The sequence below is a fragment of the Thalia democratica genome, chromosome 9 (assembly GCF_965202585.1).
Source record: "Thalia democratica chromosome 9, ktThaDemo2.hap1.1, whole genome shotgun sequence".
Classification (NCBI taxonomy): domain Eukaryota; kingdom Metazoa; phylum Chordata; class Thaliacea; order Salpida; family Salpidae; genus Thalia; species Thalia democratica.
In genome coordinates this window covers 36,921,083-37,065,261 of record NC_139173.1, presented here as the reverse complement: position 1 = coordinate 37,065,261, position 144,179 = coordinate 36,921,083, and the positions used below count along the sequence as shown (strand labels likewise).

At 25.9% G+C, this 144,179-nt stretch overlaps 8 protein-coding genes across 8 annotated transcripts; 6 read left to right on the top strand and 2 right to left on the bottom strand.

Moving 5' to 3' along the window:
• Positions 1-27,960: 27,960 nt before the first annotated feature.
• On the top strand, positions 27,961-46,646 carry LOC145843961 (ribonucleoside-diphosphate reductase large subunit-like). Its single transcript, XM_082951254.1, has 20 exons — positions 27,961-28,014; positions 28,363-28,451; positions 30,216-30,393; positions 31,433-31,533; positions 31,787-31,846; positions 32,449-32,565; positions 34,172-34,257; positions 35,780-35,921; positions 36,504-36,587; positions 37,174-37,252; positions 37,975-38,137; positions 39,338-39,539; positions 40,318-40,479; positions 41,016-41,237; positions 41,917-41,993; positions 42,259-42,383; positions 44,369-44,475; positions 44,911-45,099; positions 45,794-45,913; positions 46,258-46,646. Exons 1-20 carry the CDS (start codon positions 27,996-27,998, stop codon positions 46,360-46,362), a joined length of 2,427 nt encoding a protein of 808 aa, XP_082807380.1. The 5' UTR covers positions 27,961-27,995; the 3' UTR covers positions 46,363-46,646.
• A 5,723-nt stretch (positions 46,647-52,369) lies between these two features.
• Positions 52,370-54,540, top strand: LOC145845240 (ubiquitin-conjugating enzyme E2 K-like). Its single transcript, XM_082952663.1, has 5 exons — positions 52,370-52,426; positions 52,905-52,995; positions 53,236-53,383; positions 53,917-54,080; positions 54,407-54,540. The coding sequence occupies exons 1-5, from the start codon at positions 52,370-52,372 to the stop codon at positions 54,538-54,540; spliced, it is 594 nt and encodes a 197-aa protein (XP_082808789.1).
• Positions 54,541-63,541: 9,001 nt separating this feature from the next.
• Positions 63,542-64,938, top strand: LOC145845239 (ubiquitin-conjugating enzyme E2 K-like). Its single transcript, XM_082952662.1, has 4 exons — positions 63,542-63,647; positions 63,907-64,042; positions 64,275-64,438; positions 64,796-64,938. Exons 1-4 carry the CDS (start codon positions 63,542-63,544, stop codon positions 64,936-64,938), a joined length of 549 nt encoding a protein of 182 aa, XP_082808788.1.
• A 6,414-nt stretch (positions 64,939-71,352) lies between these two features.
• Positions 71,353-73,148, top strand: LOC145845238 (ubiquitin-conjugating enzyme E2 K-like). Its single transcript, XM_082952661.1, has 5 exons — positions 71,353-71,409; positions 71,910-72,000; positions 72,268-72,409; positions 72,570-72,733; positions 73,006-73,148. The coding sequence occupies exons 1-5, from the start codon at positions 71,353-71,355 to the stop codon at positions 73,146-73,148; spliced, it is 597 nt and encodes a 198-aa protein (XP_082808787.1).
• A 5,004-nt stretch (positions 73,149-78,152) lies between these two features.
• Positions 78,153-80,545, bottom strand: LOC145845237 (ubiquitin-conjugating enzyme E2 K-like). The gene is made up of 5 exons (XM_082952659.1): positions 80,477-80,545; positions 79,518-79,608; positions 79,119-79,254; positions 78,712-78,875; positions 78,153-78,295 (listed from the first exon to the last, which is right to left on the bottom strand). Exons 1-5 carry the CDS (start codon positions 80,543-80,545, stop codon positions 78,153-78,155), a joined length of 603 nt encoding a protein of 200 aa, XP_082808785.1.
• Positions 80,546-88,727: 8,182 nt separating this feature from the next.
• LOC145845236 (ubiquitin-conjugating enzyme E2 K-like) lies at positions 88,728-90,732 on the bottom strand. The gene is made up of 5 exons (XM_082952658.1): positions 90,664-90,732; positions 90,073-90,163; positions 89,692-89,827; positions 89,285-89,448; positions 88,728-88,870 (listed from the first exon to the last, which is right to left on the bottom strand). Exons 1-5 carry the CDS (start codon positions 90,730-90,732, stop codon positions 88,728-88,730), a joined length of 603 nt encoding a protein of 200 aa, XP_082808784.1.
• Positions 90,733-98,119: 7,387 nt separating this feature from the next.
• LOC145844444 (centrosomal protein of 295 kDa-like) lies at positions 98,120-102,438 on the top strand. The gene is made up of 4 exons (XM_082951845.1): positions 98,120-98,255; positions 98,636-98,878; positions 100,198-100,442; positions 101,680-102,438. The coding sequence occupies exons 1-4, from the start codon at positions 98,140-98,142 to the stop codon at positions 101,889-101,891; spliced, it is 816 nt and encodes a 271-aa protein (XP_082807971.1). The 5' UTR covers positions 98,120-98,139; the 3' UTR covers positions 101,892-102,438.
• A 769-nt stretch (positions 102,439-103,207) lies between these two features.
• Positions 103,208-140,813, top strand: LOC145843997 (symplekin-like). Its single transcript, XM_082951299.1, has 30 exons — positions 103,208-103,376; positions 103,881-104,008; positions 104,491-104,574; positions 105,076-105,191; positions 105,539-105,665; positions 106,216-106,329; positions 106,898-107,103; positions 107,953-108,050; positions 108,347-108,459; positions 109,188-109,334; positions 109,778-109,879; positions 111,201-111,356; positions 112,451-112,526; positions 113,657-113,754; positions 130,217-130,325; positions 131,092-131,160; positions 131,596-131,773; positions 132,112-132,307; positions 133,062-133,230; positions 133,563-133,653; positions 133,958-134,142; positions 134,762-134,854; positions 135,314-135,395; positions 135,613-135,734; positions 137,635-137,753; positions 138,197-138,328; positions 138,654-138,782; positions 139,112-139,197; positions 139,471-139,637; positions 140,256-140,813. The coding sequence occupies exons 1-30, from the start codon at positions 103,217-103,219 to the stop codon at positions 140,363-140,365; spliced, it is 3,762 nt and encodes a 1,253-aa protein (XP_082807425.1). The 5' UTR covers positions 103,208-103,216; the 3' UTR covers positions 140,366-140,813.
• The last annotated feature ends 3,366 nt before the right edge of the window (positions 140,814-144,179 follow it).

Genomic DNA, 144,179 nt, shown 5'->3' with positions numbered 1-144,179 from the left:
CAAAAACTAAATTACAATAGCTATTTGCACTGTAAACTCTTAATGTCTTTATATGGTAATCAAAAACAATGTTTTTAAATAAAGTTTACATATTAGCCATTATTCTCAGATATTAAATATAAAGATAGATAAAACAAGTGTAATATTAATGCAGCATAAATTTTTTATCCATTTTTTTTCTTAAACTTATTTGTTGGTACTGTATGTGATGTGTTAGTAAACTTTTTATTTTTTTTAATTTGTTAAACTGTGCAAAAAAGTAAATATTTGGTTGAATATTCAAAACGTAGCACTATAAAAGTATTTAAATTATAAAAAATTATATCAAAAAACAAAGTATGCAAACTTCTATCATTACAGATTATGCTAGGTATCAAAATTTTAAGTCTGTATTAAACTAACAAAATGCCTACCTAGAAAAACATAAACCTACATCGCACATAAAGTATTTGACTTCTACGGTTTTTTTAATAAAGTTATGAGCTTTCAATCTCAGTACAATCAAAAAAATTCAGAAAACACAAATCTTCGTATACTTAAGAATATTTTATTGTATTTAAATTTTATGTATTTATTTCTAAAGAAATCATGTCATAGTACTTTAGTATTATATTTTTTTTTTGTAATAAGTTAAATTATCACATTGAACTTTTTTTTCTGCCTTAATAATTAATGCTACATAGAAAACTGAACTTAAAAAATTTTTATAGATAAATTTTATAAGTTAATTTGTAAGCATTTTACTTTTTATAGTAACTAACTATTATATGCCAGTATATTACTATTTAAACTAAGTAATGGCAACTAACAAAATATATGACATTTAATACTACCTTATCTTATATCTATTTTAATTTATGTCTTCTTTGAAATTTTTGACGTTGACAATCATGAATACAAAAACTTATTTTATGAAATATCAAACTTCAAAATACCTTCACAAAATAAGTACTGATGTTTTTGATCTCCTTGCAGTATTCCTCTGAAAAGTGTACAAGCAAATCGCTCACAAACAGCAAGGTAACCCACACCAGTCCCAGGCTAGCAATGTTGGAACAAATCTGAGTTTTAATACTTGAATTTATTAAAAACTGAAGGAAATGCAATTATACTGTAGACTATGGTAGTTTTTAAAGTTGATTACTCTCAATGCTAAAAGACGTTAAAACAAAATGATATTTTGTAAATTTAATTTGTTTTAAATCCTGTTGTTTTTGTACAACTATTACGGTGGAAAATTATATGTGGTTACATTAGAAATTATGTTGGTAATCAGTTTAAAGTTAAATAGTGTATATAGTTTTATATATCAAACAAACAAATCTGAAAATACTTTGCAATTTAAACTTATTATAAAATGCAGTCAGAAGTATAACAAAATGCAAGTTTGTATAGACCTTCACCTTTAAAGTTTTAGGTTTCAATAACTTTGTACTTTGTAAAAATCAGTACTCGAATTCAAATTGTTATGTTTAAAGCTTTAATAACAAAGTTTGTTCATATTTTTCATTAGTTGTTGACCTTACCAAAATTTATAGGTTTTAAAACTTTAATTAACCAGTAAAAACATTTTCAAAGTTTAGAAAACTGTATTGGTACTATTTATGACATTTCTTAAAAAAATTGTTATGAAAACGCTTTCAACTAGTTTTTCTTTTAAGACTTTTTAAACATTGAACTACCTTGTTTATTAGAAGGTTTGAAGAGCTTACAAGGGCAAGAACTCCCAAAATCAGCATCTGTTTTTTAATTAATTTTATTTAAGATTACTTTTATATTCAAATAAATTCAATAGTATTTTATGAGTAAATATCTGAACGTAAGTGCTAGGAAGTATATTATTTTTCTACTTCGTTTAAAGAAAAAGTAACTTAATAGTACTTAAGACTGTTACGAAATCTCAAATATAACTATACCAATTAACAAAAAAATATAGGTAAATAAATAAACAACAGCATACTTATAATACAATATATATGATAAAGATCTGATCATAAATCAATTAAAAAAAAAATAAGTTGTGTTGCCAAAACTCCTGTGTTTGTAAATTAACGCTTGTCACTTTTATTCAGGACAACAAAAAACTCACAAACGGTCCTGGAACCAAAAAGAATATGATGCGCTCAGCTGATGGGGTTGAACCATTTGTGAGCAAAGGTTTGTATTCTATCGCTGTTTTGTAAATTCCGATGGCTAGTAGTGAGACCTAACAGATAAAAACAATTTTTTACAATCTAAAAAAAGATTATGCAGTGATATTGTTCTTATTAGATAAAAAAGTTATGTTTTTTTGTTTCCATTCACGCTTTTAGTCTTTTTATTGGGTTACAAAGTTTGCCAGTTATTTAGTTTGGCATAAAAATAAAAACTATCAATTATTTAAGATTTAAATGATTTTCAATCAAATTAAACAATCAAATTTAGTTAAAGTATTCTTTGAAACTAACATAGAGATTTTACTTAATAATTTATTTTTAAAAGTTTATACTTTGTAAACTAATCTAAAAACATACTAAAATTTAAAAATAGTATTTTCGTCTATAAATTCAAGGTCACATAATACTCATATAAATAAATAAACTTACTAATTAACTAACCCCACATATAAGAAGTACTATGTTGTTAACTTTTTTCTTATTAAAGCTCATGGTAATGTTTTCAACTTACTTTTTTAAATATTTATAAAATATATAAAATTTGTTAAAAATTTTCTGTTAAAGTATTCAAGTTATTTTTGTCTGTATAATTAAAAAATTCACTTTTTTAACATTAAAAAGATTCGACTACTTTTATTACTTAAATATGTTTTTTTTTTTTGAATTTAAAGTTACAGAAGAATAAAAAAAAATACTTAAAATCGTTACCAAAGCTACAAACTCTGTAGCTAGTAAAACTTGTGAGCCTACTTTAACCTTGAAACCAAAATAAGCCTAAACTCGTCTTTTTATACACTTATCTGATCTGTTTACTTAGATAGTTAAAATTCGTTTTCTCACTAATTTTATAACACTAGTTAAGTTAACAATACTTTTAAATTATTTTTAAAGCAAAAACAGCTTCGTGAAACATAAAATTAAGAAATGAGAACTGTAATTAAAACTACTAATTTAAGTTTTTAATGAACAATTTTGTCTTCTTGACTAGAAACTAACAAAAAACATAATTAGCTTTCAGTCTTTTTTATGCTGTTATACTTAAAATTAATTTCAAAATAAAAGGTGTTGTTGAATAGGTATGGTAAACAAAACAATATCTAACAAGTTCAAGATGAATGCTAATTTTATACCGGGTCTTTTTGCACGAACAACTGTTATTGATTATTTTTACTAAAATTGTTGAAATAATAACTTGTATAACTTTTATATTCATTTATGACCACAAATAAAAAACGTAATGTAGTTTTAAAGTTGTAAGAAAAAAAAAACATAGTAAAAAACTTCTGAATTGAATTTACTTTTGTACTAATTTAACGAAATAAAAACACTGTAGTTGCAACAGATCATTTGTAATCAAAAGTTTATTTAAAAGACATTAGCAATTTTATAAATTTGTACTAATTTTCTTAAAATTTATCGCAACACCCATATTACTAAACTTCTATCTTTTTTACAATCAATTTTACTTTATAACTACGTAATTACTAGAATCGATATATAAACTTTTCAATCTGAGACGTTGTAACACCAAGTTAATTTTAGACTACCCGTATAAAAATTACTGATATTAGTATAACAAATAATCGAACGTAAACCAACTAATGAGTTTTATAAAAAATATCAGCCCTAAAGTTTATTTTTCTAAACATATTGCCATCTATAGTTTATTTTTATTTGTGCAATACGCTTTTAAACTTCACAACAGAAATTAAAACTACAAACTGTACTAATTATTTGACGGACTACTACTTCCCAAATCAGTAAATTTAGTTTTATTTTAAAGCTTTTAAACAGTTGTTTAGGTATATTTTGTTTTAAGTTAAAGTAATTTTTGAAATACTCTAATATGTTTTTAGCTCTATCTTTTATTCAAATTTACGAAACGTTAAAACTCGGTCACTCTTATAAAAGAGATTTTTTTTAAGTTTAATTGTTACATACTTGAGATTTATCAAACCATAAGTTAGCCAAAACGAATAAAAATACTTGGTAACATTTATAGTTAAAAAAGTTTTGATTTAACACCTTTTTATCTAAACAACACTTTGATAAACCAAACTAACTTTCTTGTAAAGTACACAAATAACCTGTGTTTTACTTAAATAAAATGTTTTTACGTCAGTATTAATTAATAAGACTTCTGCGTATTCAACTTAAACTATTTTTTATTATACGACGAAAAAAGCATTAGTTGTTTCTAGGACCTGGTGCACAAAAAAACTTTTCAGTTATCGAGTCGTACACCGCTTGAATACTTTTTAACGTCTTGTCCGGGACAAAATAAATATTTTTCATTAAAGAGGAATCGAATCCTCTTGCAAAAGCCCTTTAAAGGTAACATTTATTGTAGTGTAAATTTGATAAGTTTCGAAATTTTAATATATGTAAAGTTTTTAAATTTTAGAACATTATTGACAACGTTACGTCACTATTTTGATTTAGTGTATATAATTTTGATCTTTATAAACATCCTATATTGCCACTTTGGAAAATCACGATTTAAACAGCTTTTTGAAGTTTCATAATACTTAAATTAAGTATTGTAGCGATAAAATTTACTAAAAAACTAAAGATATTTAAATTAAGATTAAGTATTTAAATAAATTTCAAAACACATCACAGTGGAAAAACAACTTGACAGATGAAAAGTGAAACTTTTATTTAAGTTTTATTTTGTAAAAAGTTTATAACTTCCTAGAACCCAGTTAGCACATTTAAAAGTCTTATATGTAACATATTACTCTTTTTTGTTCATACATCGGTCTTTTTATCTGTCTTCGTAGTATTGTAAATTTATTTTATATTGAGTATATCTTTGAGGTGCTATACTAATATTTGCGATTTATTGAAACTATTTAGATTCTAGCATTAAATTAAACTATTAAAATTAAAAGAATAAAGTTTTATTTAGATTCTTCTGTTCACTTTATTCAACTATGTTAACGAAATAAGTGTATAGTGTTCGATTATAAGAAAATTAAATTGATAAAACTAGAATTTTTTACAATATCTCTTTTATTTTTGTTGATATGTTTATATAATTTACTGTGTTTAAAATCTAGATAAACGATTCTAGTGCTCGTAAACTTAAATAATGCTAACTTTTGTGTAATTATACTAGTAGTTTCTGAATATGAGTAAACAAAGTGTAATTATTAATTGTTAACGATAATCGCGGTTTTGTCCGAGTTTTACTACCACAGTTGCCATAACTTTATAATTTTGATTCATTTTTTAAGGTTAAAACTTACTACGTTTTTGCCATTTTAAAATTTATTTTTTGTCATTTTTTACCTCATTTGTGTTTACTACAACTTGGTGTAATATTTCAATTAGTTAACTGTAAAGCCTTATGTATAAATTTTATATCATATTGGATACAGTTTGTGCTTGTAGAAAAATGTTAACCAAACAAGTATAAACTATTTTTGCTATTTGAATTAAAAAAATATTAAATAAGTTTAAAAGAACTTAGTGAAAACAAGTATATAGAAATTATTTCTCTTAGTTTGTAAAAACACGAAATGAAAAACTTAAATAAATATATTATGTTTTGTTTGTTTTGTTCTGTAGTAAACAAATTAAGCTAATGATAAAAAATAAGTGTATTTTGAAAAATAAAGCTCTAAAGTTTAAATATTTTTCAATTCACTTATTTAATCAAATTTAAGTCGGTCAAAAAATAAGCCGAATTTTCAAACAACGAAAACAGAAAACTTTAAAAACATATTAAACTTTTATAAACTTAAACTCCAATATTTATTTTAACAGTTTATTACTAACAAAACAATGTTTCACTCCTATACTTGCATATAGGAGATCCTCAGTTGTTGTAAATAGATCTTATTCAAATAGAATAGAATTCTATTTGAATAAGACCTGTTTACAACAACTGAGGATCTCCTATATGCAAGTATAGGAGTGAAACATTGTTTTGTTAGTAATAAACTGTTAAAATAAATATTGGATAAAAATCTCCTTAAAGACATTTAATTCGAGAACTTTAAATTGTTTAATTTAAAACAAGTTACAATATTAAACTTAAACTTTCTAAAAGCGTTAAAATTAAGGCGTTTAAATTTAATCAACAGATATATTACGTCATAATCTAATTTCAGATTATTTAAAAATCCAACAAAATCTCAAAAGTTTAATAATTTTAGTTTAAGTTTAACTGCATATTTTTAAGAACTTTGCCCAAACTTTTTTTCAAGAAGAAATCGTCCAAAACAGAATTCATCAAGGTCAGTTTATTAAGTTGATTATTAGTAATGCTAATTTATTGTTTTAGTTTTCTTAGAGAACACCAATTGTACAAGTAACAGCCTTTCTTTGTGTTAATTCTAGACTAATTAGTAAAAATTCTGATTCAAACTGTTTTCAAAACTTCTTTAGTTTTACAATTTCTAAACAAAGTTTTAATGATTCCAAAAATATTTTACTATAATAAAGTTAAGTCAATTTAAATTATTTATGACAACTGACTTTTATGGTTATTTAAAACTACAATGAAGTTTAAATAAAAACTAATATTGATTAGTAGCATTAATGGTCGTAGGTTTTAAGGTTATTTTATACCTTAGAGTTTATGAAGGTCTATAAGTTTGCTTTATTATTTACTAATTATACTTTCTTATATATGAGGTTTTTATTTCACATTTAAACTTATTTTAAGACCTGTTTAAAATCAAACAAAATAGTTCAATATTTTACGTTTTTTAATTTTGTTATTGTAATTTATAAACTAAAACTTTTGAAATTATTTTGTAACTTCTTACTTAAGATATTTAAATTTAAATTATATAAAAAAAACTCAAAAAAGTTTATCCAACAATTTTATTAATTATAGCTGAGTATTTACTTATAATGTCAGGAACGGGTCAGAAAAGCACGGCATTACTTTAGCACAGAGTGACACTTTAGCACAGAGTGACATTTTAGCACGGAATGACACTTTAGCACAGAGTGACATTTTAGCACGGAGTGACACTTTAACACAAGTGGCACTTTAGCACATAGTGACATTTTAGCACGGAGTGACACTTTAGCACGGAGCGACATTTTAGCACAGAGTGACATTTTAGCACGAAGTGACACTTTAACACAGAGCGACACTTTAGCTCGCAATGACACTTTTGAAGTGACATTTTAGCATGCTTAACACTATTGCACTTTATGTTTTTTTTTTATTTAAAGTGAGTTTAATCTTATTTAAGGGTTGTAAGTAAAATAAAGCTAGCATTTGTTGCAATGTCAATGAAACTAGTAAGATGTTGACAAACTAAAAACATCAAAACATTTTTGTCAAATTTTTATTGTAAAAATTATTTAATAAAGTTTTCAAATTTACTTTTATCTTTGCAGTGAAAAAGTTTAGGTTAGTTTTAAATAACTTGTAGTAAAAATTGTTCACTGAGCCACAAATAAATAAGCGCTAAAACGATTTGATCCAAGGACCTTGTGTGCATAAAACCTTTCGGTCATCGGTTCATACACCATGGATACGGTTTAATGTCTTTTCCAGAACAGTAAATTCCATAACAAACTTTTAATTTAAGCTTAATTCTTTAACACAAACAAAACTTGTTAACTTTTAGTTAAACGGTTTGCATAGTTCGATCTTCAGGCTATTTTAACATTTTAGTGCAAATGTTATACAAGCATAACAAAAGTTAAGGCAAAATTAAGCCGTGCAAAGAGTCGCTTTGTGCAAAGGTAATCTTCCATGCTAAAGAGTCACTCCATGCTAAAGTGTCACTCTGTGTTAAAGTTTTACTCCGTGCTAAAGTTTCACTCTGTGCTAAAGTGTTACTCTGTGCTAAAGTAATGCCGTGCTTTTCTGACCCGTTCCTGACAAAATAAGCAAATACTACACTATAAATATTAAAATAATTTCAAAATAATAAAATAAGCTGTTTTAAATCTTTTACTATTTAATTTATAACTTACCTTGAAGAGAAAAACACAGCAAAAAAAGTATTTTAAATAAAATACATCATAATAGGTTTTAGTAAAAGAAAAAATAAATAAAATGCATTGGAGAACCTTTCAAAGTATTGATATATAACTTAAGTGTAAATGAAATCAACTTTTTCATTTACCAACTATATTTCTACATTTAAACAATGCTTTTTAAACTTAACCAGTTCTCTTTTCAAACTGAAAAACTACATCTAATTAAACAAAACAAAAAAGTAAAGTAAATTTTAAATATCATACAAAACTACGAACAGCAGTGGAAACTTAGAAAAGCACTAGTTAAAACAAAATTCCCTATCAATAAATACCAAGTCGTTTGGTCATTTACCTAAACAGCAAAAGCTAAATCTAGGCTTATTTTTGTAAATTAATAAAATTTCAACTTCTTGTAAGTTGCTATATGTTGAAATAAAAACATTTTTAAAATATTTAAGTATTTACAAAATTTAGAAAAAATTAGCAGATTTAAATACGTCTAAACTTTGTCGTAATCATTGATGTAGTCTTTAAACTACGGCCCGCGGGAAAAGTTAGACTCCCTAAAAAATTTGGCCCTCTTTATGCTTTTAGCTAAAATACCAGTAATGCAGCAAAAGTAAATTCAAGCTTTTATTCAAGTATTTATCGTAATAAAAGTCTAAAAATATACTCTGTTTTGCTTTTTAGTAAACTTCTGCCTACTTTGTTTTTATTTCAGTACATATTTGGTCTAATTTAAACGCTATTTATTTTACCTCAACATTTTGAAAACACTGTAGCCCAAAGGGTATTTTTCAATTGTGTATAGCGAAAAATGTCCAAATTAAATTTGGCTCATTTCTAAGGAAAGGCTACTAATCACCTACCTTTAAAAAAACACACGTAAAAACTAATACTTAACGTTACCTTTGTCATAAAAGATGTTTTAGAAAAATTTAACAAAAACACAACAAAAACACTTGATCAAATTGGAATTCAAACACAAATGGCATATTTTAGAGTAAAATATGGAAGTCGTTTGTCGTTGAAAAAAGCTCCTAACAATTTTTTCAGTAGCTGCCTAGAATTATTTTATGTTCTTATGTTAGTTTTATTTTAACATTTAACAAATTTTAATTCAATATTCATTGCAAGCAATCGCAGTTTGACATTGTGGGGAATTAGATATTATGTAATGCTGAGAATTGACATAATGTGATATTATCTTATTGAAATTCGAATGTCCAGAAGCTTTAGTAAGCTAGTATATTGGAGAAATAGAGCGTAAGATTCAAAAAAGCTTTCAGCAGCCTTTCATAAGATACTTTTGCCAGATTTAATTTAAAATTTGACTCAAAAATTACACAAACAATCGAAAAAAATTACGTTTTCTAATTAGATGTTTACTTTAAAATAGATAAAAAAAAGAAGGATGTGTAATGTACATGGTACATCAAACGTTTTACACAGTGCTATGTCGCAATAAAATTGTATTTATTGCCGAGAACTGTAAAGATACTTTCAATTGATTTAGAGTGGTTAAGTTTCGTAAATTATTTTTTAGCAAGATACATAAAACTAGATTTTGGTAAAAAAAACTAAACAGCTAAACGATACTCTTGTTTGAAAACGATTAACCTTAAACGAGAGTTTTTTTTTACTGAAGTTGGAGCTGATTTGTAAAACCTGATTTGCCTTCCTCCACTGTCTCGTGGATGCTTTTGGTCACGTTGGGAGAAATCAGAGAGGAATCGGTTTCAAGCACTAGGGAGGCTACGTAGGCTTGCGCTTCGACCCTTCTAGATCTTTGAGATGCGAAACTCTGATCAAGAATCTGAAGTCTTGTAGGCAGAAACTAGTTCCGGCAGACGATGTCGAATCTTATCAGCTTTTTTTTTTATCGCGGACATTCCCGCTGTATGGGCAGCAACCGAAGCCTCGATGTTGTGGCTTTGTGCTCGGTTTTCTTTGAGCACCACAAGCATGGCCAATTTTGGCTAGTAAAGAGCCTGTAGTTGTTTTTTCTCCAACAAACTTAATGTCCGTATTTTTTATTTTAACTTTTAACTACATTACTAATTAATATATTAACTTTTATTATGATGTATATACATATATATTAAAATTATTATTGTCACAAAACCAGGCTGAAATTTCAACGTTTTCTAAAACCAAACTTTTACCACAGAAAGAAGCACTGAACAATGAAACTCCTGTCGGCCATTCTGCTGCTCTTCCTCGCCTCGCGGGTCAGGTGCCAGGTGCGGGGCGGGACGCCGGTCCGTTACTACGAGCAGTACCCGTACCAGGCGTACATGGAAGTGTTCTACGTGAACGGGGGGCGAGAGAACATGTTCATCTGCGGCGGCGTCGTCATCAACCGGGACTACGTCATGACGGCGGCGCATTGCGTGCGCGAGACCAGGTTCATGGAGCGGGGGGCGCGCTGGACGCGAAGCAGAGCCGACGTGTACCTGGGCATGCTGGCGGAAGGGGAGCACCTGCAGAAGAGGGGGGTTTCCCACTTTTACCCGCACGAGCGGTGGAACGCCGCCAACCGCCAGAAGAACTTCGACATTGGCCTGGTGCGTGTCAGGGTGAGGATAGAGATCGACGACCTGAGCGTGGCAAGGGCCGTGCTGGGCACCCTGGACAGCGACTTGAAGCCCGGCTGGCTGTGCGACATATCCGGGTACGGCAAGCACACCGAGGAGCAGATCATGAACGGGGACCAAACGGCGCACTACGACAAGCGGCTGACGTGGGGACGCGCCGTGGTCCTGGAGTTCAAGGAGTGCGACGACGTTGCGGGCGTGGAGGCAGCGACGTCGGAAATCTGCACGCAGGGCGAGGCGGAAGGCGACGGCGAGATCGCTCAAGAAGCCACCAGCGGCGACTCGGGCGGGCCCCTGTCGTGCCTCCCGCAGCACATGCCGCACCACGGCAACCAGAGGAAGGCCGTCTACGGGGTGGAGGCGCGCGGTGCGGACAACAGGCGCGCCGGCACTCAAGGCGTGGTGGATTTCAAGACCCGGGTTTCCCCCCACATCGAGTGGATTCAGCGAACGGCCGGGGACGTTCTCCTGGACGGCGTGGACGCCTCGAGGGGCCAGTTTCCGCACCAGGTGGCGATCGCGCGCCCCAACAACGTCTTTGTGTGCTCTGGGACGATCGTGTCCGACCAGTGGGTGGTCGCGGCGTCGGGGTGCCTTGAGGAAGGTTACAGCGTGATCGCGGGCGAAGTTGATCTCAACGTGAACAGCGAAGCGCGGCAGAGGAGGGTTTGCGAGACGGTGCGGCGGGGAAACAAGGTCGCCCTGTGCAGAACGGACAGGGCGTTCAATTTTCTCGGTGACGAAAATTCCCCGTTGCCCATGTTGGCCATGGAAATAGAACCGCTGGAGCCCGACCGCGACCCCGCACACTGCCAGGTGGTCGACTGGATGCGGGACGGCAACGGGAACCGGCACGGCCGCTTGCAGTGGGTGGCAGCCGAAATCTTGGGCGTCCAAAGGCAGATGCTGCAGGTGAGAGTGACCCTCACGGAGCACCACCGCAACAGCCACTCGAAGGGGTCCGCACTGGTTTGCGCGGACAGCCAAGAAGACGTCCCGTATGTCGAAAGGAAAGAGTACAAGCTGGCGGATTTTTCTGGGGTCCAGCGGTACCTGGTGGGAATCCAGCACGAGAACGGCGAGTTTGTCCAGGTGTCGCGTCGAAAACCGTGGATAAGGCGACAGGTAACATAGGAAGGAGAAGAATGATTTTTATGAAGAAAACTGGTTTTAAATAAAATTAACGTGTCTTAATAAGTAGTAAAAGTAAAATAAATCAATAAACAAATCATAACACTTGAAAAGAACTTTTTTGTAATTAACTTAAAAATTAATGAATGTTATACTTCAGTCAATATTTTTTTTTTAGTATACAATTTGAATTTTAAATGAGGGGCAATTTTTAGTTTTCGTAAAAAGCATGTGCGACTACCTATCAGTGGCAACGCCTGATATTTTTTAGAGGTTTTTGGAGAATTTTAAAAGATCTAGTTGAGACTTTTTTATATTACAACTACTTTATTAACTAATTTAAATGCTATTTTCCATGACTGTCACATATCTTTTTAGATTTATTTAAGCACTGACGAGGTCTTAGACCGAAACTTAGTTTGTAAAATAATTTCTTTAAAGAATAAATTCACATTACAACTACATTAGTTCATCATTGTAACAAAATTTCTGTCTATAGTAACTATCAAAAAAAACTATGCAAAAGAATACAATTTCTAAATGATTATGAGTACTTTTTTTACGTAAAAACTAAGTTTCCCCAGCTCGAGTTGCTTCTTTTCGAGCTGTCCCTGCTGGAGTTGCCTTAACTCGAGCACTTAGTCACTTAACTTGTCGTTTTTAACAGCTCGGAACTAGTTTTGTTTAAAATCATTAGACCTAGCGAACTTTTAAGTAAGAAATAAAACATTTGTTTCTTGTTGTAAAGTTTAAAAGATTGGTGGCAAACAAATAAATGATGGCAATATGTTTGAACTTAAAGAATTTAAATTTTTCGAAAATTAAAGATGGGCAGGTAAAATATTTTATTTACAACCAGATTTCTGTGACAAAAAAATTGCGACCTCTTTAAGCAAAATAAAATAGTAAACTGCACATAACAATGATGCTTATCTCCATATTTAACTTTTTCATAAAACCTATAAGTTGGCCTATATGGTAAAATACTGTCTATTAATAAAGATACAAAAAATAAATTAACGATGGTTTAAAAATCTACCAGTTTATTGCACGTTTTCTTCAAATTAATTTCGGACAACCGTCCTTCATCAGTGAAAATTTAAAACTAGTAGAACTAAACACATTCATGCAACAAAAAAATAAATAAAAGTTAAAATATATATTATGACGTAGTAGTTCAAAACTGTGTATAAAACTAAAATTTTAAAAGCTAGGCGATTTTTACATTGTAATAGTATTTTTGTAAGTAAAAGTAAATCCAAATGAAATGAATATAAAAACAAACACTTTACCAATATAAACTTTAAACTAAATTAAAACTATCTTAGTAAGGAACTGTTTGATGTTAGTTATTGTTAATAAATAGTTACTGCTATCGGCGAAATACAAATAAGAATAAAAACTTTTCCCAAACAATACTTAAAGTAATTATAAAAAATTTTATTAATAACAAGCTGTATCTTACAAACTTTTTATCTTAAAAGAGATAGTTTAATCCCTGAATAAAAATAACTATTTTGAAACGAAACTTAAATCTAAATAAGATAATAATACAAAAATTATATAAAGAATTAAATTAACTTGTTTCAGCAGCAAATTATTTTTTCTAATATATTGTTTTTTAAGGTAAACATTTTATCAAGTAAACAAACGGTTAAAAACTATTGTGAAACAAAAAAATATTCTTTGTGAAACTATCTTATTAAAAACCGATTACTGTAAAATTATTGATTTTATAAGTTTTCTATTATCTATAAAAAGGCAGTATTGTTTTGTTTATGTTTATACTTGCTTGTAATAAATTAACCCATTTACTCTCTAAATAATCTAAGTTCGTATGGTTGCTTGTTGAGTCTGTAAAAGTGATTGAATATGCTTCTTCAAAGGTTTTGTTCGATGTTGGATGCTTGTTGGCGTAGTGAAGTTTGAGTGCAGCTCGATCATTTGTCTCATTAATTTATTACAAGCAAGTATAAACATAAACAAAACAATACTGCCTTTTTATAGATAATAGAAAACTTATAAAATCAATAATTTTACAGTAATCGGTTTTTAATAAGATAGTTTCACAAAGAATATTTTTTTGTTTCACAATAGTTTTTAACCGTTTGTTTACTTGATAAAATGTTTACCTTAAAAAACAATATATTAGAAAAAATAATTTGCTGCTGAAACAAGTTAATTTAATTCTTTATATAATTTTTGTATTATTATCTTATTTAGATTTAAGTTTCGTTTCAAAATAGTTATTTTTATTCAGGGATTAAACTATCTCTTTTAAGATAAAAAGTTTGTAAGATACAGCTTGTTATTAATAAAATTTTTTATAATTACTTTAAGTATTGTTTGGGAAAAGTTTTTATTCTTATTTGTATTTCGCCGATAGCAGTAACTATTTATTAACAATAACTAACATCAAACAGTTCCTTACTAAGATAGTTTTAATTTAGTTTAAAGTTTATATTGGTAAAGTGTTTGTTTTTATATTCATTTCATTTGGATTTACTTTTACTTACAAAAATACTATTACAATGTAAAAATCGCCTAGCTTTTAAAATTTTAGTTTTATACACAGTTTTGAACTACTACGTCATGATATATATTTTAACTTTTATTTATTTTTTTGTTGCATGAATGTGTTTAGTTCTACTAGTTTTAAATTTTCACTGATGAAGGACGGTTGTCCGAAATTAATTTGAAGAAAACGTGCAATAAACTGGTAGATTTTTAAACCATCGTTAATTTATTTTTTGTATTTACTGATGCAGGGGAAAAAAATCACCAATAAAAACAATTGACTTGTGTCCTGGACCGATTTGCGAATTATTTATAAATCTTTAAGATGATCCAGACTATAAATCTCCAGAAAAGACACATGTCAAAAGAAATTGCACATTATACTAAACTAAAAGAACTGAACACATTCTTGCAACGAACTCTTAAAACAAATTTAATTTTACAATCAAATTTCAAGAAAGGAATAGACAGAGACTTACTTCTAATTCAACAAAAAAGAAACTTAAAAACTAGACTACAACAAATACAAATTGAAATCAAGAACTATGAAACACAAATCAGAAAAGAAAACAAACTACCAGAAGATACAGCAGGTAAACTAAGTTATGCACATTTACAAAACAAACATAAGAAACACTATATTCAAAAATTTAATTTTTTATTTAACAAACAAAAAAGTCAAATCATTAGTCTCAATAGAAAAACTAAACAAAAAGCTAAAAACAAAAAAAGTTATGCAAGATATAAATACCGTAAAAGAATGAAGAAATTAACTTTAGATAAATGCATTTTAGAACAAGCAAACTCAACAGTTGTTAACAAATCGAACATTGTTTTAAACAATGATCATAAAGTTTTACTATCACATGGTTTAAATTTTGTACCTACCCCTAAGTGGAATAACAATCTGAAAGATAATGAATGGTTAAGACTTATGAAACATATTAGAACGGTTGAGTGGCAAAATGTCTTCAACAATAATGATAACGAAACAACCTTAAAACATCAAATTAATTTACCAACTAAATTAAAAATACAAAAGTACAATCGACCTTTGAATGTACAACTTGACGACAAAATTAAAACTTATTGTAATATGGCTAAAAGTAAACTAATAAATTTAGAAGAACAAGTAAACAAACAATATTTCAAACGAAATAATTTGAATCCAAAACTTAGAACTGCTTTATATGATTTAAATACAAAAGTTAAAAATAAAGAAATAGTGATTTGTAAATCAGACAAAGACGGAAAGTTAATTGTTTTAAACCATGATGATTACAAACTTATAATGAATCGCGAACTTAAAACGTTTGAAAAGATCGACACATTAAACTCAAATAACATTGAAAAACATTTTGAAAATATACGTAATAAAGTTAAAGATTTTATGATTAATTTACACAAACTCAATTGCATAGATGAAAATATCCTAAAACACACAGTCGGAGTAACATTTAAGAACGGAATCTACACTAAAATCAAAGGTACACTAGCAAAAAATTTTCAATGTAATGACCCAGCCTACGCCTACCCATTATTTAAAACTCATAAACTTGAAAGTTCTAAAATAAGCAAAACAAGAGTTCTTGACATACCCGTACGCCTAGTACAGTCTGCAGGTAAAATAACCACTACAAAAGTAACCACCTTTTTAGAATTAATTTTTAAACCGATTTCAAAAAAATTTTGTCAATATAATGTTAATGAATATTGCAAGGATAGTAAAACATATTTAGAAGAATTAGCTAACTGGAAAAATAATTTAAGCAACAAAAAAAATAAAGATGAAACTCTTTACTTAGTAGCTGCAGACGTGCAAGGTTTGTACCCTAACTTGTGTCGAGAACTAATTAAAGCAAGTATTTCAAATGCTCTCCAAAAGTGCACAAATTACACCAAAGAAATCAGAAAAATCCTGATCGACCTCACAATTTTCTGTCTTGAAAATATTGTAGTAAAAAACGGCAATTCCTTCTACAAACAATCCAAAGGAATTATAACTGGTGACAACAACTCAGTGTCAATTGCAAATATTGCACTGCACCACGTTATAATGCCTATTGCAACTACAATTAAAACTACAAAACTCTTCAAACGCTACATTGATGATATTGTCTTTTTGTCTGAGACATTAGATGTTACAGATAATGTTAAAAGACAATTGAAATGTGCGTTTGAAGAACACAATCTTAAGCTAGTTTTCAGACAAATATCTACAAAAAATGATGGTGACGAACTTGAGTTTTTGGATATTAATCATGTCATTGACAAGACAGAAATAAGCGGGTTTTATGTAAAAAACTACATAAAACCAACAGCAAAAAATCGTGTATTTGTAAATGGAAAATCACACCATCCACGCTCCATTTACAAATCAATTATATTCGGTGAGTCAATAAGACTAAGAAGATTGTGCGAACGTGACAATGATTACTTAGAAGCAATAAAGTCTTTAAAAGATAAATGTTTAAAATCTTGCTTCTGTAAGGCTTTAGTTGAGGATATGATTAATATCACAGTAGAATGGAAAGATCGGTTTGGACCTCCAATGAAGAAGGCAAGAGAAATTAACGATAATATAAGTGTTTGGACGACAAACTTTCCAAAACTATTAAAACTCACTGAGAAAGAAAGAGAACTAAACCCGAATGTTTTAGTGGCATATAAACGTCCACAAACAATTGCGGCACTATTAACAAACTATAAGATCCAAGCCTATGAAAATAGTGTAGCAATTGGTGGATCTCACCCTTGTGGAAAATGCTTATTGTGCAACCGAGGGGGAGTAGGCGGAATGGTGAAAAAAACTAACTTAATAAAATCAAAAAGTGGTAAAACAATTGAATTAAAAAAGAATTTGAATTGCAAAAATTTTGGGATTTATGCGGCAAAGTGCAATATCTGTGGTGAGCACTATGTGGGACAGACAATTACGTCTTTTTCCCAAAGATGGTGCTCTCACAGACATAACTGGAAGAACATGACCACCAGCGAGACAAATGATCGAGCTGCACTCAAACTTCACTACGCCAACAAGCATCCAACATCGAACAAAACCTTTGAAGAAGCATATTCAATCACTTTTACAGACTCAACAAGCAACCATACGAACTTAGATTATTTAGAGAGTAAATGGGTTAATTTATTACAAGCAAGTATAAACATAAACAAAACAATACTGCCTTTTTATAGATAATAGAAAACTTATAAAATCAATAATTTTACAGTAATCGGTTTTTAATAAGATAGTTTCACAAAGAATATTTTTTTGTTTCACAATAGTTTTTAACCGTTTGTTTACTTGATAAAATGTTTACCTTAAAAAACAATATATTAGAAAAAATAATTTGCTGCTGAAACAAGTTAATTTAATTCTTTATATAATTTTTGTATTATTATCTTATTTAGATTTAAGTTTCGTTTCAAAATAGTTATTTTTATTCAGGGATTAAACTATCTCTTTTAAGATAAAAAGTTTGTAAGATACAGCTTGTTATTAATAAAATTTTTTATAATTACTTTAAGTATTGTTTGGGAAAAGTTTTTATTCTTATTTGTATTTCGCCGATAGCAGTAACTATTTATTAACAATAACTAACATCAAACAGTTCCTTACTAAGATAGTTTTAATTTAGTTTAAAGTTTATATTGGTAAAGTGTTTGTTTTTATATTCATTTCATTTGGATTTACTTTTACTTACAAAAATACTATTACAATGTAAAAATCGCCTAGCTTTTAAAATTTTAGTTTTATACACAGTTTTGAACTACTACGTCATGATATATATTTTAACTTTTATTTATTTTTTTGTTGCATGAATGTGTTTAGTTCTACTAGTTTTAAATTTTCACTGATGAAGGACGGTTGTCCGAAATTAATTTGAAGAAAACGTGCAATAAACTGGTAGATTTTTAAACCATCGTTAATTTATTTTTTGTATTTACTGATGCAGGGGAAAAAAATCACCAATAAAAACAATTGACTTGTGTCCTGGACCGATTTGCGAATTATTTATAAATCTTTAAGATGATCCAGACTATAAATCTCCAGAAAAGACACATGTCAAAAGAAATTGCACATTATACTAAACTAAAAGAACTGAACACATTCTTGCAACGAACTCTTAAAACAAATTTAATTTTACAATCAAATTTCAAGAAAGGAATAGACAGAGACTTACTTCTAATTCAACAAAAAAGAAACTTAAAAACTAGACTACAACAAATACAAATTGAAATCAAGAACTATGAAACACAAATCAGAAAAGAAAACAAACTACCAGAAGATACAGCAGGTAAACTAAGTTATGCACATTTACAAAACAAACATAAGAAACACTATATTCAAAAATTTAATTTTTTATTTAACAAACAAAAAAGTCAAATCATTAGTCTCAATAGAAAAACTAAACAAAAAGCTAAAAACAAAAAAAGTTATGCAAGATATAAATACCGTAAAAGAATGAAGAAATTAACTTTAGATAAATGCATTTTAGAACAAGCAAACTCAACAGTTGTTAACAAATCGAACATTGTTTTAAACAATGATCATAAAGTTTTACTATCACATGGTTTAAATTTTGTACCTACCCCTAAGTGGAATAACAATCTGAAAGATAATGAATGGTTAAGACTTATGAAACATATTAGAACGGTTGAGTGGCAAAATGTCTTCAACAATAATGATAACGAAACAACCTTAAAACATCAAATTAATTTACCAACTAAATTAAAAATACAAAAGTACAATCGACCTTTGAATGTACAACTTGACGACAAAATTAAAACTTATTGTAATATGGCTAAAAGTAAACTAATAAATTTAGAAGAACAAGTAAACAAACAATATTTCAAACGAAATAATTTGAATCCAAAACTTAGAACTGCTTTATATGATTTAAATACAAAAGTTAAAAATAAAGAAATAGTGATTTGTAAATCAGACAAAGACGGAAAGTTAATTGTTTTAAACCATGATGATTACAAACTTATAATGAATCGCGAACTTAAAACGTTTGAAAAGATCGACACATTAAACTCAAATAACATTGAAAAACATTTTGAAAATATACGTAATAAAGTTAAAGATTTTATGATTAATTTACACAAACTCAATTGCATAGATGAAAATATCCTAAAACACACAGTCGGAGTAACATTTAAGAACGGAATCTACACTAAAATCAAAGGTACACTAGCAAAAAATTTTCAATGTAATGACCCAGCCTACGCCTACCCATTATTTAAAACTCATAAACTGGAAAGTTCTAAAATAAGCAAAACAAGAGTTCTTGACATACCCGTACGCCTAGTACAGTCTGCAGGTAAAATAACCACTACAAAAGTAACCACCTTTTTAGAATTAATTTTTAAACCGATTTCAAAAAAATTTTGTCAATATAATGTTAATGAATATTGCAAGGATAGTAAAACATATTTAGAAGAATTAGCTAACTGGAAAAATAATTTAAGCAACAAAAAAAATAAAGATGAAACTCTTTACTTAGTAGCTGCAGACGTGCAAGGTTTGTACCCTAACTTGTGTCGAGAACTAATTAAAGCAAGTATTTCAAATGCTCTCCAAAAGTGCACAAATTACACCAAAGAAATCAGAAAAATCCTGATCGACCTCACAATTTTCTGTCTTGAAAATATTGTAGTAAAAAACGGCAATTCCTTCTACAAACAATCCAAAGGAATTATAACTGGTGACAACAACTCAGTGTCAATTGCAAATATTGCACTGCACCACGTTATAATGCCTATTGCAACTACAATTAAAACTACAAAACTCTTCAAACGCTACATTGATGATATTGTCTTTTTGTCTGAGACATTAGATGTTACAGATAATGTTAAAAGACAATTGAAATGTGCGTTTGAAGAACACAATCTTAAGCTAGTTTTCAGACAAATATCTACAAAAAATGATGGTGACGAACTTGAGTTTTTGGATATTAATCATGTCATTGACAAGACAGAAATAAGCGGGTTTTATGTAAAAAACTACATAAAACCAACAGCAAAAAATCGTGTATTTGTAAATGGAAAATCACACCATCCACGCTCCATTTACAAATCAATTATATTCGGTGAGTCAATAAGACTAAGAAGATTGTGCGAACGTGACAATGATTACTTAGAAGCAATAAAGTCTTTAAAAGATAAATGTTTAAAATCTTGCTTCTGTAAGGCTTTAGTTGAGGATATGATTAATATCACAGTAGAATGGAAAGATCGGTTTGGACCTCCAATGAAGAAGGCAAGAGAAATTAACGATAATATAAGTGTTTGGACGACAAACTTTCCAAAACTATTAAAACTCACTGAGAAAGAAAGAGAACTAAACCCGAATGTTTTAGTGGCATATAAACGTCCACAAACAATTGCGGCACTATTAACAAACTATAAGATCCAAGCCTATGAAAATAGTGTAGCAATTGGTGGATCTCACCCTTGTGGAAAATGCTTATTGTGCAACCGAGGGGGAGTAGGCGGAATGGTGAAAAAAACTAACTTAATAAAATCAAAAAGTGGTAAAACAATTGAATTAAAAAAGAATTTGAATTGCAAAAATTTTGGGATTTATGCGGCAAAGTGCAATATCTGTGGTGAGCACTATGTGGGACAGACAATTACGTCTTTTTCCCAAAGATGGTGCTCTCACAGACATAACTGGAAGAACATGACCACCAGCGAGACAAATGATCGAGCTGCACTCAAACTTCACTACGCCAACAAGCATCCAACATCGAACAAAACCTTTGAAGAAGCATATTCAATCACTTTTACAGACTCAACAAGCAACCATACGAACTTAGATTATTTAGAGAGTAAATGGGTTAATTTATTACAAGCAAGTATAAACATAAACAAAACAATACTGCCTTTTTATAGATAATAGAAAACTTATAAAATCAATAATTTTACAGTAATCGGTTTTTAATAAGATAGTTTCACAAAGAATATTTTTTTGTTTCACAATAGTTTTTAACCGTTTGTTTACTTGATAAAATGTTTACCTTAAAAAACAATATATTAGAAAAAATAATTTGCTGCTGAAACAAGTTAATTTAATTCTTTATATAATTTTTGTATTATTATCTTATTTAGATTTAAGTTTCGTTTCAAAATAGTTATTTTTATTCAGGGATTAAACTATCTCTTTTAAGATAAAAAGTTTGTAAGATACAGCTTGTTATTAATAAAATTTTTTATAATTACTTTAAGTATTGTTTGGGAAAAGTTTTTATTCTTATTTGTATTTCGCCGATAGCAGTAACTATTTATTAACAATAACTAACATCAAACAGTTCCTTACTAAGATAGTTTTAATTTAGTTTAAAGTTTATATTGGTAAAGTGTTTGTTTTTATATTCATTTCATTTGGATTTACTTTTACTTACAAAAATACTATTACAATGTAAAAATCGCCTAGCTTTTAAAATTTTAGTTTTATACACAGTTTTGAACTACTACGTCATAATATATATTTTAACTTTTATTTATTTTTTTGTTGCATGAATGTGTTTAGTTCTACTAGTTTTAAATTTTCACTGATGAAGGACGGTTGTCCGAAATTAATTTGAAGAAAACGTGCAATAAACTGGTAGATTTTTAAACCATCGTTAATTTATTTTTTGTATTTACTGATGCAGGGGAAAAAAATCACCAATAAAAACAATTGACTTGTGTCCTGGACCGATTTGCGAATTATTTATAAATCTATTAATAAAGATAAATGAAATCGTTCAAAATATTTGGTCCTAGTACCTGGGTGCACGAAGAGCCTTTCGGTTACCGGGTCGCACACCACTTGGATACCTTTTAACGTCTTGTCCAGGAAAGCGACTGTTTGTTGTAAGCTTATAAGCTTTATATCTCATTTTATGTCAAATAAAGTGGTTTAGTGGGATTTGTTGCACAAATGATTAAAATCCAACAGTTTTCCTGAATAAATGATAAGTACTTCAAATAATAAAGTATAAAGAGTACGAAGGGTTTCGCTGTCAGTAGTGATGTTTTTACGCGAGCCGTGAACTTTAAAAGCTTTTTATTGTTTCTTTTATTATTGCTATTATTAAACATAATAGACAGACCCTAAAAAACAATCTATGAACCTATAAATTATTTTACATAATTTTTTTGCAGTACTGTAACTGTTTAAAAACTCAACATTTCGTTTAAATATTCAAGCTGTTCATGCTCGGTTTTTCTATGAATGTATATGTTGCTATTCTAATACATCTATTTTAAGAGCTCTTTGAAAATTATAAAAAAACACTCACCTCAGACAAATAATATTTTTTGTTGTAGAATGACACTGCGCTGTACAGTTTGCTTTAAATATCTTTGAGAAAACAAAACAGTTTTCTTAATAAAAACACAACAACTTATTTTAACGTTTTTTTTTTCTTAGCAAAGCTAGTAATAAAATCATAAAATGATGATGTTTCTTTATAAACAAAGTTTTGATCGTACTACATATTTTCATGTCAACTCGACCTTGTCCGACGGCTTACGAAAGTCCAGGCTTTGGCTGCGAGAGACCATAGCGAGTGATTCGTTTGTTTTCTTTATAGAGGATTCACATCCTCTTTCAAATTTCTTCATTTCTGCGAATGCGTAGGTTTTAGTTAAAGTTTCAAAATCATAATAATTTAATTTAAAAATTTTAAAATTTACGAGTATTATTAGTAATTATACGTCACTACTTCAATTAAATGCACAAAATTTCAGCTTTATAAAGATTTGTAGTTAAAACAAATTCTGGGACAGTTTTAACTTTTTTTACGCTAGTTTATATATTTTTAGTATATTTAAATGATAAGTTAATAACAACGTTTTAAAAGAACGGTATAATATTTCAAACATTTCGAAAGTGAAATTAGTATTTAAATAAAATTAAGTAATAAGTGTGACCATAAAAGTTAATAGTTTATACTTTCACAGTTTAAATAATAACCAAATGTTTATACTAAGTAGCTATAAAAAACATAACTTCTTAATGTTGGAAATTAATCAAAATTTCGGCAAATTTTTAAATATATGTTATATCTTCTTTTTTGTAAACTATATATTTTTCAATGATATAAACCAAAATTATTTTCAACTAAGCCATTTTATTAGCATACTTCAATAAAAAAAAACGCTTAAACATAAAAAGTCATATTGAGTCTTTTATAAACCAGTACATACATTTTTAGTTAAAGTTTTAGTTTTTTATTTTTTAACTGGCTTTAAATAACATTAAAATACAATAAAAGTCACATTCACTACTACTATAACTATAAAAATTTTTAAAGTTTCTCACAAGTGCTTTCATATAAGTACATCAGTAGCTTTTGCTTTAAGAAAAAAAACCGGCTACCTCTAGCTTGTATTTTTACAAATGATTTAGCTAAATTAAAATTAGTTAAGTAAGTGAGGTTTCAAAGTGATAGAGTATGAACCAATACATCTTTAAGTGTATTAAATAATTTGAATATTTGCCGAGTCATCATAATTATGATTTTAGGGAAATTTCAGAAATGTGTTATCACTTCTGTAATAAAATGGATTTAAGGGGGACGGGTAAATATTTGTTGTTATTCAAATAAATTCATTATCTTTAATTATCACTAACTAGCAAAAAATTTTTCAATGTATTTTGATAAAGTTTAAAGTATTTTTTTGTTCTCTTTTTATAGTGTATTTTATTTAAGTTTTCAAATACAATTGTATTAATATTCTTATCTATCATAAATACAACTATCAAATATTTTATAAAAATTTTAGTTCTAAGTTACAAAGTAAAAACAATTAAAATAGATTTTTTTAAAAGGTAATGATCCTAAAAGAGCGTATCAAGTTTATTTTTTGCAAAATGCGTAACAGACCTGAAAATTTATCCTTGTTTAAAAATATACAGATTAGTTTGTTGTTGCTTTTGTTCGCGCGTTTCAGCCAAACTCAAATCCCGCCAATTATTTCATGTAATCAATAGAGTTCTAAAATATAATTGATTACATTAGAAACAGCTGACTGTTACTCACATTGAAGAAATTACAAAGTTGGTATTACCCATTTGTCTTGGCTCTACCAGATGAATGTGTTTAGAAAAAAGTATCAACCATAAAGAAGAATTTATAAGTTTAAAAATTAAATTGTTAATTTTTGATAATAATATTTGCAGTTACACTTATATTTTGATTTTTTATATTCAGTTTTAAAATATTGTAGTAGTAACAACTTATTAAATTGGTCATTAAATTGTTTTTATAAATTTAATTAATTAAGTTTAAAGATTAATAGCATATTTAATTACTTTTGAATATTAACAGTTGAAATAGTGTAAAATTAATCAGTGAAATATAATTTTACAACAGTTTGTGGTAACATTAGTAGTTTATAATAACATACTTAATTAAAGTATTTGAACTCTATTTCATAGTATAATTAGTGTTAACCAAAATAACAACACACATAAGCTTAATATCTAATGAATAGATTTTAGGTAATTAGTAAATTTAATATCTTACTACAATTTCAACTACTATTTTATATAACCCTTATTAGTTTTGAAACTCATTAATGTTGATAATAAAGTTTTGTGTATAACTCAAGATCATAATTTATTATCTAATTAAAGATAAACCAATATTAATTATTAAAGTGGCTGGTAAGGAAATATAAATTTTATGATTTAAAGATTAAGGGCATAGGGGGGGTAAACACCCTTTTTTGGTTTTTGATCTTATTTTATATAGTTTTTTATTAAGCTACAAGATGCTTATTACAGATTTAAAAAATTCAAAATAATTTTTGAGATATAGCTGTTCAAAGTCGGAGGCAACAATAGGATCCTTATGGGAGGCGCAAACTAAAACGGCAAATAACTAAAAATCACCAAAAATCTATCTCCTCCTACGTTTTTTGAGATAACTACCTCTAATTTTCAGGAAATGTTCCTTGCAGTATTTAAAAAATTCTATCGGAAGGAATTTAAAAAAAAAAAGTATAATAAAAAAGCAAAAAAAAACTGTTTTTTTTGTTTATTTTTTATATTAATTTTCTATTTTTATATTTTTAAAAGGATCCTATTGATGCCTCCAAATTTGACCGGCTATATCTTAAAAATTATTTTGAATTTTTTAAATCTTTAAAAAGCATCTTATAGCTTAGTAAAAACTATATAAAATAAGATCAAAAACTAAAAAAGGGTGTTTACCCTCCCCCTATGCTCTTAAATAATACTAGCCCAACAAGTACTACTCATATGCTTTCTAGGAAACAGATTAAATAAAAGTTTAACTTTTGGTAAACGTCTGTTGCATCAAAAATAAATTTGTGATTGTGCACTTTAATTGATTTTAATTAAGAGCATAAGAAGCTCATTACTTTTTTTATAACAATTGATTTAATTTTGTTGAACTTAATCTTAGCTGTCAGATACTTTCAAAAGCTTTAAAATGTCAAAGTATCATCCAAAGGGATGTAAATTTGGTTTATTAAATAATTTGTAAAATTTAAAGAAAAAAAGATATTTTTTAAAATTCTATGTTTGCTTATGAATGTTTATAATCAAACTTCCATAAGGTTTATTAAAGGTAAAGGTTAATAATAATAATTAAGTCATTTTTACCAAAAAATTTTTTTAATTTAACAAGAAAGTTAATTACCACTTTTTATTTGATTTTTTGTATAAACTTAAGAAAAATCAAAATTGTTAAAGCTACTAATCTATTTGAAAATTTTTATCTGAAAATTGGATGTCTCTAGTAGATAAATCTTTAATAAATTAATAAATTACTGAGAAAATTGGTAATATACAAATTACAGTCCATATGTTTGTATTGAATACTTCATAAAAGTGTCTTAATATCTAAAGCAAATGAAAACCAGGGTTTCCCCAATTAATTTTAATCACAACTTGAAAAAAAACACCCCTCTTCACCCCAGACTTTTTAACTCATCATTACAGATCCCAGAATATCTAGTGTAAGTTAGTTATTGCCCCTTACTGCCTCAAAAAAATTAATTTAAAAATTGTTCTCTTACTTGTTATTGCCCCTAAACTTACTATAATGACCACAAAAGGTCAATATCATCCCCTTTTGGAAACCCTGATCTAAACTATAAACTTATAAAATATTAAAAAATAAATTCAGTTTATACCTTCAGATTCCATATAAGATGCCATGTTAATTTGTATAAAAATGCCTTCACCACTATGGCTTAACTGTTGAAATGGTTTGGTCAACTGTAATGAAAATTAAAAATTCTTGTAGTGTTTAAGTTTCTTAAAATATAATTATAAGAAAAAATTAACAATCTCATAAATGTGATGATACCCAAAACAACTTATTGTGAAAAGTTTGTTTTATGATTTATTTTGAAATTAGATAAATTCTAATTTATGTTATAGTTTTGAGCAATCTCTAGTATAAATTCATGTTTGTTAAATAAAAAATAAACTTGTACAGGTTAGAGCCATAGTAGAGTAAATATATTTTTCTAATAAAAAATAACATTTGCTTATATTTAAAAATTAACACTACTTTCTGGACAATTGTCCTGTCTTATAACCTTGTTAATGTCATAGTGCTGTATATCTATGAATTTGTACACATACTATTACAAATCTTTCACAGTACATAAATAACTTTTTATTACTTCATGTTTCAGTGACTTCCAAAAATAGGGTTCTTAGCTTAAATCAAACTGGTTATAACTTTATACAGTGGATTAAGTTAAACTGAGAAGTAATTTTAATCCTGAATGACTAAACATGTGTTTTTGGTAAAACCACATGTTAATTTAGGAAAAAATCTAAATAAATTTCAAGTAGCAATGATATGTGTATGTCTGTATAAAAGAACTGGTCAGTTCTAAATCGCTCACAATCCTTAAGTTTTCAAATCTGAGAACTGATTACTGACAAAGGTAAGGATTACAGCTTACAGCAATAATAAAAAACAAAAAAAAGACACAAAAATAATAAAGAAAATAAAAAATACTTTAGGTGAGAACTGTGCGCGGGTAGGAATTTGAGTATACCATGTAAAAATTATTAAAACAATTATTTAAAAAAATTATTAGTTAAATATTTAATTTTTGAAATTAAACAATTAATTAAAGAAAGGTTTTATACTAAGTGTTGCTGGAACGTTATTTAGCAAAGCTGCTTAGTTTTTAATTACAACAAACTTTAATTTTCAAGTATAAATTAAGTATGTCTTAAAATTTTTTTAAGCTGGATTAAAATATTATTATAATTAAAAACAATAATTTTCATTACATTGTTATTTTTAATTTCTTATAAAGTAAAGTGTTGTGCTTAGAAATAACAAGGAAAACACTTGAGATTATAGATTTAATTAAAATTAATAACTAATTAAGTAAGCCTTGTAATAAGTTTTTAAAACACATCATTATTGTTTTCTGAGAATTGGTTGTGATGTGTCTGTAATTTCTTTTTAAAACAATTGTTCATTGGATTCAAGTAAAAATTTAAGTTATAGTCTGTGGCTAAACTCAATTAACAGAAATGATTAAAAAACAATTGCTTGGATAAAACATGGTATTTTGTTTCAGTTTTATCAATGTCAATTTTCTTACAGCTTTTTATTAAAGTAATTATTCAAAACAATTCATCATGTATGTAATAAAGAGAGGTTAGTTGGTTTTATTTATAAGCTACTTTTTTAGTAAATAGTTGATGATTTCTCTATTTTTAAGATAACAAAAAGCTAAACAAGTAAAAGAAAATTGAATTTTTTTAAAGTATTAATATTGAAATATTTTTTATAACTTGAAACTTACAGTTTATAGCTATTACAATTATCAGTTAAATGCTTGAATGTTTTACTTAAAAGATACTAAAATAAAAATAAAGCCAATAAGCAACATTTTATGTAATAAAAATATTCAATATTTGAATATAAATGAATAGATGTTAAAACTGTCAGTTGAATAAATGTGTTAATAAAAGTTTCAAAAAACTAATTGTATATAAATAAAAGGCGGAAGAAAGGAACGTATCAATTTTGATAAAATCACCTCCAGAGTTTCCAAACTGTGCTATGGACTCAACATGAAGTTCCTTAAACCTGTTAGTTTAATTAAATAGTTTGCTGTTATTTAGTTATCATTTAAACAAGTAGTTTTCTTATAAAACTGTATTAAATGGTAATTTCAATAGTTTGATTTTCAACATATTGTAAATTTCTTAGTTATTGTTATATATATATTAAAAAATGCCCTGTTTTTATTAAGTTTTTCAAAGTATGTTTGGACTTGTATAAAAATGTTTATATTATATTTAAAAAAGTGATAACTTTATTCAAAATACTCATTTGTTTATAGTACGTTTTAGTGTTTGTATAGTTTGATTAGGTAAATTTTAATAAATATCTTTATATTTTACTAGAATGTTTCAAAATTTATTATAATGTGTAATATTCATTTTAACCTGTGTAAAAAAAAGTAAACCAATGCTTAAATGGAAGTGAGTAAAAATTGCAGAATCTTTTATTCCAAAAATTGTTACTGTTTTAAAAAGAGCAATAAATTTATTTAACTGCTAAATTAAAACATACTTCTAATGTTTTAATCCCATGACAATCAAAAGAAGAAAACAAATGAAAAATAAATTATATGTATCTACTATGATCTGTTAAGAATTATTGTACTGCCTACTTGAGTTAATAGGTTTGAATTTAAAAAATTACTTCAATACTTGATTTTAATTTTCTTATTGAAAAATATTTCAACTTTTATGTAAACTGTTTACACTATAGACTTCAACTAAACCAGGGGTTGGCAGGTCAAAAGAGGAATCGTTTTAATGTGTTTTGAAAACATATTTAAAGATAATTTTATTTGAAAAAAAAAATTAGGCGGTAGATTATCTATTAAAACACTTATTAAATATAATATTAAAGATAACACTAAAAATTAATTTTTGTTTTTTGAGAATATTAGTATGATGAACTAAGTGAAAAAAAAAATTAATGTAGTCACAGGCCTCAGTTTGCCAACCCCTGAACTAAACTGTTTTTATTATCAGTATTTGTTTTTAAAAGTTAATGAAAGGTTAACGACTTATTGTAAAGTTTGCTTTAAAACAAGGTTAATTAGAAGCAATAAAAATATGTCAATATTTATAGCTAAGAGTATTTAAAAAAAATAGTTTATAGCTATTCATCAAAAAACATGCTTTTAAGATTTTATGAATGTAAAGTTCTTAATAAGGTCATTTAGTTGTAATTTTCTTGCTTTCATCTAAGAATTACTCAGAATTTTTATATTTAGATATTTTTGATTACATTTATTTATAAAAACATTCTTCTAGTTAATTATTACTAACAATTTTTTCAAAAAATTAATTGAATTTTTTATGTGATTGTCACTTCGCAAAAACTTACTATAGTTGTTATAATATTTATCTTGATTAATGATTTTTTAAATAAACAAACTAGTTATAACAGTTTTTTAAGTTGAAGTGAATTTACTTCTATTCTTATGTTAAGGGCATAGGGGGGAGGGGTAAAACACTTTTTTCACAGTTTGATCTTAATTTATATAGTTATTACTAAGCTACTAGATGCTTTATACAGGTTTTAAAAATTCAAAATAATTTTTAAGATATATTTTACTATTGTTCTTATCTTAAAAGTTTATAATTTGTTACCTGTGTTTACCATCATTTCTCACGCAGCAAACTACAATAAAAAAAGAATAAAGTTTTACTAATAATTTACTAAGAATATTTAGTAATATTTATCAGTAAAAAAAATTTAACATTTTCGCAGGAACAAATCACAATGAAGGTGATCATGGGCTTGTAAATATTATAAAACTAACATTTTCGCAGGAACAAATCACAATGAAGGTAATTAGGGGCTTGTACGAGGGGGTGACCACCCCGGAACTGGACAAACTGGCCGCGGAGACCGCCGCCCAGATGACCACGACCCACCCCGATTACGCGGTCCTTGCTGCCCGGATTGAGATTAGCAACATGCACAAGGAGACCGTCAAGCAATTCTCCAGTTAGTTGATTTAAGTTAAAAAAAGAATAAAAAAAAAAAGTTGAAAAAAATAAATAAATCAAAAAATTTAAGTTAAAAAAAATTATTAAAAAAAAAATAATAATAATCTAAGTTAAAAAAATATAATTAATTTCACAATTTATTTTATAATATTATTGCACAAGGAGACCGTCAAGCAGTTCTCCAGTGAGTTGATTTGTTGTTTAAACAATTAATTAGAAAATATAATTAAATACTATATACTTTGTTTGACTTGTTAAAATTATTTATTGTTATTATTTTTTAAATATTTTTCAATAAAGTTTGAAATGCAATAATATTAAAAACAAGTCGATTGAAAGTTGCAAAGCATTAAGCAGTAAGAAATTTGGTTCGATTGATTTGTTTTACAATTTGATAGGTTGTTTGATTAATTTGAAATCATGGGTTGACAAACTGGCAAGCATAAAGCATTCAACCTTTTGTTTAGATTTATTTATTTTGTTTTCAAAAAAAAAAAATTGAGTGTTATTTATAAAAGAATTTTAATTTTATTTTGTTCAAAAGTATTAGTAAAAAGTATGTTTTCGTAAGCACATTGAAAACATTACTTTTCGACCTGCAGACCCCTAATTAAGTATGAAACTGATTGTAAAGAGATATAGTAAGATTACAAGCATCTTATATACTATTATTAACAAATAATTTTAAATGAAACAGTTGCTGTTGAAGACTGTTTTTTGATTACGCAGTAAGATATTGTTTAATAAATAAGCATTAATTAAAAAGTGTGTTCCAGCATCAAAAATGTTTACAAATAACTACAAAAATTTAGTTGAGAAAGTGTTGTTGTTTTTATTGTTGATAATAATTGATTTTGAAATTGGAATCTACAGAACTATTTGATTCCCATGTGTGTAATTGTATCAAATGTTTTTAAAGCAATAAATAAAAACTTGCGATAGTAAGTGTTTTAAACAACTTATCTTTGTTTATTTTTGATAGCGTTTGTAAATTCTTATTTATATATTTTTTTTAACTGTAAAATATTTCATTTCAGCTGTTATGACAAACTTACATGATTATGTGAACCCAAGAAACGGAAAGCATTCTCCCTTAATTTCTGATGAGTGTTATGACATCATAATGGAACACAAAGATGTTTGTTTGAGCTGAAATTAGTTTTTAACATTTTTAAATATTGATAAAATATAATTGTTAATATGAACTCTATTATTTTTTTGACTCACCAAGTTTGTAAGTTATTTGTTAAATTTGTAAAAAATAGGTGTATTAGTTAAACAAAACAAAATTGAAAAAATAATCTAAGTAAAATAAAGTAAAAAATAACTATTTTAAACATTGTTGATCTATATCTTTTACATTAAAAATATAATATAATAACTATTCACAGAGGCTGAACTCAGCAATTGTATACGACAAGGATTTTTCCTATTCCTACTTTGGTTTCAAGGTAATAAACTCATTATATATTAAGCAAGTATGTCTTAAATTAAATTGTTTGTCAATAATGTGTTAAATGTTATAACGAAATAATATATATTTTTTAAACTATTTAGAAAAATATAGTATTAATGATAAAACTCAAGTAAATTCTCCAGCTGGTGAAAAAAAAGATTTATTTTAAATAAAAAATAATTTTAGCTATTTAAAAGTTTTTAAAATAAATAAATGTCATTTAGTTCCATAGTATATGTTCAAAAAAAGTTTAATCAAATAGAATGAAGTTTTTGACCAATAAATTTAATATTATAAATAAGCAATCCAAATACAATAAAAACCAGTTAAGACATTGTTAAAAATTTTAAGGCAAGTAATTAAAGTTTCAAGCAATTAATTCAGACATTGGAAAGATCTTACCTGTTGAAATTATGGTAAATTTAGGTTATGCAAAAAACTTGGTAAAAATTATTTGCAAAATACTTATAGTTTTTGAAAAAAAATTCAGACGTTGGAAATATCTTACTTATTGAAATTATGGTAAATATAGGTTATGCAAAAAACTTTGTAAAAATTATTAGCAAAGTACTTATATTTTTTTAACAACAAATTTAGACTTTGGAAAGATCTTACTTGCTGAAATTGGATGGAAAGATAGCTGAAAGACCCCAACATATGCTTATGAGAGTTGCCATTGGTATCCACAAGAAAGACATCGAAGCCGCTATAGAGGTTTGAAATAACTTAGTTATACGGAATTAGTGGTAAAATTTGTTATAAAACAAAATAAAATGGTTGTTAGTATCCATAAGAAATACATTGAAGCCGCTATAGAGGTTTGAAATAATTTAGTTGTATGAAATTAATGGTAAAAATTATTGTCAAATAAAATAAAATGGTTGTTAGTATTCCTAAGAAATACATTGAAGCCGGTTATTATAAATTGATTGCAAATAAGACCACTTATACCAGAATAATGTAGTTTTAAGGAAAGTTTATAACTAGTTATTAATCACTGTCATTATTTTTTTTCGAATCATTTTTCGTTGTTGAGTTTTGTATTAGCTCAGAAAAATAAAATTTAACTTGATACAATGCTTTTTTTATCCAAAAAAAGCATAAAATATTTTAAGCTTTTTTTATAACGTCAAGTTTTTTATTTATTAAATTGCTTAAACATTTCGTTTACATTAAATTAAATTTACTTAACTGGTAAATTTTTTGTTTGCAACAAATTTCAAAAGCACATTCATAATATTTATCAACAAAAAAAAAGTTTTTTTAATAATAAATTCAGTTTTTTTATTAAGTTATTTTTTTTATGTTTTAATTGTTTATTCATTCTTTAATTAGATTTAATTAGTTTGTAAACTTTATACTTGCAATGCATTCCTAATATTTATCAACAGATGTTTTCTTAAGACTACTTTATAAGTCTGAAAAGCTTTATTAGTGCATTTAACAAATATTTAAATAACTTTGAAATGCACATTGCACGTTTGTTTTGCAAAGAATGTAGAAATTTAATTTAACAAATAACATGGTCATTAATAATAAAGCATTCAATTAAAATAAGTAGTATAACATTTCAGGCTTACAATTTGTTAGAGAAAAACGTGATTTTGAGTGGAATTTATATACACATTATGTTTTTTTAATAAACTTAAATTATTTAATTGAGCTACTAATTTAGTATTAATTAACATAATTTTTATTAAATCTAATTAGATAATATCAGGGTTGCCACACACTCAAATGAACTCAAGGAGTTTCCAAATTATAGAAAGTCTCAAGGAATTTTGATTTTTATTTTAAATCCAGGGAAACTCAGGGCAGTTTTGATTTTTTATAAAAATTTTAGGGAAGTTTTAAGATTTTTTAAAGAATATCAGTGAACGTTTTTTCTAGATCTAGAATAAGATTTAGTTAATCCAGTTTTAATATTTTTTTCAAAAAAATTAATTTATTTATTTTTAAGTGCTTATTAAGAATTTTTTTAGTTCTTCAATTTTCTTAGAACTAACAATGTAATTTTTAATAATTTTATAATAATTAAAATATTTTTAAGGATTAAATTACTCAGGGAAACTCAGAGAAGTTTAAGGTTACTCAGGGAAGATTTTTTGACTCAAAGAGTGGCAACACTGTAACAATCAGACTTACAATTTGTTTTCGGAGAAATACTAAAACAAAAATTAAACTAACTAAATAATATTACAAACTTACAATTTGTTTTCGGATAAATACTAAAACAAATTAAACTAAATAATATTTCAGACTTACAATTTGTTGTCGGAAAAATGGTAAAACAAATAGAACTAACTAAATAATATTTCAGACTTACAATTTGTTGTCTGAGAAATGGTTTACCCACGCGACTCCCACCTTGTTTAATGCTGGAACAAACAGGCCTCAACTTTCCAGGTACGTATTTGTTTATTTTAATTTATTTTAAAGTTTTGCTTATTTATTATTTTATATTTTTAAGTTTATTTTTTAAATTAAAAACGATATAAAATAGTTTAATAATGAGAAATGTTGTGGTAAACTGAGTGAATTCTCAAATACTTAGATATGAAAATTAGATTTTACAAGTTTAACTTTTTGTCTTAAATTAAAAATATGACATGAAATTTATGAGATTGGACAAATTAATGAGTGAATATTTTTTCAAACTATTGACTTAAAATGTTGCTTTTTGAAAAATTATGAAGAAGCATAATTAAGAATACGAGCAAAAAGTTTTAAAATGAAATATTGAAAGTTAATTTATTTGTATTGCCTTTGTTTTAAATTTTATAAATAAATAATATCAAACTTATAATCCCAGAATAATTTTAAAACACAGAGAAAAACAAGTTTTAATAAGTCCATTATTTTTGAGTGTTAACTTGTATGACCTCTGCTATTAAACTAATTTTTTATTCTTTTTTATTTAAACAAGTTTTGTTTTTAACCTCTAGTTACCACTTATTTAAAGTTGTTTTTATATGTTTTATCTTTTAGGTAATAATGCTTTATATTATCACTTATTGCTAAGCAAAGATAATTAAAATAAACTAGAAATTTTATTTTCCAATATTTTTGCTGTTTTTTTTAATAATACTTCCGTTAAACTCTCAAACTCATTGAATCAGTAATTTGAAAAGTACATTTGGCCGTTTTACAACTTAATGTCTTTTTAATGATCTGTTTTAAACATTTTTTTCTGTCTTTTTTTTAACACCTATAGTTTTGTTTGCTTGTTTTGTAAATTACCAAACAAAGAATTAAAAAAAAGTTTTATAAGTAGTTTTAATATGTTTACAGATTAAAAAATTGAATATAAACTTAGTAAATGTTATATAAATTATTATTATATAATACAAAATATGATAATAATATCTATCAAGGCGTTTATAATTCGAATCTGTTTACATATACAATTGAAATACAACTTTTGGGAGTTTGTTTTGAGTTAGTATCAATATAAACATCTTGTACAAAAAGAAATTTTGCAAGTTTAACTGCTTAGCAAATAAAGTTTAATAATCTATTCAAGGTTGCTACTTTACCTGGAAAAACCTGGAATTCGACAATTTAGGCAAAAGTTATCTGGAAAAACCTGGAATTTTGATCAAAAAGCCTGAAATTTTTAATAATTTTATCATTTTCAATTGTAAAATTTCGATTTTACACAAAAAATCTATCATATAAATAAGATTTTTTGTCGTCATCAAAATTTTTTTGAATTAAAACTACATTTAAAGTAACTTTACAGTATCTTTTCAATGTTTTTATACTATTTAACACAGTTTCTTATATAGAAATTAGCTTATTACTAAAAATAGACCCAAAAATGTGTACTTTTAAAAACCTGTTAAAATTTTTGAAAAAGCGAGTGGCAACCCTGTCTATTCTGTCTTCCACATGTTTTTGTACAAAATTAAAAATCATTTCCAAACAGTTGCTTTCTACTAACCATGCAAGAGGACAGCATCCAAGGAATTTACGAAACTTTAGCGCAATGTGCGTATATTAGCAAGCAGGCCGGAGGGATCGGATTGTCAGTTCACAATATCAGGGCATCAGGATCATATATCGCCGGTGTTAGTTTATTTATTTGTATTTGTTATATATGATTATAAATTTTTTTGATATATCGGATTGTCAGTTCACAACATCAGGGCATCAGGATCCTATATTGCTTGTGTTAGTTTAATTTTTAATTGTTATACAGATAAATTAAACTGAAAAAAAAAATACAAGCAAATATTTTTTCATAGACAAGTTAAAGTGTTTAAACAATTTTTCGTCAGGCTAGTTTAAGTTTAAAAAACAGACAGACATTCTTAACTATAAACTGATAATTTTCATTCAGCTTAATCTATATTAACAAATAGTTCATGTACAGATAAGCAAGTTGACGTATATTTTGAAAAAAGTTGAAAATTGAAATTCAATTGAATTGATTTAATCATGTAATATAATAAACAAATAGTTTTTATACAAACAAATTAAGGAAGTATTCTACAGCACTGAACAAATAAATTGAACAAACAGTTTTTATACAAACAAATTAAGGAAATATTCTAATGCACAAAGCAAATAGATTAAACAAACAGTTTTTATACAAACAAGTTAAACAAATATTTTTCACACAGACAAATAAATTAAATATTTTCACATAGACAAATGGAAATTCCAATGGACTGTTGCCGATGCTTCGAGTGTTCAACAACACAGCGAGATATGTGGATCAGGGCGGAAACAGGGTTGGTGTTTGTATTTGTTAAATATTATTTTTTAGTCCAACAACCAGGGTTGCCACTTTACCTGAAATTTGACAATTTAGGCAAAAAAAACCTGGAAAAACCTGGAATTTTAACAATTTTCACATGTTCAGTAGTTTGACTCAAAAAATCTATCATACAAATAATTTTTTTTTGTTATTATCAAAAATTTTTTATTAAAAAACATACAAAGTAGCTTTACAGTATATTTTCAATGTTATTACATATTTAACACAGTTTCTTACCTTAAACTTAACTTTAAACTAAAAATAGACCCAAAAATGTGTACTTTAAAAAACCTGGAAGAAATTTGGAAAACCTGGAAAAGTGTTTGAAAAAACGAGTGACAACCCTGAATACCATTTTAAAAATCTAGAACCTTAATCTATAGTTGTCAGAAAGTGTGTACCAATTACTTACAAAACATTGTATAATCATTTAATACTGAGCAGTTGTTCAGTAAATGTTGTGTGCACCTTATAACAAGTAACATGTCCTTAATTGTTTTATTTTACAATTCATTAATAACAATGAATTTTATTTATACTTGTATTTCAACTACCCACAGAGACCCGGAAGTTTTGCCATCTACTTGGAACCGTGGCACGCGGACATATTTGAGTTTCTCGACGCTAAAAAGAATCACGGTAATAAGTATTATTTTATTATTATTGTTTAAATATTATTTGTTACATTCTCCTTACAGGTTTGCCACACTTAAAACTTTTTCACTTTGTTTAAAAAAACAGGCTGCCTCAGGCTTTTTAGTAATTTTTTTTCAGCCATCCCACAGTAAACCAAATTAACAATAATGTTTATTTCTTTTAAATAAAATTTTAGCAAGTCTAAAATATACTCTTGACTCCTTATGACTTTAAAACCGCGTTTTGTTTAAGTTTTTATCAAAATTACTTAATCAAGTCAACATTAATCAGCTAAAAAAATTTCATTAGTTCAAGGTGCTAGGTAATACTAGAACAGCACAAAAATTTTGTTTAAAGCATTAAAAGTTTTGCTCTCTAACCCCGCTTTTATTCTTCAACTCAACTATATTTTAAAACGTAAGGAAGATAGTAAATTTTTTGGAAGTACGATAATATTCAAACTCTACCTTTTAAGTTTTAATTTAGCAATTTCATACACTGATATGATTTTTATTCCTAAAATAAAAAACACAAAAACCTCGTAAAAGCCGACGAAGGGCAAAGATCCTAATAACAAGTCACAATTTTCCAAATCGCAATTTTTGCTACATTTTTCAATCCCGCTTCAAATTTACAAAACTACATCGCGCGGTATAATTTGTTCAATCAAACAAGTTTCTTTATCTTGCAACAAGTTGTTGATTTTAAAATTTCCCGCCAACCAGGCAAGGAGGAGCAGAGAGCACGTGACCTGTTCTACGCGTTATGGATCAGTGATTTGTTCATGAAGCGCGTCAAGAAGGACCAGCAGTGGAGCCTGTTCTGCCCCAACGAGGCCCCTGGACTGCAGGACGTTTGGGGGGAGGAATTCGAAGAACTTTATGAAAAGTTTGTTTGTTTATTTTATATATGATGAATTTGAAAAATTATATGAAAAGTTTGTTTGTTTATTTAAATATTATGGGTTTCAACAGTTATACATAAAGTTTGTTTGTTTATTTTTACTATTATATTCAACATAAATATTAATATGTTTAAGAGAAAGAATTTGAGAAATTATATGAAAAGTTTGTTTGTTTATTTTATTGTGAATTTTAATAACTATATGAAAAGTTTGTTTGTTTGTTTTATATATGATGAATTTCAACAATTGTATGAAAATTTAGTTTGTTTTGTTGTTTTATATATGAATTTGAATAACTATATGAAAAGTTTGTATCATTGTTTTTATCATTTTCCAAACAAACGTTAATAAAATGTTTGGGGGTTGAATTTAAGGCGTTGTGTGAAAATTGTCGTTGATTTTTTGATTCATGATACTAAAAAATTACATTTTTAATAATTCGAAGAACTATATGAAAAGTATGTTTTGAAATTATTTTTGTTGCGTTAATTTTTTTTTGACGGTTCGTCTTGGGTTTTTCTAAAAATTCATGCAAAAAAAAAAACAATATTTTATATTTTGTAAATGGTATATAAAAAGTACTTTTCTACAATGATTTCAAAAGACGTAAGAAACTCATTTGAACGATGACTAGGTGTTGCAAGGTTCTGTGTGCTTTGAGCAACACTCAGGGTCGCCACTTTACCTGGAAACCTGGAAAAACCTGGAATTTTGAACAAAAATTACTAAAAAAAAACGTGGAATTTTTAACAATTTTAACATGATAAGTTGTAAAATTTCGATTTGACTCTAATAATATATCATAAAGACAAACATTTTTTGTCATCATCGAATTTTTTTTAATTGAAAACACATTTAAAATAGCTTTACAGTATCTTTTCAATGTTTTTATACTATTTAACACAGTTTCTTACCATAAACTTAACTTTAAACTATAAGTAGACCCAAAAATGTGTACTTTTAAAAACCTGGAAGAAATTTGGAAAACCTGGAAAATTTTGAAAATACGAGTGGCAACCCTGAACACTTGAATCGCCATGTTTAAAAATAAACAAACCCCTCGCAGGTATGACGTGCTCCGGATAACTCGATTATCCGCACATGTTCGATTCGATTATCCGTGAGATCGGATTATCCGAACACTTGAATCAACAAAAATAATCAATCAATAAAACTCGTCGCAGGTACGAACGCGAGGGCAAGGCGAGGAAGACGTTCCCCGCCCAGCAGCTCTGGAAGGCCGTCCTGGAGTCGCAGACGGAAACGGGAACCCCCTACATGGTGTATAAGGACGCCTGCAACAGGAAGTCCAACCAGCAGAACCTGGGCACCATCAAGAGTAGTAATCTGTGCACTGAAATTGTGGAGTTCACCTCCAAAGACGAAGTGAGTAGCAAGTAGTTAGAAATATTAAAACATCTCCAAAGATGAAGTTTGAATGAGTTTTGTTGCTTTTTAAATACATTTTCTCTATTATTTATTTTAACAGTTAAATACTAACAAAACAATTTTTCTCTCCTATATTTGCGTGTAGGAGATCCTCAGTTGTTGTAAACAAGTCTAGAAAATTTTTTTTTAAATAAAATAAATGGAAGTAAAACAAAATAAAATTCACAATTATATATTTTACTATAAAAAGAATTAAACTTGGTACTGAGAGGGAATTCACATCGAAAGATGAAGTTAAAATAATTATAATATTTTCATTTTTATTTTTGTTATACACGTCTTGTATCTTAACATAATTAATGAGGTTTATTAAATAAAAGGTTGAAAAAATTGTTCATTTTTTTATAAAAATGTATTTGTAATTTCTGTACTTTGGAACCGGTAGCTCCTTTCCATATGAAACAATCTCTAAAAATATTTTTACATTAATTTTTAATCGTGATTTTACATCTTTTTTCACACAGGTAGCAGTATGCATCGCTTGCCCCAACAATGATAAAAACATAATTGAACAACTAAATTTACAAATAATATTTCAATAGACACTAAAACTTGAATACTTTCCTCCACACAGGTGGCAGTGTGCAACTTAGCGTCGCTCGCTTAAACAGTATTAATTTACATTGTTCCATTAAGTTTATAAAAATCAAAATTTTACAATTATATCTATTAAAAACTAATAATAAATACTACAGTAGTTATTTTCTCCACACAGGTGGCAGTGTGCAACCTGGCATCGCTCGCCCTCCCCAAATTCGTCAAAACTGCCCCGGGCGACGTTCCGGTCTTTGATTTCCAGAAACTCTACGAAGTTACGCAGGTGGTCACCAGAAACCTGAACAAAATCATCGACATCAACTACTATCCGGTTCCCGAAGTAAGAATTTTTAAATTTGTGTTTAGTATGGCTTGATTTTTTTGTATCTTGAAATACTTATATTTTGTTTTTAGTTATGTTGATAAGGCCTTGTCGAAAGATTCTACATTAAGTTGTTTATTATCAATGTGTTACTGTTATGTCAATTTTTTTTATAAGTTTGGAGAATAAACCTATTACTAAAAAAAAACATTTGTCTCCCAGGCAAAAAATTAAAATGCGAGACACAGACCTATTGGCATCTGTGTCCACGGATTAAATAAAAAATATCTTACTAAATATCAAGTAATTTTATAAAGTTGTTATTTATCGTTATTACTAACCTAAAAACATATTTACCTTCAAAATACACTTTCTCCTAATATACGTCGAATATATATATATATATATATGTTCTTGTTAAAAATAAATTTAGTACCTAGGCAAAGACATCAAATATGCTTCACAGACCGATTATAAGGACGGGAGTTCAGGAACTGAATAGAACATATAATTTAATTTTGCTCTATCTTCAAAAAATACTTTCTCCTCACCAGGCGAGGAACTCCAACATGCGTCACAGGCCGATCGGGATCGGAGTGCAGGGATTGGCCGACTGCTTCATCCTGATGCGGATGCCGTTCGACGGGGAGGAGGCGCAGAAGCTCAACGTTCAGATATTCGAGACCATCTACTACGCGGCGCTGAAAGCTTCGTGCGAATTGGCGAGAGAGGAGGGCAAGTACAGCAGTTACGAGGGAAGCCCCGTATCCAAGGGGGTTAGTTGGAAATATATCATATTTATTATTATATTATTAAGGGTGTTTATAGCACTTATGGGGAAGCCCCGTTTCCAAGGGGGTTAGTGATTATTTTATTTTTAATTATATATTTTTAAAGTTAGTTTTTAATATTTTATTTGCAAAGGGTGTTTATAGCTCTTAGGGAAGTCTCGTTTTTAAGGGGGTGAGTGTTAAAATATTTTTATATTAGGAATTATTGTTTTTTGTTAGGGAAGATTCTGCTACAAAAGAAGTTCTGTTTTCAAAGGGATCTGTCCGTAAAATTGTAAATGTTTTCAAATTTATGTTTTTCTAAGAAGTCTTATTTTTGCGGGGTCGCTTGTTTTTATGAATGTAATATTTTTATTATTAGAAATAACTGGCGAGAAAGTTAAAAGTTGTAAATTGTTTGATAGTTGTTATTTTATACTTTTTAAATTTTCATGTCTGAGAGGTGTGCTTGTGTTACTAATTTTTTAAACTTCTATGTTTTTTGCTGTTTTTGAGCAGTGCTTATTCTTTAAACATTTTGTTTCTAGAAATCTAATCTTTTAATTAGATTATTTCCTAAGTTGTCAGTGTTTACTGAATAGGAATATTTAAAAGTTTTTGTTCTTCATATACATTTATACAAAGCAACCTATTGTACACATAAAATTTTATATTTAAATAACAGCTCCTCCAATACGACTTGTGGGGAAAAACTCCAACTGACTTGTGGGATTGGGCGAAACTGAAAGAAGAAATTAAACAGTTTGTTTTTGTTATATTAATTAAAAGAAGAAATTAAACAGTTTGTTTTTATTATATTAATTAAAAGTAGAATTTGTGTTAAGAATTTTGTTTTATTAATTAACCAGACGAACAATTTAACATTTTATTCTTATATAATTCTTATATGTTTAGGATTTTATAATCTAACGACCCAGAATCATTTATTATTATTTCTTTTTTTTAACAAAATTTTTGTTGTTATTATTTTTGTTTTAAACAAAAAAAAAACTTATTATTTAAACAGACACGGAATAAGGAATTCCTTATTGCTAGCACCAATGCCTACAGCGTCAACAGCCCAAATATTAGGGAACAACGAGTCGATAGAAGCATACACTTCTAATATTTACACTAGGAGAGTTTTATCTGGTTAGTAATTGATTGAATTAATTAATGTTTTTTACTTTCTTCCTGAAAATCCTGAACAAAATTCGGTCCAATCAAATTAAGTTTTTACTATTCAGATATTGAACCAATGGCTTTAAGGCAGGGGTCGGAAAACTGCGGCCCGCGGGCCACTTTGAATTTTTTTATAATCTAGTTTAATATATTAATATTCAAAAACAAAAAATTAGTGTTATCTTTAAAGGATAACCTATCGCCTTTTTTTTTTTGTTCGAAATAAAAAGTCTTTAAATATGTTTTTTAAAGCACATAAAAAACGTTCCTTTTTGACCTGCCGACCCTTGCTTTAAGGTATGCCGCAGAATACTGTCTGGTTTTTTGTAGAGTTATGTAACACAACACTTTTGTTAATGTTCTGAATGAATTTGATTTAAAAATTGTAGTGAATTTTATTTTTGCTAAATTCTGTTCAACACTCGCAGTGACGTCATTTAAGTAAAATCGGAAGTTTTTATTAACTTTTTTATATATAGTAAGTTTAAATGAGACAGAGATAACTGGAATTTTAGAGCATGTTATTATTTCAAAGCCAATTATAAATTGGCTCTTAACAGAATAATAGTAGTCGAGTAGTTCACAAAAGAGGCATTGCCCTTTACATCAACTACTCTGAGTTTAAATAGTTTTCCTTTCAAGTTGATTATAGTGTGCAGTCTTATAGTTTAACAGTATAGTTTAAGTTATATGTAACGCTATCTGCCCTGCGTTGTGATAATAGTTAATAAATTTACAAAATAACTAGTTGTAAACACTGACAAGTTTAAATTTATTAAAGCACTATGACGTTTGCTTAACGACGAATTTTTAGTACAAAATGCTATTCTTGTTGTAGCAACGGTCAGTTTTAATATTGCTGGGAGATTGTGAGTTCGATATCAAGTCAGAGTCGCCATTGAAGTCAGCAGATACTGATGGCTCAGTATCTGCATGACCCGTTAACTTATTTTTATGTCTTAAGCCCTTCTTAGTCTTAATCATTCTAATGGTATAGTAATCACTTAAATAGTAGCTTAAACTAAAAACAACCAGTTATAATTTACACAGCACAGTTTAATCAACAATATTTAATAACAAATGTGATTTAAAAAATACGTATTAACTCAAGTAAAATTATACAAAAAGTTGATAAAGCTAAAGAATAATTTAATAATTTCTTCAATAAGCAACAAAGTTTAATCTATAATTTGGTACTTCTTTTAAAGTAACAAATTTACAAAAATTTAAACACTCAACTGCAATCCACTCAAAGTTCCAATTCAATGTCATCAACTAGAGTTCATAAATAAAACTGACCGTTGCTACAACAAGAATAGCATTACAACTAGTTATTTTGTAAATTTATTAACTATTATCACAACGCAGGGCAGATAGCGTTACAGCTTTACACACAGGGTTTTGTGGTTTTATACAGGGTTGCCAAAAAACCTGGGATTTTAAACAACTTTTAAGTGTTGAATGATAAAATTTTTGATGATGACAAAAAAATTATGATAGATTGAAGCTTAAAGATATCTTATCGATGTTGTTATACTATTTAACACAATTTTTAACCTAAAACTAAATTTTAAACAGGAAATCTATTGTAAGAAAGAGAATCTAAGGTGTGTAATTTTTAAAAACCTGGAGAACATTTGGCAACCCTGCCTTGAGTTAAATTAGTTGACTCTTCGAGTTGATTATAAGTATGCAAGTCTTGTGATTATGTAAAAAACTTATGTGAGCTAATTGAATGATGTTGTTTTAAAGCTGACCTTAAAATAATAACATGACAATTCTGAGTTTATAAAGTATGAATTTAAGATGTTATTGATCTTGATAAATAAGATAATAAACACAATTAATATTAATTTAGTTATATTCAGGTTAGCTCCATGTAGTAAACAATAATTTTTTGACATATCTAACTGGTCTTAATAAACGAAATAATCGCCATGAATTATTATTTTCAGGTGAGTTCCAGATAGTCAACCACCATCTTTTGAAAGATCTCACCGATCTTGGTCTTTGGACTGAAGACGTAAAACTTCAGATGATTGCAAATAACGGAAGCATTCAGGTGAATTGTTTTGTATATTTTGAATTTTTTTTTACAAAACCTGTAACCTTTCATTAAATACAAATTTTGGTCAAAATAATTCGGGTTTTTTTGACGAAACTTCCTAAACAGAACATCTCTGGGAAATATTACAAAAGTAAATAAAACATTTTAAAAACTATCAAAATTTACATCAAGTTCAATTAAATTGCAAGACTTCTTATAAAAAGATCTCTTTTTCTTTCACAACAACCAGAAACGCCACAAAGATAAAAGAAGCTGTACAAAACAGTTGATAGAAAAAAAAAAAAATTTAACAGAACATAACATTAATCTGTACATAATAGTGTGGGAGATAACAAATAAATATTAAAAAAAAGTCAAAAATAATAGTAATATATAAAACTCTTTTCAGAACATCAAAGAAATTGATATAATCTAAATAATTTCAAACAGAACATCCCAGGAATTCCCGCGGACATCAAGAAGTTGTACAGGACTGTGTGGGAGATCAGCCAGAGGAAAGTGATAGACATGGCCGCCGACAGAGGCGCCTACATCGACCAATCACAATCCTTGAACATTCACATCGCGCAACCCTCGTACAAGAAGCTCACTTCCATGCATTTCTACGGGTGGGAGAAGGTATTGAGTGTTTTATATTATTAAGAAGTAAAATAAAGTATTTATGAACTTTATTTCTACGGGTATTTTATTATTTAAATAAAATGTATTTCTACGGGTGGGAGAAGGTATTGAGTGTATTAAAAGAAATATTTATTGAAATGAAGTTGAGAGTATTTCTTATTGAAAATGTTTTTTGGTTAATTTTACTAGGAAATTGACTTAAAATTGAAATGTGTCGTTGTTTATTTACAATCATGCTTTTCTGCGAGTGGGAAAAGGAATTGAGTGTTTTATGTTATTTACAAGTAAAAAAAAATCGTTTATGCACATCCATATTTTATCTACGGATGAGAAAAGGTTTTAAAGAGTTTATAACTCTTGAAAAGATGATCAGTGAGTAATAGATTATGAAGGGTAATTAATTATAAAACCTTAAAGAGAAAAAAATTTAAAAACTAACAAGTATTAGATTTTGATATTATTTATTTATTTCCATCCATTTTTAAGTGTGAAATGAGGTTACTAGTTAATTTTATTATGTGACAAATTAACTTTCACGAGATAAGTTGTAATAACTTAAATAGAGTTAAAAAAAATATTTTCTAAATTATAAGCATTAAACGAACTTACACTAAAATACAAACATCCAGTCTTTTATAAGTTATGTGGTTATAAATTAAAAAAATCCCCTTAAACGCAACTGTTTTACCAGGGACTGAAGACCGGAATGTACTATCTGAGATCGAAGCCGGCCGCAGAAGCTATCAAGTTCACAGTCGACAAAAACAAGTTGAACAAATTGAGATCTGTGAACGGGGCTGGAGATAACAATGTTTGTTTGTTTATTATATTTACGCTGAAAAACAAGTAAAAACAAATCTGTTTGTAAGTCGATGTAAAGTGGTGATCTTTTCAAAAAATTCTAGTATTTTTTTAATTATCCAGGTATTAACAATATACTTAACAAAGGATAAATCTCAAACATTTACATTTTTTTTTGATTTATATTTGGATTTTAGAAAACAAATAAAGAGATCTCAACTGCTAGAAAAGAAATAGCATATTTATTCTATTAAGACTATATTATGCAAACTGAGTTTCGGTCAAAGACCTCGTCAGTGCTCGTATAAAAAATCTTGTTCAAATAGAAATATAATATTTTTAATTATAATCCAGGGCGGTTCAACATCGGCTATGGACAGTTCCATGGAGGACCTGACCCAAGCTCAACTCCAGTGCTCGATTGAAAACAAAGACGCCTGCATGATGTGCTCCGGATAACTCGATCATCCGCACACGCTCGATTCGATTATCCGTTCTGATTATCCGAACAATTTTTTCTCTTTTGGTTAAATGAATTATCTGATTAGTTTGATATAAATTTAGGTTTTTTATTAAGAAATTATCGAAACTTAATGGTTAAATCTTATGTTGAAAAGTATTCAAATTTTAATTTTGTAATGAAAACTAAATGGACTTGGTTAAATCGTTTATATAAAACTTATAATACTTAGTATTTTAAGCTGTTTTCAATAACTCAAGCCAATTTTACACAAAAACTTTTTTTATAGCACAATTTTATTTGTTGTTTTTTCTTCATTTTTTTTAATGTTCTGAAACCTGATTACAGTTTATTTTGAAAGTTGAATATTTTGATGATGTTTTTTTACTGTGTAAAAATTTTGATCGTGGTTTTACAGAATTCCATATTTTTGTTGTTTTATTAAATTTTGGAAAAAACAGTTGTTTACATGTTCTAATATAATGTAATTAGTGATAGAGAAACATATAAAACCTACTCATCAGTTTAAAAATGTCAGTGTATTAGTTAATTTAAAGTATAAACAAAATTTATTTAAAGTTTGGGCTGCAACTACGAATAATTTTCTAGCTGTTTCAAATAATTTCTTGGTGATTTTATTTGATTATAAAAATTAAACTAAAATGGGGAACCGCTTAGTACCAACCCGCGCACAATTTCCACCCGAGTCAATTTCACTTTTACACAGCATCACTTTTGGACGGAGTGTCATTTTTGCATGGGTGTCATTTTTCCACGAAATATCACATTTTTGTGATAGCGCTTTGCACAAAGCGTTCTGTTTGCATCAATTTTTACTGGTACCATTACCTGCACCAGTCGTCACTTTTGCACGGCCGAATTTTTTCAAAAATTAGATTAAATTAAGTCGACGAAGTCTATCTTAGTACACTTATTAAAAAAAAAACTAAATTTGTTAGATATAGTTTATAACTGTTTGAACACAATTGTTATTGCAAAACTATACTTAAATGTAAACTAAAAGCTAATTAAAAACTAAAGTAGAGTAAAAAATGTAAATTGAAATCTTTTAATAAAAATACGGACGATTTAAGGACCAAATTATAAGTTTTATTTTTAGACTAACTTTTTTACTTTGAAGTTCGTTGTTATTATTTTACAAGGTAAGAAAATTCACTTTTAATCATACGCCCATATAGCAACAATTTTTCAAAAGAGAGTGATAACTTTCCAAGACAAGTTAACTGCTGACATAAAAGATTCATTTTTTTTATTTCACTTGGAATTTAAGCAACAAAATTTATATCAAGATTTAATTTTTAAGGGATATAAACAAGTTTAAATATAGTAGACTACCGCTTAAGTACGCAAACTGAACCCGACCAAAAAGTGCGTACTTAGCACAGGTAGTGCGTACTTTTTGACGACATTATATAATATTAAATTTAGTTGTTTGTTTTCTTTCTTATAACTAGCCACCAAACAATTAAGCCAAATAAACAAGTATTTTTATTTTGAATAACATTTAATACATAATTCTAATCTGCAAAAATTTTAATAGATTTTAAAATGTTTTTTTTTTCTATAAAAAGTTTCTACATAATTAATACATAGATTTAATATAGAAAGTCAATGTCAGTCAATGATATAAAAAAGAATATTAAGCCATATTTTCCATGTTTTGTTTTGTTAGAGGGAAAGTACCAAACTACAGTGACTAGCTGGAAACAGCCTTGCGATTTAGGAATCATTGGAGCCCTGAAGAAAAGGTATAAGTATCTTTTTCTAAGCGATGTGCTGACATTTTATACCTTGAATGAAGCTTCCAAAAATATGGTTTTATACCAATCCAAGCAGCTAAGAAGAGGAGCAGCTGGTGTTGCCCATGGCCAACCAGAAAACTTAATTGATGCTGCCTGCTACATCACAGAAGCCTGGAATAATGTAACAGCAAAAGCGATCCAAAATTCCTTTCGGAAAGCTGGTCTAAAAATTCAATTTTTCGATCAAAATGATGACTCAAGTCCTTCAAAGGAGGTAGATGTTGAAGACCTTATACACGTGTTCAACAAAATGAAAGTTGAAATCAACCATCAACTAATTGAGCAGTTCGTGCAAATTGACGACGAAAACAGCCCAGAGTATGCTGAAGCAACTGTGATTGAAAATCAACAGGCAATTGGTGAACTAGAAAGAGGTGCTATTTACTTTCATGATGAAGAAAATGATGAGATGGCTGCAGGATCTAGTCAATGTCAGTTTCGTGGGTACACCGAGCTATACACTGAAGCTGAGGAAACAGAGTGAAGCAGCACTTGGTATAGCTCCTGAGCTCTACCACAAGCTAAAAAGCACTCATGAAAATATCAACGTTTGCTAAACAAAGCAGCCTTATCTGAGCAGGGCTTGCACAGAAAGAAAACTAAGCAGCTCACACTTTTTGACATGATGAAATAGAGCCAAGATTTTTTTTTTATCTGAATAGATTTTGTCTTTCTGGATAAGTGCGTACTTAAGGCGGGGTGCGTACGAAAAAAAGTGCGTACTTAAGCGGTAGTCTACTGTAGTTTCAGCCTATCATTTTGAATTTTTTTTAATAAGTTTAAATAGTTACATCGACTTTCATTTTTAGATTAAACTTTACTTTCATGTTAAAATATTACACATACTAATAGCTTTAGATCAAGCTTGAAAAAGTTGTACCGAGCGATGGCATACAAACATTAAGCAAATTTTAAGCCTAAATGATAAGTTGAACATTTAGATAAATGCAGATTTCTAAAACTACTATACTGTCAAACTCAATTATAAATTTTTTTAACAATACAATGTTTCATTCGCTTGAAACTAGTCAAACGAGATTATCAGTTGAATAAAATCTTATTCTAAATTTTAGATTTTATTATCTCGTTCGACTAATTTCAAGCGAGTGAAACATTGTATTGTTAATAAAATTTATAAATGATAATTCTTCTTATATTTAAGTTGAGAACTTTGATTGTCATCTTTAAAGTACACAATACTGTTAAACTACCTAAAAACAAGTGAAACTATGAAACTAATGTTTTATTTAACGAAAAAAAAATTTTTCAACTACAATTTTTTTCAAACACTCTTGACATTTGTAATATTATTCATAAAAGAAAATAATTTAATTCTGTCAAAAATCCTGCTTCTAGTAGCGTGTTTCTGTGCGTCTATGTATTTTTGATTTTTGACCAGGTCAAAATCACTTTTAAATTAGTTTCTATCAAAATAAATAAAAAATACTAAACAAGTAAGACTTTATAATTTTATTTTTTGAGTGTTTTACTTGGAAATAAATTTTAAATACCAATAAATATTTTTTTAAGTTAAGTTATAGGTTAAGTTTATTTTGATTTTAGTAGATTTTGTATTAAATAAATTAAAGTTTCGAACAGAAATTCTAACACAGTTTAGGACTAATTTGATTTTTCAAAATTTATGAAATTTGAAATGTTTAGTCCCAATTAACAATTCTCAGATCCACGAAGTAAAAAATTTAGTTCAAGTAATTTGATTGAATGTTTTCAATAAGTTTAACAAATTAGTATTTCGGGCTGCTTAAAAGTTTAAAAACTCTAAAGGTTTTAGCAATAAAAACCAGGCTTGTTGAATTGCTGTTAATAGACCAACATCGTTATTTTGTAGGCAACTACCCCTTTTCAGCCCGATGTGGGTTTAACTCTCTGATTTTTTGATTATTCTCTTTGGCAATCGGATTATTGATTGTTCAACCCACGCATGCTTGATTACAAAAAGTTTATAAATCACTTTGCTACTATTTCGAACGGTATCATGTGTTATTTTGTTATGTATTTCTTGTCAATGTTTAACTCGACCATTTATAAATCCAATGATCTGTAACAGTTTCAAATCAACTGTTTTGATAACTGCGATACGACTAAAGGGTGATGTAGGGTATACAAGACATTTTGCTAAGAATTTAAAACAATCAATACTTGGTTTTGTTTTGGCAATTTTAGACTCCAACAATGTCTAGGATGATGGAGTGAAATGTATGATCTTATTGACTTTTATTGCTACTTGTGTATAAAAATACGGTAGTTTACCTTCTTGACAAATTTCATACCTTCGTGCAATTTGTTGAGCTTTTCAACAAACTGATGTAATTGTTTTCAAAAATTCAGAATACTTGCAATAAACCTGAATTTTTGCATTTTCTGTCTCCAATTGACTGGCAAACCGGGTGAGACCGTTGATAACCCGTCTGTTTGTTGGCACACTGCGCAATTGAAAAGAAACATGCTTTGTGAGTATGCTCTTATTTTTAAATACTGTTTGAGTCATTTTTGATCGAGCAAATATTGAATTTGGATCATCTGTGCATGCTGCTTTCGTAACTTTATTGATAGTTTCTTCCAGTAGAATGTTTGTATACAAACTCTTGTTCACAAAAGTAACACAAATGTCTGTGTTCACAAAATTAAAATTTTTAAGTACTGTTTTTAACCTGAAAATATTCAATTTTTTTTATTTTCAGTATATATTTTTTAATATCAAGTTATAGATCTAACACGTGAAACCAATGTTGCTATCATACTTTTACTTTTATTTAAATTATTAAAGTTGCCTACCTAATAATATTTTTGTTTAAAACTACCAGTTACAAATGCTTAGATATATAATTTTCTATATTTTATAAGTATTATATATGACAAATGATATTATATATGACAGACAAACAAAAAACAAAAAACATAAAACAGAAGTATTTATATTTTCAGAGTAAAAAGCTGTAAGCAAAAAAGTTGAAATGTTGAAGTATTACACAAAGAGAAAATTTGTCAGCCCCTGTAAACGGAATACTAAATGCAACTCATGGAAAGCGTACTCAAGCAGAATATACATACAAGTCGTTATGCAATTTATTGCAGCCTCAAGGTTCTAGTTGATCTTGCAGAGGTTAATATTAAAACTTGTATAATGCTTTCATAGTGAAGTTGTAAGTCGTAAAAGTAATAATTTTTTTTTAAACTTGTTTAATTAATATAAATAAAATAGTATTTATTGGTCTATTGAAATCTCTTCATTGTTTTTATAATAAATAAAAAAGGTGTACAAGCTGAACTTGAACTAATATCAACATTAATTTTAGTTAATATAATTATAACATACTTTGCCATTATGTTAATGTGTCTAATTTTGACAAGTAGATTAAATACTTTGTTTGACATTGATACAGAATAAGAATACTAGAAAGTAAATAGCTAACATTAAATTAATATTTTTGAGAACTTTATTAAGATAAAATTTCGATGTTTAAGCTATCTTTTGTCCCTTATTTTAAGTTCGTTTATAATCATTAAGTTTTAGTTTTTGCGATGATTTAGTTGATTAGTAACTCAGATTTTAGTTGATGACATTAACAAAGCAATTATGCAAGATTTAATCTAATACACTAAAACTGTAAACAATTAAAATAATTTATGATAAGTTTAAAATTTCAAAGTAGTTTGAAGATTAAATTACAACCTTAAAGTAACCTGTTGTTATGAATAAGTATAACTTACTAAATTTAAATTATTATACATTTATTAAAAAGCATTGTGTTTAAACAAGTAAATTAGAAATAATAAAGGAAAAATAAAAAAGTACTATAAGTTACTATTGCATCAAGAAAACATCAGAAATGTTCTTAAATAAAAGCTTTATTAAACCACAATGCATTTTGTGATAAAATTTGTAGCTAAGAGTACAAAAAATATTTGTAGCTAAAATCTACAAAAACTTGAGTCTAATCTTTTTTGTTAAATTAGTTTTTGGTGTAAAAATTCATTTTGTACTTATATATTAATATTAGCTATTAGCATTATATTATTATTATATTATAATGCTTATATATTAGCAAACAGATTCTATAAATTAAAGCTGAGTATGCTTTTGCAAATATTTTTTTTTTAACTAGGAAAAACTTGAGGTTCAATTTTGTCCAGGTATTATAATTTACAAAAAATTATTAAAATGGCAAGTTTAGCAGTGAAGAGAATTCAGAACGAGTTAAAAGACTTGGAAGAAAGTGTGAGTTATTTTCTCTAGTATATATCAATAATACTTAAGTACAGTAATTTTTCTCATGAGTACCGCTTTATACATTTAAAAGTTATCAGATAAAGTTGAAATTTGCAGTTTAAATATTTACTTTATGGCTCAAAAGTGCATTATTATCTATGAGTTGTTACCTAAAAAATGTGTACTAAATGAAAATGAAACTGAATAAAGTATTAGGATATTTTAAAAGAAGTTATGTGTATATTAGTTTGAATTGATTAGTATTGTTTGTTAAATGATAACTTTTATTTCTATACTAATATTAAAAAATTGATTAACTTTTGAAAGTAAAACTTTGAGATTTTTTACTTTATAAGCATGTTAAATACTATCCTGTACTAAGTTGAACCCTGTTAAGTGATTTTGATAGTTAAACCATTTATTTGTTTTTATAAAGTTCTATTATCCTAATAAGGTTGTTATTTAACTATCTATTTCATTAAAACAGGATGATACGTCATGCAAGCTTGAATTGGTGGAAAATTCAATGAGTCACTTGAGAGGACAAATAGTTGGTCCTGAAGGAACTCCTTATGAAGGTTGGGTTGATTTCATTCTTAGTGTGTTTTACTGTATATTACAAAATGCTTATATAAAGAATTAAGATATCTGGTTACAATATTACTTAAAACAAACAGCGAAATTAGCAAAACTCATAAATTTCAAACAAAAATGTAGTGGTTTAGAAATAAAAACTTACCATATAAAACTGCTTGACCAACAAATAAACATGCAACCTTAATACTATGACGTCATAAAAACAATTTTGCTTTAATCAGGAGGCACGTACGAGCTGTCATTTGAAATTCCCGACGGATACCCATTTTCACCCCCTAAAGTGAAATTCATCACTAAAATTTGGCATCCGAACATCAGCTCTGTCACGGGAAGTATTTGCCTGGACATCGACTCCCGGAAAGATTCCTGGTTTGTGTCAAACTACTTTTGTTATAATTTATTGTGCAGTGTTGGACTCAGGCGTCAAACATGAGCCATTTAAATAGGACAAACAATGAAAAAAATTAAATCAAAATTTAATATGCTTTTTTACAAAATCTTCTTAAGTACTAAATTATAAAATGTTCGTTTACTTCATCTTTAAAAAAATACTTAATGTGTTATTTAGTTTGGTAAATGATTAGTACCAACATAGTTTAAAGAAAATTATTCGAACTTAATTTTATAGGTATTGTAATTTTGGCCATTTTTAACTTTATACCATTGGATTAGCTACTTATGTAAAAACGTTACTTACCAAAACTTATCAATATTTAATGTAACAATGATAAGAACATTTTAAAGTGTACTAAATAAATAAAAATATACGTATACAGTTAATTAGTCTGCAACATTTAGACTACCATACTCTATTTATATTTTTTATTATTTAGTAATGCCATACCGTTGTACATAGTGACAATATGTTAGTTGGCCACATCAGCTACTATATCTTTTTACAGGTCATCCATTTTTACACTGAGGACAGTGATGCTTTCCCTGCAAGCTCTGATGTCCGCCCCTGAACCTGACGACCCTCAGGACGCCGTTGTTGCGTCACAATACAAGAAAAACAAGGAGAATTTCGAACAGACCGCGCAGTACTGGGCCCAAAAGTATGCTGGAGATTAGATATATTTATGTTAAAATATTGTTATAAAAACGTTCAAATTATTAGACAGTGCATGTTACTTTTTTATTTATGCAATGGCAATATCACAAATAGGCTCGAGTTAATTCAACATTTAGTAGACGATGTTTATCTAAATAAAAGCAACATCTCAAATAACTTGTCAACGAGTTTTTTCATCTAAGTACATATTAAATCTGTACATTATTAAAATTCAATAAGGTTATACATTAAAAACAATACTTACTTAGTTTGTTTATGTAGAGTAAGCAAGTAACAATTTAGATACAACACCGGCATGTAATGTATTTCAACAGCAAAACCATCTGGATCCAAGAAATCTTATGATGATCTCGTGAAGAAGATGATGGAAATGGGAATAAGCGAAGAGGGATCAGTGAAGAGCCTCTCCAAGAGCAACTGGAACCTCGAAGCTGCCATAAAAGACCTTAGATAAACATTTTTATCCGCTTGAGTGCACACTTGCTGATCGATTATTTACTCGATATTGTAGCATTTGCCATGTTTGTACTTTTGTGAGGCATTGCCGGTTTTATAGCATTTAATGTGAAACTATGAGTAAGATTTTGTTATTTAAGTGTTCTGTAGTACCTATATGTGATTTTGTTATAAAAAACTTTAATGACTTTCTGTTGTGTTAATAATTGTTTATATATTATTAGTTTTCACTGTAAAATAAAATAATGGCTTAAGTGCCTTGTACTATTTTAGTAATACAACTACGTACTAAAATACTTATGTCTCAGACTAAAATCTAAAATATTTGTTTTGAACAGAAATTTACAAAATCTTAGTTTACCATTAATTTCAAACATAATAATGATGAACAACAACAAGTTAAACCTAAAAGATAATAATTTTTTTATATGTCAATTGTAAAATTAATGAAAAATAAATAACAAATTTTTATTTAAAGTTTTGAAAATATCAAAAATTGTATCAAATATTAAGAATAATTCAAGGTTCAAATTTAGTAAGCTTTACAGTTAAGCTAACTATTTCAATGAGTAGCCAGTAGGGTGGTTATATTGCTATATCTCTAATATTTATATCATAAAAACTAAGTAAAGTTTCAACTACATTAAAAAATAAAAAGCATTGAACTAAATTAAAATATATACCCTGCATACATTTTTTTCTTATTATTGATGACGTGGAACAATCAGACAAAAAGATGACCGTGTCCTGAATTGGTTTAAGCATTTTTATTTAAATCTTGTCTACATTTTTTTAGAAACGAAATTTTTATTTTATTTAGCTAACCAGTGTTATACTTAAAGGAAATGAACACAATTGAAATTGGTAAATTATAGTTAGTAATTCTAATAAGTTATTTTAAAATATAACTATAAAAAATCAACAATTTATTATAAGTTACTTAAATTATTTATAGCTAAAGTGTAGGAGCTAAAATGTTGCACAATTGTCTTATTAAAGCCATAAGTTGCAACCAGGGCTTCCAAATAAATAAACAAAATAAAAGGAGGCAGTTTGAATTTTTCATTTTTATTTCAAAAAAAGAAATCTAAATATAAATTCAATGATAGCTAACTACTTTATCTTCAAGTTTTTTTAGATTAGTGATAAATAAGATGTTTAAACTACTTGTCAAGTTTTAAACATACTAATCAGTTTATTTGAATTATATAAACTTAACTCAACCTAGATATTTATTTTAACTTTTTACAGTCTGTTTATTTAACGAAAGCATCTAAAGAATTTTTGTAGACTTAATTAAAGCTATTTCCTTTAAAACAATTCAACAAGCTTTAAACAATTTGCTCAATTACTTTAACGACTTACAACTTAACTTTGAAAGTGTTATGCACATTTTATAATTTATATTTTTATAGAAATATTATATTTTGGTTTTAATTAAGTCGCTGTAAGATTTTAGATACTTTTGACGTCATCAAAAATGTACAACAATTGTAAAACTACTTTTAAAATAAATCTGCTTCAAATTTGGTAGCTGAAAAAAATACGCACAAAAAGAATTATAAAAATATAATTATAAATAAATTTTAATTTTTTGTGGTTTTTATAAGATAATTTATAAACTAGTAAACAAAAACAAACTTTTAATGTGTTTACAACATATAAGAACAAATATTTAATCTAATTTTAGTTGTTTTAACTTTAAAAAAAAAATTAAAAAAAAATTTCAACTGCATGTTTTGGAAGTAACTTATATAACTTACCTTTTTTAAATATAACAATTTCATTAGATTTAGAACATGCATCTGTACACTTTTTACAATGAAGAGGTGTTTATAAAAAATAAAATTATCACTTTAAAACTAACTACAATCTGTATGAAATATCAGTACAGGAGTTGTCATTTTGTTTAGAGATTATTAGTTTTGTTTATTTTATGTTATGTTTGTAGAGCTGTTTCAAATAATCAAAAAGATTCTAAACTATCGTATAGATTGAAATAGCATTCATTAATCATCTCTTTACAAAGTTTTATATAAAATAAATTAGCACAAAACTAGAAAAACCTGAATTGGTTTAAGCATTTTTATTTAAATCTTGTCTACATTTTTTTAGAAACGAAATTTTTATTTTATTTAGCTAACCAGTGTTATACTTAAAGGAAATGAACACAATTGAAATTGGTAAATTATAGTTAGTAATTCTAATAAGTTATTTTAAAATATAACTATAAAAAATCAACAATTTATTATAAGTTACTTAAATTATTTATAGCTAAAGTGTAGGAGCTAAAATGTTGCACAATTGTCTTATTAAAGCCATAAGTTGCAACCAGGGCTTCCAAATAAATAAACAAAATAAAAGGAGGCAGTTTGAATTTTTCATTTTTATTTCAAAAAAAGAAATCTAAATATAAATTCAATGATAGCTAACTACTTTATCTTCAAGTTTTTTTAGATTAGTGATAAATAAGATGTTTAAACTACTTGTCAAGTTTTAAACATACTAATCAGTTTATTTGAATTATATAAACTTAACTCAACCTAGATATTTATTTTAACTTTTTACAGTCTGTTTATTTAACGAAAGCATCTAAAGAATTTTTGTAGACTTAATTAAAGCTATTTCCTTTAAAACAATTCAACAAGCTTTAAACAATTTGCTCAATTACTTTAACGACTTACAACTTAACTTTGAAAGTGTTATGCACATTTTATAATTTATATTTTTATAGAAATATTATATTTTGGTTTTAATTAAGTCGCTGTAAGATTTTAGATACTTTTGACGTCATCAAAAATGTACAACAATTGTAAAACTACTTTTAAAATAAATCTGCTTCAAATTTGGTAGCTGAAAAAAATACGCACAAAAAGAATTATAAAAATATAATTATAAATAAATTTTAATTTTTTGTGGTTTTTATAAGATAATTTATAAACTAGTAAACAAAAACAAACTTTTAATGTGTTTACAACATATAAGAACAAATATTTAATCTAATTTTAGTTGTTTTAACTTTAAAAAAAAAATTAAAAAAAAATTTCAACTGCATGTTTTGGAAGTAACTTATATAACTTACCTTTTTTAAATATAACAATTTCATTAGATTTAGAACATGCATCTGTACACTTTTTACAATGAAGAGGTGTTTATAAAAAATAAAATTATCACTTTAAAACTAACTACAATCTGTATGAAATATCAGTACAGGAGTTGTCATTTTGTTTAGAGATTATTAGTTTTGTTTATTTTATGTTATGTTTGTAGAGCTGTTTCAAATAATCAAAAAGATTCTAAACTATCGTATAGATTGAAATAGCATTCATTAATCATCTCTTTACAAAGTTTTATATAAAATAAATTAGCACAAAACTAGAAAAACTTAAATTGTTATAATGACATAAACTTTACTATGAAGTTATTAAACACTTTATTTCACTAATCAATAATCAATGTTACTTCTTTAAATTTTGTCAGTAAGACTTTTTATAATTTAAGTTTAACATTTCTCAATAATTTTCAATTGTTGACATCATTTAAAATTTACAATAAATTATTCATTTTTAGATTAGATTATTTTTGACAATTTACACTCATGGTAAGTTTAAAAAAAAAAATTGCTTTTAAAATATATAACCCATACAAGTTTTACCTAAAGTCCTAAACTCTTAGCACTTGAGCAAGAAATCCCTCAAATAGCGTTGCTAAGAATTTAGGTAAAACTTGTATGGGTCATACATTTTGAAAGAAATAATGAATTCGGAAAAAAGTATCACAACATTATAAAACATAACTATACAAGTCTGTTAAAAAAAAATTATAACAAAAGTTGGAAAAAAAAAATTATAGCATCGTTTAACACATTTAAATACATATGTTTAAGATTTGAAAAAAAAAATAAGAAAAGTCTGTATTGTATAAATAAAAAACTAGAGAAAAATTGAATTTTTAAAGGGGCCCCATTCAAAAAGTCAAACCCCAATTCTACGGATTAAAATTAAAGACAAAGGACCGTTCTTTAGAATAAAAAAAAAAGTTTTTTATAAGCTATTAAGATAAGGACATAATTGGGTTTTAAGTTTAGACATTTTTATAAAATTTCTAAAAAACGCTCTCAAGCTAAGTTCACGCTCGTATGTAAAACTAACTAATGATTTCACGCTTGAGTGGATAAAACAGTGCTTTTTCATACATAAAAGCCTTCTCAACTTTGATTTAAATTGTTCCCACAGTATAAAAACTAAGATAAATAGTTTTTGTTATTAGAATATTTGAATAGTTACACTGTAAAAAAACGTGCACTGTGTTAAAACTCAGCTTTTTGGATAACCGCTCTTACTTTTTTTTTTGCTCGTGGACCTATTTTATTTCTAATAACATTTTGGCTTTTTCTCCTACGAGAATGTAAAAAGTAAATATACTTGTACTTAGTTTGTTTCATTTAATTTGTTTCATCAGGTCGCCTTAATTCATTGAAACCTTATCTATAAAGCTCAGCACTAACCAAGATTATTTTTTCTTTTTTTTCTTTTAGGGTTATCTTAAAATTTTTTTCATATATTTTATTGATAAATTCATTGATTCCTTAGTAGGGACGTCTAGTTTACAAATAACATATAGTTATTTTTTTTTTGGTTAAATAGTTTTCAGATTGAATTTATATGTTATTGATGAAGTTGGTTTTTTAAAACTAAAGTATTAAAAAGTAGTCTGTCTGAAGTAAGTATGCACATTGTAGGCTTGTAGGCTTCAACGTAGTATTCACATTCTTTGTTTATCAGGTTATTAAGCAGGTTTTTAATATTTAAAATTAATATATAACATATATTTTAGAAGTACAGTTTGGTTTATTAAAAAAATGTTAATTTTTAATCATTTGTTTTAAAAAGAATCTTAAAAATATGTGTTCTATATAGATATATAGTTAAATTCTAAAAGTTATTGACAGATGATTTTTTTTTGTTAATTTAATGAGTTTATGTTCCAATTTTAATGTAAAAAAAAATGTAATGTTTTTATTACCTTCTGTCAATCATTTAATTGTTATCAAATTTATTTAATTATTTTTAGCATTAATTTTAACTATAACAAAACTTTAATTATATTAAAGGTTAATTCAGTTTTTTTATGCTTTAAAAAATTTATACCTATCATTTAGATGTTGTTAATTTATAAAATTAATATCAACTTATTAGTTTTTTTCTTTCCTAGCAGAATGAAAATTTTTTTTATAACTTGTTTCTGCAAATTTCTAAAAAAATGTTACTTTAAAAATGTTTGTATGAAAATATAAATTTCTACTGTAAAGGATAAAAAATTTAATAAAAAAATGTATAAGTAAAAGTTTGCCTTGTTTCAATTTGTAATGTTCTTTAGAATTCTATGAGTGTCACTATTTTTAAAGATTATGGAATGCTAAATAAAATTAAAATTTTGCACCGTTTTGTTATGGTCTAGTATACTGATATTCGCTATTCAAACTAATTTAGAAGCAGTTATTACAGTCAAGATATAGAAAGAATTATAGTAATATAATCATAAAATTGCCAATTTAACTTAAAGAAATACCTTGTTAAAAAAATAAAGTAAACAAACATAGTTGAATAGAGCAAATAAAAAACAAAAAAAAAGGTCTTAAGTGTTTTTAATGGTAATTTTTGGAGTTTTTGAGTAATCTTCGTGAAAGAGGCCATAGCTTTTTTATTTCTTTAAAAGGGGCAACTTGAAAAAATGTTGGGAAGCCCTGGTCTAATCAGATTTTATGAATTTTCATCGGAACTTTTAAGGAGAAAACTCCTAAAGTGTCCTGTGAAAGTTGCTTTTTAAAACTAAAGTATTTAAAAGTAGTGTGTCTGAAGTAAGTATGCACATTGTAGGCTTGTAGGCTTCAAGGTAGTATTCACATTCTTTTGTTTATCAGGTTATTAAGCAGGTTTTTGACATTTTAAATTAATATATAACATATATTTTAGAAGTACAGTTTGGTTTGTTTAAAATAAAATTGTTAATTTTAAATAACTTGTTTTATAAAGAATTACGAAATTATGTGTTCTATATAAATATAAAGTTAAGTTCTTAAAGTTATTTACAATTGATTTGTTTTGTTAATTTAAAGTGTGTATGTTCCCATTTTAAAGTTTAAAAAACAATTATTCTTTATTTTATTGTGCTGTCAAAAATAATATGACTAAAATGTTTTATAAATAGTTTTATAACATTGTTTAATAAATAAAAACTATTAATATGTGACTTCTAAAAGGGTTTTAGGTGAAAATTTATAAACCTCATGGCTAAACGTGGATGTAACTTAAAAAAAAATTAATAAATTCAGGATTAACAGGTTTTCAGGTTGCTGTGGTTAATTTGCACATTTTTGTGTTTTTTTCAAAAGCTTAGGATTTGTTTAGTAACAAATTATAAAAGATTTATTAAAGTTCAGCTTTTTATTTATATTTAGTTTTTATTAGCTTCTGTCAATCATTTAGTTGTTATTAAAATTATTTAATTATTTTTAGCATTAATTTTAACTATAATAAAACTTTAATTATATTAAAGGTTCATTCTGTTTTTTTATACTTAAAAAAATTTATACCTTTCATTTAGATGTTGTTAATTTATAAAATTAATATTAACTTATTAGTGTTTTTTTCTTTCCTAGCAGTATGAAAATTTTTTTAAAACTTGTTTCTGCAAATTTCTAAAAAAATGTTACTTTAAAAATGTTTGTATGAAAATATAAATTTCTTCTGTAAAGGATAAAAAATTTAATTTTAAAAATGTATAAGTAAAAGTTTGACTTGATTCAATTTGTAATGTTCTTTAAAATTCTATGAGTGTCACTATTTTTAAAGATTATGGAATGCTAAATAAAATTAAAATTTTGCACCGTTTTGTTATGGTCTAGTATACTGATATTCGCTATTCAAACTAATTTAGAAGCAGTTATTACAGTCAAGATATAGAAAGAATTATAGTAATATAATCATAAAATTGCCAATTTAACTTAAAATAATACCTTGTTAAAATAATAAAATAAACAAACATAGTTGATTAGAGCAAAAAGAAACAAAAAAAAGGTCTTAAGTGTTTTTAATGGTAACTTTTGGAGTTTTTGAGTAAAAAGTGAAAGAGGCCATAGCTTTTTTAATATTTTAAAAGGGGCAACTTTAAAAAATGTTGGGAAGCCCTGGTCTAATCAGATTTTATGAATTTTCATCGGAACATTTAAGGAGAAAACTCCTAAAGTGTCCTGTGAAAGTTGGTTTTTTAAAACTAAAGTATTTAAAAGTAGTGTGTCTGAAGTAAGTATGCACATTGCAGGCTTGTAGGCTTCAAGGTAGTATTCACATTCTTTGTTTATCAGGGTATTAAGCAGGTTTTTGACATTTTAAATTAATATATAACATATATTTTAGAAGTACAGTTTGGTTTGTTTAAAAAAAATTTTTAGTTTTAAATCATTTGGTTTAAAAAGAATCTTAAAATTATTTTGTTTTAAATAATTATAAAGATAACTTCTTAAAGTTATTTACAAATGATTTTTTTTTGTTAATTTAAAGAGTTTATGTTCCAATTTTAATGTTAAAAAAAAAGTCTTTGTTTTATTGTGCTAACAAAAACGAAATGATAAAAATGTTTTGTTAATAGTTTTATAAAATTGTTTAATAGAAAAAAACTACTAATATGACACTCTTAAAAGTTTTTTCATGTGAAAAAGTTTTTAAACTTCATGGTTAAAGGTGGAATGTAAATAATAAATTATGTAAGAAAATCAGGATTAACAGGTTTTCAGGCTGCTCTGGTAATTTTACTCATTTTTGTGTTTATATCAAAAGTGTAGGTTATGTTTTAAAGAAAGTTATTAATTTATTAGTGTTGGTTCAGCTTTTTATTTTATTCTGCCTTTAATAGCTTCTACCAACATTTAGTTCTTTATATTAATTTTAACTATAAGACAAAAATTTTTGCAACACTACATTTCCTAATTAGAATATTGTATTTTAAATTTTGAAACACCTAAAGTTCCTTTGATTTTTTACATAGTGTATTTAGAATTTGTTAGCAATGTTTTATCTATAAGTGTCTGTAAAAACATTAAAAACATAAGAAAATAAAAAGTCTGAAAACCTGTTATATATAATTGTTTCAAAATTCAATGAATTTTTTAATTTTTATTATGACTAAAATTGTTAATCTAAAACAAAGAACTATAGTTTAACTTAGCTTTTTAAAAACTAATTTAATTATCCATATGTGAAAAAAATTAAACTTACAGAATTTAAGTACCAGCTTAGATGTATTTAGTATATAAAAGTGTATTACTTTTTTATATATTATTTAGTTACATACTAAATTGTACTATGAGTTAAATTAATAGAATTAATTATTCAATTTTAAAAGTAGTTTAAATCATACAAGTAATTAAGATATTTTATTTTTCTAGCTTTTATATTATACAAAATGACTACTAAAATTTCATCAAACGCATCAAAAAGAATTGAGAGAGAATTAAAAGAGTTGGAAAAACATGTAAGCTTTATTTGTAAGTATATACTAATTTAAACATTTAAGTATACTTTAAAAAAATAAAAAAATAAGTATAAGTTGTACATTATGTTTTGATTTTTTGCCTAAAAGCTAAAAAGTGTATTTTCATCCTAGAAATACGTACTAATTAAGAAGATTACTGCACTAGGTAAAGTTATATTTTATATAAATTAAATTGTGTGTATATATATTTATATTTTATATAGTAGAATATAGTAAGTTTGAGAATTTTTAAAGTAGTTTTGTTTATTTATCAAAAACTTTTACCAAATAGTGTAAATAAATAAGATTTCTATTTAAGTAAAATTATGAGTTTCTTTATTTTATACACTTATTATATACTAACTTTCAAGATATCAAATTATTCATATTGTTACATTAAAAGATGCACAGTGATATTTATTAGCTTCCTTAAAGTTCTAATACCCTTAAAAAGTTAATTATCTACTATGACGTCGAAACAGACTGATCCATCATGCAAGTTCGAATTGGTTAGAAATTCAGAAAACAGTTTGACAGGACAAATAGTTGGTCCTAAAGGTACACCTTATGAAGGTTAGATTTTTTTAAATATATTTATGTATACTATAAAGATTTTAATTAAAACATCAGATTATTTAAATAGTTTGTGAGTTGTTACAACAAACAAAAGACTTTTTAGAATTTTAATGATAAATTTTCCAGGTAAACAAACTTTGCATATAAGTAATAATTTAAAACTAAAACTTGGTATATAAAAACTTGTTGATCTGCAAATCTACGTAGCACGCATGTAATCTTAATAGTATGACGTCATTAAAACAACCTTTAACAGGTGGAACCTACAACCTTTCATTTGAAATTACCGACCGCTACCCCCATTCCCCCCCTAAAGTGAAATTCATCACAAAAATATGGCATCCGAACATCAGCTCCGTCACGGGACATTTTAAAATCCTAAAAAAATTGTGGTTTGTTTTCATATAATTATCAAATATACATACTGTTTATATAATTTTCGTGTCAATGGAGTCCATAAGGTTCACGAAATTTATGATGGATAATAGTTTTGCTAAAATTTTAGCAGTTTAGAATAAGTCAAATTAAATATTAGTAAATATTAGAATTACCTGTGGTAAATTTATTGTCTTGAAAGAAATTCTTTATTCATTATGACGTCATACTATTTAAATAATTATTCAGGACACCCGGTATGACCCTGAGGACAGTGATGCTCTCCCTTCAAGCTCTGTTGTCCGCACCCCAACTTGGCGACCCTGTAGACGCCATTGTCGCGGTGCAGTACAAGACGAACAAGGAGGATTTCGAACGGACTGCGCAATACTGGGCTCACAAGTACGCTGGAGGTTGGTTTGTTTGTATATTTTTACTAAAAAATTTGAAAAAGTGTTTTAACTTGTTAGACATTAACAAGTTTGCTACTTTTTTATTTGTATATTTGTAGTAAAAAATTTGAAAATGTGTTTATTTATTAGTTATTAGTTAATTTTCGTCTAAATAAATGCAATATCCAAATGTTTTGTAATTTGACCTTTTTGTTATTAAATACATTATAAATTAGTACATTATTTACTAATTATTATTTTCTGAGCATATTAATTATAACTGAACATGTTACAATAATGTTAATAACAATGTCATTTCTATGTTCTCATAGTGTAGTATCTAGCAACACTGTAATAGCATATAATTTGTTTCAACAGCAAAACCATCCGATTCTAACATTGCGTCCTGCGATGATCTCGTGAAGAAGATGATGGGAATGGGCTTCAGCGATGAAGGATCAGTGAAAAGCCTCTCCAAGAGCAACTGGAACATCGATTCTGCTATCAACAACCTCTTATAAAACTCATGTATTTTTTCCTCTTGAGTACATGTGGATTTGTATGCAAAGTTCGTACCTATACGATAGGGGTCTTTTTCTAACACCTAAAATATGTCAATTTCAGCGTAATTAGTTTATTTCCTCTGATTATCAATAAAATACTGATTTAAAAAGTGTTAACTTATATTTAATATCTTAAGTGTGACACTAAACCACACTATTGTGTAGGACTTGATGGTCTTTTGTTCATCAATTCGTGTTCAAAAAAAAAAAAGTGTAGGCAAGTTTTTAATCTTTAATATTTTTTAGTAAAGTAAAATAAACTTTTTATTATTAAACAAGGTTTGTTTTTTGTTTGCACCTCCGGACGATAGGTTTAACAAAATCTCAACTAACAGTATTAGCCGTACAAATTTCAATAACACCATTATCCTTGCAAATATATATACATATATTTTTAGAACTTATAAAAGTATTTGTTTTCAGTAGTTGGAAGTTTAATTTAATATGACATCAATAAGCTTTAAAGACAGTCATTTATAAAGCATAAATGTTATATTGTCTTTTCTATACTAGACAGAATTCTACCTAGAATCATTGAAACTTTCAGTTTTAGTTACATATATATTTAAAAAAAGGGTTACTCTTTGTCCTATCACAAACATTTGAGACAAACTGATATATTTAACAGTCTAATTTTTATATTATTTTGTAAAACTTCAATTGGTTTAACATAAAAAAACTGTTTTCAAACTTTTGTGACAACATATAATAAAATTCTGCAGTAAAATTACATCAAGTTTAATTTAGATTAATTATAGTGCTATTTTGTAAAATTTTAATGAAATTATTATGAAAATAAATTACTCAAAACTTTTATTTAAAATATAGTTAATGAAATACTTTTTTTTTATAGACCTCAAGTTTAATATAAGAACTTGTATACAATTAATTTAACAATTTTTATTTAAACTAAAATAAAAACTACAAATAATTGATTTACAGTATATATAAAATTTTTAAGATTTAGTTTTATTATAAATGATCTTAGTTTATTTGTATTGTATTATTATAAACAAAGAACATCTAGTCATACTAAGACTTATTAGTCTAATAATAACTTTATATTTATGTCAATTAACAGGTCAAAAAAATAAACAAGTACAGTCTTATAACTTTTGTGTTAAATAGTTTTTTTGAATGATTTAAATTTATTAGGGTAAGTTTAGAAAAAATATCTTTAGATGTGTTTATTTCGTAAACTTCAATGTTAAATAATGCAGCATTAAGAATATGTTGATACTTGTTTTAAATTAAAACAATTTAAGGCAGTTGAAGACAAATAGAATTTTTTTATTACAATATTTTTTGATTAAAGAAAGTTATACGAAAAATGACTTTAAAAGTTTAAAAATATTTATTAGAAGGTTTATATTGATAAATAAGCTAAAAAATTTTTTTTTGGAAGTTTCAAGTTTCAGTGATTTGTAATGTTTATTTATGTAATATAACATCATCATACTAAAAATATTTTCAAGTATAGTTGCTCAAGTTAGCTAACTAAAATAACTGTGAAAGTTTCAACGTTCGAAGTGTTAAAGTTGGAGAAAGCTAATTATTATTAACCTTAATAATTCTTTTATCATTTGTTGTAAACTTTAACGGCGTTGTCTACGGTTATCAAATATGTATTCTAGTTATTTCATTAAAATAATGTTTAATGGTTATTTAATGAAAACATTATCTAACTATGATCGTTGCTAAAACATACTTCAAAGTATTAAAATTTGAATATCGAACACTCTGTGGTATAATTTTTAATGATATTAACAAACTTTCGTCATTTATCATTTTAACACTACATTATACTGATTCTTTCTTTTTTTTGTTAATGGTACGTTAAAGTGGTCTTTAAAACTTATAATCGTTATTTGAACAAAACCTAAAAAAAAATTTTGAGACTGCACAAAACATATTTTAAGTGAATTCATTACTTACATAAAGTATGTTAGTTAATTAAATCATTAATTGTTTACTTATAAATTTATTTCAATAATAAAAATGTTTACAGATAGTAATTAATAATCATAGTAACTAACAATTAGCACTTAAATCATTAAATTAGTTTGTTATTAGAAAACAGACTATATACTTCTTTTTTGTTATGAAATAAATTTTATTAGATTTACAGTCAAAAAATAGAAAACTATTTTTAACTTTTACTTTAAGATAACTTTTGAAGTCAATTATTAGTTTAATTAGCACAACTAGTTTTATAATATTTTGTTGCTTACTGATAAAAACAATTTTAAGAAAATGGAAACACTAACAAGAAAACTAAGAAAACTCATCTTCTTACAGAAAAGTACTACGTACTAGTTTAAAGAAACAGTTTTAATGTTAGTAAAAATAATATTGTTTTTAATATAGGTAAAATATTTTGCCAAGCATGCTCAAAGTTTGATTTATCATGGCTAAACTAATAAATTTTATTAAACTTAAAGCAAGTTTAAAGAATCATTTTGAATGGAGTTTAGTTTTTAACTAACTCATTAACAATCAACAACTTATAGTATCATTTAATTTTTCTAAACTTTTTGTCCGTTTTTAAAGAGAATATACTTTATGTAAAATAATCATTCAAAATCATGGAAAGTATACTGAAAGGTCAGTATAGTCCAGTCTAATTTACATATTTTCTGAGTCAGCAAACTTCTCTAAGGCTTTCAAAAAAAAAAATTCCCTTACACTCACTAACTTTACCCAAATATATTAAAATAATTCAAAAGATTAAGTTTATATAATTGAATATTAAAAACAACATGAAAAAAAGATATTTTTGCTGAATTAAAAAGTATGCAAACCAGAATAAACTTTAAGTATACAAGCCAAAAATCATGCTTTTTTTTTAGTTTATAGTATATAGTTACTAACTTACGTTGTTTAATAATCAACAAAAATAAACTTGCTCAAAATATTTGGTCCTAAGACCTGGTGCAAGAGGAACCTTTCGGTTATCAAGTCGCACACCACTTGGATACTTTTTAATTTTTTATCCAGGACAATGAATAACATCTAATTAAAACAAAAGATTAAAATAAATGGTCTAAAAACTTAAACTTTCTGTCAACATAATGATAAAATTTAGAATAAAAAATTTTTAGAAGCCTTTCTAATATTTACTGATAACTGCTTAAAATTGTAACTGTGGTTTAAGAGCAGAGTTTTATCTTAGCTAAAATGCAACTCTGATCGTAAATACATATTTTGCTCGTATAATTTTAGTTTGAGATAATTAAAACCAATTGTAACAAGTTTATAAGCTTATGATAGTTATAGTTAAAAGTCTAATCCAAGGTTTCCAAAGATACTCAGCGGGCATGAGCAGCAAAGGGGTTAAAAAGGGGCCATGTGCGGTAAAGGAGCCACAGGGGGTATAAGGTCATAATTAGAAACTTACAATAGATATTATGGAGTTGGCAATGAAGAGCAAAAAAAAGGTTTAGGTGATTTTAATGGTAGTTTTGAAACTTGCACTAGAAATTCTGAAGTTATTGATGAAGACCAAAAAAACAAAAAAAAAAGGTATTAAGTGCTTTTAATGGTAGATTTTTGTGTTTTTAAGTAATCTTCGTGAAGGGGGCCATCGCTTTCTTTAAAGAGGCCATTTGAAAAAGGTTTAGGAAACCCTGGTCTAATTAGAATTTATAAATTTTCATCGGAACATTTAAGGAGAAAACTCCTAGGGTGACCTGTGAAAATTGAGTTTTTAAAACTGCCATTTTAGCAAAGTAGTTAACAGTAGTGTGTTTGAAGTAACTTCGTACATTGCAGGCTTTGTAATAAGGTTTTTCAGGTTTTCAAGTAAGTTTTTGTTATGTAAAATTTATATATAAAACTTAAAATTTGTAAATACAGTTTAGTTTATTGATAAAATTGTTGTTAGTTTTAAATGACTTGTTTTAAACAAAATCTTAAAGTTGTGTTTGTATATAAATATATAACTAAATATTAAAAGTTATTTTTAGCTGATTTGTTTTGTTAATTTAAAGTTGGATGTTCCCATTTTAATGTTTACATTAAAAAACTTATTCTTTTTGAATTGTTCTATTAAAAGCAAAAAGTTAAAAATGTTTTTATTTTAAGTATTTAGACATTTTCTAAATAGAAGAAAAACTATTAATTTATCATGCACATTTCAAAAAGGTTTCAGTTTGAAAAACTTAATATTCCTTCTGGCGAAATGGTGTTTGGGGTAAAAAATAAAATTTTAAGACATTAGGATTAACACCAATACAAGTTATTCAAGCTGTTTAGAAATTTTTTTTCTTATGAAAAGCCTTGGTTATATTTGTTAAAGAAATATTAAAGATTTATTAGAGGTCATTTAGCTTGATTTTTATTTGCTTTAAATAGCTTTTACTAATAATTGTTTTTTTAAATTTATATTAATAATTTTAACTATAAAACAAATTTTTAGCCACGATGCTAAGATCTACTATACATGATTAAAATTTTTATTTTATGTTTTGAAACACCTAAAATTCCTATAACTTTTAAATGTTCATTATTCAAAACATTTGTTGCTTTGTAAATAAATCAGTTATTAAAAGTGTCAACATTCTTAAATAGTTTATTTGTAAGCAATTGTTTTACCCATAAGTATGCTTGGAATGATTAAAAACTTTAAGAAAATTAAAATAAAAAGTTTCAAAGAAAACCCTGCTTTACATAATTGTTTTAAAGTTTAAAATGAAGTTAACGCATTTCTAAATAAATTTTAAAAGCAATTTTAAAAATCCTATAATAAATTAATTTTCAACATAAAATATCACCATAGTTTAAGTTTGTTTTTTAAAAACTGCATTTAATTTTTCACGTGTATTAAAAATGAAATTGGCCTAATCTAAGTACCTGCTAAGAAAGTACATTACTTTTCTTTATACTAACTCAGGGTTTCCTAAACTTTTTTCAAAAGACCCTCTTTTAGGTTACTTAAAAAGCTATGGCTCCGTCCAATAATGTTACTCAAAAAATTATCATTAATTATCAAGAATTTTTTTGCACTTTATAATTACTACAGAATATCTAATGTAAGTTTCAAGTTATGAACTCATGGTCCCCTTAATAGCTGTTATGATCCTCAGTAACTAGATACATATTAAATTTTTCTTTAAATTTAATTAAAAAAAAGTTATTATATTTTTATAAGTAGTTAAGATTATTCTATTAGATATAATTAGATCATAGCATTTTTTATTAGTTATAGAATTACAATATGAAATGGTAATACGTTGGTAATAGTAACTAGGTATAACTTATGATAATGAATTATTGACTGTAAAGCAAAAAAAAAAAGAAATAGTAGCAAGCCTTTTTCACTATATAGCAAAAATATAGTTTATTCAGATAAAGAATCCTAAAACTAAGAAGATGTATATAACTAAACATAGTAATACATAAAAGGAAATAAACATAACTAAATTTCTAAACTATCTCATGTAGATTTAATATAAGTGAAATAAGTAAAAGCCTGTCGAAAAAATAAGTTTTCTTATGACTAAATGCACAGACTGTTTGCAAAATTTTAGGTAAAAATACTTGACAAGTAATTCAAATACTCACAGTAGAAAAATTGTCCTAGGATTTCAAAAGAAAAATGCTATTTGTTCTTCAATAATATTTTTAAGTACATTTATGAAATAAAAAAATTAGGATATTTAAACTTTCTTTTCGTCGCAGTATTTATATATGGTAGCCCTAATCAGACATGTTAAAAAGCTCTGCTTTGTTTACTCAAGCGTGAAATTACTAACTTAAAACAAACCAAAAATAAAACACTTCATTGCTGAATTACCATAGTAACTTTTAGCATTTTAACATCTCTGGCCCTAATTTTAGTTGATGACTTTAACAAAGCCAATTATGCAAGATCTTATCTCCCACACTTTTGCTATAAACACTTAAAATAATTTATGGTAAGTATAAAAACTTACAATAGTTTGTAGGTTTAATTACAACTTTAAAATATCCTTTTTATTTACTAAGTATAATTTACCAAACTCAAGTTGATATGGTTTATTAAATAATACTTTGCCTTTTAGACTGCAATACAAAAAAATTGTTTAAAATATATGAAATTTTTATTTATAGAAATAACAACAAAAGAATAAAAAGTACTATGGTTTACAACTTTATTTTTATCAAAAACAGAAAAGAAACATACATTTATAACTAAGAAAGCTACATCTACAAAGACTTTTGCGTAGCTTTTTTGTTAAAATAATTATATTTTTGTGTAAAAATTCATTCTGTGCTTGTGTATAAGCAAACAGATGCTATAAATTAAAGCTGATTATGTTTTTGCAAAAATTCTTTTGTAACTAAGAAACCCTTAGTGTTTTTAACTTTTTTTAGATTTTATAAACTAATAAAATGGCAAATTTGGCAGTAAAGAGAATTCAGGCAGAATTGAAAAACTTAGAAAGAAGTGTAAGTTTTTATAAATATTAATAAGTATAAACTAATAAAAACATTTAAGTACAGTTATCTTCCTCTTGAGTATCTACTTTAACAGATAAAAAGTACCAGTAAACAGTAAAAAATTAAAATGGGATGAAGGTAGTCTTCCTCTTTTGATTTTAAAGACCGGACAGGATTGAATTTTAGATAAACAAAATACATTATTAAAAATAATATTTTGTTTATTTTTAATGGTTCTTACCATTTTTATTTTGTTCAGTAAAAAGTTAAGGCTGCATTTTAAATACTCATTGTATAGCTAAAAAGTGTATTTTCTTTTAGAAGTGCTAAATAAGAAGAATATTGCACAAAGTAAAATATTATTTATGTATATATATATAGTTTTAAAATAGAATATAGTAAATATAGGAATTTTTTTTGAATAAAATTGTTAATTTAAAAGTAGCTTTTTACCAACTAATGCAAACAAATAAGTTAATTTTTTGAATTAAACTTTAACATCATAATAGGCTGATCCATCATGCAAGATCGAATTGGTAGATAGTTCAGTTAACAATTTGAAAGGACAAATATCTGGACCTGAAGCCACACCCTATGAAGGTTAGGTTGTTTGTATATAATAAGAGCACAAAATATAATAAAAAGTGTTTTTGAGTATCTGTTTAGAATATTATTAAAAAGTTATTACAATGAAGAAAAGACACGCGTAATAAAACTTTAACGATAAATTTAACACATAAACAAAACAAATTAAGCATTTAAGTAGTGGCTTAAAACTGAAAAAAATCATATGAAATTATTTGATCAACAAATCAATATTTAACCTTAATACTACGACGTCATAAACATTAATTATGCTTTAATCAGGAGGCACGTACGATCTGTCGCTTAAAATTCCCGACAACTACCCCTATTCCCCCCCTAAAGTGAAATTCATCACGAAAGTTTGGCATCCGAACATCAGTTCTGTCACAGGATGTATTTGTCTCGATATCCTGAAAGATTCCTGGTTGGTTTTAACTAGTTATTAAATAAATGTAATGATACAGTACTATACCGTGATTGGCAAATAAAAGAATAAATAAAATCATGTTGTTTTTTGGCAATATTTTAAGTAATGTTGCACCTTTATGATTAAAGTGAAATATTTAATTATAATTTTTTTTCAGGTCTGCCGCATTAACACTGAGAACAGTGATGCTTTCCCTGCAAGCTCTGATGTCGGCACCTGAACCTGACGACCCTCAGGACGCCGTTGTTGCGTCACAATACAAGAAAAACAAGAAGAATTTCGAACAAACCGCGCAGTACTGGGCCCAAAAGTATGCTGGAGGTAAGTTTATTTGCAGATTGTGCGTATTAGTATAAAAATACTTTTTTTTTAACAATTAGACAACATTTAGTATTTATTCACATCACCTGTTTATTTTCACAATGTTATACTTGTTATTTGAAATTTAGTTGTTGACATTTATATAAATTGAAACAACGTGCAAGTATTTTTCAAGTTAATTTAAATACAATAAAATAAATTGTAAGTACTACAGTAAGTAGCAAACAACAATTTATATTCAAAATGAAATGTAATGTAATGTATTTCAACAGCAAAACCATCTAAATCTAATAGTGCGTCCTGCGATGATCTCGTGAAGAAGATGATGCAGATGGGGTTCAGCGATGAAGGAGCAGTGAACAGCCTCTCCAAGAGCAACTGGAACCTTGAGGTTGCAATAAACGACCTCACTTAAATATTTATATCCGCTAGTGTGCGCATTTTTTTATTTGCATTCTTATAGTAGGTATTTGTATTGCGCACCCAAATAATAAAGATTTTTTAGAATTCCTTAGATATGTCAACTTCAACGTATATAGGTCATTCCTTATGATTTACAATAAAATGCTAAATAATAAACGTGTATATTAATATTAAATGTCCCTGACAAGACATCAAACTGTACTCGTTGTGTGTGACTCGATAGCTCAATGGTATTTTTGTATGCATTAGGTTGTGCACAAAATAAAGTGTGAGCAAGTTTTCAATCAATTTTTTTTGTTTAACATGTTTAGTTGTACTAATTATGATTAAACAAATCTTTTTTTTTTCATAAGCATCGCCAAACGATAGCTTTTACCAAATTTCAGCTAACATTACTAGCCGTACAAACTTCAGCACTATCGATACCGTTATAGTAGTAAATAAACTTCAGAATTTATAGAAGTATTAGATTCAATTAGCTGTTAGTTTTTTTAGTATGACGTCAACAAGCTTTAATAGTCAACTAAAAAGCATCAAATGTTTAACAAAAAATATTAAATGTTTGTTTAAAAGCTTTAAATGTTGTAATAAAGTTAGTTTTGATCTAGACCAGGGGTCGGCAGGCAGTTGGTGCTCGCAGGCCAAATTTCAAGTTTTCAGAATCTTTGCGGGCCACAGTTTTAGTTTTAGTGATATTTAAATAATCTTTAGGCTTTAGTTTTGGTCACACCAGAGATAGTTTTACTTTTATTCAATTTATTACTTTAAATAACTTTTAGCTACAAAAAGAATGCCTATTTAGTATATAAATATCTATTGGAATAGAATTTACATTGTTAAATATACTTTAGTCTTGATAGAATATGTACTTTCTTAAGCACTTAATGAGTTAAACTTAATAAGTTATTTTTATTGTTTTACTTACAACCTAATTCTCTATAAAAACCGAGCTTGAAAAAACACTTATGGGTCACTTTTATACATTTTTTATGTTATGAACCACCTTTTCATATTTAAAAAAGTGTTAAATATTGAAAATAGATTTTGCGTCCTAATAGTTTGTACTCTTTTGAAAACTTAGTAGTTAGTTAATTAAAAAAGATTAATACCTATTTCTACTGTAGATAAGCTAAATAAATTTTTTAACATAGTTAATGCTCGAATACTTTAAAAAAATACTTTATTAGTATTTAATTAGTCTTTTAAACGGTTGCCAATTCAAAAGCAATAATGTCTAAATTGTATTAAAAGTCTATTAAAAGTTAAAATAGCTAAAATTTCTAGCTTTAGTTCCAAAACAAAGCACAAAAATAGGTAAAACCATTTAAAAGCAAAGGTGCAATGCACAAATATAGAGTTTTTAAAAATACAACTTTTTGCTTCTATTTTTAGTATAAAATTCAATTTAATGTAAAAAACCAGTCTTAAATAAAATCGAAAATTTTAAAAGATACCGTTAATCTTCTTTAATTTTTTTAATTAAATATATTTATACTGTAGATTTTTTGTGTCAAACGTAATTTTATTACTTTACATGTAAAAATTGTTTAAAGTTTAAGGTTTTTTCTATAACTCTCAAATTTAAGGCTTTTTCAGATTTTTTAAGTATAAGTTGTTAGATTCCAAGCTTTTCGAGGATTTTTTGGAAACACTAGTTGTTCACAGTTATATGTATACAATTAATATAAATAATAATTCAAATTTAATCAGCTGCAAAAATTAAAATTTAAAATTATTTTAATTCAAGCAAACACTGTGCATTGAACAAAATATACATAATAAATTTAATTTACCACACCTAATAGCAAAAAAGTCAGTCCGAGTGATCAAAACTAGCCTGATATTTTAGCATAAAAAAAGTAATTCAAGCCAAAAACTGAAAAAATGACTGAATTGGACTGATATTTGAAGTCTTTAAATAGTCATAGTCTGAGTGTGTGGCAATTTTTATTTGTTTATATGATCGAATTTTAACTATTTTGATAAAAAATGTTTAAACTTAATAAATTACTATTTCTCTATCTAGTTTGAATTAAATAGGTAGTTTTAAAAAACAGCAACTGTTTATTTTAGTATGCAACGCATAAAATCTAATTTATTTGCCAAAAAACATTATTTGAAAAATTGAAAAGTATACCTAACAAAAACTTTTTTAATTTATGTCATATTTATTGTTTTAAATGTGTCTGTACACACTTAGATAATTACATGTAGAAACAATAATGTTAGAAAATTATGCATAAACTAAAGTTTTTCTCGTTAAGTATCAAATAAAAAGTGGTTTGAAATGTGAGCACCTTTGTACGCTGGTTTGCATAGGAATTAATTTAAAAATGCAAAGAAACTTCTAAAAAATAAAAGGTGTCAAAACCAAAATCAAATTGAGCTTATTTTATGTTATTATGTTATTTTAAATGTATTTGTGCACACTAAAATATAACATTTAGTAACAAAACATCTGTAATAAGAACTTAGGTATAAAAAACGTGTAAAAAAAAAAACTGTAAAGAAATGACATTTTAGTTAATTACTGTGCATTACTTTTGTACAAAACGGAAAACATTTACATTTAGTTTATTTACAATATAGGTATCATATAATTATCTTACTAATTTAAAGCACTTTTTATACTCTTTTTATAGATAATAACTGGCTGTTGTAAGAAAAAAAGTTATTATGAAATTGAGAAAAAAACTAGTGGAATGCTAACCTGTCTTTTTCACATTTTTAAACTAAATAAGTAAAGTATTTTAATTGTTTTAAAATGTTATACAGGGACTTAAAGCTAAATTAATCAAACAAATTTAATTTAAAATATAATTTGCTCAGCGGGCCACATTTACATGCTCGCAGGCCGCAAAATTTTATTTCGCGGGCCGCTTCCATTCAAAAAAGTAACATGCTCGCGGGCCGCAGATTTACCCTTTGCGAGCCGCATTTGGCCCGCGGGCCGCAGTTTGCCGACCCCTGATTTAAGCGGTAATTGTTAGTTACTATGCTTATTAATTACTATCTGTAAACATTTTCATTATTGAAATAAATTTATAAGTAAACAACTAATGATTTAATTAACTAACATACTTTATGTAAGTAATGAATTCACTTAAAATATGTTTTGTGCAGTCTCAAAATGTTTTTTTAGGTTTTGTTCAAATAACAATCATAAGTTTTAAAAACCATTTTAACGTACCATTAACAGAATAAAGAACGAGCCAGTATAATGTAGTATTAATATGATAAATGACGAAAGTTTCTTAATGTCATTAAAAATTTTTACACAGAGTGTTCGATATTAAAGTTTAGTACTTTAAAGTATGAAATAGCAACGATCATAGTTAGATAATGTTTTCATTAAAAACCATTAAACATAATTTTAATGAAATAAATAGTACATATTTTCGTAGATAACGCCTTTAAAGTTTACAACAAATGATAAAAAGTTTATTTAATAATTAGTTTTCTCCAACTTTAACACTTTGAACGTTGAAATTTTCACAGTTATTTTTGTTAGCTAACTTGAGCAACTACACTTGAAAACATTTTTAGTATGATGATATTATAATACATAAATTAGCATTACAAATCACTGAAACTTGAAACTACAAAAAAAAAAAGATTCTTAGCTTATTTATCAATATAACTCGTAAACATTTTTAAACTTGTAAAGTCATTTTTCGTATATTTTTTTTTAATAAAAAAATATTATAATTACAAAACTGCATTTTTTAAAACTGCCTTAAATTGTTTTAATCTAAGTATCAACATATACTTTATGCTACATTATTTAAAATTAAAGCTTACAAAACAAACACATCTGAAAATATTATTTTAAACTTACCCTAATAAATTTAAATCCTTTAAAAAAGACTATTTAACACACAAGTTATAAAACTGTTTTGGTTTAGTTTTTTGACCTGTTTATTGACATAAATATATAAATTTTTATTAGACTAATAAGTCTTAGTATTACTAGATGTTCTTTGTTTATAACAATACAATACACATAAACTAAGATCATTTATAATATAACTAAATCATGAAATTTTATATTATACAGTAAATAAATTATTTGTAGTTTTTTTCCGGTTTAAATAAAAATTCTTAAATTAATTGTATACAGTTTTTTATATTAAACTTGAGGTCTATTTTTAAAAAAGTTACAATTTTAAGTTATTGATTTTTATATTAAGTTTATTAAAATTATATAAAATAATTTTAAAATTAATCTAAAATAAAACTTGAGGTTTTTTTACAGTAGAATTTTATTGTATGTTGTCATAAAAGTTTGAAAGAATTTTTTTTACGTTAAACTCACTGAAGTTTTACAGAATAATATCAAAAATAGACTAAAAAATATATCAGTTTTTCTAAAATATTTGTGATAGTACAACAGTAACCCTTCTTTTGAATATGTGCAACTAAAACTAAATGTTTCAATGATTCTACGTAGAATTTTGTCTAGCATAGAAAAAACAATATAACATTTATGCTTTATAAATGACTTTCTTTAAAGCTTATTTATGTCATATTAAATTAAACTTCCAACTACTGAAGACAAATGCTTTTATAAGTTCTAAATAAATATATTTGCAAGGATCATGGTGTTATTGAAGTTTGTACGGCTAATACTGTTAGCTGAGATTTTGTTATCGTCCGGAGGTGCAAACAAAAGTAAATCTTGTTTAATAATAAAAAGTATACCATACTTTATACAAAAAAATATTAAAGATTAAAAACTTGCCTGCACTTTTTTTTGAACACGAATTGATGAACAAAAGACCATCAAGTCCTACACAATAGTGTGTTTTAGTGTCTCACTTAAGATATTAAATATAAGTTAACATTTTTTAAATCAGTATTTTATTGATAATGAGAGTAAAAAAACTAAATACGCTGAAATTGACATATTTTAGGTGTTAGAAAAACAACCCTATCGTATAGGTACGCAATTTGCATAAAAATCTACATGTGCTCAAGAGTAATGATCACATAAATTTTATAAGAGGCTGTTGATGGCAGAATCGATGTTCCAGTTGCTCTTGGAGAGGCTCTTCACTGATCCTTCATCGCTGAATCCTATTCCCATCATCTTCTTCACGAGATCATCGCAGGACGCAATGTTAGAATCGGATAATTTTGCTGTTGAAATAAATTATATGCTATTACAGTATTACTACATACTACACAATGATAACATAGATACGGCATTGTTATAAACATTATTGTAATATGATAAGTGATAATTATTATATTTAGAAAGCAATAATTAGTAAATAATGTACTGATTTATAATGTATTTAATGAAAAAAAGGTCAAAAGACAAAATATTTGGATATTGTATTGCTTTAGATAAATATTAACTAACAGATAACATATAACCTCCATCGTAGAAATAAAAAAGTAACAAACTTATCAATGTCCTACAAGTTAAAACATTTTTTCAAATTCTTTAGTATAAATATACAGATAAAAAAGTAGCAAACTTGTTAAGCAATGTCTAACAAGTCAAAACACTTTTTTAAAATTTTTTAGTAAAAATATTCAAACAAACCAACCTCCAGCGTACTTGTGAGCCCAGTATTGCGCTGTCCGTTCGAAATCCTCCTTGTTCGCCCCGTACTGCACCGCGACAATCAAGTCTATAGGGTCGTCAAGTTGGGGTGCGGACATCAAAGCTTGAAGGGAGAGCATCACTGTTCTCAGGGTCATACCGGGACTCCTAGAAAAAACAATTATTATTAGTATGACGTCATAATAATGTTGAAACTTTTTTTAAGACCATAAAGTTACCAAAGGTAATTCTATACTTAAAATTTACTAAAATTTGACTTACATGTTCTAAACTACTAATATATTAGCAAAATATTGTGTTATCCAACATAAATTTCGTAAACCTTATGAACTCCGTTCACACGAAAATTAAATAAACATTATGTAAATTTGATATTTATATAAAACAAACCACAATTTTTTTAGGATTTTAAAATGTCCCGTGACAGAGCTGATGTTCGGATGCCAAATTTTTGTGATGAATTTCACTTTAGGGGGTGAATGGGGATAGCGGTCGGGAATTTCAAATGAAAGCTTGTAGGTTCCACCTGTTAAACGTTTTTTTTTATGACGTCATAGTGTTAAGATTACATGCGTGCTACGTTAATTTGCAGATCAACAAGTTTTTATATCCCAAGTTTTAGTTTTAAATTACCACTTATATGCAAAGATTGTTTACGTGTAAAATTTATCATTAAAATTCTAAAAAGTGAGTATTTCGTTTGTTGTAACGACTCACAAACTATTTAAATAATCTGACGTTTTAATTAAAATTTTTATAATATACATGAACATATATAAAAAATCTAACCTTCATAAGGTGTACCTTTAGGACCAATTATTTGTCCTGTCAAATTGTTTATTGAATTTCTAACCAGTTCGAATTTGCATGATGGATCAGTCTGTTTCAACGTCATAACAGTTAAATAACTTTATAAGGATATTAGAACCTTAAGGAAGCTAATAAATATCACTGTGCATCTTTTAAGATAACAAAATGATTTGTTTAATATTAGGAGTTCAGTATCTAACAAGTGTATAAAACAAAGAAACTCATAGTTTTATTTAAATAGAAATCTTATTTATTTACACTATTTGGTAAAAGTTTTTGATAATTAAACAAAACTATTTCAAAATTCCTTAAACTTACTATATTGTACAGTAAAAAACATATATATATATATATATATATATAATAAAAAGGTTTATTTAAAGATGCAAATCTCAAAGAACTCGAGTTTCGTGATTACTCACTCATCAGCTTCAAAACAAGTCTAAAATAAAGCACAAAACAAAATCACTAATGAAAGTAAAAAAATTTTTGCATAAATAGATTATGACGTAATTTCAATTAATTTAAGTAAAAAATTACGTCATAATCTATTTATGCAAAAATTTTTTTACTTTCATTATTGATTTTGTTTTGTGCTTTATTTTAGACTTGTTTTGAAGCTGATGAGTGAGTAATCACGAAACTCGAGTTCTTTGAGTTTTGCATCTTTAAATAAACCTTTTTATTAATAAAGCCCTCAAGGTGGGCTCAGTGTGAGGAATTTAATTTATTAAGTTAAATAACTTAATTCTATATATATATATATACACACACAACTTATTTTATTTGAAATATTATTTTACTTAGCTTTTAGGTAAGAAACCAAAACACAATGTACAACTTATACTTATAATTTTTATTTGTTTAAAGTATATACTCAAAGAAAGATAACTATACTTAAATGTTAAAATTAGTATATACTTAAAAACAAAGCTTACATGTTTTTCCATCTTTTTTAATTCTTTCTCAATTCTCCTCAAAGCGTTTAATGAAGTTATAGTAGTCATTTTGTAAAATATAAAACCTAGAAAAATAAAATATCTCAATTACTTGAATAATTTAAACTACTTTAAAAATTTAATATTTATTTATATTAATTAAACTCATAGTAAAATTTAGTATGTATCTAATTATTATATAGAAAAGTAATATACTTTTATATACTAAATACATCTAAGCTGGTACTTAGATTTTGTAAGTTTAACATTTTTCACATATGGATAATTAAACTCAGTTTTTTAAAAGCAAACTTAAACTATAGTTCTTTATTTTAGGTTAACAATTTTAGTCATAATAAAAACATTTAAAAACTTATTAAACTTTGAAACAATTATATATATCAGGTTTTTCTTTCGGACTTTTTGTTTTCATTTTCTTATGTTTTTAATCTTTTTACAGACACTAATATGTAAAACATTTTCAACAAATTATAAATACACTATGTAAAAAATCAAAGAAGCTTTAGGTTTTTCAAAATTAAAAATAGAATATTTTAATTAGGCAATGTAGGTCTTAGCAGTGTTGCAAAAATATTTGTCTTATGGTTAAATTTGATGACAAGAATTAAATATTATAGAAGCTATTAAAAACAAAATAAAATAAAAAGCTGAACCAACTCTAATAAATTATTAATTTTCTTTTTAATATAAACTAGGTTTTTGATATAAACACAAAAATGAGTAAAATTACCAGAACAACCTGAAAACCTGTTAATCCTGATTTTCTAACATTTTTTATCATTTACATCCCACCTTTAACCATGAGGTTTATAAACTTTTTCACATGCAAAAACTTTTAAGAGTGTCTTATTACTAGTTTTTTTTGCTATTAAAAATTTTTTTAAAACTAATAAAAAGACATTTTTATCATTTAGTTTTTAATAGCACAATAAAACAAAGACTAATTTATTTTTAAACTTTAAAATAGGAACATACAAACTTTAAATTAATAAAACAAATCAACTGTAAATAACTTTTAGAGCTTTATTATATATTTTATAGAACACATAATTTTAAGATTCTTTTTAAAACAAATGATTTAAAACTAACAATTTTCTTTTCAATAAACCAAACTGTACTTCTAAAATATATGTTATATATTAATTTAAAATGTCAAAAACATGCTTAATAACCTGAGAAACAAATGATGTGAATACTACCTTGAAGCCTACAAGCCTACATTGTGCATACTTACTTCAGACACACTACTTTTAAATGCTTTAATTTTAAAAAACCAACTTTCACAGGACACTTTAGGAGCTTTCTCCTTAAAAGTTCCGATGAAAATTCATAAAATCTGATTGGACCAGGGCTTCCCAAATTTTTTCAAGTTGCCCCTTTTTAAGAAATATAAAAGCTATGACCTCATTCACGAAGATTACTCTAAAACTCAAAAAAATACCATCAAAAGCACCTTAAAGTTCTTTTAGTTCGTTTTCTTTTTTGCTCCATACAACTATGTTTGTTTAGTTTATTGCTTTTAACAAGGTATTTCTAGGTTAAACTGACAATTATATGATTTTATTACTATAATTCTTTCTGTATCTTGACTGTAATAACTGGTTTTAAATTAGTTTGAATAGCGAATATTAGTGTATTAGACCATGACAAAATGGTGCAAAAGTTTAATTTTTTTTAGCAAACCTTAATCTGTAAAATTAGTGACACTCTTAAAATTTTTAAAGAATATTACAATTTGAAACAAGTCAAACTTTTATTTATACATATAAATTTCTTATGCTTTACAGAAGAAATTTAAATTTTCATACAAACATTTTTATAGTAACAACTATTAGAAAATTTCAGAAAAGATTTCATACTGCAAGGAAAAAAATATACTACTTATAAAAAACTGTCATATACTTAAATTACAATTTTTAATAAAGTAATGAATATAAAATGAAAACTGTAAGTAAACTTAATACAGTTCAAAATATGATCAAAATTATTAGCAGCCAATTTCTTTTTGATTATTTTTAAAGCAAACTTCTGCAAAATAATCAATTTGGGAATATTTTTATATAATTTTTTGGTAGAAAAACATCAGACTTACTACAATTATTGTTGGCTGACCCTCTACAATGATAAACATTTTTGAAGGTCAAGCAAACAATTTGTTATCACCTGTAATTCTACATATTCCTTGAAATTCTACACTTAAATAACCAAAAAATAAATAAAAACTATCAATTTAACTGTAAAAAATCTCTTAGTCCCACGTTGTTTTGATATTTTAGTATTGAGTTTTAATTTTTGAGAGTACAAAATTCATTAGTATAAACTGAAGATAAGATGCTTTTTAACTAATACAACGTTTTATTGACTAAGACACTTTTGATATATGTAATTAAGTTGTGGTATCCTCTAAAGGCCTTTACATTATATATAATATTATTTTTAACATTTCTTGGGCTTAAGCTGTGAGTTTTGTAATAGTGTCTTTTCAAGTTGTATCTTTTACTTTTTCTTGTTTCTTTATACAGCATAATGCAACTGTTAAGGTTTGAATATCTAAGTTTTTTGTTAATCTCTACACAGTATATAATATTTTGTTAAAGGTTAACTTTTAACTTAAGTTTTCTCTAGGGCTTTTACTTATTTGTTTTTAAATTAGTTTAATATAATAATATTCTCAAAAATCAAAAATTAAGTTTTAGTGATATCTTTAAAGAACAATCTATTGCCTAATTTTTTTGGTACAAAAAATTGTCTTTTTTTATATTTTTTAAAGCATTTAAAGATGTTTCTTTTTTGACCTGCCAAGCCCTGCTCTAGGGTGACAAGCCATGGATTGATTGAGCTAAAATACCATCTTAAGTGCTGCAACACACTCAGACTGCTGAGGCCAGTTTAAAAAATAATACAACTCAGGCTGACTCTATATTAGAATTTTTTAATCTACTGAGTTGTATATTTTTTTATGATTGATTTTTGTTGTAACATTTTAAACTTGATTTCTTTTTTGGATTAAGTCTTTTGATTAAATTGTGCCACTTGTAATATGCTTAGTATTTGTTTTAATAAGTACAGAGATTAGACATTGAAACAATTTAAGAACAGATCTACGGAGTCTCAAACGATACTTTAAAGTTGTAATTAAACCTCCAAACTATTGTAAGTTTTTGAACTTATGATAAATTATTTTAAGTGTTTATAGCATGAGTGTGGGAGATAAAATTTTGCATAGTTGGCTTTGTCAAAGTCATCAACTAAAATCAGGGCTACCATATATAAATACTGCGACGAAAAGAGAGTTTCGTAACAGGTTGAGTAACCTTGTTGGAGGGAGACATAGCTTTTTAAATAACCTAAAAGAGGGTCTTTTGAAAAAAGTTTAGGAAACCCTGAGTTAGTATAAAGAAAAGTTATGTACTTTCTTAGCAGGTACTTAGATTAGGCCAATTTCATTTTTAATACACGTGAAAAATTAAATGCAGTTTTTAAACAACAAACTTAAACTATGGTGTTATTTTAGGTTAAAATATTAAGTTATTATAGGGTTTTCAAAATTGGTTTTAAGATTTATTTAGAAATGCGTTAACTTCAATTAATTCTTTATAACAATTATGTAAAGCAGGTTTTCTTTGACACTTTTTATTTTAATTTTCTTAAAGTTTTTAATCATTCCAAGCATACTTATGGGTAAAACAATTGCTTAAAAGTTACAAATTAACTATTTAAGAACTTTGACACTTTTAAAAACTGATTTATTTACAAAGCAACAAATGTTTGAATAATGAACATTTAAAAGTTATAGGAATTTTAGGTGTTTCAAAACATAAAATAAAATATTTTAGTCATGTATTGTAGATCTTAGCAGCGTGGCTAAAAATTTGTTTTATAGTTAAAATTAATGATATAAATACAAAAAAAATAATTATTAGTAAAAGCTATTTAAAGCAAATAAAAATTAAGCTAAATGACCTCTAATAAATCTTTAATATTTCTTTAACAAATATAACCAAGGCTTTTCATAAGAAAAAAAAATTCTAAACAGCTTGAATAACCTGTATTGGTGTTAATCCTAAATGTCTTAAATTTTAATTATTTACCTCATACACCGTTTGACCAGATGGGTTATAAAGTTTTTCACACTGAAACCTTTTTAAAGTGTGCGTGATATATTAATAGTTTTTCTTCTATCTAGAAAATGTCTAAATACTTAAAAAAAAACATTTTTAACTTTTTGCTTTTAATAGCACAATATAAGAAGAAAACTTTTTATTAATATAAACATTAAAATGGGAACATACACATTTTAAATTTACAAAACAAATCAACTAAAAATAACTTTTTAAATTTAGTTATATATTTATATACAGCACACAACTTTAAGATTCTATTTAAAATAAAGCATTTAAAATTAACAACAATTTATCAATAAACTAAACTGTATCTACAAAATATTGTATATGTTATATATTTATTTAACATGACAAAAACTTGCTTAATAACCTTCAAAACCTTCTTTTTAAAACCTAAAATGTGCACACTTACTTCAGACACACTACTGTTAACTACTTTGCTAAAATGAAACTTTTTAAAACTCAACTTTCACAGGTCACCCTAGGAGTTTTCTCCTTAAATGTTCCGATGAAAATTCATAAAATCTGATTAGACCAGGGTTTCCCAAACTTTTTTTCAAATGGCTCCCTTTAAAGAAATTAAAAAAGCTATGGCCGCCTTAACAAAGACTACTTAAAAACACAAAAATCTACCATTAAAATCACCGAAGACATTTTTTTTGCTCTTCATCGTCAACTCCTAAATATCTATTGTAAGTTTCTAATTATGACCTCATGCCCCCCTGTAGCTCCTTTGATGCACATGATCCCTTTTTGACCCCTTTGCTGCTCATGCCCGCTGAGTATCTTTGGAAACCTTGGATTAGACGTTTAAATAAAACTATCATAAGCTTATAAAGTTGTTTTAATTGGTTTTAATTATCTGAAGTTAAAATTGTACGAGCAGAATATGTATTTACGATCAGAGTTGCATTTTAGCTTAAATAAAACTCTGCTCTTTAACCAAAGTTACAATTCTAAGCAGTTATCAGTAAAAATTAGAAAGGCTTCTAAATATTGTTGTTATTCTTAATTTTATCATTCATTCTATGTTGACAAAAAATATAAGTTTTTAGACCAACTATTTTAATCTTTTTGTTTTAATTACATGTTATTCGTTGTCCTGGATAAAAAATTAAAAAGTATCCAAGTGGTGTGCGACTCGATTACCGAAAGGTTCATCTTGCACCAGGTCTTAGGACAAAATATTTTGAGCAAATTTATTTTTGTCGATTGTTAAACTACATAAATTATTAATTATATACTAGAATCAAAAAAAAACATGATTTTGGGCTTGTATACTTAAAGTTTATTCTGGTTTGCATACTTTTTAAGTCAGCAAAAAAATATTTTGTTCATGTTGTTTTTAATATTCAACTGTATAAACTTAATTTTTTGATTAATTTTAAAAGTTTAGATAAAGTGGGTTTGTAATAAGGGAAATTTTTTTTTTGAAAGCCTTAGAGAAGTTTGCTGACTCAGCAAATATGCAAATCAGACCATACTATACTGACCTTTCAGTATACTTTCTATGATTTTAATGATTATTTTACATAAAGTATATTCTCTTTAAAAAGGAAAAAACAGTTTAGATAATTAAGTGTCACAATAAGTTGTTAATTGCTAATGAATTAGTAAAAAACTAAACTCCAGTGAAAATGTTTATTTAAACTTGCTTTAAGTTTAATAAAAGTTATTAGTTTAGCCATGATAAATCAAACTTTAAGCATACTTGGCAAAATATTTTACCGAAATTAGAAACAATACTCTTTTTACTAACATTATAACTGTTTCTTTAAACTAGTACTAAGTACTTTTTGTAAGAATAAGGATTATCTAAATTTTCTTGTTAATGTTTCCATTTTGTTTAAATTTAATTTTATCTGTAACCAATAAAAATGTTAAAAAACTGGTTGTGCTAATTAAACTAATAATTGACTTCAAAAGTTATCTTAAAATAAAAATTAAAAACAGTTTACTATTTTTTGGACTGTAAATCTAATAAATTTTTTTTCATAACCAAGAAGTAAAATATAGTTTGTTTCCTAGTAACAAACTAATTTAATGATTTAAGCGGTAATTGTTAGTTACTATGCTTATTAATCACTATCTGTAAACATGTTCATTATTGAAATAAATTTATAAGCAAACAATAAATGGTTTAAATAACTAACATACTTCACTGAGGTAATTAACTTAATTAAAATATGTTTTTAACAGTCTCGAAAAGTTTTTTAGGTTTTGTTCAAAATAACAATCATAATTTTAAAGACTACTTTAACGTACCATTAACAAAATAAAGAACGAGCCAGTATAATGTAGTATTAATATGATAAATGACGAAAGTTTGTTAATAAAATCATTTAAAATTACTACTTACAGAGTGTATATTAAAGTTTAATACCTTTAAGTATGTTTTAGCAACGATCATAATTAGATAATGTTTTCATTAAAATCCATTAAACATAATTTTAATGAAATAAATAGTACATATTTTATAACCGTAGACGCCGTTAAAGTTTACTTCAAACGATAAAAATTATTAAGGTTATTAATAATTAGTTTTCTCCAACTTTAACACTTTGAACGTTAAAATTTTCATAGCTATTTTAGTTAGCTAATTTAAACAACTATACGTAGAAACATTTTCAGTATGGTGATATTATAAATTAACATTACAAATTTCAGAAACTTGGAACTACCAATAAAAAAGGGTTTTTTTGCTTATTTATCAATATAAACCTTCTCATAAACATTTTTAAACTTGTAAAGGCATTTTTCTTAAAATCTTTTTTAATCAAAAAATATTGTAATAAAAAAATTGCATTTGTCTTAAACTGCCTTAAATTGTTTTAATTTAAGTATCAACATATACTTTATGCTACATTATTTAATATTGAAGTTTTAAAATAAACACATCTGAAAATATTTTTTTAATTCTACCCTAATAGAATTGAATCATTCAAAAAAACTATTTAACATAAAAGTTATAAAACTGTTCTGGTTTAGTTTTTTGACCTCTTAATTGACATAAATAAATAAGTTGTTATTAGAGTAATAATTCTTAGTATGAATAGATTTTCCTTGTTTATAATAATAAAATACACATAAACTAAGATTATTTATAATCAAACTAATTCTTGAAAATTTTATATTATACTGTTAATCAATTATTTGTATTTTTTTTGTTTAAATGAAAGTTCTTACATTATTTGTATACAATTTCTTATTTTAAACTTGAGGTCTATTTTTAAAATATGATTTCATTAAATATTATTTAAATAAAAGTTTAAAGTAATTAACTTTCATTATAAATTTATTAAAACATCACAAAATAATATTATACTTAATCTAAAATTAAACTTGAGGTTTTTTTTTTACAGCAGAACTTTAATATATGTTGTCATAAAAGTTTTAAAATAGTTTATTTTATGTTAAACCCATTGAAGTTTTACATAATAATATAAAAATTAGACTAAAAAAGTATATCAGTTTTTCTAAAATATTTTTGATAGGACAAAAAGTAACCCTTTTTTTAATTACATGTAACCAAAAATGAAAGCTTCAATCATTCTAGGTAGAATTTTATCTGGTATAGAAAAGACAATATAACATTTATGCTTTTTAAATGACTGTATTTAAAACTTATTGATGTCATATTAAACTAAACTTCCAACTACTAAAACAAATACTTTTATAAGATCTAATTATACATATATTTGCAAGGATCATGGTGTTATTGAAATTTGTACGGCTAATACTGTTAGTTGAGATTTTGTTAACGTCCGGAGATGCAAACAAAAAATAAAACTTGTCTAATAACAAAAAGTATATTTTACTTTACGCAAAAAAAAGTAAAATATTTAAAACTTGCCTGCACTTTTTTTTCTACGACCTAATGAACCAAAGACCATCAAGTCCTACACAATAGAGTGTGTTTTAGTGTCTCACTTAAGATATTAAATATAAGTTAACATTTTTAAAATCAGTATTTTATTGATAATCAGAGGAAATAAAATAAATACGCTAAATTGACATACTTTAGGTGTTAGAAAACACCCCTATCGTATAGGTACGAAATTTGCATAAAAATCTACATGTACTAAAGAGGAACAATTACAAAAATTTTATAAGAGGCTGTTGATGGCAGAATCGATGTTCCAGTTGTTCTTGGAGAGGCTCTTCACCGATCCTTCATCGCTGAATCCCATTCCCATCATCTTCTTCACGAGATCATCGCAGGACGCAATGTTAGAATCAGATAATTTTGCTGTTGAAATAAATTATATGCTAGTACAGTGTTGCTACATACTACACAATGATAACATAGATACGGCATTGTTAATAACATTATTATAACATGTTCAGTGATAATTATTATATTTAGCAAGCAGTAATTAGTAAATGATGTAGTGGTTTATAATGTATTTAATCATAAAAAGGTCAAATTACAAAACATTAGGATATTGTATTGCTTTAGATAAAAATTAACTAACAAATAACAAATATCCTCCATCGTACAAATAAAAAAGTAACAAACTTATCAATGTCCTACAAGTTAAAACAATTTTTCAAATTTTTAGTATAAATATACAGATAGAAAAGTAGCAAACTTGTTAACCAATGTCTAACAAGTTAAAACGCTTTTTCAAATTTTTTAGTAAAATTATACAAACAAACCAACCTCCAGCGTACTTGTGAGACCAGTATTGCGCAGTCCGTTCGAAATCCTCCTTGTTCGCCCCGTACTGCACCGCGACAATCAAGTCTACAGGGTCATCAAGTTGGGGTGCGGACATCAAAGCTTGTAGGGAGAGCATCACTGTTCTCAGGGTCATACCGGGACTCCTAGAAAAAATGATTGTTATTAGTATGACGTCATAATGTCGTTGAAACTTCTTTTAAGACCATAAAGTTACCAAAGGTAATTCTATACTTAAAATTTACTAAAATTTGACTTATATGTACTAAACTACTAATATATTAGCAGAACAATGTGTTATCCCACATAAATTTCGTAAATCTTATGCACTCCGTTCACACAAAAATTAAATAAACAGTATATAAACTTAATATTTATATAAAACAAACCACAATTTTTTCATGATTTTAAAATGTCCCGTGACAGAACTGATGTTCGGATGCCAAATTTTTGTGATGAATTTCACTTTAGGGGGCGAGTGGGGGTAGAGGTCGGGAATTTCAAATGAAAGCTTGTAGGTTCCACCTGTTTAAGGTTCGTGATACTGATAAGATTACGTGCTTGCTACGTTGATTCGCAGATCAACAAGTTTTCAAATACCAAGTTTTAGTTCTAAATTAACACTTATATGCAAAGTTTGTTTACGTGGAAAATTTATCATTAACATTCTAAAAAGTGAGTTTTGTGTTTGTTGTAACAACTCACAAACTATTTAAATAATCTGACTTTTTAATAAAAATTTTATAGTACACATTAATAAAAAATCTAACCTTCATAAGGTGTACCTTTAGGACCAACTATTTGTCCTGTCAAATTGGTCATTGAATTTCTAACCAATTCGAACTTGAATGATAGATCAGTCTGTTTCAACGTCATAAAAGTTAAAACTTTATAAGGATATTAGAACCTTAAGGAAACTAATAAATATCACTGTGCATCTTTTAAGATAACAAAATGATTAGTTTAATATCTTAAAATTAAGTATCTAACAAGTGTATAAAACAAAGAAACTTATAGTTTTATTTAAATAGCAATCTTGTTTATTAACACTATTTGGTTAAAGGTTTGATAATTAAACAAAACTGTTTCAAAAATTTCTTAAACTTACTATATTGTACTGTAAAAAACAATATATACACACACAACTTATTTTATTTGAAATATAATTTTACTTAGTGCAGTAATCTTCTTAATCAGTACGTATTTCCAGGATGAAAATACACTTTTTAGCTTTTAGGTAAAAAATCAAAACATAATGTACAATTTATGCTTATAATCATTATTTGTTGAAAGTATATACTCAAAGAAAGATAACTATACTTAAATGTTTAAATTAGTATATACTTAAAAATAAAGCTTACATTTTTTTCCATCTTTTTTAATTCTTTCTCAATTCTCCTCAATGCGTTTAATGAAATTATAGTAGTCATTTTGTAAAATATAAAACCTAGAAAAATAAAATATCTCAATTACTTAAATGATTTAAACTACTTTTAAAATTGAATAATTATTTCTGTTAATTAATCTCATAGTAAAATTTAGTATGTATCTTATTATTAAATATAAAAGTAATATACTTTTTTATACTAAATACATCTAAGCTGGTACTTAGATTTTGTAAGTTTAACATTTTTATCACATATGGATAATTAAACTCACCTTTTAAAAGCAAACTTAAACTATAGTTTTTTAGTTTAGGTTAACAATTTTAGTCATAATAAAAACATTTAAAAACTCATTAAACTTTGAAACAATTATATATATCAGGTTTTTCTTTTAGACTTTTTGTTTTCATTTTCTTATGTTTTTAATCTTTTCACTTATATATAAAACGTTGGTAACAAATTCTATATACACTATGTAAAAACTCAAAAGAACTTTAGGTGTTTCAAAATTTAAAATAGAATATTTTAATTAGGCAATATAGGTCTTAGCAGTGTTGCAAAAATATTTGTCTTATAGTTAAAATTAATGACAAGAACCAAATATTACAGAAGCTATTAAAAACAAAATAAAATAAAAAGCTGATCCAACTCTAATAAATTATTAACTTTCTTTTTAATATAACCTAGGTTTTTGATAGAAACACAAAAATGTGCAAATTTACCAGAACAACCTGAAAACCTGTTAATCCTGATTTTCTTACATTTTTTATTATTTACATCCCACCTTTAATCATGAGGTTTATAAACTATTTCACATGCAAAAACTTTTAAGAGTGTCATATTACTAGTTTTTTTTTCTATTAAAAAATTTTATAAAACTATTAAAAAGACATTTTTATCATTTTGTTTAAAGACTAATTAGTTTTTAAACTTTAAAATAGGAACATACAAACTTTAAATTAACAAAACAAATCAACTGAAAATAACTTTTAGAGCTTAATTATATATTTTATAGAACACACAATTTTAAGATTCTTTTTAAAACAAATGATTTAAAACTAACAATTTTTTCAACAAACCAAACTGTACTTCTAAAATATATGTTATTTATTAATTTAAAATGTAAAAAAAAACTGCTTAATAACCTGAGAAAAAATGATGTGAATACTACCTTGAAGCCTACAAGCCTACAATGTGCATACTTACTTTAGACACACTACTTTTAAACACTTAAGTTTAAAAAAAACAACTTTCACAGGTAACTTAGGAGTTTTCTCCTTAAAAGTTCCGATGAAAATTCATAAAATCTGATCAGACCAGGGCTTTCCAAATTTTTTCAAGTTGCCCCTTATTAAGAAATATAAAAGCTATGCTCTCCTTCACGAAGATTATTTAAAAAACTACCATTAAAAGCACTTAAGACCTTTTTTTTGCGTTATTCAACTTTGTTTTTTTAGTTTATTCTTTTAACAAGGTATTTCTTTAAGTTAAATTGGCAATTATATGGTTTTATTACTATAATTCTATCTGTATCTTGACTGCAATAACTGCTTTTAAATTAGTTTGAATAGCGAATGTCAGTGTATTAGACCATAACAAAACGGTGCAAAAGTTTAATTTTTTTTAGCATTCCATAATCTGTAAAAATATTGACAACTTTAAAATTTTAAAGAATATTACAAAGTGAGACAAGTCAAACTTTTATTTATGAATTTTTTAAATTAAATTTGCAATGCTTTACAGAAGAAATATATACTTTCATACAAACATTTTTAAAGTAACAATTTAGAAGTTTGCAGAAAGTATTTCATACTGCTAAGAATAAAATATATACTGCATATAAAAAACTGCCATATATTTCAAATTATAATTTTATAAAGTAATGAAAAATAAAATTCAATGTTAAAAATAAAATGAAAACTAGAGTGTAGTGTTTTTAAAAACTTAAAGTAAACTTATTACAGTTCAAAATATGATCAAAGTTATTAACAACCAGTTGCTTTTTGATTATTTTTAAAGCAAACTTCTGCAAAATAATCAATTTAGGAGTTTTTGGTAGAAAAACATTAGACTCACTCTTCCCTCTACAATAATAAGCATTTTTGAAGGTCAAGAAAGTAATTTGTAATCACCTGTAATTCTACTTCTACCTTAAAAATTTACACTCAAGTAACCAAAAATAAAATAAAAAACTATCTATTTAACTGTAAAAAACTCCTTTAGTGACACATTGTTTTGATATTTTAGTATTGAATTTTAATTTGTGAGAGTACAAAATGCTGTTTTAGTTTGCGCCTCCCATAAGGAACCTTTTGTTGCCTCTGACTTTGACCAGCTATATCTCAAAAACTATTTTGATTTTTTAAAATCTGTAAAAAGCATTTTGCAGCTTAGGAAAAACTATATAAAATAAGATCAAATTTTAAAAAAAGGTTTCATCCCCCTATGCCCTAAATATTTAGCTGTAAAATAAAAAAAATTAAGTTTTTAATATTTTATATCTCATCTAAATTTTTTTTTATGGTTACTTTTACACAAAATAGTTAAACAAATAATTACATTATATTTTAATTTTAATAAGAAATGAGATAAGCTTTTATAAAAAATGATCTGCCTTTGTTTTATTAAAATTTTATCAATTATATAGGCTTTTATAATTACTTTAATTCAGAGTTACAATAACAAAAGTATTACTAAACAAAAAAAAATTACTTGTTCTCATAGAAATATTAATGTTTTTTGAAGCTTTTTAAGGTAATAAGGCAAAATGTGCTGTAGTTATTATGTTTTTTATATTGTATAAACTTATTAAGTTTGAAACACAAGTAAATACTTGAAAGATATCTTATTGCATATTATATGGTTTATAAAGTTTATAAATATTTGAAAAAAATTCTGTTTAAAATTGTATATAATTTGTAGCTTTATTCTATCCTTGGATTTTTTAGATTTCTTGTACCAACATATTTCATTGGGCTTTCAGAAAATTAAAATTTTTTTTTTTAATTTTTCTATCAAGTTTTTAATTAAATTTAACATATAGGAGTAATACTGGTGTAAATTAAGTTTTAATTCTCATTAAGCAAAGTAGCTTTTTTACAGAGAAAAACCTGGAACTTAATATCTTATGCAAAAAAAAAAAAAAACATAAATTTTGTAATTTTTGGACAATAAAGCCTATTTAAGCATAGAGTTTTGAACAAAAAACAAGGAAAAAAACTTAAATTTTGTAGTTCAAAAAATGTAAAATTGTAAATTTATATTTAAGAATTAATAACTATTACAAGCATTGAAAAATTATTAGTTGTTTTAAGTTTTTAATTACAAAAACATTCAACCTAGTTTTGCAGTATTTTCTAAGTAATTTTTAACTATACAATACTTTTTTTCAACTATGTTTTAAATTTATATTAAAAAGGGTCAAGAAAACTCATGAAAAGTTCTGGATAAAGTTCACAAACTTTGGCTTAAATTTAAAATAAACCTGTAACAACTTGAACTAAGATAAAAAAATAAAGACAATTATATTATAAAAGGAAAGCTTATTGTCTTTTAATATTTGAATTAAAAATATTTAAGGTAAATAATTATTAATATATTTTAAATATCAATACAAAACTTTTAAATACTTAAGTGTTAATATTTTATAAATAAGTTAACCAAAAAAATATTTTTTTAGCAAATAAAATCTTTTTAATACTTCATAAAACTTTTCTTAAAGTTTTTTTAATGAAGTTGTTAGTTTCCAAATCTAAAAAAGTGTTTTTTCATATTTGTTTATTGGGATTCTTAAGAAAAAACAAATGTCATCTAATTCAACTTGGCATGGATAACATGAATGAATGTACTAGTCAGGGTTGCCACAAAACCTAGAATCCTTGAAAAACCTGAAATACAAGACATTTTGAACAAAAAACCTGGAATTAAACCTTACATGTTAAGTAGAAAACCTTGATTTTACCCAAAAAATCTACCATATAGTTAAAAATTTTTTGTAATCATCAAAAATTTTTCTATTAAAAAAAACATATACAAAATAACTTTACAGTATATTCTAAATGTTGTTTTACTATATAACACCATTTAAACCTTATACTTGTTTTTAAACTAAAAATAAACCAAAACAAATTCACTTTCAAGAACCTGAAAGAAATTTTGAAAACCTAGGTAAAATTTTCAAAAAACTAGTGGCAACTCTGGCTAGTGTCTAAAATTTCAATTGATCTCACCAAGCAAAAAGGATTGTTATAATGAAAACAATAAACGTATTGCTTTAAAATTTTATTTATGATTTTTGATATTTAATATTTATTACTACTAAACTAATTGTAAAGTAATACTGTATTTTCTTAGCCACAACTTCTAAATACTATTAATTTAATTTATTAATAAATTATTAAAAAAGTGAAACCCCTTGTGTTACATTAATTTAAAACTTTAAGAAAACTCATCTGTATTAATAAACCATTCATGTTACAAGTTGTACTTTTTATTTTACCAAGTTAGTGTAAACTAAAATGGTTAAATCCCTATATTAATTCAAAGTAAGATATTTAAAAATCAAAGCTGATCAAAGAAGTAAATAATATAAATTTAAGTAAAGCATATCCTTTTGTTAGCAAATAACTGTTAATTTAAAATACCACAGGTAAAATATATTCTTTCTTGTAGATCCAGTTGTTTGTCTTATAAAATTATTTTAAAAACACTGTCCAATAGTTAATTAAAATCATGATACAAGTTTAGCATTTTTTTAGTGTAATAAAATTTTGAAATGATTTGTTTTTTTTTTGTACTTTGTTATTCAGCTGTTATAGATATTATTTTAATTTATTAGTATTAATATTTTTAAAAATATTTTCTTTTTTTAATAGCATTTTACTATACATTTATACCCAGTTAGAATGTTGTATTTGTTTTTAAATTCAATAAAAGCTATGAAAATTATAATTAAACTGATAAATAGTTCATGTTTAGTTTGTTGTCATTTATATTGTAATTGAATTTTGGAAATACTTTAATTATTTACTCAAACTTTTCTCACGCTTCAAGTATAATTGATATTATTTTTATCTGTATATAAACATAATTAAAAAAGTTGAAGTACTTACAACTTGTTTTACTAGAATAGAGTTATAAAAATACAAATTTGTAAGTTTTGCATATACTTTAGAAACCACAAACATTATTTATCTAAAAGTTAATAACATAAAAGGCATAGGGTAAACACGTTTTTTAGTCTTATTTTTACATAAATAGCGAAGCTAATAGTTACTTTTTTCCATTTTTTATGATTTAAAATCACTTTTGAGTTTGTAAGCAATCAATGTTTGAAAGTTTCTCAAGTCCCCTATGGGAGTCACAAATTAAAAAGTAAAAAAAATATTATAACACATAAAAGTTTTTATTAATATTTCTAAGAAATCTTTTTAAAAATTTTCTAGCATAATTTTTGTAAAATTTAGTTTAGATAAATGTGTTGGAAGGAATTTTAAAATAATTTTTTTCAACAAGTTATTTATTTATTTAGTAATCAAGTTTTTATATGGTACTAAAAAACAACAATTGTTATGACAGATTTTACTTAAATACTAGAATGAATTATTTAAATACAAATTTGAGTTCATTAGTTACAGGTATAAAAACAAATATTTTAAGTGAAATTTTATGTTGACAAATTTAAATATAAAAAAAATGACAATAAAAACTTTTTGGTCCATAAGTTTGTATTTGAAATTTTTTATAAAAGTTATTGTGATGGTTGTATTTTTAATTTCTTTTAAAACTGAGTTATAGTTCATACTTTATGTTTTCATTAATATCCAATTTTATTATTTTGTGAAATTAATATCTTACCTTCCATGCCCTTACCTGTATAGATTTCTCTTATTATCATATAGAAAATTGTATGTTCCTTATTTAAGTTACATTAAAAATATATTGGGTGTGTATCTATAGTTTGTTATTAAGGGCATAGAGGGGGGTCCACCTTGATTTTTACAAGTTGATCTTATTTTAAGAAGTTTTATCTAAGCTATCAGACATTTTTGACCGCTTAAACAAGTTCAAAGTAATTTTTGATATATGAGCAATCAAAGTCAGTGACCTCAATAGGCTTCTAATGGAAGGCATAAACTAAAAGTGCAAAAAAATACCATTTCACTAAAAATCTATCTCCTTCATTTTTCAAGCAATCTTCTTCAAATTTTCAGAGAAAGTATATGTATGATTGTGTGTATATACTGTGTATTATTAAATTAAAAAAGATTGAATGCAGGATTTTTTTTTTAATTTTGAAAAATCAAATTTTTATTAAAAATAAACTACTTATTTTTTATGTTTTTTTTATGTAAAATTTATATTTTTTAATATTTTTAAATTCCGAACATTCAAAGTATTTTAAACTATAAAAGGAACATTTTCTGAAAGTTTGAAATCTCTAGCTCAAAAAATGAAGGAGAAGATAGATTTTTAGTGATTTTTAAAATTTCCAAGAAAATTGACCCCAAAAAATTTGCGGTACATACAATTGTATTAGAATTTTTTTATAAAAATTACAATATCTCAAAAGTTAAACAAGATTGATTTTCTAATTCTATAAAAACTAGCTTGTAGTTTGTACTTCAAGCTTTCATATAATTTCCAATGTTAATTTTAGTAAAAAAAAAATGTGGGATCCCCCCTATGCCCTTAAAACACCAAAACTAAGTCACTTTTAACATTTCACCTAATTTGTACTTTTGATTGATTAACTTTTTTTTTGTATTAACATTAGTCAAAAAAAAAGGTGAAAATGAAACTTAAATATGTATATGTCTTTCTGATACTACAAACAACAAAACATATTGTTGAGAAAAAAAAACATTTAAATTATGTCTTCTGGTTTTTTTCAAAATAGATTTTCAAATTTAAACTAATATTTATTTATGTGCTTTTAGTTTTACAAAATACAAAGCACGTTTTTCAGATTAAACATATTTTAGAATATTTAAACTCATTTTTAAAATGCCATCTCACTTTGACTACTCACTGGTGGACAAAGATTTAAACATTGTCATGACAAAATAACAAATAGTAATAACAAATTTGTTTTTATTTTTTTTTGTAAATTTGCTTAGTCATCTTGAACAAAGAAATTAAAGTAATATTTATAAAACAAGTTTGTTTTATATTTTTTCTGGTTTTTTATTTAACAAACACCAAACAAAATTTCATATCTTATATAACAGTAATTGTTTTTGCAAAACACCTTTATCAGAAACTATATTAACATATAAACACTATATTTACAGTATATAATAATGTCAATTAATCAAGTAAATTGCTTTTTACATGGCTTAAAAAGTATTTTGAAATTGATAATAATGGAATTAAATATGTGTGTATACATTTTTGGTTTTGCAAAAAAAAAAACACCTTTTCAGGTATTTAGTATATTTACAGTATAAAACAATGCCATCCAATTTTGACTATTCACTTCTAAACAAAGATTTAAATTTTCTGAAACGAGAAGAACTGAAGAACAACAAAATACTGAGGTTGCTGCAAGTCAGAGAGCAGAACAAAAGGTATATTTGATTTTTTGAATAATAATTAAATACTCTAAATTTTTAGTTATTGAACAGTTGTTTCACTAAAACTAGTGGAAAAATAGTTTTTTTAATTATATAAAAATAACTAGTACAATTAAAAAAATGTATAAACTCTTATGCATAAAAAATTTAAAATAAGTTGTGCATCACTGATTAAATCTTTTCACATAAAAATAATTATAATTAATAAGATCTTAACATTTCTTTAATCTTTTTTTATTTGTGTGAAAATAACTATTAAAATGTATAATTTTTTATACATAAAATTTTTAATCAGGCATGCATCAATTATAGACTAAATCTTATATAATAAATAAATCATGATTAATAAAATTTTATCAAATGAATCATCTCAGGCATGCCTCACTGATAAGGAAGAATGTCCACAAGAAAAAGTGCGACGAGATAATAAAAATCTCCCACCAGATTGAGAGGGAGCACAATGAGGAGCTGGAGGAGAAAATAAGAGCGGCTGAGGAAAAGTACAAGGAGGGACTGGAGAATTTTGGCAGCGCCAAAATCGGAATAGAGGAGTTTGAGAACAAGTTGGAAGCTGGAAAGGTGCGGGAGAAAATAAACAAGAGCAACGCAAGCGTCAGGTTTTTTGGTTTTTATAATTATGTACTCTATAAATAGGTTTTTGTTTTGCAAAAAAAGTTATAAGGTCGAAAGGTGCAGTAAAACATAAACAATAGCAATGCTAGTGTCAGGTACTATATTAAAATAAAATTCTAATATTTTACTTTCTCAAGTCCTCCTGATACACTTTTTTGTGATTTTGTCTTGCTCTATTGGATTTATAAAAAAAATGTATATCAAAAAGTTAACAAGAGCAACGCAAGTGTCAGGTACAAATAGTAATTGGTTTATTTCAATTTAATTATTAATTGTTTTAAGGGCATAGGGGGTAAACACCTTTTTTTAAATTTGATTTTATTTTATTGAGTTTTTACTAAGCTACAAAATGCTTTTTACGAATTTAAAAAAATTCAAAATAGTTTTTGTGATATAGCCAGTCAAAGTCAGAGCCAACAATAGGATCCTTATGGGAGGCGCAAACTAAAACGGCAAAATTAGATTATTTTACTAAAAATCTATCTTCTCATACGTTTTTTGAGATAATTACCTCAAACTTTCAGAAAATGTTCCTTAATATATTTAGAAAATTCTGTTGAAAAGAATTTCAAAAAAATAAACAAGTAAAAGTTTAATATAAAAATTAACAATAAAAACAGTTTTTTTTTTTGTTTTTTTTTGTTAAATTTTTTTTCTTTAATTTTTTATAATTTTGTTCTGACAGAATTTTTTAAGTACTGCAAGGAATATTTTCTGAAAATTTGGGGTAGTTATCTCAAAAAATGTAGGAGGATAGATTTTTAGTGATCTCTAGTTATTTGCTGTTCTAGTTTGCGCCTCCCATAAGGATCCTATTGTTGCCTCCGACTTTGACCGGCTATATCTCAAAAATTATTTTGAATTTTTAAAATCTGCTTAAAGCATCTTGTAGCTTAGTAAAAACTATATAAAATGAGACCAAATTTAAAAAAAGGCGTTTACCCCCCTATGCCCTTAAATGCTCTTTCTGCACAGTTTTTGTACTTTTTTTTTAACTTGGTTATTTTCAAACATGTCTAAAAATGATCAAGAGCATCACAAGTGTCAGGTATAAACAGTTTGATATTTTATTTCCTCCTGGATTTTTTTTTGTCTTGATATTTTCCTAAAAAAATAAAAAAAAATATCTCAACAAATCTAAAAAACTTCTGTTTCAGCTCATTTAGACTATTTGATTTTTTTATAAACTTTATTACACAAAGTTTAGAAAAAACCAAACAGCATTTACCCTTCTTGTATAAGCAGAGAGATCTTTAGTTGTTGTTTCTCAAAACATCAAAACGAATAAAATTTTCAACATCAGGTACAAGGATGCTTTTGAGAAGCTGAAAAAGATCGAGGCTATAAAGATGAGAAATGAGAGAAACAAGAAAGAATTGAAGGAGAATGTGAAGAGAAAGGAGAAATTGAGAGCAAAGAAGGTGGCAAGCATGCCCAGACCCAAGCCTGAGGTTGTTCCTGAGAGCCCGACTTCTGTGAAACTTTCCAGGAATTTCATCAATCAGAGCTTGGGCTCCTCTTACTTCTGCACTGCTGTGAGGCATGAAGGTTAGAAAATAGTTTGTACAGTTGTACATTTGATTTTTAAGTCACTAAAAGTGTGCAACGAAATCTAAAATTTGTCTTATCACAGGATTTCCAAAAAACCTGGTTCCTGGGAAAATCTGGAACTTGACAATTTAGGCTAAAATAACTTAAATTTGAGAAACTTGAAAAAAAACCTGGAGTTTTGAACAATTTTTACATGTTAAGTAGTAAAATTTTCATTTGATTCAAAAAATCTGTTGTATAGATATTTTTTTTCGTCATTATCAAAAAACACATTCAAAGTAGCTTTAAGATATAATTTCAATGTTGATACTATTTAACACAGTTTTTTACCTTAAACATTATTTAAAACTATAAATAGACCTATTAAACCTGGAAAAAAAGACCTGGAAGAAATTTTAAAAACCTGGAGAATGTTTTCAAAAAACATTTGGCAACCCTGTTATCAAGTTTAATGTAAATTAAAATATAATTTACAAACATAAAAAAGTTGATTTTAATAATATAAAGATGCCCCATTGTGTTTTTTTTGGAATGAATAGTTTGTGCGTAATATTTAAATATTATGAAATAAATTACAACTAACTTACTTTTTTCATAATAAACCAGACAACTAACAATTTTATTTCAATTGATTTTTATTCAACTTAACAAACAATTTGTTGCAGTATACAGGGTTGCCACTTTACCTGGAAACCTGGAAAAACCTGGAATTTTGATCAAAAAACCTGGAATTTTTAATAATTTTAATATTTTCAGTTGTAAAATTGTTATTTGACATAAAAAATCTATCAAAATCATATAATTAAGATTTTTTGTCACCATCAAAAATTTTTTTATCAAAAAACTCATTTAAAGTAACTTTACAGCATCTTTTTAATATTTTTATACTATTTAACACTGCTTCTTAAATAGAAATTAACTTATAACTAAAAATAGACCCAAAAATGTGTACTTCTAAAAACCTGGAAGAAATTAGGAAAACCTGGAAAAAAAATTAAAAAAACTAGTGGCAACCCTGAGTATAGATTACTTAAAATAAACTGAATTTATTCAAAATTACGATTTAAATTATATGATTTTAGTTTTTCTTCAGTTTTCAATCTCGTATTTTAAACCCAATGAAAACTGTACTAATCACCATCAACAGGCTAAAATCACAACACAAAACATTATGATGTAGTAACAAACGTAATTTTTTTTATTGAAATACTTGTTATTATTTTTTTATTTTCAGACGAAGACTACGACGCTAAGGAGGCGGCAGTTAAGGAAGCTCAGCTTCAGAAGCAGATGGAAACCAAGCTCCACTGCAACAATGTGGCCATGGACGAGAAGGCTAAGGTGAGGCACAAGAGAGCTGTTGATCAGGAGTTGCTGGAGAGAGATCTGGAGGGATTGGAGAAGGAAATTCAACTGTTGAGGAGGAAAGAGATCATGAGAAGATAAGTTTAAAAGATATGAAGTTAAAAAAAAAATTAGATAGACTTTTGATATGACTTTTGGATTGTTGACACTTATTGATAATTTCGTTTTTTTATATATATTTTTCTTAATTATAAAGAACTTGTTTATAAACTGATTTTAGCTAGCTACTACTTTTATTTTTTGTATAAAGTTGTCTACATGTTAAATTCAAATGAATATAGGGTGGTAGTTTTATGATATTTGAAATTTTGATCAAAAAAAAAGATAAATTTATTTTGTATACATACACCTTTTAAAAATGCTCTACTAATTATGTGACCAAAAATCTCAAACACTGTGAATTTATGTACAATTTATAGATCTTTTACACTAAAGTGTTATGAAGTTTTAATTTTTGAACAAGACAAGTCGTATTACACTTATTGATAAAAATTCCTAAAAGTTGTACTTTCATTATTACAAATGTTACAAGAATGATAATTTTGATAATTAATCATTTTATAAGACTAATTATATAGCATTATAATCCTTATTAAAATATAATTAGCTTTCATTATTTTTACATATAATTTTACACGTTTTGCTATGGCTTGATTTTGATTTAAAATATTTAAAACTGCTTTAATACTTCTGTCTTAATTAATATATATATTAGTAATGTTTGAGAAAGATTATAAATTTAAGTTGTAATTTTAAAAAACATAAACTTGATGACTAACTCTGTTTCTTTTTCAAGTTTAAATTTGTAGTCTTTTTACTTAATGTGCTGTATATTTAATATTTTAGATTATATTAATACTTTCGAAAAATTAATTTTATCTAGCTAAGCTTATCGGAATAAATACCACATATGTTCTTGTGCTAAAACTATATTTCAACTAACGGCGTTTCACTGCTCTCAAATAAATTTAAGAACAGATCTACGGAGTCTCTAAAAGTTCTTTTTGAAGTTCCGTAGATCTGTTCTTAAATTTATTTTAGAGCAGTGAAACGCCGTTAGTTGAAATAAAGTTTTAGCACAAGAACATATGTGGTATTTTAGATTATATTGTTACTTTCGAAAAAATAATTTTATCTGTTTGCAAAATGTTATTTATTTTAAAAATTACTTTTTAATTATCTATAAGCTTACACTTTTTTGTTTTATTTTACAAAATTTATTATTTACTTGATTTATGTTTTTTACGCTGATTTTTTAGTTTGGTGCCTTAGTCTGTTTTATTTCAAACACTTAATTAAAGTGTTTGAAATAAAACAAAGTTAATTAAAACACGGTTTTTATTCATGTTTGTCATGTGACTTAAATATTTATATTTAGTATTTTTGTTGTAGTTTATTTATATAAAATGAGTTCGGACCCCAGGCTGAACCGCAACCGGCCCAAGGGCTCGCTACCACCTAGCAACAAGCCCATGGCAGCCAACTCCATGGCAACCGACCCGAGGCTGACGAGGAAATTAACCAATCAGAGACCTGGAAATTTCCCGGCAACCAGCCAGAGAAGTGGTAAGTTGGTTTAATTTTATATTTTAGTATATCTATTTATATTTAATATTATAAATAGTTATAACATTTATTTCTGATGGTCAAGTTTGGTGTACAGAGATTGTTTGACGAATTTATATGAGCTTAACAGTTAAATTCACTTTTAGTCAGTTGCAAATGCACTTGACATTTATCGTATATAGCAATTCACATTACATCAACAAACTTTTATTAATTATTTAGGTGTATACTCTATTCACTCAAGCAATATATTTAGCAAAAAGCACGAGAACAGCAATATCCAACCAGAAATATAGTTATGTATATAAATCAACAAATTTTTTTATAAATTTCTCTTTTACTATAATGATAGATTCAAATAAGTTAACATTTACTTATATACTTTGTTAATAACAGCAAACAACATGAAGACGCCAATGTCCAATCAGCTGATTTCATATATTAATTAATAATCAATAATTTTGGTGTATATATTTTATTTAAAATTTTTAATATTATACACAGCAAACAGCATGAGGGCGCCAGTGTCCAATCAGCGGTCGAGGATGATGTCGATGCAGCCAATCAAAACGGAGGATTCAAAAGTTCCCAGCTACACCAGCTTGATCGAAGGGTTGAAGCCTCAGGAACAGGTTTGGAGTTGTAATTGTATTTATTGTAAAGTGTAAAATAGTTTACTATTTAAATATCGGCCTAGCTCAGGAGTCGGCAAACTGTGGCCTATGAGCCGAAAACATATATTTTATAAAAATGAAAAAAATATTTGTCGGAAAATTAACATTTACGCTCAGATTTTCAATTTTGATTTAAAGGATTACTCTGTTATTAAATGTAGTTTACCAGAGTATAAATTTTTAACTACCAATACATACACTGGACCGAAATAAAAAATTACGTTTATGTTTTTTTAATGTTTATATTAAACTAATTACTTTTTGATTAAAAATTATAAAAAATTTACTATTTTATTTCCAAGGTCAAACAGGCTACATTCTTAAAAAGACTGGTAAATTAATTCATTTCTAACGCCAATATATATATTGTTAAAATATTTTAGGTATTTATTTGATTTAGTTACCAATATATTTTTTTTGTTATCCCATGGTTTGAACAGGTTGCAGCTTTATTGAAAGAAGCTTCGCAAAAAGACCTTCCATTTCAATCAATTAAAATGGACTGTCTGCATAAAATTGAAGAGGTGATTATATTAATATTTTAATAATTAGCAATTAGATAATAATAAAATATTAAAATGGATTGTTTCCATAAAATAGAAGAGGTACATATTAGATTTGAATGATGTTGAATAATTAAACAATATCATAATGTATATGGACTGTTTGCACTAAATAAAGCAAATACTGCTGAATAATAATTGATTATTTTAATATTTTAATAATTAATAATTATAATAACAGATTTTATTGAAACATCCAGTATACATCGACAACTTCGTATCAGAAGTTATCTAATTAAATAATATTTTAATAATTAATAATATTTTTACAGATTTTATTGAAACATCCAGTATACATCGACAACTTCGTATCAGAAGTTATCTAATTAAATAATATTTTAATAAATAATAATATTTTTACAGATTTTATTGAAACATCCAGTATACATCGACAACTTCGTATCAGAAGTTATCTAATTAAATAATCTTTTAATAATTAATAATTAAATGCTATAATAACAGATATTATTGAAACACCCTGTATACATCGACAATTTCGTATCAGAAGTGATTCAGTTTCTCACAGATTCAAGCGACCACGTCAAAATATTCGTCATTAGATTCATTGAGAAAGTTTGGTCAGTTTACAGAAAAAAAGTTGTTGATAATAACAAATCTAAATGTTTTGGTTTATTAGTATTAATGTTAGATTATATTGTTTAGATTTTGAATGTATTTATGTTAAAACAATCGTCATTAGGTTCATTAAAAACTTGTGTTTAGTTTACAATTGTTGAAAATAAACTACTTTGTTCTTGAAAACTTATTTTTTAATTCTAAACCGTGTTAACTTCAGTAAAATGCTGATTTTTTTAATATTTTTGCATCTGTAACATACAAGAAAATTAACATTCATAATTTTTGTCGTTATTATTATTAGATTTATGTACTTATACAATTATATATGATATAATTGATATTTCAGTATGGCCGACTCTTCATTTATGCCGAAATTATATCCGAATTATTTACTGATGCTCACAAAAGAACACGCAGTCGTTGGGAAACAAGTTATTATATCAGCAACAATACTTCATAAAAAATGTTTCCAGGTTTATAATAGTTTTTTATTTGTTTTGATAATGAATTTGATGGGAAACAAGTTTCAGGGAATAATAAACATTGATACAGTTTAAAAACATTATTTATTAGATGCTTACCACAACTTATTTTGAAAATTTATACCATTAAGAAGATTTAATAAGTTAAATAAAAAACATAATTGGTATAATATAATATTTCTTAGGTAATTACAAAGAATACAGAAGACACTTAAAATAGTTTTTTACTAGTTTTTTTTATAAATTCATTACCTTTAGTCAAATATAAAAAGTACAAGAAAAAATTTCAATAATTTATTATTTTATAGTTAAAATAATTTTTAATTTAAATATATTAATTTACTTCTAATTTTCTAAACAGGCAATGATAAAGAACACAAGAGAAAATTACAATAATTTATTATTTTATAGTTACAATGATTTATAGTTTTATAGTTACAATGATTTATTATCAGAATTAGAATAATTTTTAATTTAAATAAGTTTATCTATTTTCAATTTTTTAAATTTTATGAAATTTATGTTAATTATTATTTTTCAGGCCATGATAAAGAACACGGGAGAAAATTACAATAATTTGTGGAAAACCACAAGGAGACTGTATTCACAAATATTCGCTTTATTAGATTCCAATCAAGACGGACTCAGATCTCAAGTTTGTTGTTATCAAAATTATTACCAAAAAGTACTACAGGTTTTATATAAATTATCTTGAGAAATCTACATAAAACAGGTAACAAACGTATATTGTTTTGAAAAATCCTTAACACTTAAAACGTTCGTTTTTTCCAAAACGTTTTCATCCAGAAGTTAGTTATAATATTGTTTTATTTTTGAAAAAATTAAAAACTTTTCAAGGCAGTTTTCAAACTGTACATAATCTGTTAAATAAATCTAATTTGCACTACAAAGAGTTTATTTTTTAAAATATTAACAAATCACGGTATATAAATCGGTTGATGGTATTTATGTAAAAGTGATGTAAGTTTTTTAAATTTTAATGAATACTATTAATAAACAAAATCAAATCAACTAGATAAATCACATCTTACTATTATAAACAAACAAAACAAATTATAAACAAATGTATTCTGAATCGTGTGGTAAAGCCGATTGAGAAAGTCATCTTAAAATTATAACAGGGAACGTCTTATTAGTTTATTAAAGTCGTTTTTACACTTATAAAATAATCTTATAAATAATACAAACTTTTATTCTTATAGTCGATGAAACTAATGGAGCAAGTGATCCAGACCTCCACAAAGCGTCCTCCCCACATAGCAACCAACATGGCAACCATAGCAACCGATGTTTCGTGTTCAGATCTTCCTAGCAACCACCCCTTTATCACCATGGAAACCATGAAGGAAGAAAGAGAAGCCGCTTTGAAGGAGTTGCTTCAGTACATGTTATCACAACATATTTCCAGGTTTAATTAAAAAATAGATTAATAAATATTTGTTTTTATTTTTGAATGAATTTTTTTAGTAGTAAATATTTCTACTTTAAAGAATTGCCCAAATACATGTTGTCCCAACATATCTCCAGGTTTAAAAATAATAAAATATTAAATATTTGTATTTATTTTAAGGAGTTACTTTAGTACGTGTTAACCCAATACATTTCCAGGTTTAATTGTGGTAATAAATATAAACAACATGGTTAAGTATGTTTTAAGACTTATCTTGTATCTGGGCTTATAGGGGAATGAAATAGTTATTAATGTTTATAAATGATTTGAGTAGAATTTCTTCATATAAAACCCATTTGCTTATTGTAAAGTTATGTAGCTCATTGTTTCGTACTTTATTATCTTATATTATTATCTGTACACATCGTTCATTATTAAAAACTAAATTAACTAAACTAACAAGTTAGGTTAAAAGTTACTCTTCATTTTTTCAATCTACTTTTTAGCTACAAATTTGCTCTTCTGAAACAGCTATTTTTGTAAATTTTATTTATATGAAACTTGCTACGTTTACTAATTTACGTTTTAATATTTTGTTGATGTTTTTAATTTTACAGCACGAATCTCATGGTAAATGAATGAGAATTTTATTTAATATTAAAAATATTGAATACTTGTTATGGTATGAAAAGTATAAGCAAAATGGGTTATAAATGTTTTGTTAATAGTTTTTAATTTTACAGCACGAATCTCATGGTAGGAATGAGAATTTTATTTAATATTATAAATATTGAATACTTGTTATGGTATGAAAAGTATAAGCAAAATGGGTTATAAATGTTTTGTTAATAGTTTTTAATTTTACAGCACGAATCTCATGGTAGGAATGGGAATATTATGGAAACTAGCAAACGATAGACCTCAACTGATATTGAGAATAATTCAGACTTACAAATCATTAGATGGTTAGTTTGATCATAAAATCGTTTTTAATGTTTTGTTTGTTTGATGTTTGTTGTAGCTCTTTTGTTAAAAACCATTTAAATGTGTTATTTAAGGTGAGCAGTAATCAGTTAAAGATTTAAAATTAACTTTAGCACAGTAAAATGCAAATAAATTTAGAAAACTTTCAAAAGTCCAAAACTCTTTCAAATTTTTATTTTGTTTTAATAAAAATTTAAACCTAAGTGACATTTATGACGTCATAATGTCCAACATTTACCTTTACCCAAACTTATAATAAATAATAACTCATCAACAGCGACACTACCCCCCACTTTAGCAAAAAGTCAAGTGGTGAACGTCAGAAAACTGATGAGAATTTACTTGTTGAGGATGCTAAGATTGCCCCAAGTCTACCAGTTCCAATCTCAAGTCTGTTTTATTTGTTTAAAATTAAATTAATAATAATACTTGTAAGTATGTTTTTGATGATAATTTACAATACAGCGTTTATGATAGTGGTAAAATAGTTTTTTTACTTCATCTATTGCTTAGATTGTTTTCTTGGCTACAAAAAAATTTGAAAACTTATATTTGTATCTTAACTTTTTTTAGTTTAAAAAAAAAATTCTTGTATAGAAGTAGTAAAGAAAACGTAAAGAGTTTATTAAATATGACGCTGAAAATAAACATACTGTAACTTAAGCAGACTTTAACGACGTCATAACACCTATATACGTCATAATGATTTTAATGGCGTCATATCACTTCACAGATAACACTCCACCTTACCAGCAGCACTTTGTTTAAACAAACTTCTGTTTATTAAGTTGATAATCAACGAAATATATACTTGTATAACAAATTATAAAAGAATTATGTTTTAAACTTTATTTTGATCTTAAACTTTTACCCACAGGCAACCACTTTATTGGAAGCACTTGGCACAAACAAATCGAAAGTCGATAAATATAATAATCATATCTAAACTTATTAATGAAATATTAAATAATTAATTTGTTATAGTTAACAGATAACAACGCTATTAGAAGCATTAGGTACAAACAAACCAGAAATTTATAAAATTTGAAATAATATCTCTTAATATATAACAAAAGAATATTTAATGATTGCATGATAAAATGATCATAATTTTTCAGATAACAACGCTATTAGAAGCACTGGGTACCAGCAAATCGGAAATTGAAAGGAATCTTTGCAGGGATCCTCCTAAAGAGTTTCTCCAGTCTTCTAAGAGGAAAGCAGGAGCTGAGAGCTCTAGCAGTAAAAAAATTAAATTGGATGCCGTTAGTTATATTTTATATATAAACAAAATTGGATAGTGTTAAGTTTTTTTATATAAATTAAAGCTACGAATAAAATTAAATAGAATAGTGTTAGTTATGATGTTTAAAAAATTTAAAAGTTAAAACTACAAATAACAAAACTAACTTGGATGGTGTTGGTTGAATTTAGAAAAAGTTATTATATATTTTTTTCTAAGAATATGTAAAAAGTTACACATTTCTATGTATGTTTATCAAGTGAGTTAAACTGAGAACTTCAAAATGTTTTCAAAATAGTTTACTTCTTATCTAAATCTTGTACAAATATTTGATATTCGTTTGGTTAAAGAAATAAAAATAAAATCAAGAATATAATATTATATAAGTAGTTTAATATTGGTGAGAATATTAGAAATAAAAAAAAAAATACAAATTTCAAAAATAAAATCAAATACATTTAACAGAAAACATCAGCAGAAGATATGACTGCAGTTGACATAACAGCAAAGCACCTGATACCACTTTTGACTCCAGAAAATGTTTCCAATCTTGTATTGTTATCCATGGTTAGTTGTATTTAAATTTTTTTTTTATAGTACTATTAGTTCTGAAAATGTTGCTAATCTTGTATTATTATCCATGATAACTTAAATTTTGTATCGATATTTAGTACCACATTGACTCCTGAAATCTAATATAGTTCTTTTATTCATTGTTAGTAGTATTTTATACTTTTTACTTTAAAGATGACAATTAAAGTTCTCAACTTAAATATAAGGAGAATGATTAATTCAAAATTTTTTAATTTTATTAACAATACAATGTTTCACTCGCTTGAAACTAGTCAAACGAGATCATCAGTTGAATAGAATCTGTAAAAAATTTTACAATAGTATGCAGGAAGACAATAAGCTAAACTTGAAAAAAAAAACTAAAACAAAAAACTAAATAGAATCTAAATAAAACTTATAGTTTAAAGTTATTAATATAAGAAAATCATAATGTTATTAGATTAGTTTATCTCAAATTTTGAAAAATGTAAGCTACTTAATAATATTATAATCTCAAAACTCAAACAAATAAATAAATAAGTTAGTATACTAACATTTAGCAGCCTTGTAAAATTTGTGGATAAACAAAAAGTAAAAATCTCTAGCTATAGCATTAGGCTGAATTTACTTGTTTAAAAAAGTTTGACTATTGTATTGTGACGTAATTATAAATTGGTTTAAATATTTGCTTGTACAAGTTAAAATAGTGATGTACTTATCAAAATGTATACATGAACATATTAATTCGTTCCTTTTCTTAAAAGTTAGTAGTATTTTATATATTTGTATTATTATATTCTTTTATAATATTGTTAACATCTGAAAATGTTGCAAATCTTGAGTTACTTAGCATATTACTAATACAACTTAATTAGCTTTGTATTCAGTTGTATATTTTAACTGTATCACAGAAATGTTGTATTATAAATCCTAAAATGTTGCTGTTCTTCTATTCCTTTTCAAGTGATGACATTTTGTTTTATATTTATTTTATTTTGATGATAAACAGTAGCTGTTTTAACACCTGCGAATGTAGCAAGTTTGTAATATATAATTAGACAAAGTTCAATTAATCTATTTTTATTATTATTGGCTCTTAAAATTGCAACAGAAAAAACTACTTTTTTAGTGATCACTTGAAAAATGAAACATACTGTAAAATTATAGACCGTATAACAAGCTTTGTTTAGATTTGTAAATAAATGGCGTAATAGTATACTTTAAAGTTAATATAACATTATAGATAACCACATTTTTTAATAGCTCCCAGCTTCATTCTAGGCATCTTACATTATATAAGAAAAATAAATAAAAACAAATAAAGTATTTTCATCAGGTCGTGCTTCCCAAAGAGATCCCGGCTGCGTTCCAGTCATCTTACACCCCGATTGAATCAGCGGGCAGGAAGGAACAGATCCAGCACCTCGCATTCCTCCTCGCAACTCAGATGACCAACGCCGGCATCGGGATCGGTATTGAGAAGGCTTCTGAGGTGGTGAGATTTAATATCATAAGTTATTAATTTATTTTAACAGTTTATTACAATCAAAACAATGTTTCACTCCTATATTTTCATATATGAGATCCTCAGCTGTTGTAAACAGGTCTAAAAAAATTTTTGAACAAAACAATTGAGTAAATAAACTAAAAATTTTTTCACATTGTTTTGTTAATAATAAATTGTTAAAATAAATATTAGATAAAAATCTCCTTAAAGACATTTAAGTCGAGAACTTTAAATTGTTTAACTTAAAACAAGTTACAATATTATATATTTTTGAATTTATGAATTATATGAGTTTGTGTTTATGTTAGAAAAATGGTATGATTTTGCAGGCAAAATTTGCATATTTTGTGTAGTAATGACGTCATAATGCATCAAAAGCAGTCGAAAAGTCTATAACTTATGCCTACAATAATAAGCTTTCATTTAAGATATAAATTATAAGTCTAGGACAAGTATAAGTGATTTTATTACTGTTAAAGTCAAGAAATCGAAAAATATGCAACTTATTGGGTTGAAATAAGTTTTTTGGGCAGCGACTTTTTTTTTTGCAAAATTTTAATCTTTTTTTTAGATTTTTCATTTTGAAGCCAAAACTTATCCAGGTCATATCTCCTCTCATAAGTCCAGCAAATATCACCCAAATACTCCCTACCCCTATATATAATTTTTTTTAAATATTTATCACAAAGTATGGGATAGTAATATAATTTATACCGGAATCAGTATTAAGAAGGATTCAAAAAATAACCTTGAGAGAATTTTCTTGAACAAACTTGGACTAAATATTTTATTTTATATTTTTAAAGCAATATATTTGATAATAAATCTGAAAAAAAATTTAAACTTGAAAAATATTTTTCTCTGTATGAATACTTCTTTTAACGTTTAGGCAATTAATAGTAAGTTTTTTAAATTATGTGCTTAGTTAGCAAGACCAAAAATAATATTATTTTTTCTTAATTTTCTAAAAACTTAAGTAGAATTATAGGAATAAAAATACCATTGAAGTTATATTTTCACAATAAGTTTATATAATTTATTATAAATTATTATAATTATGTTATATTTTTATTTTATAGCAAATGGCTGAGGAAAGACGTCGTAACGCAGAAAAAAATAAAAAAGAAGAAATCAGCTCAATTACAACTGTTATTGGTGAGAAAATAATTTAATAAAATAATAATACATAAAAAATATTGGTTAAGGCCATAGGAGGGGTCCGACTTTTTTTTTTACAAAAAATAACTTTGGCTTTTATATGTTATATGAAAGCTTTAAATACAAACTACAAGCCTGTTTTTATAGAATTCAAAAATATCATTTAACTTTTGAGATATTTTATTTTTTGTAAAAAGTTTCCGATACAAACGTATGGACCGCAAATTTTTTGGGGTCAATTTTCTCGGAAATTTTAAAATTCACTAAAAATCTATCTCCTCCTTCATTTTTTGACCTAGAGACTTCAAATTTTTAGGAAATGTTCCTTTTAATATTTTGAAGAATCTGAATGTTGGAATTTTTGAAATTTTGAAAAATAAAAGTTTTATCCACAAAAAACTAAAAAAAAGGGTAGTTTTTTGACAATATTTTTTTTTTACTTAAAATTTAAAAAAATCCTACAATAGATCTCTTTAAAGTTTAATAATACACATTCTGTAAAAATTTGAGAAAGATTACTCAAAAAATGAAGGAGGAGATAGATTTTTAGTGAAATAGTCTTTTTTCGCATTTTTAGTTTTCGCCTTCCATAAGGAACCTGTTGAACGCCCTTTCTTTGATCGCTTATATCTCAAAAGTTACTTTGAGTTTTTTTTAAGCGGTTAAAAGTGTCTGATAGCTCAGATTAAATTCTACAAAATAAGATCAAGTTGTAAAAAACAAAGTGGACCCCCCCCTATGGCCTTAAGTGACCACAATTACCGCTGTTATTGGTCAGATAATAATAATGAAAAAATAATAAAAAGTATATTGATTAAATCAAAATACTACCACTTTTATTGGTGAGAAAAAATATTTATAAAACAATTGTATACTAAAGATTGTTTTATAAAAGTTTTGGTGTTTAATATATTATTAAGAACATAATAAATAATATTGAATAGTATTTTTTTTTTCAGTCAAGAGTTATAGTAGTACACTGAAATTTATAAATAAAATTACAATTATAAAATAATTAAATATGTTTACAGGGGTGTAACGTAATAAATTTATTATTATTTTTTACCTACAATCTATCAGCCCAAAACTTATTGTATTTGAATAAAAATAATTAAATTTGTTTACAGGGGGCGTGACCGCAGATTCGAAGAAGGCGCCCTCTAGTAAAAAATCCGCAGCAGAAACGGAAGTGGCCATTTTGCCTTCAAAAACATCGAGAACCCAAGTTTGTTAACGATAATAAATATAAATTAAATTTATTTAGTTATTCTTACTTTAACAATTATATTTTGTTAACATGTGTTTAATGTCCATGGAAGTAAATGAAAATATGCTTACCTTTTGAATTATTAACGGTGTTTTGAAGTTTTTATTTACTGTTCTTAAAATAAATAATGCGATTAATTTACTAAAAATATGTTGAATTATGGTAGTTTTGCTTGATAACTTTATAAAAAAAAATCATAAAGATTTATTAAGACAAACAATTTTGTAGTTCACCAAATGTCAGTATAGTCTAAGTCAGTGGTCGGCACGGTGTACACTGATGCACACTAGTGTACATGAAATTTCTTTTAGGATGCACGGGACTTTAGGGGTGCATGAAACTTATTTTGGGGTACATGGATTTTTTTTTTTCGCGCAGAAACTAAATTAAAATTATAATTAATTAAAAATTATAGTTAGTATTTTAGACCTGGGTGATACAAGTAAAATATTGTTGTAAAAATTAGATCATCAATATTAAAAGTTTATTGAAATGGATAGGGTAAACTGGTAAATTTAAAGTTAGCGTGTAAAAATTAACTGGGTGTTACCGAATTATTAGTAAAAAAAAAACGATTAAAAGTTTTTACATATTCTTAAACACTAGCGGCGCTAAAGAATGCAAATTGGGGTGCACAGAATTTTAATTTTGTGATTTAGGGTTCACGGATTCGAAGTAGCGTGCCGACCACTGGTCTAAGTTAAATATTAAAAGAAAATACTTTTTAAAATAGTTTTCATAAAGCAATTACTTGTTAAATGTCGCAGCGATACTTATTTGAAAGTAGTGCATTTGAACTTTGTAATGACGTAGTGATAAAAAAAGTTGAAAAAATAGCTGCTGCGTTGTACATATAAACAGAAAAATTCGGCGATGAGTATAGACATTTTCTCGCAGATATTTACTTATGCATATTTGAACTTCTCTTTAGAAGTAACATTAACCTAGTATTAAACTTAAAAACTGAGATAAGTAAATATTTTACTATTAAGTGGTTGTAGCCTGATTAAGTGAAAATTACAAGAGCCTTGGTTAGATTTGCAAAAGTCAGTTTTATACATTAAGGTTTTAAATTCTTTAGTTAGCAAATCAACCTTTTTTTAAACGTTTTGTTTATTGTTCCAAAATAAAAAGAAATAAAACGACTATACAGTTGCATTGATTATAAACTAACTGCAATCTGTTAGTGCATTTGAATACATAAATTTGTTTGATTAATAGTTTTTACATAGATATGAAACATAAAAATAAAGTTTATAACATTTTACTAGATTATTATACCATTCCATTTATACCATTATATCCAGCTTAGATTATTAGGATCTCCAGGATTTAACGCCTTTTAACGTTACATCTTATAATTTATTCATAAAACTTTTGTAGCTATTATTTTCTTAATATTTATATTTTGTTATCATCTATTTAATGTCCATGAAAGTAAATGAAAGTATGCTTGCCTTTTGAATTATTTTTAGTGTTTTGAAGTTTTTATTTACTGTTGTTAAAATAAATCATGCGATTAGTTTACTAAAAATGTTTTAAATTGTGGTAGTCTTGCTTGATAACTTAATAAAAAAATAATCATAAGATGTAACGTTATAAGGCGTTAAATCCTGGAGATCCTGATAAGCTAAGCTTATCGGAATGTATATCACAGATGTTCTTGTGCTAAAACTTTATTTCGACTAACGGCGTTTCACTGCTCTCAAATAAATTTAAGAACAGATCTACGGAGTCTATAAAATGTTAACACACATTAGAAAAAAAGCAGAAAAAAGCATGTATAATTATTTATAGTGTTTATCTAGGTAGTAACTATAAATGGACTTTATGGTTTAAAAACAAAGTTTGGGATAAAAGCGTAAAATTATAAAATTGTCTACAAAAAAAAATAAATTTAATAAAAGTAGGCACCAACCTCAAAAAGCTCTAAGAATAGGCAAATTTTAAAAATGAAAATTAAATTGAGTTGTGCAGAAATGTTACGTCATAATAATTTTAACAAATTATTCAATAATTTATACAGCTTGAAAACATGAAGTATTAAACTTGCAAGAATATGTAAGTTTTGTGAAATAAATTAGTACATAAATAGACAGAGTTATTTAAAGTAGAATCGTCGGTTATGGGGACAGATATTCGATAAATCTTGCCGCTTATTCAGAAGTAGGTCTTTATCTTCTGCTGCAATTACTGCTCTTTCTGTATTGCAAGTTGGGCAAATTCTACTTACTCCGTTGGATGTATGTTTTATCTTTGAAACAATACTCCACTCCATGTTTGGCCTTTTACCGTACCTGTGAAAAAAGCTCCAGACATAATCCGATAAACGCGTGCTTTGTTTTTTATTTATATTTTTAAAAGTATGTTTATGATTAGCATATCTATCCTTGAAACTACCTGCTGTACTTCCGATATAAATTTTATCTGGGCCCTTACTTTCAACTTTAACTTTATAAATTACATTTTTAATTAAGCAATTACCTTTTAATGGGCAGTTATCTTTGTTTAATTTACGGCAATTACATGTTTTAGGCATATTACTTAACTTATTACTATTAGGGTTAGCTGGTTTTGAATATTTATTTATAGTTTTATTGTTATGCATTTTGCTTAAACTTTTAGCGCTATTATCACTTACTTGTTCTAAGTTTTCTTTTATCATTTTAGAAATACTTCTAGTTATACGTTGATTATTATAATCTACATTATTGTTAGTATTATTGATATCGATATTTTCATTATCATTAATATTAAAGTTATCATTATAGCTTATATCTTTAATGTTTAAAGTTTTAATATGTTTTACATTATTGTTACCATAATTAAAATTTTTACTATTAGGATTATTATTATTATTACTGTTATTAAAATTATTATTATTATTATTATTATTATTACTGTTATTATTAATTTGATTAGTATAATTAGAAATATTGTTCATATCTACGTTATTACTAACTTTATTACTAGAGTTATTATTTGTATTAGCTTTGATATGTCTATTTTTAAAATTTGAAATTACTGTTTTGTTGTGCGATTGTATTAAAGTTTTAACATTACTCATGCAACTATAAGAAATTTTAACTGTCTTTCTATTAAAAATTTTGTTATAAAAGTGGCTATCGGGGAAGTGTTTATCGACTAGCTTTAAAAATTCTTTACCTAAGTTTATATTAACTGAAGAGCAATATGGAGGATTATACCACATTATATGTCGGTTACGCGGTTTTTTGCGTTTTTTATCTACATCTAATTTTTCATACTTTAATTTACATTTAAAACCTCGATTTTTTAATTCATTTTCGTACGGTGCTTTTATTTCGTTAAATATCTTTTCGTTCGAAGAGAGGGTACTTAGACGTTTTTGTGTCATTACCGGGAGGCATTTTTTTACATGGTAAGGGTGGTCAGAATTAATATTGATAAAGTTTAATAAAGAATTCGGTTTACGGTACGGACGGTAAGTATTATTAGATAAATTTAAAGTAACATCTAAAAAATTCGTTATTTGCGCTCCTATTTCTAAAGTTATTTTAAAACCGATATCAGACATCAATCTAAACGTTGACTTTTTAATTTTTTCGTAAACAAGAGGTTTTGAAAGATCAATAACACCGAGTCCATCATCTCTATACAACCCACAATTATCAAAAATACTTTTGAGTTTATCTAGGATGTATAAGCCTACAAGATCGCATACCTCCGCTCCATGAAAACTACCCATTGGTATATCAAAAAAACTATCGGTATCATTTTTCAGTTAATTTTTTCAGTTATTATTGCTCTTCAGTTAATATAAACTTAGGTAAAGAATTTTTAAAGCTAGTCGATAAACACTTCCCCGATAGCCACTTTTATAACAAAATTTTTAATAGAAAGACAGTTAAAATTTCTTATAGTTGCATGAGTAATGTTAAAACTTTAATACAATCGCACAACAAAACAGTAATTTCAAATTTTAAAAATAGACATATCAAAGCTAATACAAATAATAACTCTAGTAATAAAGTTAGTAATAACGTAGATATGAACAATATTTCTAATTATACTAATCAAATTAATAATAACAGTAATAATAATAATAATAATAATAATTTTAATAACAGTAATAATAATAATAATCCTAATAGTAAAAATTTTAATTATGGTAACAATAATGTAAAACATATTAAAACTTTAAACATTAAAGATATAAGCTATAATGATAACTTTAATATTAATGATAATGAAAATATCGATATCAATAATACTAACAATAATGTAGATTATAATAATCAACGTATAACTAGAAGTATTTCTAAAATGATAAAAGAAAACTTAGAACAAGTAAGTGATAATAGCGCTAAAAGTTTAAGCAAAATGCATAACAATAAAACTATAAATAAATATTCAAAACCAGCTAACCCTAATAGTAATAAGTTAAGTAATATGCCTAAAACATGTAATTGCCGTAAATTAAACAAAGATAACTGCCCATTAAAAGGTAATTGCTTAATTAAAAATGTAATTTATAAAGTTAAAGTTGAAAGTAAGGGCCCAGATAAAATTTATATCGGAAGTACAGCAGGTAGTTTCAAGGATAGATATGCTAATCATAAACATACTTTTAAAAATATAAATAAAAAACAAAGCACGCGTTTATCGGATTATGTCTGGAGCTTTTTTCACAGGTACGGTAAAAGGCCAAACATGGAGTGGAGTATTGTTTCAAAGATAAAACATACATCCAACGGAGTAAGTAGAATTTGCCCAACTTGCAATACAGAAAGAGCAGTAATTGCAGCAGAAGATAAAGACCTACTTCTGAATAAGCGGCAAGATTTATCGAATATCTGTCCCCATAACCGACGATTCTACTTTAAATAACTCTGTCTATTTATGTACTAATTTATTTCACAAAACTTACATATTCTTGCAAGTTTAATACTTCATGTTTTCAAGCTGTATAAATTATTGAATAATTTGTTAAAATTATTATGACGTAACATTTCTGCACAACTCAATTTAATTTTCATTTTTAAAATTTGCCTATTCTTAGAGCATTTTGAGGTTGGTGCCTACTTTTATTAAATTTATTTTTTTTGTAGACAATTTTATAATTTTACGCTTTTATCCCAAACTTTGTTTTTAAACCATAAAGTCCATTTATAGTTACTACCTAGATAAACACTATAAATAATTATACATGTTTTTTTCTAATGTGTGTTAACATTTTATAGACTCCGTAGATCTGTTCTTAAATTTATTTGAGAGCAGTGAAACGCCGTTAGTCGAAATAAAGTTTTAGCACAAGAACATCTGTGATAAAAAAATAATCATAAAGATTTACTAAGACAAACCATTTTGTAGTTCACTAAATGTAAGTATCATGTAAACATATAAATCGAAAGCTAATTTTCTTTATCAAAAATTAACTTTTTAAAATAAAACTTTCTTTGAGAAAATAGTCTGCTTGAAAAGTTAAATATTGAAAAAAATAAATAAAATAGTTTTCAAGAAACAGTTACTTGTTAAATGTTGCAGCAATACCTGTTTAAAAGTTGTGTATTTGAGCTGTGTAATGACGTAGTGATGATAAAAGTATAAAAATTAGCTGCTGCCTTGCACATATAAACAAAACGAAATAGCGAAGAAAAGGTTTCTTCTGGAGCACATATAGCTTTTCCAAAAATTTGAACTTCTTATTGGAAGTTATACCATGTGTTAAATAAATAAGTTTTTCACAACTAAATAGTTATAGCCTGGTTAAATAAAAATTGCAAGCATTTTGTTAGAATTGCAAAAGTTTAGTTTTAAGTATAAAGGTTTTAAATTTTTTAGTTAGCAAATAAACCTTTTTTTAACGTTTTGTTCATTGTTCCAAAAATAGAAGAAATAAAAAACTATACAGTTACGTTGATTATAAGCAAACTGCAGACTGTTATTACATTTGAATGCATAAAGTTGTTTGATCAATAGTTTTTACTTGGATATGAAACATAAAATAAATAGCAAGGTTCAATTCATTTTACTAAATTATTATGTATTAATATATTAATTAGAACATATAGAATATTCAATGTAATCAAAAATTGTAGTATACTGAAATTTATAGATAAAATAACAACTATTATAAACTTCAACAAAAAATAAGTAAAATTTAATGTTTGCGTTTGATCTTTTAAGCTAGTTAATTTATCAAAAGATTTTTTGTTTAACATACCTTACTTTTTTATAAAATGAAAAGTTTAAAAAATTATAAATGAAAATAAGCTTTAAAACATTAAAAAAAAAATTAATAAAAGTCACAATGTTTTTTCAAATTTAAGCGTTATAACTTTGTAATGACGCAGAATGCTAAATATCGCTAAAAAGTGTTGCTACATCGTAGATACAAATTGAATAAGTTTGCCGCATCATAACGCACTGGCTGAAAATATTTCGTTTATTTGAACTTCTTGATTGGGAGTAATATTGTAATTTCATTTTTATAACCATACATACAGCCTACACCACAACAATGATTATTTCGTTTATTTGAACTTCTTATTGAGAAGTAAAATTATGTTTTCAATATTATAACCTCTGAGTATTAGTAGTAGTTTAATAAATAAAACTGTAATGCAACTATGATTATCGCCTAGTTGAACAATAATTAAATTGTAGTTGAGCTAAAAAAATTAAATTTCAAGTTGTTTTGAGTATAAAAATCAGAGTTCTTTGATAAAAACTTTAATTTTAAGCGTTGTTGGTTTATTATCCCAATAATTAAAGAAAAACAAAACAGCAGGAGTTGGCAAAGTTTTATATTAACCAAATTAATATAATTTTGTTTTCAAAAAAAAAATTAGTGTTATCATTAAGAATAATCCATTGCATATTTTTTTTTGTCAAAAAAAAAGGTCAAAAATATGTTGTTTTTTAAGCACATTAAAATTATTTCTTTTTTGGCCTGCCGACTCCTGCTATACAGTAACATTAAATATAAACAAGCTGAAAAATATTATTCTACCAAAATAAGCGCTTTTGATTGGTTTACTTGATAGTTTTTGCATATTGATTAAATCTATAAATTACGAAAGTTTATTTATTACAATTTTTAAATTGAACTATTATGCAGTTCCTCTAACATAAGCATAACTGTTATAATTAATTTATAATTCGTTATCTTTAGCTTACCAACCACTAACCGTTTTGTGTTTTTTTTTTTTAATGAAAATAAAGAGTAGTCCTAAAATATGTTTTCTAAACAGTTTCAATAGAAATTAAATTCTTAACTTTATTCAGAATCGTTTGTTGAACAAAATAATTACTTTTTAACATTTAATTCCTTTTTATCGTAAAGCAAATTTAAATTGTATAATAGCTGGGAAAACATAGATTGTATGTATTTATTACGACTTTCATTATTTAGTATTTTTACTAATGTAAAATTTGTTTGTTGAAAGCACTTACTTTTACGTAAGTTTTTAAGACAAAACTTTTATTAAATCAAAATGTTATGTTCACAAAACTAATTTGAGATTAAAATATTACATTAACTTAGTTTTAGCCAAAATTATTTTAATAATTTCTGTATCCGTAAAGAAACAACACTTGAAAGTTATAAACTTTTTTATCAATTATTGACGCACTTTTATAAATAAGTTAATTTTATTTGTATTTTTAGTCATTCTAAAGAAAAAAGCACACTGTAAGATTTTATTAAAACAAAATACCTTTAAGTTGATTAAAAAAAAGTCATAACTAAGTTGTTTATGCTGTTTTATCACGCAAAATTAATTTCTGTATTTGAATTCTTGCAAAGAGTTCACTTTTTTTATGTTGAAATTTTGCATTGTAATTTCTTTGTGACTAATTTTACTCTTTTAAGCTAATTAATTTATCAAAAGATCTTATGTTTAACATACCTTGCTTTTTTATAAAATGAAAAGTTTAAGAAGTTATAAATGAAAATAAGCTTTAAAACATTTAAAAAAAATTTAATAAAAGTCACAATGTTTTTTCAAAGTCAAGCGTCAGAACTTTGTAATGACGTAAAATGCTAAATATCGCAAAAAAGTGTTGCTACATCGTAAATATAAATTCAAATAAGTTTGCCATCATACAAAGTAGTAAGGGGTGAATTACGTTGTTTATTTGGACTTCTTATTAAGAAGTACAATTATGTTTTCAATTTTATAACCTCTGAGTATTAGTAATTAGTTCAATAAATAAAACTATAATGTAACTATGATTATTGCCTAGTTGAACAATAATTATACTGTATTTGAGCTTAAAAAATTGAAGTTGTTTTGAGTATAAAAATCAGAGTCCTTTGATAAAAACTTTAGTTTTTAGCCTTATTGGTTTATTATCCCAATAATTAAAGAAAAACAAAACTATACACCGGGATTGGCAAACTGCGGGCCGCATTCAAAGTTTTATATTAACCAAATTAATATAATTTTACTTAAAAAAAAAATTTAGTGTTATCCTTAAAAATAATCTATCGCTTAAATGTTTTTGTCAAAAAAAAAGGTCAAAAATATGTTGTTTAAGCATATTAAAATTATTTATTATTTATTGACCTGCCGACCCCTGCTATACAGTAACATTAAGTATAAACAAGCTGAAAGATATTATTCAAAATAAGCACTTTTGATTAGTTTACTTAATAGTTTTTGCATATTAATTAAATCTATAAATTATAAAAGTTTAACATTACAGTTTTTAAATTCAAATGCACTAACAGATTGCAGATGGCTTATAATTAATGCAACTGTATAGTCTTGCATTTCTTTTTATTTTAGAACAATAAACAAAACGTTTAAAAAAAGGTTTGTTTGTTAATTAAACAATTTAAAACCAATACATATATAAAACTAAACTTTTGCAAATCTAACCATAGGTCCTGTAATTTTCACTTAACCAGGCTTAAAACATTTAATAGTAAAGTATTTATTGATGTTAGTTTTTAAGTTTAAATTAAAAATAAAGTTTATAACATTTTACTAAATTATTATACCATTCCATTTATACCATTATATCTAGCTTAGCTTATCAGGATCTCCAGGATTTAACGCCTTTTAACGTTACATCTTATAATTTATTAATAAAACTTTTGTAGTTATTATTTTCTTAATATTTATACTTTGTTATTTTCTATTTAATGTACATGAAAGTAAATGAAAGTATGCTTGCCTTTTGAATTATCAATGGTGTTTTGAAATTTTATTTATTGTTTTTGAAATAAATCATGCGATTAGTTTACTTAAACTATGTTGAATTATGGTAGTTTTGCTTGATAACTTTATATAAAAAAATCATAAAAATCATTACTGAGACAAACAATTTTGTAAATCACCAAGTGTCAGTATAATCTAAGTATTTTAGTTGAAAGCATATTTCTTCATCAAAAATTAATTTTTTAAAATAAAACTTACTTTTAAAAAAAATGTCTTATTGAAAAGTTGAGTATAAAAAGAAAAAAAAAGTTTTTAAGACTAAGTGTATGTCGCAGCGATACTTATTTGAAAGTTGTGCATTTGAGCTTTGTAATGACGTAGTGATAAAAAAAGTTGAAAAAATAGCTGCTGCGTTGCACATATATAAACAAAACGAAATGGCCAATAAACGGTTTTTCCTCGAGATCAGCTAGCTTTTCAAAAAATTTGAACTTCTTATTTGGAAGTTATACTATGTATTCAACTTGAAAACCATTGACCCCATTTAAAAATAAGTGTTTCGCTACGAAATAGTTATAGCTTGGTTAAATGAAAATTGCAAGCACTTTAGTTAGAGTTGCAAAAGTTTAGTTTTAAATAAAAAGGTTTTAAATTCATCAGTTAGCTTTTTTTAACGTTTTATTCATTGTTCAAAAAATAGAAGAAATAAAAAACTACACAGTTACGTTGATTATAAGCCAACTGCAGACTGTTGTTACATTTGAATACATAAAGTTATTTGATCAATAGTTTTTACTTGGATATGAACATAAAATAAATTTCAAAACATTTTACTAAATTATTATACCGTTCATCAAATATAAGCGTAACACTTGTGTTTAATCTTTTAAGCTACAGTAACCTCTCGCTTATTTACGCACATCGTGTCCACAGACAAAGTGCGTGAAGATATGAGAGATCGTAAAGATACGAGAGATACCAAATATACTTTCTATAATGGCTGTGTTTTGATATTGCTTCTAGTTAAAAGCAGACTGAAGACTTTTCCACTTTTAAAAATTTGTTTACTTTGTTTATAAATATAAAAATAAAATATATAACTATACATATACTAAAAAAGACTTAAATTTATATAAAATAATAATACTTGTAGAAAAATTTACTAATTTTATTAATAATAATAATAAACAACTATGATTTGTGTTAAGTGTAAGCTTTAAATTTGTTTAGTATCACTGCTATTTTTTGCTAGGAAGTTTCATTAGATTTATTTTTTAGATATTTATTCATATATAGGGTAAGAGTGCTGTATAATTTATTTGTGTTTTAAACTCTCATTATTTCATTATACTTTCATTATTTAACACAGTCATATTTTTTTCAGAATTTTAATTTAATTTCATACTGTTAACAAAATTTCTGATATACTTAAGTATAACTAAATGTTTATCAGTTAGTCAAGTAACATAACTTTACAAAGTCTAAAGATATAGAGAGGTGAGTTAGTATTTAAAAACATATTTTAAGTTAAAAATATACAATAAACCTAACTTGTGCAATATTAAAACAAATTAAAATTTTATTTTTTGAATTCTTAGAATTCCAAAATGCGTAACTAAACGAGAGTGCGTAACGTCACGAGTGCGTAAAGATGCGAGAGGTTACTGTAATTAATTTATCAAAAGATCTTATGTTTAACATACCTTGCTTTTTTATAAAATGAAAAGTTTAAAAAATTATAAATGAGAATAAGTTATAAAACATTAAAAAAAAAAATTAATAAAAGTCACAATTTTTTTTCAAAGTCAAGCGTCAGAACTTTGTAATGACGTAAAATGCTAAATATCGCAAAAAAGTGTTGCTACATTGTAAATATAAATTGAATAAGTTCGCCGCACAAAAATCCTCTTGCTAAATTTTTTAATTGAACTTCTTGAATAGAAGTAATACTGTAATTTCACTTTTATAACCATATATACGGCCTATACCACAACAATGAATATTACCTAGTTGAACAATAATAAAACTGTAGTTAGCTTAAAAAATTAAGTTTCAAGTTGTTTCAAGTATAAAAATCAGAGTTCTTTGATAAAAACTTTAATTTTTAGCCTCATTGGTTTATTATCCCAAAAATTAAAGAAAACAAAACTATAAAGCAGGAGTCGGCAAACTGCATTCAAAGTTTTATATTAACCAAGTTAATATAATTTTGTTTTCCAAACATTTTTAGTGTTATCCTTAAAAATAATCTATCGCTTAAGTTTTTTTGTCTAAAAAAAGGTCAAAAATATGTTGCTTAAGCACATTAAAATTATTTATTATTTATTGACCTGCCCACCCCTGCTATACAGTTACACTAAATATAAACAAGCTGAAAAATACTATTCTACCAAAATAAGCACTTTTGATTGGTTTACTTAATAGTTTTTGCATATTGATTAAATCTATAAATTATAAAAGTTTATTCATTACAGTTTTTAAATTGAACTATTGTACAATTCCTCTAACATAAGCATAACTGTTATAATTAATTTATAATTCGTTTTCTTTAGCTTAACAACTAACCGTTTTATGTTTGTTTTTCTTTTATGAAAATAAAGAGTAGTCCTAAAGTATGTTTTTTAAACAGTTTCAATAGAAATTAAATTCTTAACTTTATTCAGAATCGTTTATTGAACAAAATAATTACTTTTTAACATTTAATTCCTTTTTATTGTAAAGCAAATTTGAAGTGTATAATAACTGGAAAAACATAGATTGTATGTATTTACTAAGACTTTCATTATTCATTATTTTTACTAATGTAAAATTTGTTTGTTGAAAGCACTTACTTATACGTAGGTTTTTAAGACAAATATTTTATTAAATCAAAATGTTATGTTCACAAAACTAATTTGAGATTAAAATATTACATTAACTTAGTTTTAGCCAAAAATATTTTAACAATTTCTGTATCCGTAAAGAAACAACACTTAAAAGTTATAAACTTTTTTATCAATTATTGACGCACTTATATAAATAAGTTTATTTTATTTGTATTTTTAATCATTCTAAAGAAAAAAGCACACTGATTTTATTAAAACAAAATACCTTTAAGTTGATTAAAAAAAATCATACCTAAGTTGTTTATGCTGTTTTATCACGCAAAATAAATTTCTGTATTTGAATTCTTGCAAAGAATTCACTTTTTTTATGTTGAAATTTCATTGTAATTTCTTTGTGACGTAGCTATAAGAAAACGTGATCAGTTTTTATTAAAATATAAATTTAAACTGTCTGTTGGAAGCGTTGGCATAAACTTACTGTGGTGGGTTGTAATGTGCTTATTTTAATTTCCAACACCGGAAAAATTTTTATGAATTTAAAGAATCATGTCAGTAGGTTATTTAAAATATTTAAATAAAATTCAACTTTAACATTACATTTTTGTGGACTCATAGGCTATTCTTTAAAGAAAAAGAAATTAGTTAAGAAATTAAAATTTATCAAAAAACTCAAAATTCCAACTTTATTTTGAAAGTTCAATTACCTAATTTCAACTTGCTAACAATTGAACTGTTCACTGGTGTATGTTTTTTAAAATTTAAATATTTGTATGTTTTATCTTTTGTTAAAAGATATAGATTATTATAGATTACATCCACTATTTTTTATACGTCTAGGGGAAACATTACTACTTAAGCTTAATTAATGCCATTGTTTATTTTATTTAGTTTGAAATCAACAAACAATGCACTTTTAACATTTACCAGGTTATACCTAACAAAAACTAGTCTCTCTATACTGTAATTCCACTCATGAATGTTTTTGAAATTTTAATGGTTATTCAGCATGAAAAAATGTTATTCTATTTATAAAATAAGTCGTTTTTTCAAACAAGCAAAAAGATTTTCAAAATAGCGCGTTTGAGCTATTTTGTGACGTAGTAATTAAAATTGTAAAAAGTTGCTGGTATATTGTAAATATAATCAGAATAAGTTTGCTATAATTGACAACAATGATGCTTAACACTAGTTTTTTATTTGAACTTCCAAATTAGAAGTAACATTATCTAAGTGATTTAATACTATTGTTTTTTTGTATCTATAGTTTATTAAGCAATAGTTTAATTTTTGTTTGTTAAAGCCTTATCAAATAAAAGCGCACTAAAGGTGTAGCTAAATTCTTTTTTGTTTTAGTAATATTTTGTGGATAGTGTATCTATAAGTTGTTATCTTAATCTAAAAATAAAGTTGTGTAGTTTGTTTTAAAAGATTATGCATTTGTTTTGCGAAAAAATTAGGTTTATGTAGGTTTTTTAAAATTATTTACTTGTTATAACTTTTTTGAAAGTTTTTAAATTGAAATTTTGGTAAAATACAGAAAGTAATTTAATGTTGCAATAATATTTATTTTCAAAACTGTGAGTTTTAACTATTTTGTGACGTAACAATAAATAAAGTATAAAATTTCTGCTACATTATGATTAAGTTGCATTTATAAGTTGCAGAATAAGTTGCATTTCAATATTTAAATTTATAACTGTTTGGAAAAGTATTGTAGTTATTTGTACTTCTATATTTAAAATAATTTTTTAAAATAAAATTGAAAGCTATTAAATAGTTACTATGTGAATACAGTAAATAAAATAAGTTAAGTATAATTTTTATACTTTGTGCTTAAACTTTCATTTCGTTTGCAAAGTTTAAAAATAAAAAATTGATCAATAGTTTGATTTCGATTTTAAATTTTAGATTGTTGTATTTTATTTTTAACCGTTTTCTCGCTTTTTGTATGACACAAAGAATAAATATACAGTTGAAACTTTTTTTGTAAAAAGCTCTTGGTTTTTATTAATCAACATAAAACAACTCAATTTAAGTGAAAAGCTTTTTAGTTTTTCAAAATGCGTACTGTAAAAAGAACTATTTTCTTAAGTTTTTTTCAAGATTTGTTAGGTTTAATTTGTTAATAATGGTACTTCTAGTTTTTATTCAGTATTTGAGTTATGAATGGAAAAATGAGATTCAAAAAATTCTTCTTAGCAAAAGCGTTTATTTTTTTAAGGTAGTTTAAGGGTTAGTAAATATCATATTTCAAAACAAAAAGCATTTTTAATGAATATTAAAAGAAACAAAAACATCGTTTATAACATTAATAAAAATTAATTAAGTTTACAAAAAAAAAGTTTTTTCACAAAATTTGAATTTAAACAGTTTATTACAATTCGAAATGTTTTTTTAGACTAGAATGTATAACTTTTTTAGCTTCCTAAAATGGAAAAAAAATATAAAAACACATTTTGAATATATTCCTTGGTTTACTCAAAATATATATTAAATTAGAACAATACCGTTACATTTTAGTTTGTTGACTCAAAAAATATTATTTTATGTAGAAACTTGATTTCATCGAAAAACAAAACAAATTTTAACTTTACTTTAAAATTCTAACAGTTTTTTAGTTGCTAACAATTAAATCGCATTGTCATGTATTTTTTTTATTATTATTTTTTTAATATATAAGAATCCAAATAGTGTTCCCCAAAGTGGGCGATTTTGGCTGTTAAGGGGTAGTTACTAGTACAAAAATATATGGGTGTTAGTAAAGAGGTAATATATAATAGTATCAATCTTTTTTAATTTTTTTCAAGGGGGAAATTGTGAATTATTTGTTAGACTTAATCCTAACCAAATCTACTCTGTTTATATTGTAGTTCCTAGAAATTTTTTCAAACTCTATGGTTTTTCAGTATAAAAACTGATTATTCTAATAAAAGGTGTGTAATTATAAAATTTGTTATTTAATTTTTTTTTTCATAAATGAGCATAAATCTTGTTAAATGTTTCGATAGTGTTTTTATTTTTAAACTGCAGTTGGAGATAATTTGTGACGCAATGATAAAAATTGTAAAAAGTCGCTACTACAATTTATATATAAAATAATAAACTTCTACTGTTGATTATGATTAAAGCCTTATACTGAAAGCAGTTATTTGAACTTCTGTCTTGAAGTGATTTTATATAAGCGAATAGAAAACAACTGATCAGTAAATTGTAGTGCTTAATAAACAATTAGTTTTTACTTGTTAAAGCCAAACAACTAAAAGTGTGGGTAAATTCGAATATATTTTTTATATTAGTAATATTTGGGCAGTGCATCTATTAGTTACGTACTTTATAAAAACTCTTAATCTAAAATTAAAGTTTTGAAAAATTATGCATTTGTTTTGCGAAAAAGTTAGTTTTGTGCAGTTTTATTCAGTTGTATAGTTGTTGTCATTTTTTGAAACTTTTTAAGTTAAAATCTGGTAAAAGGTAATTAAATGTAATGCAATTGTAAATGTAATTTCGAATTGTTTTTAATATTGCGCGTTTGAACTGTTTTGTGATGTAACAATATAAAAAGTAAAGATTTGCTACTACATTGTAAATATAAACATTAAGTTTGAAATATAGATGGTATCGCTAAATGTACAATCTGACTGTTTGAATTACTGAATTAGAAGTAACTATATTTAAACAAATAAAAACCATTGTCCCAACAATGTTTATTTTTTAAACTGTGCGTTTGAACTAATATGTGACGTAACACTAGAAAGTATAAAAAGTTTTTACTGCATTATATATATAAACAGAATAAGTTTGCGTGTAATTGTTTAAAGTTATGGTTGCTGATAAGAGTACTACAGTTACTTGAACACCTAATTTGAAGTAGCCTTATGTAAAATTAAGAAACTTTAAAACCGTTGAATAGTTAATATTATTATGTTATGTAATGTAAATAAATATACTGGATAAAAATAGGTGCATTTATATATATTTTGCTTAGACTTAATGATCACCCTTTCATTTAGTAAGCCAAACTTATGGATAGATATATTAGTAAATGATTTGACTTTGTTTTAAAATGTTAGGTTATTATCTTTTTACATTTATAAGAATTTTACTACTCATTATCAAAAAGATAAAACCAATGAAAAATAAACAAACATTATAGTTCAACTTAAACATTTTTCAACTATTTAACAGTTTCAGGCCGTTGAAAAAATGAGCTAAATGAGCCATCTATCTAAAACTAAGTTATTAAAAATGCAATCTTATTTATTGAAAACAGGTTTAAGTTTCAGAATTTGCTCACAAACAAATAATGTTTCATTTTAGGGTTTTTACCTGAAAAGCAGAAGTCAAGTGTATTTAGTTAAAACTAAATGTATTTTTCATAATAGGTTTTTCACCTAAGCAAAGTAACAAAGATGAAATCCAATATTATTAAAACTATTTTCATTTTAGGGTGTTCTCCTAAACAAAGTGACAAAGATGAAGTCTTCACAGTATCACAACATGATTATGATGCTCGTCGGAAGAATACTGAAAGCTGAGTCTAACTGCAATAGAAGCGGTAATAATATTTATTTTATATTATTATTATTTATATTTTGTATATTACTTATTTTCAGGTAGTTATTGTATATTGTTATTATTTATTTATTATGTATTATTTATATTCAGGTATTATCACTCATTGTATATTGTTATTATTTATATATTATGTATTATTTATATTCAAGTAATAATACTCATTGTTTATTATTGTTATTATTTATATATTATGTATTATTTATATTCAAGTAATAATACTCATTGTTTATTATTGTTATTATTTATATATTATGTATTATTTATATTCAAGTAATAATACTCATTGTTTATTATTGTTATTATTTATATATTATGTATTATTTATATTCAAGTAATAATACTCATTGTTTATTATTGTTATTATTTATATATTATGTATTATTTATATTCAAGTAATAATACTCATTGTTTATTATTGTTATTATTTATATATTATGTATTATTTATATTCAAGTAATAATACTCATTGTTTATTATTGTTATTATTTATATATTATGTATTATTTATGTTCAGGTATTAATACTAATTGTATATTGTTATTATTTATATATTATGTATTATTTATATTCAGGTATTAATATATATTGTATATTTTTATTATTTATATTTTATGTACTATTCATATTTAGATATAAATACTTATTGTATATTGTTGTTATTTATATGTTATATATTATTTATATTCAGGTAATAAAACTCATTGTATATTGATATTATTTATATAATATGTATTATTAATTTTCAGGTATTAATACTCAGTGGGAAGGATTGGCTTGTAAATTGGTGGCACGATTCGGTGGTGATATGCATAATGGTTGGTTGTTTGTATATTTGGAAATGATAACTAAGTTAATAATGTTTTTAATTTGTTTTAACTTTTTAATAAAATATTTTTTTTTATTAGTATAGAACTAGTACTAAGTAAGAAATTTAATACTTGAAAAAAAAACTAATTTAATCACTTAAGAGTACATTTGTAATTTTTACGAAATTGCTTATAATTATGAACTTCTTAGTATTTTTTCTCAGCACTCATGAAATATGAAGTATATATACTGGAAAACATAAAACAACTCGAAAAATTAAATTTTTGCGAATAATAACAATGAAACTAAGTTTTAATATACAATTTTAAACAGTATTCAAGATTACATTATGGATGATATCAAAACATGTAGCAAACTAGATTATAACAAATATTAGAAATAAATCTAGTTTTTTACAATAATATGTTGTTTTTTTTTCGCAGTATTCAAAGACTACATTATGGAAGACATTAAAACTCGTAGCAAACTAGCGCAGCAATGGTTGTTCGAACAGTACAATATTTTCTTGGAAGACAAAAGTTCCGAAGCCAAACTCAATTATGATTCCATTCTTGAAACCTTGTTGACCGGTGTACTTGAAGAACACGACTCTAAAGAAGGGTTTGTTTTGAATAATGAATAATAAGAAAACTTATTTAATGTAATCTTGCATGTATATGATCCTTACTCTATCTTAATTATAACTATTTGTAACAAACTGTTTAAAAACAACCATTTATTAGATACTCGTGCAAAAGTGAAACAACCTAAAGTTTATGTATCTTAAGTTTTACAGATTTCTTGTTTTTTTTAGTGTTTGAATTATTTTAATATATTATTAAAAGGTAAATACAATAGTTAAAATCATATAGAATAACTTTTCCTGTTTTAATTTTTAAGATATTTATTAGCTGAAGTTAACATGCTGATTAAGCTAAAAATTAACTTATTCTTCACAGAATATTCGCGAAGATATTCAAGAGTGCCCCCTTGCTAACCGACCGTTCAATGGAAATATTGAGGCGATACTGCAATGACGAGAGCCACTCCACTGCAGGGTTGTCGCTCCTCAAACAATTGTTGAGGCAACGACCGCCCATGCGGAGTCAATTGTTGAATTTGATAGTTGACCTTGCTGCTAACCCAGTTACTAAGGTAAAAAAATATTAATTATTATTTTATTATTGTTTTATGAACAATCAATTGCTGAATTCGATTGTAGACCTCGCAGCTAACTCTGTTACTAAGGTTAATTAAAAGTTAAGCATTTTTTATTAGTATATATATAAGGAGTCAATTGTTGAATTTGATAGTTGATCTCGCAGCTAACCCAGTTACCAAGGTGAAAAAATATTAATTATTATTTTATTATTGTTTTATGAACAATCAATTGCTGAATTTGTTTGTTGATCTTTCAGCTAACTCTGTTACTATGGTGAAAATAAATTAAATATATTGCTTGTCTGTTGTTTATATGAAGACCTTTAAATAGCTATCATTTCTTATTCAACTTTTATTTTTAGTATGGATTTTTGTAACTTTAAAACTTGTTAACTTGATAACTTTAAAAATGTTTATAGAATTAATAACTTGAGTGTGAAAATAAGCAGCAGTTTACCAAGCAAATGTACAAAAATGTAGGAGAATAAGTTATAATAAAATATATAAAATTAAATAGACATAATTGTATAAGACCTAGGAAGAATCAGGCCTTGATGGAGGTGTACAAAATAAATTATAAATAATAAAAAGATAATCATAAAATTACTACTTTAAATTTAATAAGTTTGATTTAGTTATTTTTTTAACACAAAAATATTCCAGATCCGCGAAGAAGCAGTAGTGTCACTGATGGAGATGTACAAATCATCTATAAATATAAATTAAATAAAAATAAATATTATTCCAGATCAGAGAGGAAGCTGTAGTATCACTGATGGAGATGTACAAATCAAATAAGGAGCGAGGACTCAGGGAGAAAGTCGCTTCTTTCGTGTCGGAACAATTATCCTGGTTGTTGGAAGAAGATCCACCGACGCAATTGCTGGACGAATCACAGTTGCAACAGAGAGCCGAAGGTTTTATAAATTTTTTATATGTTTATTTTTCTTTTTATAATTTTTGATCCACCTACGCAATTGTTGGATGTAAAAAAATTTCAATACAGAGCTAAGGTATTGACATTATATTCATTAGAAACTATTTCTCCTTTATATGATAGCTAATTGGTGAATAACAATTGCAAAGTAGCAACATAAGAACTTAGTAGAACAATGTATATTATGAAATGAAAATAAACTAACTTAACTGTTTAAAAAAACGAAAAGTGCCATGGAAAAAAAAACTTGTATAGCAATGCATGTGTTATAAAATAAGTATGTTAAACAAAATAATTTAAGTATTTTTACAGAACAAAAAGTTCCATGGAACAAGAACCTTGTAGAACAATGCATGTGTTTGTGTCTCAATTTGCTACCAACTAGCAAAATTCTCATCAAAACGTTTGTTTTAGTAATTCTGGATAAATTATTTATTTAAAACAATAACATGAGGTTTATTCATATTAATAGTAATAGTTGAAACTATTGTACAGAATACGGTGTAACAAAATAGTACAAGGTACACTCATGATTAGCTGAGACGTATTGTAACTGATTAAAAACTGAATTACTATCAATATATATCTATAATATAAAATAAGGTTATTGTTCAAACTTCAACACCTTCTACTGAGCCCACTTGAAGGGCTTTTAATATTTTACATTTTAATATATAATATGTATACATATATATTATAAACAACAGATTAGCGGAGACGTACGTGGAAACGAAAGTAGATGAAATAAGAAGATTGATGCTCGGATATTTGGATGGAGATGAAGTCAAACAACTTGGCATGAACTGTTATCACCTGCTGGATCTCATTGAGAATTGTCCCAAGGGAGCCGAAACCTTCATCACTAAAATACTGTTTATACTGACTGAGAAAGGTTAGTAAAAATATAGTTAATAATATCTTAATAATACTTATATCTTTAAAATGTTGTTCAAAACTAAAAAAGGAAAAATAATAAATATTTTTATAAGAACTTCATCACTAAAATACTGTTTATATTAAGTGAGAAAGGTTAGTTAAAATTATATATTGTTGTAATAAATACCTTTTTTTACTAAAAAGTTTTTGTATCAATTTAGAAAGATATTCTTTAGATTTTAAAACATTCCAGTAAAAATACTAAAACAGTTTGCATTAGGTAAAAGTTGTTTTGTAAAGTAGAAACTCTTCTATAGGTTATCCGAAGTAATCTTGCAAAAACTTGTTTAAATAACTCTATAAGTTATATTTTTCTTCTATTTATTATTGTCTCTACAGAGCAAGCTACACTACAAAATAAAAAGTTAAATATTTTTATTTTATATTTTAGATTTAAATAGTGATAATGTTCAAACAGAGCAACCTACACTACAAAATAAGAAGTTTAATATTTTTATTTTATATTTTAAGTTTAAATAGTGATAATATTTAAACTAAGCAAGCTACACTACAAAATAAGAAGTTTAATAATTTTATTTATATTTTAAGTTTAAATAGTGATAACATACAAACAGAGCAAGCTACGGTGCAATTGACTGAAAAAGTGAAGAGATTGAACGCTAAAGGAGAACACACTGATACCAGATTCCTAATTCCTATATTGACAGGTAAACAATATTATAATGACACTTACTGACAGGTTAATTAGAATTAAACACAAATACTATACTCCTAATTTCTATTTTTGAATGTTAAAGTATTCATAAAATATAATATTTTGACAGAAATATCTTTGTTATTTATTTAAAAAGTACACAATTTTTTAACACTAAGCTTTTAATTTCTTTATTACACTGTAATGCTGTGAGTATCATACTGATACAATATTTTTATACATACATTTGCAGGTAAAAAAGTATAAACCCATTGATATAGTACATAACTAATGAAGCTACGAATACTTTAATGTAAAAAAGCCTGTAAAAATATTATTTTTATGAAATATCAAGTTCTTATTTTGTTATTATATGAAGAGTTATAAAGTACGTATATAGTATATTAAGCAATGTTAAAAATTAAAGTACAATCTGTTCTAACACTTGTTGCAGAATTAATTCTATTTACAGGACTAACTAGAGTCGAAGTAGAACAAATCTTACCAAAATTAATCAAACAAAACAAAACTGTGGTTGAAGGAGCTATTACTAGGTATGAAATTTGTATTTATTTTCTGTAAGATTTCTGAAGCTCTAAACTCTTTACACTAGAACACTAGAGAATTAAGTGTTTTTTATAAACAATGTTACTGTTTAGTATATGTTTATTAAAAAAAAATATTTTGTTTCGGCTAAACTGTGTTTGTTAGAAAAAAGGATTTTAAAACTTGTTAATAATTTTCTAAATAATTCTAAAAAAATTATCACAGAATATTGAAGACTCGTAAAAAGTTCATAGACGGAGAACAAGTTATGTTGACTCCTCAACAATTATTACTATTCCTTCACAATATACCTATGAGCAAAGATAATCATTCACAAGTTATGAAAGGTAAATTATGTTATATTAGATTTATTTAATTATTATTCTTTATAATATTCCTATGAGCAAAGATAACTATTCACAAGTTATGAAAGGTAAAGAACATCTAACAAAAAAATTATAGAAATTTATAACTACGAATAAATTAAATGATAACAGTTGTCTTACAACGCAAAAAATAAAAATTTTTGAGTATTTTTTACTATTGATATGATAAGCTCTAAAAAAGTCCAGAAAAAATTTGCTGGATAAACTTAAAATAGGTGAAATAACATAATAACATAATTATTTTCAAATGTATCATTTTCATCAACTTAAATATGTACAAGACATAGACATGTTTATTCACCAAAAGTTTTGCAGTAAATAATTAATATGATAAAATATAATTATAATATACAGTAGACTACTGCTTAAGTACGCAAATTGAACCCGACCATAAAGTGCGTACTTAGCACGGGTAGTGCGTACTTTTTGACGACATAGTATAATATGAAATTTAGTTGTTTGTTTTCTTTCTTACAACTAGCCACCAAACAATTGAGGCAAATAAACAAGTTGTAATGAAACTAACATTTCATTTTAGTATTTTAAAGCTTGTGAATAAATATGGAATTTTTTGTAACAATAAAATATTTTTCATTATTCTCAAAACAAGCTTTTCCAAATTTATTTAAAAGCGGATGTTGTAAACTGTTTTACGCAGACATCGTGACGTACTTCCAGTATTGAAAACAAAAACATTTTTTATTGTTAGGAGTTACATTTGTTTCAGTGCTTATAAAACGGAATTTTACTTGCACTAGCAGTAGCAGTTTCGGCAGAGCATTCGGCAAGTGTGCTTTAAGTTAAAATGCATTTTAAGCACGTTAGATTTAAGAACTAATATTTTCTTGTGTGTTTAACTTTAGTTCTCGTATAGAGTGATGTAATTGTATCTTTGTGTTGTTTAGTTTATGTAAATAAAATATAACTGTTGTTTTGATTGTTGTACTAATATACTTTAATAATCCCTATTACCCCCTTTAACATATCTGTAACGAGACAAAGTCTTTTTAAATTAAATCATATTTGATACATAATTCTAATCTGCAAAATTTTTTAATAGATTTTAGAATGATTTATTTTTTCTAGAAAAACTTTCTACATATGCTAGTCAAGCTAAGTTTAGTTAATACAGTTATTATAATTTTCCATTACCTAAAAAGTGTTTGATTTTTTTTTTGAAAGAAAATTTCAGGACTGTTTTTGTAAGAAAGTTAATATCAGTAGAAACATTTATAGTATAAGTGCACAATGATAAGATTAATTTTTTAACTTTAGTTTTTTGTTGCTGTTGTTGCTTCTTTTTATATGTTTATTTTGACTTTATAAAAATTGTAATTAGTTTTAGTGGTTAACTAGTTTTGTATCATGTCACATTAAAATTAGCCTTTCTTTTGCAGATATTCTGAAATTTTTTGAATAAGAAAAATTTAGAAATTTTAGAAAAATATAGAAAAAGTGATTGAAAGCGTCAGAAAATGACTCTATGGAATAAGTCTTTAGAAAATATCTAAGTCTAAGAAAATTTAGAATTTTTTTTGTCTTTCTAGGTAAGTGCGTACTTAAGGCGAGGTGCGTACCAAAAAAGTGCGTACTTAAGCGGTAGTCTACTGTAATTGTTTATATCGTTTTCAGCAATTGGTATATTTACAAGAAATACTTCAGAAGTTATGCAGAAAATAATTGATATCATAAATTTAAACAAAATAAAAATATGTTTTAAAAGTTTGTATTGTTTTCAGCAATTGAGATTTGTACAAGACATAGGCAAGTTTATACTCCCGAAGTTATGCAGAAAATTATTTGTATGATAAATTAAGACAAAATAAATATATATACGTATTAAATTTTTTACTATTTTCAGCGATTGAAATATGTACAAGACATAGGCAAGTATATACCCCAGAAGTTATGCAGAAAATAATCAATATGATGTTGGAACAGAAAAAAGTTCCTCCACTAATGATGAGAACATTATTGCAGGTTTGAAGAATGTTTTATCTACAGTATGTGTAAATTATGTATGTAAAACTGTATGCCCTGATTAAGTCTATCATTTTGACGTCATAATAATATGAATTGCATTATATTTAGTTGTTACTAAACTGTGTTTTATTTCAGCCGTAAGTAGCTCGATTACATGTAATGAATGTAATTATGTGAAAAGTTTATTTATTAAAACATTTCTTCAAGAATGCATCTATACAACATTTAAACTTGCTGGTATAAAAACATTTTTAGCTTTAAAAATTAGTAATAACGTTTACAAGTTTTTGAAGTTAACAAACTAAGTTCAGAATGGGTTTAAAGTCATGACCATACTTTAGATATTTTGTTTGAATGAATTACAGATAAAGTATTTTAGTTAATCATACGCACATATATACATCCCTGCTTTTAATTAATGTTTTATGCTGTTTCTATAGACGCACATATACTACCCACGTGTGAGGGGGTTCATGGTCGGAGTTCTCCACAAATTATCTTCCAGAAAAGTGTGGACTTCAGATTTCCCTCATCACAGACACATCTGGCAGGGATTCATCAAATGCTGTCAGGTTTGTAACGTCATAAATAAAATTAGTGGTAGATATGAAGATAAAAATGTTTATGATTTAGTATTGAATATCAAGAATTCCTGTGCTAATTTAAGGAGGTTGGCCTTTGTTAGTTGAATAATTATCTAACAGTTAAAAAAGTTAAATGATGTTGTTTAGTCTTTTAATTGTTAATAATTTTGAATTATTCAAATTTGCAAAAAGCTTTAATGGCAAAATTCTACTTGTATTGGCTTGTTTTTATTTTTTGAATTTGTTACACAAAACAATTACAATAATGATGAAATTTCTTTAAATATTATACCAAATTTATTATTTTCAACAGAGACTGAGACCCCAATCATTTCCGATAATGACAAAATTGCCATCAATTGCTTTACAGCAAATATTTGCTGCAGTTCCAGACATGAGAAATTTGTTGAAAGAATATGTTTCTAAATTACCGTATTCTGAAGTTAGTTTTGTAGAAAAATACTGTTTTTTATTCTAAGGAATGTTAAAAACAACAGTAAAAACTTTCTATTGTTTTCTACTTATCTTGTTCTGAGGTTCTTAACTTGATTAATTTAAAGTTTTTGTAACTAGAATTAAAAAAAAACATAAGTATAAAAAATATTTAAATTTTTTGTTTCCTAACCATATTGATTTTAAAACTATCTTCTTTTTTACAAATATATATCGGAACACATGTTTAGTTTACTTATAATCAAAACATATAATGATTTGATACTACATTTTATTTTATTAATTATCTGGAAATTTTATTTAATTATGACGTCACAGCAACATTTACTGGCACGTGATGTGATCAACATCATAATGAAAAGTCCTGAAGAATTGTTAAAAGAAATGGAAGAGAAAAGAATCAGGTTTGCAACAATTTTTTCTATTTTATATCAGTTTTGTTTAATGTTTTATATAACAATTTATCTCGAAAATCTCCTTTTTTTCTAATTTTTATTATTAACTACACATTCCTAAATTATCAAAAGTCTCATTTAACTTTTTGTTTTTATATAAAATAAGAATAATCAGTTTTTTGGTTCAACTTTATATAATCAGTATAAATAACAAAGTTATTTCCTTGACAGATTTAAGAGAATACAAGTAAATAAAATAAATGACATAACTTTTTTTAACAGATTAGAAGAAGAGATGCTTCGCAAGAAGAGAGCTTCGTCCAAGATCCTGCAAGACGAAGACGCGCAAAGATCATCGAAGAAGAGGAAGCTCTCTTCGAAAGACGAGGAAAAGAAGACTTCAAGTAGCAGAAGGAGCAGGGTTAGATCATCCAGAGACTCAAGAGATGGTATGTTACGTCATAATGTGTATTTTACAGTTTATCTGTTTTATATTAGTATATACTAGAAGCAGTAGGGTTAGATCGTCAAGAGACTCAAGAGATGGTATTTTACGTCATAATTGCCAAATTACGAGTTTATTCATTTCATATTATTATCAATTAAATAACATGACAGGATTAGATCATCTAAAGGTTTTAGAGATGGCTTGTCATAGTTGTTTTATATTCACATATTATTGATGTTTATACAACTTTATTTAACAAGCTGGTTTGTTTATATTACCCGTTATTTCGCAAAAATATCGGGTTAACATTTGAAACTTAAGCGTTTTATTGTTGTTGGACCAATTTTTTCATTTTGAAGCCTGGGTTTAGCATAGGGCTTTATTTTTAGTTTAATTCAGTGAACCACAATTTTGAGCATGAAATATTGAATAAACTTTTTCATACATCTAATTTTAAACCATCGTTAAATTGATTTTATATAAAGAATGAAAACTTAAACTGGACAAAAATATTGTCTTGCCGACTTTGATATCTCAGTAGTCTTTACAGATTTAACATAACTTTAAATGGTAACTATCCAATAAACTGTTTAAAAAATAATTAAGTTTTATTGAATAGGTGAGAAGAGTAAGGAGAATATAGAGGGTCGCTCACACGGTAGCAGTAGAGAGTCGAGAAATAACAGAGAAGCCACCCCTACACTCGACGAAGCTGAAGACAGAAAATAAATAAAATATTTGAAACAAAAAAATACAAAATCGATAAAATTCTGTTGCAAGTTGTGGTTATAATTTTTGTTTGGTTACAAAAATTTGTAACCTGAAAATAACGATTTTAATAAACGTTTTATGTTTAAAAAACTCAAAAATAAAACTACACCAAATACAAAAAAAACTAGCTGAAGTTGAGATTAATTGTATTAGGCAATTCTACGGCAGAATGTGGTATAAATATATACCTAAAACTATTATTTTAATTGCTTGATTTTCTTTTTGTCTATAAAAAATTCTAGGCATTTTCTGATGTTTTATGTCAATTTAAGACTTTTTTCTGTTAGCAAATAAAAAATGAAGTTTTAAGCTTGTTTTATGTTTTAAGCTTAAACTTTTAAATATTTTTAACAGTTAAAACTTTTTTCAATGCTTTTTTTCTGTATTTATAATTGTATGATTATAAACTGAGGATAAGTAATCTAAATAATAATTTTACTTGTTGATATCAATTTAGTTTAGGTAAGAGACTACATTCTTTTAAAGCAGTTTTATTTTTATTGGGTTGATTTTTATTTTTTCCTGTTTTATCTTATTGTAATAAAACCTACATTTATTTACAAAAGCTATTTAGTAATTGTTAAAATATTTTTATTCACAATTTTTCATGTATTAACAATTGCATATATTCAAGTTATTATTTAAGATATTGATTTAAGTTAGGTATTTTTTAGTATTAGGGGCAAGTTTAGTAGATCTATTTTTTGCAAACTTGTAAGTTTTGAAAGTTTATCATCATGATAAAAAAAAACGTTTCAAAACCTAAATTATAATAATATAAGCTCTTCTGTGTAAGTAAAATTTATTCAAGAGCACAAATTAATATACTGAAAATAGACTAATTCAATTTTATTTGTAATTAAAAAACTTTTTTTATGCTGTAAAGTAGGAGTTCTAAAGATTTTTCTTGTGGTCCATAAGCTAAGGTTATAATTAAGTAATATAATGAGCAAAGTTTAACAACAAATTATCTTAATTGTTACTTAATAAAAAGTATCAGAACAACTTTGTTAACCTTTTATTTCAATTGAACAAACAATGAGGAACTTGTTTTTTAATTTGTTTCAATAGAAGGTTGTTAAAAAAGTTTTATTAAGTTTAAAACTTATTATGTTATACAAATTACATTAAGTAGAAAACTGTAGAAGACAACTGTAAATTAATACTTATATTGCAAAACAAAATTACCAATTAAAAAAAAAACGACAGTATTGTAAAATTACTTTAAATTAATTTTTTTTAGCTAAATGTTTTAATGTACTACAAAGTTGCTAGAGTTTCTCCTTGACACTTTATATATGTACTAAAATTTTTTAGTCAAATGTGTAAGTTGAAATTTACAAAAGTCTAAAAAATACAATATTTTTATGTCTAGTGTTTTTTTGGCTAGAAGAGACCAGTAAGGTAAAACAAAAAGTTGTTTGTAATATTTTTTAAGTGTATATAAATAGATAAATTAGACTGTTTGAATACACCAAATTATTTTAATTAATTAGCTGATAATATTCTTCGCTACAAGAGAAAAATTAAACATATGTAAAAAAGTTTTTTGTCCCTACGAATAAATAAAAAACACAAGTTTTTTACATCTACAAAAAAAAACGCGGAAACGCCAAACAACAACATTTTTAATTAGATAAAACGCTTAGAGATAAGAAATTAGAAACAATCGTTATTAAAGAAAACCAAAATAAAATTACTAACAAAACAAAAGCTTCTTAAATTAGTAGATTAAATACACTTATATTAAAGAAGTTTGTTTTCGTAGTTTAAATAAACATTTTTGATTAAAAGTTTCTACCTAGCAGATTAACAAGTTAGCAAACACAGTTATTTACAGCATTAGCTAAATATTTATTAAAACTTTTTTTCACTTACTAAGTTTGACTGAAATTCTTTGTCAAAACAAGTCTACAATTGTTTTTAACAAAATATCTTATTTTTGTAAATGTTAAAAAGAAAAACATTGATTTGGTAAAAATTAATTCGACCTACAAATCATTTTAGATAAAAAGTACTACCAACTTAAATTAGTTTTAATCTAAGAAAATATACCATGAAAATTGTTTTTGAGGTAATGTTTGTTCAAAAAACAATCTACTATTATTAAACCTGTTTAAGTATTTCGTATCTACAATTATGTCACTAAAACAAAAAATGTTCACTATTTGTAAAGAATTAACTTTTTGCAAAGAAGTTCAATTTTAGCTTATTTACTCATTCTGTAATAAGGATATTTATTTTCAAACAAGTGTTAAAAGTTAAAAGATATTGGTGATTACCATTGAATTATCAATCGAATATAGACAATTTTTTTTATAAATTTTTTTTTAGTAATCGCTACTTGTTATTAAAGTGATTTTTTTCGTTTTTGTTTTACACTAGTAAGAATTCAGTGATAAAACATAGTTAGAAATATAATGATATTTAGCAACTTTACTACGTAAAAGATAAAATCACAAACTAATAAAGTTGTTCTAGTAATAAGAAATAATATAGAACTTCTGCATGATATACACAGTTGTTGTTTTTTTCCAAAAGACGTTATTCTCAACAAAGAGTTGTATTGATCGATCTGAGATGAGGTAATTCTTGTAATTCATAAACTGTAAATAAACTTTAATTTTTATCTAAGAAATTTTCTTTTACAAAAATTTTATTTAAGTATTGTTAAGAGGTGCCCGAATAAAGTCTTCATGTAATTTCGGAAACTTGCTACCCCACTATACTATTTAGTTTAAACACTTTTTTTTTTATTAGGCTAGCGTGTTTGATATTTTTAAATGGTCTTAATAATAACTAATTAGGTATAAAACTTTAGAGATAAAAATATAGACTAAAATACAGTTAGTTGTTGTAAAGTAAACAAAGAAGAATTATTTACAAAACAAAATCTATTAACTTTTGAAAGTCTGTTCACCTATTTTAAAGTATTTTTTTATATTTATTCATATCACCATATTAAAGCTTTAAACTTACCTAACAAAAAAACTTTAAAGTAGATGCTATCTCCATCAGTAGTAATATTTTAGATAGTAAAAGAATATTAGAGATTTAATCAGATTAAGCTCGTTGTTTCTAAAAGTTTTAGATACAAACAAATCAAATTTGTACTGCTAATAAATTAATTGATTGAATAGATTGCTGCATTTTTGTTTGCTATAATAAAGTTAAGTTTACAGACAGACTTTAGGACTAGTAGTTTTTATAATCATAGAATAATAAAAAAAATATTTTTATAAAAATTTTTACAAAAAACAGCTCATCCAGTTACTGTTTCAAAAAGTTTTGTAAATAATTAAGTTATGTTCATACATACCTAAAACAAAATAGCACATACAGATACAACTATTCAACATTATATAAATTCTTTTACACACAAGCTGTAACTATCACTTATTTAATTTATAACTGTAATAGTACTAGCTAGTCATTTACGTAGTTGTGTAATTAATTAGAAAAGATAAAGTTTAGAGAATTTAAAATGTTGTCTTATAAGGCTGTATTATCACACGACCATAAAAACTTAGTTTTCTCGTATTTTGAAAGTTTTTTCATCTCTGTATTTGCTATCACATTAAAGCTCTAAACTTACCTGTATCAGTCGTTAGGTTTTAGATAGAAAGAAAAATATTATAGATTAAGTCAGATTAAAGCTCCTTGTTTTATATATTTTGTTAAGTTTTCTAGATACAAACAAATCAAACTGATACTGATAAGAGATAAATTGTTAGAACAAACTGCTACATTTCGATTTGCTTGTAATAAATTC

Excerpts from the sequence above, each read along its gene's own strand:
- LOC145843961 (XM_082951254.1), top strand. Across the intron at positions 30,394-31,432 it reads GACCGTCAAGCAATTCTCCA|CTGTTATGACAAACTTACAT; the intron begins GTTAGTTGATTT and ends ATTTCATTTCAG. Across the intron at positions 45,914-46,257 it reads ACGGGGCTGGAGATAACAAT|GGCGGTTCAACATCGGCTAT; the intron begins GTTTGTTTGTTT and ends ATTATAATCCAG.
- LOC145845240 (XM_082952663.1), top strand. The coding sequence starts at position 52,370 with ATGGCAAGTTTAGCAGTGAAGAGAATTCAGAACGAGTTAAAAGACTTG. Across the intron at positions 52,427-52,904 it reads TAAAAGACTTGGAAGAAAGT|GATGATACGTCATGCAAGCT; the intron begins GTGAGTTATTTT and ends TCATTAAAACAG. Across the intron at positions 52,996-53,235 it reads TGAAGGAACTCCTTATGAAG|GAGGCACGTACGAGCTGTCA; the intron begins GTTGGGTTGATT and ends TGCTTTAATCAG.
- LOC145845239 (XM_082952662.1), top strand. The coding sequence starts at position 63,542 with ATGACGTCGAAACAGACTGATCCATCATGCAAGTTCGAATTGGTTAGA. Across the intron at positions 64,043-64,274 it reads AAAATCCTAAAAAAATTGTG|GACACCCGGTATGACCCTGA; the intron begins GTTTGTTTTCAT and ends ATAATTATTCAG. Across the intron at positions 64,439-64,795 it reads GGCTCACAAGTACGCTGGAG|CAAAACCATCCGATTCTAAC; the intron begins GTTGGTTTGTTT and ends TTGTTTCAACAG.
- LOC145845238 (XM_082952661.1), top strand. The coding sequence starts at position 71,353 with ATGGCAAATTTGGCAGTAAAGAGAATTCAGGCAGAATTGAAAAACTTA. Across the intron at positions 72,410-72,569 it reads GATATCCTGAAAGATTCCTG|GTCTGCCGCATTAACACTGA; the intron begins GTTGGTTTTAAC and ends ATTTTTTTTCAG. Across the intron at positions 72,734-73,005 it reads GGCCCAAAAGTATGCTGGAG|CAAAACCATCTAAATCTAAT; the intron begins GTAAGTTTATTT and ends GTATTTCAACAG.
- LOC145845237 (XM_082952659.1), bottom strand. The coding sequence starts at position 80,545 with ATGACTACTATAACTTCATTAAACGCTTTGAGGAGAATTGAGAAAGAA. Across the intron at positions 79,255-79,517 it reads TAAAGGTACACCTTATGAAG|GTGGAACCTACAAGCTTTCA; the intron begins GTTAGATTTTTT and ends AACGTTTAACAG. Across the intron at positions 78,296-78,711 it reads GGCTCACAAGTACGCTGGAG|CAAAATTATCCGATTCTAAC; the intron begins GTTGGTTTGTTT and ends TTATTTCAACAG.
- LOC145845236 (XM_082952658.1), bottom strand. The coding sequence starts at position 90,732 with ATGACTACTATAATTTCATTAAACGCATTGAGGAGAATTGAGAAAGAA. Across the intron at positions 90,164-90,663 it reads TAAAAAAGATGGAAAAAAAT|ACTGATCTATCATTCAAGTT; the intron begins GTAAGCTTTATT and ends ACGTTGAAACAG. Across the intron at positions 89,449-89,691 it reads AAAATCATGAAAAAATTGTG|GAGTCCCGGTATGACCCTGA; the intron begins GTTTGTTTTATA and ends CATTTTTTCTAG.
- LOC145844444 (XM_082951845.1), top strand. The coding sequence starts at position 98,140 with ATGCCATCCAATTTTGACTATTCACTTCTAAACAAAGATTTAAATTTT. Across the intron at positions 98,256-98,635 it reads GTCAGAGAGCAGAACAAAAG|GCATGCCTCACTGATAAGGA; the intron begins GTATATTTGATT and ends GAATCATCTCAG. Across the intron at positions 98,879-100,197 it reads AAGAGCAACGCAAGCGTCAG|GTACAAGGATGCTTTTGAGA; the intron begins GTTTTTTGGTTT and ends TTTCAACATCAG.
- LOC145843997 (XM_082951299.1), top strand. The coding sequence starts at position 103,217 with ATGAGTTCGGACCCCAGGCTGAACCGCAACCGGCCCAAGGGCTCGCTA. Across the intron at positions 107,104-107,952 it reads TTATCACAACATATTTCCAG|CACGAATCTCATGGTAGGAA; the intron begins GTTTAATTAAAA and ends TTAATTTTACAG. Across the intron at positions 133,654-133,957 it reads AGCAAAATTCTCATCAAAAC|ATTAGCGGAGACGTACGTGG; the intron begins GTTTGTTTTAGT and ends TATAAACAACAG.